This window comes from Molothrus ater, chromosome 1 (assembly GCF_012460135.2).
Source record: "Molothrus ater isolate BHLD 08-10-18 breed brown headed cowbird chromosome 1, BPBGC_Mater_1.1, whole genome shotgun sequence".
Lineage (NCBI taxonomy): Eukaryota > Metazoa > Chordata > Aves > Passeriformes > Icteridae > Molothrus > Molothrus ater.
In genome coordinates this window covers 12,134,321-12,278,499 of record NC_050478.2, presented here as the reverse complement: position 1 = coordinate 12,278,499, position 144,179 = coordinate 12,134,321, and the positions used below count along the sequence as shown (strand labels likewise).

At 38.4% G+C, this 144,179-nt stretch overlaps 2 protein-coding genes across 6 annotated transcripts; one reads left to right on the top strand and one right to left on the bottom strand.

Annotated features, from left to right (window-relative positions):
* The first annotated feature begins 38,543 nt into the window (after positions 1 to 38,543).
* On the top strand, positions 38,544 to 66,086 carry PITRM1 (pitrilysin metallopeptidase 1). The gene is made up of 27 exons (XM_036406711.2): positions 38,544 to 38,634; positions 38,848 to 38,950; positions 39,796 to 39,902; positions 40,451 to 40,602; positions 41,038 to 41,152; positions 41,256 to 41,352; positions 41,734 to 41,894; positions 43,133 to 43,259; positions 43,945 to 44,033; positions 44,556 to 44,684; positions 46,588 to 46,701; positions 47,109 to 47,205; positions 51,121 to 51,255; positions 53,177 to 53,315; positions 54,715 to 54,831; positions 55,927 to 56,059; positions 56,772 to 56,892; positions 57,644 to 57,720; positions 58,007 to 58,172; positions 58,296 to 58,396; positions 59,343 to 59,463; positions 60,229 to 60,300; positions 61,357 to 61,469; positions 61,933 to 62,058; positions 63,306 to 63,451; positions 65,028 to 65,130; positions 65,627 to 66,086. Exons 1-27 carry the CDS (start codon positions 38,597 to 38,599, stop codon positions 65,718 to 65,720), a joined length of 3,093 nt encoding a protein of 1,030 aa, XP_036262604.1. The 5' UTR covers positions 38,544 to 38,596; the 3' UTR covers positions 65,721 to 66,086.
* Positions 66,087 to 66,697: 611 nt separating this feature from the next.
* PFKP (phosphofructokinase, platelet) lies at positions 66,698 to 109,572 on the bottom strand. 5 transcript variants are annotated; one of them, XM_054516643.1, is made up of 23 exons: positions 109,226 to 109,572; positions 101,334 to 101,407; positions 94,300 to 94,377; positions 91,863 to 92,052; positions 89,208 to 89,373; positions 88,520 to 88,564; positions 88,317 to 88,425; positions 87,773 to 87,868; positions 86,953 to 87,045; positions 86,462 to 86,587; positions 85,823 to 85,887; positions 85,056 to 85,125; positions 82,620 to 82,766; positions 81,622 to 81,692; positions 81,083 to 81,170; positions 80,002 to 80,154; positions 74,715 to 74,867; positions 70,955 to 71,119; positions 69,888 to 69,949; positions 69,276 to 69,387; positions 68,411 to 68,510; positions 67,678 to 67,783; positions 66,698 to 67,231 (listed from the first exon to the last, which is right to left on the bottom strand). In XM_054516643.1, exons 1-23 carry the CDS (start codon positions 109,308 to 109,310, stop codon positions 67,081 to 67,083), a joined length of 2,505 nt encoding a protein of 834 aa, XP_054372618.1. In that variant the 5' UTR covers positions 109,311 to 109,572; the 3' UTR covers positions 66,698 to 67,080. The 5 variants fall into 5 exon arrangements, with proteins under 5 accessions (XP_054372618.1, XP_036262605.2, XP_054372621.1 ...); XM_036406712.2 differs by lacking the exon at positions 74,715 to 74,867 and adding an exon at positions 68,083 to 68,088 and having other exon boundaries at positions 109,226 to 109,571; XM_054516646.1 differs by lacking the exon at positions 80,002 to 80,154.
* Between the last annotated feature and the right edge of the window lie 34,607 nt (positions 109,573 to 144,179).

Here is a 144,179-nt window from a genome sequence, read left to right as displayed (position 1 = left end):
AGTCTCTCTCTACATTGCTAAATGAAAATCCACTCCAGGCAAATGCTAAATAAAATTTAATGTCTTGTACTTCTACTTTCAGTGCCTGCTTCCATTGTACACAGTATAGAAACAGCATGTGACAGAGTTAAGTAACATGCTTTGCTTTCATCCTATTTTAAATTTGATTACTCCAGCTTTTATATTGCTGATGCATGGCAGGCACCTGATATATAATATGATAGTAAAAGGGAAATTACTCCTACAAGTAGTCTTAAGTAGCACTTACTTCTAGCCTCTGCTTCTTCCAGACAGGAGCCTTCTGACAGAGCCTGGATTACAAGATGGATTTGCCTAAAATAACCTCTGATTTAATAAATCAGCAACAAGAATAATCAGCAGCAAAATTAGGACATTAGGACACTGTACTTTGGACCAGACTGTCCAATACCTGGCTAGATCCAGTGCTGCCAATGGGTACATGAGGTTCCTTTGTCTAAGAATCTGGTTGAATATTTCTTGTTATTAATCTGTGAAATTTTTGGCAAGGGGAGAGCACAGGAACAGACTGCAGCTTTATTCTCATTACCCAAATGCAGGGGCTGTACAAGAGCCCTCCCAGCTCTTAGTACAAGACAGATTTGCTTCCCTTGGTGCCCAAAGGGCACAGAAGAGTTGAATTATTCAGTGTTCAGAATGTTCCCGAAAAACCCTAAAATGTTCACTAGTGTTCAGCCAGGTTTTAAGACTGTTTGTGTCCAAGCTCTCATAAAGTATCCTCTGGAGACCACTTTTGTCTTCTTTTGAGCCCTTTTATACCTTAAGGATGGCAAAGACAAGCACTATTATGATGGATTATCTGTCCTTTGTCAGTCTATGCTGAGGTCCTTTGGATGTGACCTGAACAGAAGAGCATTGGGTCACTGTGTTTTCTGGAGTCTGGTAGGTAAAATCTCTGTGCAGCAAAAAATTTCAGCCACTGAGGAAGGACAATATATTGCAAACAAAACAAAGTATACTTTTATAGACTCTTTTTCATGTTTAAGAAATGATTTATAATGTAGTGATTAATAATGTTGTTTATTGCGATTGTTTAGGCAAATGTGACAGAACTCTTAGCAGCAGCTCAGCCATAGCAAGGAGAAGCAGAACATATTATTTTTCCAGAAGAATGAAACTAGAAAAAAATGAGGGGATACAAAGGGATGAGTGCTATAAATTTGAAAACCTTCCAATTACGCCATCTTGCAAAAATTTCAGCTTCGTGTGTGCCACAGCCAAACTTTTCCTCTCATTCGTTCAGTATGCAACAAGAGCCTAATGGGGGGTCAGGAGGCAAAGATGCCTTTTATTCTGGCATTTAAAATTGCTTTCTCTGAAGTGCCTGGAAGACAGATTCACCAAGTGAACCTCAGAGCAGACACTGGAGGACACCATCATCTACTTGCAAATATTTCTGTCAGCAGAAAGAAAAGCTCTATTTTTCAAATTGCATACCCTCTACAAATTACTCCCACAACTGTAATTAGGAACATGCCCCCAAGTACAAATAAAACACACTGTAAAAAGCAGAATTCTCTCTGAGATTTGACAGGGCCACTTTGTGAGAGACTTACTAGGTTTCTTTGTACTTAAACTAAAAAATAGGATCCACACTATATGGACTTGCTGTAACAAATTAGTCACTGAGACCTGAAGGTTTCCTATCATAACCAGCTGAATTACACTACCATATACATCATTTCATATGAAAATTAACAGTCCACCTCAGACAACATAGTGTAGGTAATTTTATTTCACTCTACCTTTAGCCCACCTACACAAAAACATTTTAATTGCCATTAAAAACTGAGTATCACCATGCCAGGATGGGTTGTGCATCTCTGCTCTTTTGTGTAACATGGTGGTGCTGCATGAATTTCTCTTAATGGCTGTGGTTCTCAAACATTCTTTTTAGGCCAGTTCCAGCATCCTGCAAAATCAGTGGAAGTCCTTCCTTTGATTTCAGTGGGAGCTGGATGAGATCTGTAATTTATAAATTACTAAAGTAGCTGGAATTTGAGACAAGCCCTAGGATTGAAATCTACAGACATCTGAGATAACTTACAATTACTGTATCTGAGGGAGGCTAACGTGGGATTTTATTGCATAGCATTTTCCCTAGGTACTTACAGTGAATTATTGAAATAAGACATATGGTTTTGAACAGCGTTACATTCAGCATTGCATATTCTGAACATTTCTGGGTTTCAAGTAAAACAGTGTGACATTAAGCAGACATGATGTCTTTTACCAAAGGGTCTTACAATGCTTTAGAAGCAGCAATTAAGCTGGCAAGGTATTTAAGTGGTGCTACAGATGGTCACTATGGCACAAAGACATTTCCAAGGTCGCTCAATAAATCAGTGACAGCAACAGAGCTAAACCCCAGGCATTCCTGTCTCCCCACTGCAGCCACATGTAGGGCCAGCCTGAACCTCTCTTCTGTGGTTTCACTGTCCCCCACAGTCTGTTTTTTTAAAATTTCTTGGAGGTTTTTTTGAGTGCTGGATGTTTGGTTATATGAATTGAGCAAGCTAATCTGCTGATGTAAATTGGCTGGATCTGACTGACTCCTGAGCAATGTATCATATGCAATGCAGCATTTGCATTTAGCTTTGATACAGAATGATGTGAAGTATGACAGTTTGATGCAGCTGGCCACCATCATGCTTGGGTCCTGCAGGTCTGATTTAAAACACACTGTCACTGACTTCAGTGGAGCTATGGCAGTTGAAACCAGCTGAGGATCTGACCCAGTAATCCCCTAAAACCTTCGAAAAATACAGAAGCAGCTAGAATTTCATACAACAAGAAAGACTGATATATCACAAATCATAGTTGGGTGCTTCACACATTCAACAGGCTCTTGAACTATTTACCTGTAGTTAAAGATTTCGAATGCAAATACACACACACAAAAAAAAAAAAAAAAATTGATGCCTTTAGTTTGGGGTAAATACATAAATAAACAGAGATTGAGACTCCTTGAACTCAAGGAAGACAGGACTAAATGAATATTTGATACTAAATGTTACATTTTGAATAGGAAAAGAACATTGAAACAATTCTCACAATGCCCTGCAATGAGACAATTTTAATTATCCATAACAAATGCTTAGTTTAGATGACCAGAGAACATTTGCAATGGGGGAAATTGAGACTGAGAGTTGATGACCTTGCCTCCAGACACAGAACAGGTCAGTAGTGGAGGAGAGTTTAGATTTTACCATTTCTCAAACAACCATCCTGTATCCATTCCTCCAGAGCCCAGGCTCCTAATTTAGGAGGCATGTATTTAGCGACACAATGTCAAAACAAGTCATCATTTTTCAGGAAGAGATAATGTGACTGGAATTTACAAGCACCAGAACCTTTGCCATGTTTGATCATCAGCATAAAACTCTGTCTGTGTCCTACTGCCAGATTTCCTCAAACTTGGAACTTTTCCATGAGCACAATTGCACAGCCCGGTAAGTCACCATTCCCTACGTCAGCTCTTCTGAGGTTAAACCCTCACCCACCTTCCATTTACAAGGAATAAAGGGAATGCCTTTGTGGGTCTTTTTACAATTATTACTCAGACATACATGCTTACCTTTAAAATCAAACCAAATAATATATAAAGATTGCTTTAAAAAGAGAAATACTGTGTAAAGATTATGGCCTTTCACATTAGCTATAAAAATACCTTTCGTTTCTGACTCATGACCAGTATACAATATGTGGCCATATTCTGAAGGGCAAGAGAGTGTCTGGATGGTAACCAAATGTTATCTCATTCTCTGACTATTTTAAAATATTCATTAACATGAACCCAAGCTTGTAAAATGGAATAATTATTTTAGTACTTTTATCATCATTCATAACATAGCAATTGCATGCTAATGAGCAAGAAATAGTCTTATTGCAAGAAATAACCCCATTGGTGTAAAATACCTGAGGAAAGCTACAGGAAGTTGAAACTAACTCATTTCAATGGAACTGTACAAGACAGACTGGAGTAAATCAGAAGGCATGTGATGGTTATATTGAGAACATTCCCTTACTGAAGATTTGTATTCTATTAAAGTCATAGTTATGTTCTTAGCTCCTTAGTCAGAGAAAAAAGGGTGAGCTCTTCCACTCCAAAGCCCCTCAACCTCAATATGATAGGAAAATGTTTCATGTTAGAAAAATCATAAATATAATTTAACTAATCTGCTTCTAAGTACATATGAACTTAGGGCATCTATAGCTGTAAGGAAGAGGACTGCAACTAAATTTAGGAGTATATGCAGGGTTAAAAATGAAGACGTCATCCACCAGAACAGAATTATGCTTATGCTTATTAGCATTTTACTTGAAATGCATTTGTAGACATGGTAAATTTTCCCAGACATATCTTCTGAAACCAAATGCCCCTTTTAAATTCTTTTCTTAATTCAGGTTGTTGATTCTAGATGCTGTGGGAAAAGAATTCTAGCAGCAATTTAAGCAAGCACCCTGCACCCATGTAAACATTTATCCTTCTACAAAGTGTGATGCTATTTTTTTGCAAACATTTCCATCTCTTTTATGTTCCTTGGTGCTAGGCTATTCAGTCCCATATGATTTTCCCCATTTTCTCAAAGGCTGCAGTCACTTTTTATTGCAGTCAGCAGTTTCGTTTGATTTGTAGGACAAATGCTCTTAGCACTTGGGGTATCATTCTTGAATTTAAATTTCACAAAATGTATACTGAAATAGGCTTATATTATTGTCTCTGCTACAGAATTCCCCACAGTCTTAAAGGACATAACCTATTGGAGCATCAAAACTCCACCCTTGAAATTCTATCTGGAGACTTGGACCTCCAAGAATTGATTAAACAAGGAGTTATTTGTTTGAATAATTAAGGGACGTTCTCCACTTAAATACCAAAAACTGAACTGAGAGGCTCAGCAAGGATTCTGCATATGCTTAGCATTTTAGTGTGGGAGAAAGGAAATGTTTGAAGAGCATTTTGTTATTTGTGAGATATATGCCCTTCTGTAGGATAACTGTCATGCTAAAAGTGGAGAAGGCTTTTGCAAGGTTCTCAAGTTCAGTGTTTTAACTCTGTCTCTTTGGTAGACATCAGCAGCTTTTGAAAAACAAGAAAAGTTGAGAAAAATCATGAACACAGAGAACTGATGAAAGGTTTCAAATAATAATTATTCTATGTATAATGTCAGACCTGAACTCATTTACTTGCAGGGTAGTCAAACAAAGGAGTAATAAATGACAACTAATCCATACCTATAAAGTGAACTGTGACCAATTGTGTGTTTGAAGAACCTCACTATGTACAACTTTATACTGGGAATTTTTCACTATGCCATGATAAATGTGATGCTTGTTTACCATCACTGCTTCCTTTCACTCTATATTGACTTCACTCCACTGGAAGTAAATTTGCATCTGGCACATGGATTATAATGAATGGTCATTAAACCTTAATTATCATATGAATCTTAATTATCATCTGTTTATAATAAACGCTTTGGGACAAGGCAGTGCTTAAAGACTGGGATGTGCCAATATTTCAAGTCTGAAGACTTGGCTAAGATGAACAACTGGTAGTAAGAGCTGCTTAGGAATTCACTGGAGCAAAGTGAGTGAAACATTGTGGAATGGAAGTTTGCAGTTCAGTTTTTAGTAAAGAGGAAGAGACAAAGAAGGAGAGACAAAATTTTGAAGAGGATGCATACTTTCAAGTAATTCCTGAGCTCCTGAAGGTCTCCATCTATTGTTCAACAGCTTAAAGAAAATTCAGAGTAATAAGTCAAGAAAATGATTTGAAGTGTTTCTTTGCTCTGAGCAAAAGTTATGAATGAATTGTTTGGGAATGGTGCTTCTTCCTAGTGGAGAATTAGAAGACAATGCGCACTTGTCAAAGCTGTCTGTCAAAAAGGCCAGTGAGTACAGGAGCAGACTCTGAGGAGTTATGCCTCATGCCCTCTGCTTGTCAGTATCCAGACTGTTCGTGTCCAAGGTAGATGCTGACATCTACTCAGATGAATCCCATCCAAGGCACTTGGTGCACGTGAGCCAAGCATGTAAGGCCCAAGCACAGCAGTCAGTCAAGTGCCCAGAGACACAGGGAACACTGCCAGGGCTGGAATAATATAGACTGGGATTAAAATTTCATCTAAGACATTTTAACTGTAGACTGTCCATTTAAAATGTCATCTAATTTTTACTGCTCTTGAGAGAGTGAAATAATTCACCTGTTAATTAAAATAAAGAGGACCTGACTAATCCCTCTGTACTTCTTTGTAAATCCAACCCCCCAATTCCTCCCACTTTCAAATGTTCACAATTTTATAAATCTATAAACCATGTTCCTTGAATATATATTTATATATTTATATATCTTTAATTTAAATCCACAGGGGCTGGATTTTTAAAATTTGCTCATATCCTTGAAAATGCATGATTCCTAATTTGTGTATTTCAGAATATTTCTATGTCTTACCCCAAATTACTCTACATTTCAGTCTTTCTCCCTCAAAGATGCCCAAGTAAATCAATGCTGCAGTCCCCAAGTCCCCATGATGTCACCTGTACCACAAGACTCGTGAGTTGGGTTGATATAAACTACAATCACCTCCCTGGGAAGAGGGATGAGTGAAGGCTCAGCCCCTGGAAGCTCTGGTTCATTGCCCCCCATCTCCTCAGTGGTGAGGAACAAACACAGGGCACAGAGGTACCTCAGACCCTGAACCTGCCTGTCGTCTCAGCCAGTGAGCTCTTTATACAACTCTGTATAAAACATAACATTTTTATAGTAAGAGCCTCTAAGGAATAAAAGGAAGCTCCTTGAATATCAGCATTATCCAAAAAGACCATATTTTCTCATAGGAACATCAGTCTCACTTGCAGCCCTTTCCCAGGGAATCACCAGAAGCAGGTGATCACATAACCCAAGAAACACAATGCCTGCCAGACAGAGCCCAGAGCTGTGACAGATAAAGATTGCAACAAACCTGCGGCATGAAGCTTATTAAATCTTTCAGAATTTATATTATCATTCACTATTGTTGATAGGGACATTCCTGGGAACTACATGAACATCCAGCTACCTTTTAATCTTACTAAGTCTTTAGCCTTAAAATCATTCTTTCTAAGAAGCTTTAATATTTACCAGCTCTGTGCAACAATATATTTCTTTTTATCTGTTTTGAATTTGCCACCTTTTAATTTCATCAAAGCCCCCATATTCTTGTGTTATGAGACAGGGAGAACAGATGCTCCTGATCTATTTCTTCTATACTTTTTATTATTTTGCATTTTTTATCACATTCCCTTATTCGTCTTTTTTATCCCAGTGCTTTCAATTTCTGTTATGAGTTTCTCCACTGCTCTATTCATTGTATAAAATAAGATTAAAAGTGAAATAATTTTAAAATACTTACATCAGATAAAATGGCTGAAGCATACAAAATAATAAAGCTATCAACATTTGTGTTCTTGTGTTTTTTTTTTTAAAGTCTCCAATGATACCAAGGATGGAAAATATTAGCAACAAAGTACTTTCAGACAATGGACTTAATAAGGAAATGAATCTTGTTGTTATTATGCATAAAAATACTGATAAATGTACAAACCAACTTATTCATATACAGATATTTAAATACATAAATGGACACACATCCATACAATATGTTTCATTTACCTCCAGGTATTGTGAGTCCTATGGCCACAGGCAATTAAATGGTTGAACTAGAATTGTGGGTACAAAGATTTGACAGTTCATGATACACCTCAGCATGTTCCAGACACTGAAATTTATTTGCCAGACTGTTTTAATAGAACAGACATTAATATGACAGAATTCTAGTTAAAATACAAGATTCATGGAGTTATAGAGCAAGTAACACGGTGCTTATAAACCTGTTTTGTTAGCAGGAAAATTAAGGATGGGTCTTACAACAGCTGCAGAACCCAATCTTGCAATCATCACAAATAAGTAACTTTACTCAAATGCATTTATCTTGGCCATGTTAGCTTTCCCATCTTTAATCTAGGCCCCTGCTTCATTTGATTTATTGCAATCATTACCCTCTTAAATCACAGCCTGGGACACCTTTTCAAGCTCAAATAGATAAATATTCTGCTTTCCTACAAGTAACCCCATATATTTATTTATTTTCTTACACTGCAGTTGTCCTTTTATGTTATAAATGACAGTGAATGTACTGTATTTGAACAGTAAAACCGTTATTCAGTCTAGAATTTCAGCTTCCATATGAAACATGGATTATAATATGGTTTACAGCACAATCTGTGGCCACATTAATGTCTTAAATCACCACCAGATTCCATCTGTCTCTATTTGATCAACACACACAGAAAATAAGAGCCAAGATATAACAAGCATTCGCTGAAACTTTTTATGAACATGTCCAGTTTATTTTGCACTTCAAATAGACAGAGGCAAAACCAGGAGTGAGGAACACAATCTCATGTGATTTAATCTCTGTTCCCATCACCATTCAGAACCATGCCCTGTGTCAGTCTGTGCACCTGGTTCTTATTTGCTGAAGCAGAAATGAGCTCAGGAACCAGAGTGAGCACACAGCCTGGCATCGATTCTGGCTCTTCCACACAGCCCTGGGAGAGCTCAGGAGCAAAGCTCCCTTAAAGAACACAAGTGAGGACCATATTTGCATTTATTCACCATCCTAAACCAAAGGACAGATCAATGGCTTCCACTGTCCCTGCTCACTTATGAGTCATTGGGCATCCCCACCTTCACCTGGGCATCAGTATTTGTGGAATCTGCTGAAGTCAAGGCATGATTTGCCAGAGAAGGAAAAATCTTTTCTGTCCTGCCGTGTTCACCTGCACTACAGTCAGCACAGTTGGATTAGTCAGCAGTGTCTCCAGCATCTGCAGTACAGTATCTTTGTAACTTTGAGAAAAGAAAAACACAGTCTTTTCATGCAGTGCAGATAGGACCAATTCCTTAAAAGTGCAAACAAAGGACAGTGGAAAACTGATCCCTTTCTGTACTGCAGAGGCACCTCCTTGACACAGATTTTTCTGTTTTCAGCTGGTTTAATGTAATGCATGCTGAGTTTCACTCCATGAGTATAGAATATCTAAGAAGTGAGAATGCTGAAAGTAAAATAATAAGTCAATACTATATGAAATCTAAAAAATTCCAAATGAGATCTGAAATTTTTTTTCTATTACAGAGCAGAAAGCAAAATGTTGGCAATTTTTAAGAGTCAAGCAGCTGCACAATTTTCATTCTCCACTGAAACAACTGAAATTTATTTGCCAGACTGTTTTAATAGAAGAGACATTAATATGACAGAATTCTAGTTAAAATACATTTTAGTTCTATTTAGTTCTATTTAGCTATTAGCATTTCTATTCAGTTCTACATTCTAGTTAAAATACAATTTTCATTTTGGTTTATAAATATTCACAGCAGGATGTTTTTATTTCTGAAAGTTCTTTAAAATGACATATACCCTAAGAATGAGTCAGTTTTAATTTTCTTTTAATACTGAAAAATTCAAGCCCAGTTCTGGAGGTATGCAGACTGACTTATTCCTTACAGACAACAATGGCCATGCTATTGAAATCAAGTTCAGTGTTTCAAATACACCTTTGTACCACATCAACTTTTATGGGTACGAATTCTTGAAATTACAGGTCTAGTGTATATTTACCTCAGCCACAGTTCTTATAAGAACAACTATTTCTGCTTGTGTGAGTGAGACAGGTTTGTCTCACACAGGCAAGGAAACCCTGTGCAAGGAAACAGCGCATGTTTCCATTCAATCTAGGTGCAGAATGGATAATGAAGCCATCCATTACAGGCTACAAAGATCAGTTTTCTCTCAAAGCCACATTCTATCAATGTACTTCAGGACAGGAAAAGTTGAAGACAGGCAGATGTGTCCCTTGCTTGATGATTTGGGGATGGCAAATGCAAATTCAAGTCCTGTTTGGATCCACTGGCAAGGGGCTTGCCAGCAGCAGCAGCAAGCAGAAAGCCTTTCCTTGCACATATGAATTAAGGAAGAAATCTTGACTCTAAAGAGCCATTACTGGTGTAGCCATTGCAGATAATTTTTTCTTTCATGTGAACAACCTGCAGTAAAATTCCCTCATAGCAAGGAGTTAACCCTAATTTAAGTCACCCACTCCCTTCTCAGATGCTCAGCAGAAGGGATATCTGAAAGTCTGCTGGGAGCTCAGGGTCTGAGCCAAAGCCCAACAAAGCCAGGAGGCTGCTGCCCCAAACCAGAATGAATCATCCATCCTGCAGCATTTTCACACTTGTGGGTTTGCCCAGTTGGTATCAGCTGATCAAGTCGGGTGGCCAAATATTTATCACACCCCACTCCAGCCTGACTGCCTGGTTGCACAACGTGTCTGTGCTGCACAAAGGAAATGCTAAAGCCTGAGAAGTTATTCCAATTCAGGTTTCCGCTAACTCTGAAGGAAAACTGCTGGCAACTGTTGTAATAAAACCTGACAAGCTGTCACTCTGCCTACAGCAAAGAGAGAAAAGCTGTGGTTTTACACAAGGACCTGTCCAATTGAAAGAAAACAAACATTGAAACTACACATTTAAGAGGTCGCAATGAAAACTGACTTGATAATTAAAAGAAACTTTTCAACTGAACAAATGATACCACTTAGAGCTCAGTTGCCAGCTATTAAAATTCCTCAGAGAGACATTTTTAACCATGAATTTTAGTGTTTCTGTAAGTGGCAGCTGGGTACACCAAGGCACGAGGCCAGCACAGGGGATATGGGAGCTGGCTGCCTCTCGTGCCCTGCTCCCTCTTGACCAGGCACACAGCTGACCATTAGAAATGAGTGCCTCCAAGGCTGTCCCATCCTGGTCTCTCTGTCTGCTGACATTGCCAGAGGGTCGTTTTCAGATAGAGACAAGAGTGCATCACAAATGCATAAACATGTCAAAACGAGACTGTTTAAAACTCTGTTTTATTACGCTGGAGCTTGCAGCAGTGATCAGGAATGACTGATGAGTCTGGGTTTCGGGTTTGAGGATGGCCAAGTTTTCATTAAGTTACATCATTTTTGGCCTTGACCATTCGCTTTTATGTTTTTAAACTTTTTTGCTGGCACAGGCCTTTTTGATCCCCATCCAATTACCCATCTCAAAATAGGTTTACCTCATGCTTTTCAAGAGAGGTTTTATTAGCATTGTCTAGTGGTGAGAGGAAAGCTCAAGGAGCCCAGGTTAGCTTTTAGTCAGAAAATGCCATGCCACTGATGTATTAAATACCACTGCAGTAAGTCAGAGGAAGAAAAAAGGGAGAAAAATAAGAAATAATAGTGATAAAAATAAGAAATGAAAGAGTAGATTCTTCCATAATTAATAGATCACAGAGCTCTTCACTATTAATATAAATTCAATTCAGCTACCTTTGTGTCCTGGACCTCCTTATTCTGTGTATGTAACTGTTTTTCATTATTAGCTGTCCCATCAAGTCTTTATATAAATGCTTTCTGTCATGAACCCATCTCACTCTGTCCTCTAGGAAACATTTGCTCATTCTAGGTGCAGAATGGATAATGAAGCCATCCATTACAGGCTCTGGTCTACTCTGTCATACCCAGTTTATTCAGCAGAGAGGTGTCTCATGGATGCAGGCACGCTCTTGCAGTCCTTCCAGCAGGAGATACAGTCCTGGCTGACAGTGTTTTTGTTGATAAACTCCACAAGCCACATTCCTGTCAGTGCCTTTGCATGCTGCCTGCAGGCCTGCCACCTGCCAGCTCAAGCAAAGGCACTCCAGGAATCAGCTCCCAGAGCAGAATCTTCTGTATTTCCCCAGGCTGGCTGGATGTCTCCTGGCTCCCCAGGGAGTTCGGGGTTAAGGGTCCTACTCTGCCAATCTCTTTGCAAGGTGTTTTTCCAGAGTGCTATGCCCCAAAAGCTTTCCCCTGTTCCTTGCCTGGGTCCTGCTAAGCTAATAGCTGGACATTTGTTTTGTAACAGAGGAAGGACAGTTACTCTCCAGAGTCCTTAAAAATTACATATTCTATGTTACGAGTCCAGACAGAAGGTCCAGCTGTCTGGGGAAATTGGAAAAAAGATTCCTGGAACCCTATAAATACTCTTCCTTCATTGGAAGATGCAGTTTAATGCTTAACATCAAGATAAAACTGAATGGACTTATTTTCCCTTGGGAATGCCAATATTCTTTATTTAGAAAATTTTTATTCTGTGGATCGTTTTAATTCTAATAATGGCCAAAAATTCAGATTTTTAAAAAAGGACTGAAATGAAAGGGCTTCCCAGAATATGGAAGATCCAATATACATTTTGTTCTAATTCTAAAATTCACAATTAAATCCCAAGAGATTCTTATCTGACATAAAAATCCCCACCAAGTCTTAGTGAAAGATGATGTATCACTGTTTTTAACTGGTTACAAGCATTCAAAATAGCTGACAAATTCAAAAAGCTTCATAACAGAAACAGTTTCTATCTCTGTAAGTTGAGAAGATGATTGAAGAGAGCAACAAAATGCATTTGGAATTTCAATTCATATTCAGAAAAACACTTAAGTACATGCTTAGCTTTCAGCAGGGCCAAGCTAAATAAAGTAAGTTAAACGTGGTTAATATGCTTTCCTGAACAGAGATAATTTTCTGCATCAGGTTGTTAATGAACAAATGGTTAGTGAGACTTTTTTTTCCACTACACATACAAATGAATCACAGCAATTTCCAACCAGCAAGCAATAAAACTATATTGTGAGGAATACCTTGCTAAGAAAATCTACTATGAAATGTTATATAAAAATAACAGATTGTTCTGCATTTGATTTCTCCAAATGATCTCATTTAAATGTAAATTTTAACTAAGTTATGCTTCCCTTGGTGGTATTACTGTTTAAACTAATTGCTGGCTGTTAGAACTCAAAATCGTGTGTATGCAGCTGTGAATAATAAATTTCTATCATCTCACTAAACAGCTCAGGTTTGTCTCTCTTGATATCTCTTTGTCTTCATGGTATTATTAGAACTAGTTTTTACACCAAATAAAGTTCAAGAAAGGTAACATAGGAAATCTTAAAAATAGATTTTGTAAGAGATTAGGTAGGTCTCTTCCAAGAGAAACATCTGTAAGTTTGCACAATTTTACCTAGAAGTCACTCTAAGATCATTTACTCCTCTCAGCACAAAACAACCTCTTGTAAATATGTGATGCTTTGCTTTTAGTTCCCATGCACCTCATTTTTTTTTCTCTGATCAGAGCAGTTTGATTTTTGCCAAAATTTACAATATGAGGGGAAGAATCAACTGGACAGCTAATGGATAAATGATATTGCTATGATATATCCCCTTTTTTTCCTAACAGATTCCCTCCAGTTTGTAGCAGGGAATGCTGCCCATTCACGGTGTGGTTTGGATCCCCAGGTCTGTTTGTGCCTTATGGTGGTGACCATGTGCAGAGACCAAGACCTGCCCCAGCCAAATACACATCCAAAACCACTCCCTTTGCAGAACTGTGCATGTTCCACCTGTCCCCAGTGCTTAGCTTGGTCTCCAAGAGAGGACACAGCAGCTCAGTGGCTGCCATTTGTGCAGAAAAAATTAACCACAATATATAAATGGTTTGGCATAGGAACAATGTAGGCAGGAAGTGGCAGGTGATATAATCTTTTCTGAATTTATAGCTCTTGAAGGGGGACCTTGGAGGATTTCCATTTTTTATTGTGATAATTTATTTGCAAAATTACTCCAAAAAATCCTAACAGGAGTGCTCTAAGTGTAAAAAAAAGAATCCTGTCAAGTGCTTAGATAGTACAGCCACAAAAAAATCCCAAAGAAACAATATAAAATAAAAAAGAAAACCAGCAAAACACAAATTTAAAAAAAAATCCACAAAAGGTGCAGACAGATAAAACTTCAATGAGAGCACAGAGAAAACAAGTGTGAATTCCAGCTACTTCTGAGAAAGAGATGACCTTAAAAAAAACCCTGTTACTTGAAAAACCAGGTGATCTGACTGGAAGCCCAGTGTAGAGTTTACATGCATTATTTAAAAGCCAAACTACAGGTCTTCCCTTATGCATCTCTTGCCAGCAAAGCTGAAATATTTTACTTTGCGCTTTTCTTTTTTTTCTGCCAATGCTACAAAATAAATTAATTCATTCATCCTGCTGTCACTTTGCTTTAATTGAGGTTTCCAAATATTCATTTAACTTAAAATATGAGCTGAAGATGATAAGTTTTGACCAGAGGTGGGAGTTTTAATGATTTCAGAAACCAGCAACTGGACAGAATCTTTCTACTTTGATTACCAATTAAAGCCTAATCAAAAGTGTAACCTCTCAGGGGCCGGTTATGAAATTCATTGACACCTTGCACCTCCTTCTTTGAGCAGGAAACCACTTTGTAACTGGATGACTTGTTGGCCATCCAAGCAGAACAAGTTTTAAGAGATTTCAAAATGGAATCTTCTTCCAAGAGTTGAAGAGAGTGCAGGGTCCTTCTGCTGCTGTAGGCGACAGGGTGTGCTCCCAAGCTGGAATTGCTGGGATTCCTTACACTTCCCACATGGGCTTAAGTTCACAGGTTACAGCCCAACTTTAACTTGTCTTGGCACTTTCTCTAGGACTCTCAGCAATGACAGTGTCATTATTTTATCACTCTAGCTCATTTGCTGGTGGTGGGTGTGTTTATAGGCTCCTGCCCACAGTACTAGGAAAACACTAACACAATGGGAAGAAATGGATCCTCCCACAAATGCCATAAACTTTATGGTTGCCAAAGCTAACCCCTATACTTAACACACCCATGGAAAAATTGCACCCCAATAGTTACCAAGTCACCACAGAGCTACAATAAAGTGCTGCACCCCTTTTTATGTAAGTTCATGATCTCCCACATTCATAGAAAAAAGGATCGTGTTTTACAGCAGCATCCAGAAAAGGTTGATTTTTCATGGCTGCTGCTGGAATATAAACTGTGATTATTGCAGTCAATCACGTTACATTTTATTTTCACAATGATTTTTTTTCTCAAAATAAATAAGAACACTTCTATAGCCATAAATTTTGCTCTGCTTTCTAGTCACCTAAAACAAATGGAAATTACGTGAAAGTGTATCCCAAACAATGATAGTTTGGAAATTAATCACGGAATACAAAACTATGGCTCTGACAACAGCCACTATATTTTCCACATTGTATAATATAGTTGCTGCATAACTTGTTTTACCCCCTTTAAATCAGAGTTAAGGCAGTTTAGATTGAAGTTTTATTAATGTTAACTTAAAAGATGCCCACTGAATCTTCAGTAGCCTGGGACAAACCTAAAAAAGATTTTTATTTTATTTGTTCTTGTTCTTGGAAAGTGAAATTACATAATTCTGACAAAAAATATGTGCTTTCTCTTTGCGAAAGGCGACAGCATTTTTCACTTTGTAATACTGTCTTCATTGAATCAGATTTATCAGGAGAGTCAGCAAGTGTTATATTACAAAATCAGAAAAACAGTGTAGAAAATCCCTTGGACAGCATAAAGCAGGATCTGTAGTGTGGAAACACTAAACCTCAACCCTTCTTTTGGAGTGCTGCTTGAACACTCTCCACAAATTCTACCTGAATATCTTTTTATTTGCTTTTGTGGACTGCCTTTGCAGCTATGGAAAACTAGTTAAATTGAACCAATATAGATATATCATTTTGTACTACTGAGGGCAATTTTCTTTAATTATCATAATAAGAGGGAAATTACACATCTTAGCAAGGGCCACTTGTGCCGTTTCCCTGTGTAGGCAGGTCCTTCCAGCTGATTGTTTTCAATCAACCTGGAAAGCACCAGTGAACAGAGGAGAAGCTGCCTCTTCCCCTGGATCTCAGAGGAAGACTACACCCTTCTACAGGATCCCTGCACCAACAGAACCACCCCTGACACTGCAGGAGGGCTGCAGCCACAGTTCCAATTGGACTGCCACCCACACCCTGACCCACAGGCTGTCAGTTTGCATTCTGACTCTGTCAGTGCTGTTTTGTATTACTGCATTGTTTATTTCATCTTTTTATTTTCTTCCCTAGTAAATAACTGCTATTCCTGCTCCCATATTTTTGCCTGAGAGCCCCTTAATTTCAAATTCAGACCAATTTGGAGGGAGGGGATTTACATTTTTCCATTTCCTGCCTTCCTTAGCAGACATCTGTCTTTCCAAACCAAGACAGATTTTGGTGAAGCTGCTGCAGGGGAGCAGCCTGACTTCCAACGTGATCCATTTCATTTCATACATGACATTTGCAAACAGGGTTTCTGAGATCCACCCCACATGAAAGGATTTCTCCTGACTGTTCCAGAAAGTTTGTGGTCTATTTGTTCACTTACATCATCCTAGAAAGACTGACTCAATGCCTGCCTGTTTTTAGTGGTTTGGATTTTATTTTCCCCCTTTTCTGTCTTGTGAGAGAAGATGAAAGAAGAACCTAATTACTCTAGGATTAAACTTCTTTACATGAAGGACAGTTTGCTGTGACTTTGAACATTAATACCGCTAGAAAACACTGAGACAATAATTGTCATTTACCATGCAGGTTCAGATGATGCAATGCACTGAATGAAAGGATGTAAAACTATAATTATATATGTATATATACACACACACACCTATATGTCTTGTCAGAAAGTGAAAGGAATGTTATAATAGCTGCTAATTAACTTTTACAGCGTGAGTAAAGTTGGTAAAGTATTTTGAATTATGAGAAGGTGAAAAGCCTTGCTGCTTCTGAACTGTGAAAAAAAAAGTGATATGAGCACTTTTGCCCCCAGAAAGATCATTCAAAAACCAGATAAACTTGTATTTGAAACTTGGCATGTGAAAAATGGCTAGTGATCCTGTTCTTTGATGCACTGTAAAAGACTTGGTTGTCAAGTAACACAGGGCAACTAGCAGCTACAGAGGCACAGCTCTGAAATTCTAAAAATATGTTGTCATATATGCACATTAAAAGTAAATCTAAGGATCTGTCACTGGAAATGTCTTGTAGCAATACTGCTTTTCATTTATTATGGAGGTTTTTTTCATTTTCAGGAGATGGCTTCATTTTTGTTAAACATAAGAAAGAGAATATTTTAAAAGAAATAAAACTAATTTTTAAGAGATTCTAGAAACAGAAAAAATATAATTTTTTGTTGATATTTTTTCACTAGACTATATAAAAACCCCTTTTTTTTCATTTTTCATAGTTCCTTTACTTTTGAGTAGATGAAAATGCTACTTTTCTCAAACAAATGCAGTAGAAAAATAAAGAAACTTTTGACACATACATTTGACATATACATTTATATATTATCCATGTAGCCATCATTCACAAGCTTATAACAGTAGAAAACTAGGACATGCACACCAGGATGAGGCGCTAAACTCTGATTTTGACTAAAGGTTCTCACCTAGGTAAGTCCTACATACTCAGAGATTGCTTGATAACTTTATCTAGACTGAGCACTGCCCAGCTTCACCAGGAATTTTACGAAGACACTGGAGGAATGCTGACTGAAAAGAAAAATATGAAAATCTGCCTTGCAATATGAATTCAATCAAAACTTGTATGTTCCACAGCCTGCATTAATTTTGAAAAATCTAAGTTAGACAAAAACTGAAAGTCTTATTTGTGTCACAAAGTATTGCCCGGTACCTCTGGGCAAAATGCTGCATTTTGTTTTTAAATGACCTTTCTTCAAAAAACAAAACCAAATAAACACCCCAACCTAAAACACCAACAAAACAAAACAAGACAAAATAAAAATCACCAATGAAAATTCCATTTACAGAGAATTTTTGCAGTGGAAATTTTGTTCCTCTCAACCCAAATTTTCAAATCTTCCAATTTTTTTATTTAGTTTTGGAGCCTTTTTCCTACCTTCACATGAAGGACATCACTAATTGACAGTGGGATCATCCAATTTTCCACATTTCAAGTACATCAATTTTCTTGGCACAAGCATGGAGGATTATGACAGTTTTGCCCAGTACCAAAGCAGTCCTGCCATAGAGCCTTGTGTCACTCACACTGCTCATTGCCCTCAATCCTGAGGTATGCTGATGTGCCCTCCACAAGCCTTTGAGCCAAACCTTTCTGTTATTCATTACCTGGCTTTCCATTCTCCCCAGGACACGTGCAAGATTGTAACATGGGAGGAAACATGCTATTTTCTTTTTATAATAATCAATATCAACATCCCCTCCAGGTTGCATCCTTCTCAAGTAAGAGACTTCCAAGGAACAAATAAATATAACTTTTTGCTCCATTAATCAGCATTTTTTTTGCAATGGCCAAAGGCAAGGTCACAGGGACTTGGAAAGGAGCTGCTTTTATAAACTTCCACAAATTTAGTGCCCATGCTTCTCTGAGCAAATCAAAACCAAGCCGCTTTTTGCCTAGAATTTTAAAATGTGAATTACTCACAAAAAGCTCCTCTGGCTTTGATTCTCCATTTGGATTACCTGCAATTGCTTGCAAGCACTTAGATGCAAATAAGCACCATTTCCTTTCAAGATCAAAGACTTATTGGATGTCAGATTTTATCTCTGACAATCACAGCTCTATATGCATAAGCCTAATGCTGTATGTTGGTGCAGTCAGAGTTCTGCGTTTGCTGTGTTAAACAGAAAGTAGGTCATTGCCACACAGTAAGTGAATGAGCATAACAGTATAAGAAATCAATAATTCTCTCTTGAGGCTTCAACAAGAGAAGTAGGGAAAGAGATTGGATTAATTCTACTGAAACAGTGTGGTTGGTCATTATTCTTTATGTGGATCAATATGAATTGAGTCTGAGCTATTCTAAAACGTACTGTTACTTTCCAGAAGGCAGGGAGCTATTTTGGTGATGTGCTCAAACCATAATAGTTACATTTGTCAGATTATCCATTACACCTCACATCTCCATAGAAATTCTCAATGCTCTGATGTGCTGATGGAATCATCTTGGGTACTTTTACTTGGAGGTGAGACAATATAACTGGGGCTATTTTGGGCAATTTTTTAATGATCTTTATTATCTTAATGATTCTTTAAACAGTACTGAGGACAATTTGGTTGCAATTATCCCTAGCCATTTTGGCTATTTTAAAAATTCATTTATTGCCTAATCTGAGTGTATCATAATATAACAGGATTAGAGCTTCAAATATCAGATGCCACCTCAATATTAGCAACAAAGTAGTTACTGCTCAGGTTTTTCTGCCTCTCTGAATTGGGCTTACTTTCTTAGCACCAGAATTCTGACAGATACCCAAGATGTATGAAATCCCAGCTGTCTCTTGGGAATATGCTTCATGGTGCTGTTGATGCCTGCTGATCTGATCCTGTAACAAATGAACAGCTTCTGGAACTGTTAAATTCCTTTTTCTAAGGACTAGGATTTTTGCTGGGGTAAACTGTTACTGAAAGAAGGAGAAAGACTTGAATGGATCTACAAGTATTTAAATCAGCTAATGTTTTGCCACTACTTTCATGATTTCAGAAGGAGTTACAGCCTTAAACACCACATTGCAGAATGAAGCCCTGAGGAATAAAAGTTAAAAATCCCCTTACAACCTCTATCATAGAGACTATGTGCTCAGAATGTACATTCAAGGAAGTGTTTAGAGCTGCATAATATATGCCATGAAAACGTCCTTCCTCCTTTTGACATTGACACAGATTGCCTCAACTCATGGCAGAATTCTTCCCTCTTATAGCTAACTTCTTTTCCATTTATTATCTTCCTTGTATCTAATGATAGTGGGTGCAATGTGCAGTCACTTGGACCAAAGCAGTGTTCTTGCATTCATACCCAGTAAATGGGAATAAAACAAGGATGTCCAGAAGCAAAGGACTGCATGAAAGATATGGAGGGCACTGAAAAGTCAGCTTTTTGAAGGGAATGAGTAAGGAGATTATTGTAATCATCTTTATATGAAGATAAAGCACTTGACCTTTATCTTCACTGCAGCATTTAAAGGATGGGTGAAGTGTTTTGGTTTTTAATTCAGAAGACAAGAAATCAAATCTGAAAAAAGCACCTATTTTCAGTGTTAGCTATACAAAAAAGCAAAACCTATTTTCTCATATAATGCTTAGTAGACAGAGCTTCTCAGTAGATATCATTCAAAATGAATTAAAAGAGTTATGAACAGTGGCTAAAAATCCTTTCTTCTCTCATTTGCACAGATTTCAGTCTCTTTTCTCCTGAGATGTCATAATTTCATTGTATCTCCAGTTACTATAGTGTTTTTCACAATGGACAAGAGCTGAAAGCACATTAAAGAATAATAAATGACTAAGCAAATGGAAGAAAACCCTTTCTTTTTTTTTTCTTTTTCAAACTTACTAATAAATGAGACTTTTGTTCCTGAGACAATAAATACAATGGATTAAATTAAAGCAATGCTGACATTGTGGCTGGAAAATGCAAGGGCATTACACATTTATTACTTCCCACTGAGTCACAGAATTTAGAGAATGATCACTACCTCACAGTGTACTTAAGGTCCTTGATTCTGCTAAAATGCACTTAAAACAGGGGAGTAATTTCATGTGATTGCAATGGCAAAACTAGTATGCTTAAAATTAAGAAGCTGCATATGTCTTTGTGGGCTGGAAACCCAGATGGACAAAGCAGCCGCTATGAGTACAAAAATTAACCCAAATTTCTGCATCCCAGACAGGGAGAAATAAAGATTAAGTTTAGTTCTGCTGAAAGTTACAAGTTAATTTTGCCTTTTGGATGTCATTACGCAACAGGAATATGTGGAAATTAAAACAATATATTACATTTTCAAACGGAATCCTTTAAAGGACAGAAATTCCAGGAACAGCGCTGCCTAAAGGTAACATCACACATTTTCTCTACATATTTGCATTCTGACAACAGGGAGTGCTGACATGAAAAACTCCTAGGAATCAGGTCAGTGAGGCAAGTGGCTGAATGTGGATTTGGGATTAGAATTTTCAAACAAGTTAGAACCCTCCTCTGCAATACTGTCCTCAAACCTAAGTGACTTAAATGACTTAACTGTCTGAATCTTACTGCCCTTTCCTTTGATCTGCTGAAACTCCTAGACTAGCATTGAAATCCAGGTCCCATTAAAGTCCATAAAAACCCACTTATTTGATTTCAACAATGTTCCAGGATTTCACCTGGAATGTCTAACTTTGTCCACCCTAGGAACTTGTTTCTTTTCCCAGTATTGACTTAATTTAGTGCTAGAACAAGCCAGAGTAATTACCTTGACTTCAATCCAACTTGAGGTGAACAATCTTTTAAGGAAAACTATCACACAGTGACAATAAACCATGAACAAAATAGCCCCAATAAAAACCACAAATTTCTGCAAGGACACGGGGATTTATTATGCTTTCTATGGGCAGAAGGCAGTATTGTTGATCTGTGCTGCCACCCTGTGTCATTCAGCACTCTGCCTGCTGATTTCAGAATCTAACATATGGAGTATTGTCTGTGCATCTCGAAATGCCTTTTGATATTGGCCCCTTTTCCATTTCCTTGCTGGTGAACTTCGCCCACGGAAAACACCCCTCACTAGATTCCATCAGTGAGTGGGATGTATATTCCAGCTGGACATATCTGATATCAGCCTACTTCCAAACACGTGAGTGCATCAACCCTTGAAAAGTAAAAGCTTTCATCATAGCAGAGTCAAACTGATATTTTTTTACCAGTAGGGACAGACATCATTGCGTGCTAATTGTCATAGGTTATGCTCTGATTTAATTGGAAAACCGCAATTGAAAATGATGAAGAATGTTTTCATTACATTTTTTTTCAAGGCATTGCTTAATCGTAGTTCATAATGGGGAAATATTCCAACTGGATTTCCCTCAGCCAGGCTGGGGACAAAAACTGTCCTTTCATTTTCATGTGAAGTCCTTTAGGCAAGAAGATTGCGATCTTTAATCATGGCCTTTAAACACAACCACAACTAATAAATGCACAGTTTACATATGTATGCATATTTAGTTGGAAATTATAACTTTTAATTCTGTGCAGATGTGCAACAGCTTGAGTGGCCATGGGAAAACTGAGCTGGCTCTTTCCTCATGGACAATTAGTGTTTCCCTCTGTTCAAGGGTGCAAAGGGCAGAAACATTCATTCCTTTCAACCACAACCTTCCGGTTCTTTAAGAAAATATTGTACATAGAGAATGCTACAATCTATTGGTTAAAGTTAGCTGCCAGGAAAACTGCATGGCGTCCTCTCCCTTGGCAGACAGGAAGAGTTTTAATTAAAGAATGATGTTTTGCACAGGGCAGTATTCACTGATCAGTGAGTGCTCTAACTTTGTTTTCTTACATCTGAAGCTGAGAGGTCTCCACTCTTTTCTTGTTTGTGGTTCCCTTTGGAGCTGTAACAGCCAGGAAGTTTTACAGAGACTCTGCAGTCTTGGCTTTGACTCTTCATGTTGTTTCTTCATAATTCAGTTATTTTCCTTCTAGATTACTCCTGCCCAGGCTGCTGAGTGGGATATTTCTCATATGTCCTGTCTCTGTTAGAGAAATACTCATTAGATACCAATCTTTGCATTTTATTTCACAAAACTAAGTTTAGAAACTTAGTATAAAAAACCCAGCACACAGAAAATATAAGGCTGAAGATAGTTAACTAAGTGTTAATTAATGAATACTGTCTTTGATCACACACTGTTTTTTCCCACAATGTTATTTAGTGGTGATAGTAGCTAGTACACCATAAACTAATACTCCTGGTAACTCTCAGGACACTCAACACTGGGCTCTTATTTACTATGTGCTGTTTAGAGCCAAATGTGCACATAGGATGTTCCATCTCTTTGTGGCCTTTTCATGCTATATCATAGCTCCATTCTTCACAAGTATTCATAAATTCCAGGTATGTGTGCACCAAGCAGCGGAGGGATGGGCAGGCCAGCCACAAAACTAAAAGAATTACAAATGTACCAATGTCCCATTGCACCTTGTCTTAAGGAGATGTTTCTGCCTTGGAATGAGAACCACGCTGTTTCTGTAACTCAGATGAGTATGGGCATGGGCCCTTCAGCCACACCAAACAACTTGAAGCTGGCAGAGGGATCTGGAACAGGGTGTTGTCTTGTATCACACAAACATGGCCTTATCTTCACTATGCTGTATAAAAGGAGATATTGTTCTTGGTTTAGGAAAAATACTATCTGTTTTTGATCCTATTACAGAATACCTTCAGCTTGGTTTTGCAGTGATGGGAGTGGTTTAATGGCATTTTAAAATACACATTTTGCTCCATTTGCAAACCTAGATTTTGCTTTCAGTTTCAGCTTAAAATAATCACATTGCAAAATTCTGTCATGGCATGGACAGATTTCTAGAAAGATAAACAACAAAAATTCAGCCTAGACCACATTTTAAAAAATTTGTATAATTTCAGTGGAGAACCACATCTCCACTGAGATCTTTTAAGACGGCAAATCATAAATTGCACATGCAATAACTGCCTTCAATTTTCAGAGAAGGTTGTGAATAGCATTGGAGGAGTTTTATCACTTTGCTGCAGTGTCAGATTTTAGCTTAAGAATCTAATCCCACCCACCTAATGAGCTCTAAGTGCTCGGCTTGTCTCACTGCCAACTGTGTCAAACAAAAGCTCCTCCTGGAGGCAGCCCAATCGATAATGCAATTGGAGCAGCAAAAGGAGGGAAGCTAAAACCAGCAGGGTGACTGACAAGAAAGTGGAGGTTAAGCCAAGGCTTTGTCATAAAAAAGAGTGATGGCATCAGCTTTAAATAAGACTGGGGTAGAAGTAATGCTGCAAAACAGAACTCAATCCTATATCCAGGAGAGCCCTCATTCTCCAGAGGCTTGGTGACCAACAGCCAACCTGGCTCTCTTGGGCTCACAAATCCTTCACTGCAGCTCAGGTGTGAAAAGACTCAGGTCATGGAAATTCCTGGGCTGCAGGGGTGCTGGCAGGACCGGGCTGTGAGCAGGCCTGGGAGCTGTCCATGCTGGCTTTGGCTGGGACAGAGTTAATTTCCTTCCCAATAGCTAGTATGGGTCTGTGCTTTGCATTTGATCTGGAAACTGTTGCTAGCACACGGGTGTTCCAGCTATGGCTGAGCAGTGCTGACAGTCAAATCCTTTTCTGCTTCTCACCCTGCCCCACCAGCAAGGGGGCTGGGGGGCAAGAGAAGGGGGACAGCTGGAGGGGACAGCTGATCCCAGCTGACCCAAGGGATGTCCCACACCGTGGGACACCATGCTCAGGGTACAAAGCTGTGGGAGGAAGGTGGTGGGGGACATTCACAGTGGTGGAGTTTGTCATGCCAAGTCACCATGACACATGATGGAACCCTGCTTTCCTGGGCATGGCTGAACACCTGCCTGCACATGGGAAACGGGGAACTAATTCCTTGTTTTCCTCTGCTTGCACATGCAGCTTTTTTCCCCCCATTAAACTGTCTTTATCTTAACCCATGAGTTTCCTCACTTTTACTCTCCCAATTCTCTCTTCAATCCCACTGGGGGAAGATGTGTGGGGCTTAGCAGGCTGAGGTTAAACCATGAAACCCACTGCAAAAACTGAACACTAAAGCTATCAGTCTGAACACTAAAGCTATCTGTAAGATGATTCAGGAGCTTCTGAGGCTGCAAATTGTGACTTTCCTGGAACAAATCAGAGCAGGTGCCTGCTCTGATGGTTTCCAAAACCATTTCTGGATCATTAAATCTGCCATGATCCTCGATCTCACCTAAAACTAATATCACCCCTTCCCATGGCATAGCCTCAGTTTAGCTTTCCTCTCCTGCCCTGTTCTCCGGCCAACTTTAATTACCCTATGTGTAGCACAAATACCCACCAGCTTTGTCTTGCATTCTATTAATCTTCCTTCTACCTTCTCCAGAGTCTCCAAAGGTGTGGAAGATGGGGGAGTTATATAACTTTTCACTAATCCAACACCTACTACCAGACCAACCTAAAATTCCCCACTGTCAGTATTGGTTCCTTAAAAAAATCAACCATTAATATGTGTGAAGAAAGCAAAATTGTCATCGAAGGAATGGATTGCGTGTAACAATACCTGTTCGGTTGTGGAGGACAAATAATTTTTTGACAGTTCCAAAGTCACCAAACTAGAGGAGTATTCCCAAGATAATTTAAGCAATGCTAAACGGATCATTTAGCAGAAAACTCTTAAATATGCATGGCATGTAATAGCATTTCGGAAGCAGTTTGTACTTTTATTTTTGAAAGATGTGTAAATTTGACCAGCGTTCCCTAAGGTGTAAATTTTAAGGCTCTGTTGAATTTTAATTGCTTACTAACAACATTATGTAATTCTCCAATTAATCTTCTCTCAAAACAAGCTTACCCATGAGATATTATTTCAAAGCCTATTTGTGCAAAATTGTTATTTTTGAAAATGAATATGTATTTGAATTCCTAGCTTGACTTTATATCTTCTATTTTTGAACAATGTGTTAAGCAGAAAATTTAACTGTTCAGTTTTGCAAATAAATGCAGCCCTTCTTGTAATTTAATTACATCAAACCTTCCTCTGGAAATTGTTGATGTACCAGAAGAAGGTTTAGGGACAACATTAAGACAGCAGAATCTATAATCTATAATTGATATTCTATAATCTATAATCTCAAACTTGATGTATTCTTGGCATGTTTGGTAATTTATTTAAATAGTCTGCACATGTACAACATACATAGGTGCTTGATACATTACACAGCACACAGTTAAATAGTTTATTTTAGCCAAACACAATTATCTGAAGGCAAAATGTAAGTTTGGTGAGCTCTACTTTTAATAGATAAATTACTGAAAGAAGTGTATCTGTGACCAGGCCTGGGGCATATATTTTCAATGATTTTTCCACGTATGGTGATTTTTCTAATGGTTGATGTTGTATCTGACATTCAGGATGTACATTACTGCATTTATTGAAAGCTCTGTTGGTTCTGTTTTGAATGGCAAACTGTATGTGCTTGAGTTAAGCACAATAGAAGAGCTTATCATAATAATGGCACACAAACTGCAAGAGGGCAAAAGCCTTGGCCCAGAGCAGCACTGTATGAGACATTGCCTCATCTGGATGCAATTGCACCCTAAGTTATGTTTAAGAGTTGAATAAGTCAAAGTTATTATCATGTTCACTTTTGTGCTCAGTTGTCACTCTAGAGACATAGTGTACTGACACATGATGCCTGGCCTTGATGTTTTTATTGGGTATTCATCTTACAGGGAAAATTAAAAAACAATATTTGATGCTCCAGAAACAGAGTGCCTTTTTCTGACTTGCTAAGCACAGAAATATGAAGCATATAGAATGGGCAAAGTGAAAAATATTATATACACTTTATTGTCAGTAAGATTTGGAGGCTCCAAGGACTCCATATTTCCAGCTGCACATATTTTAATTAGAGTCTTCCAATCTCTTTTTAGTTCCCTTTTGTCATAGCCTCACAACTTCAGGCTGAAATTTTTCTGTTTGTGACTTCATACCCCATTAGTCAGAGTTCAGTCCAGTTTCTCCTGATAAAATGGAAGGACAAACCTGTAACTGAAACCTTGCTGTGCTGACCCTATCTGCAGAGTGGTCCTTGATTTGATCAGCATTTTTTCACATCCTCTTCATTCTCCATTTGTTTGTGAAAGACATGGGAGGTGACATTGCAAAGGGATAGAAAGCTGTGTGACATTCCCCATACATATGGATGAAATCCACACTGAAATGTTCCTCGTTTGTTTGTTTTAACAATGCAGGAGGCTGTAGCTACAAGCTAACATCATGAGTTCTTTTAACACTGCTTTTGCTATGGTTTTGGTTAAAATGAGCAAAAAGCAAGCTTTAGAGAATTTGCTGCTCTTGAGGAAGATTTACTGCTGAATTACTTTTCATGTTGCCAAGAAAACTAACACAAAAAAAAACCCCTAAAGTTTTCAAAATGTATAAATTCACCACAGAGATGACTTAGAAGTATGTGTTCAAACCAGATCCATTTGTGTAGGAAGTCCATTTACGCAAAATAAATATTTCAGAAAATTGCCTTGTTTTGAAAGTCATAATGAAGGAATAAGAGCAACATATATTTGCATTTCAAATGTATACAAATAAATTTGCATTTCTGTAAAAAGTGCCAACTTTCCGCGAACACCATAAGTTCCCCCATATATGTCAACCAATAGGTTTCTGACAAAGAAATGAATAGTGTACCTGAGTTCTACTGATCAATTAATGTAATCCTATTATATATAAAACAGATAAGAATAGCAACTTTAACTCACGAATCCTTTGAGAAATAATGAGACTGAGAGACTTGGTGACTGAAGTAGAGATTATAGTGATGCAGAAGTGTCCATTAACCTTAACAAGGTCAGGGCTTCTTTTTGTAAGTCAGTGGCAAAGTTAAGATTCCTGGAGTCATGACATACAGTCTTCGATTTTAATAACTACTAAAGCCATCAAAAATACTAACTCAATTTTCATGTTATTGTTGCAGGCAGTCATCCAACACTAAGCTTCTGTAGTAGGTTGCCTTCAATTATTAAGCAGTAAAAGGTGGCAGGTCTTTATCAGGAACAGAGATGAAAGAGAATACTTTGCTTTAATACACGAAGGGAGAGACATGTTGCTGAACATAATGAAGTGTATACTGTGTGGAGTACATCATAATAGGCTCTTTATTTGGGTTACATGTGGAAGATGAAACAAATATGTTCATACATTTCAGAGACATTTTTTCAAAACTTCAAATCATCTCATTTCATTCACTTTAGATAATATTTTACATCTGACAAAGCATGAGATCATTCAGCAGATTAGGTCATGCTGCCTATTTGAAGACTTTATGGATTATTCAAAGGAGAGAGACTTACATGTCCTGAAAACTGTGAGTAGAAGTGAAATGTGCAGGATAAAAACCCTGCCTCAGTTCTGCAACCTTACCTAGGTGTAGCTCCCAGGAGATTTACAGGAATTCCTGTACCCTGCCTGAAACTCAAGGATTGCAGAAGCTGCAGCTCTGTCAGAAGGATGCTTTTCTGGTGGTAGCAGTACTTGTGCATCTCTCCTTCCAGTCAGCTGCCACTGTAACAGCAGCTATGGAGAAAGCACCATAAAGAACAAAAACCATGGGACAACATTGCACTGGTTTGTACTTCATGAAATGCTGTTTATTTCAGTATATGACTTACTATGGCATATGTAAGTTAGCAAAAATTGTTTGACCCGTGAGACTTGAGAATTAACTGAAAACAAGGGTTTCGAGAAAGTTAAAAAAAAAAAGCATAATCTTCAACATTTCTGAAGTGTTTTGACTCCAAATCTTCAGAAAAATGACCCGCATTTTAAAGTTTAATTTCAATGGTACAAAATGATGACACAAAAAAGACATTTAACAAGACTTGAAATTGTGTCTCATGTCTACAATGTGTTTATAAGAGCTGGCCAACTGCAGCACCATGTAGACATTAACAGTAGAAGATACAGATGGTTTCTGCTTAGCATTTGTTTACAATAATAAAGTGTAAGTCAAGTTGCATTTTGTGCTGCATTTTAAACAGCTGTTTAAGACTCAGTACAAAATCTAAAACCAAGGACTACTTAGAATATAACATGCCTTGTTTTTCAGAAAGAGTCAGTGAACTGGAGAATGTTTTGATTACTTTAACTGGATATCCTTTGTACATCTTGGTTTGCTAAGAAAATTAGATATGCAGCTCATGCTTTTCCTGCCTATCACTGAGTTCCCCTCTCCTCTGCCAACTAATTGCAATGGAACCTGATGAGAGCAGAAGTCCCAGGGATATTAGATTCCATGTTTTGTTTAAAGAGACAAGATGAGCAACAGAAAAGCTGAGTGCTCAGATGAGGGAAAAGCAGGAAGAGCCTATCCCTTACATGCAGTTTGCTGAGCAATCAGCCCATGCATCACCCCAAATCAGCTACAGCATGTGACTGCCCAGGTGGCCTACATGGTGCTCAGGTAGCCAAGATGGCCATGGCATCACGGTTTGTGTTGTGGTTTTACCCCAGCCAACAACCAAACCCAAGACATCTGCTCCCTCACCGTCCCACCAGTGGGACTGAGATAAAGACCCAGTGAAAGCAAAAACAAAGGAAAGAAAAGCAAGGAGTTAATTTGGTGGTTCTCATGGCAGGCAGGTATTCAGCCATCTCCAGGAGACCCGGACCCCATCACACATAACGGTGACTTGTGAAGACCCCATCACTCCAAATATGCCCCTTTTCTCCTTCTTCCCCCACTTTATATACTGAGCATGATGTCACACGGTCTGGAATGTCCCTTTGGTCAATTGGCTGTGGCCACCTGTCCTGGCTTTGTCTCCTCCCACCCTCCCAGGCTCCCCCCAGCCTCCTTGGCCACTGTGGGCAAATGAAATGCAGAGAAGGCCTCGGCTTAATGTAAGCCCAGCTCAACATTGCTAAATTATCAACCCTGTGTTCAGCAAAATCCAAAATACAACCCCATCCCTGCCCCTGTGAAGACAATTAATTCTACCTCAGTCCAACCCAGCACAATTTGTGTGGCCAGCAAGACTGAGGAAGGTATGGTTCCCCTGCACTCCACACCTCGAATCCTGTGCTCAGTTTGGGCCTCTCCTGACAAGGAAGAGCTGAGGTGCTGGATTGTGTCCAGAGAAGGGAACAGAGCTGGGGAAGGGTCTGCAGCACAAGTTCCATGAGGAGCAGCTGAGGAACCTGGGGGACTCAGCCTGGAGAAAAGGAGGCTCAGAGGAGACCTCATTGCTCTCTACAGCTCCATGAAAGGAGGGTGCAGCCAGGTGGGGATCAGCGTCTTCTCCCAGTGACAAGAGATGAGAGGAAATTGCCTTAAGCTGCATCAGGGGAAGTATAGATTGGGTATTAGGAAAAATATCTTAATGGAAACGGTTGTCAATCACTGGGACAGAGAAGTGGTTGAGTCACTAGTCCTGGAGGAATTTAGAAGACATGTAGATGTGCTGCTTTGGGACATGGTTTAGTGGTGGACTTGGCAATGTGACAGTAATGGTTGGACTTGATAATCTTAAAAGTCTTTTTCAAACTAAATGGTTCTATGATTTTACACTGCTAGCACAGAAAATGAAAAATCAGAGCAGGAATGAGAGGCTTTGACAACACTGCAATATGGGGACAGATAATGGGGAATGTCTTCACTTCAATGTAATGTACACAACTTATGTAAGCACCTGTCTCTTCACATAACAAACTTCTGACACCTTAGGTAGTCATAGTTGAAAATATGGCATTTTTACTGTCACTGCTACTTCAGCATGTCTGAATTCACCCAGCTGAGTACACTATGCATTCAAATATAATAAAGAAAGCTGAAGATCAGTAAGGAATTGCTCCTCTGGCTGTTGGAGTACAGACTCTGGCAATACCATCCCCTGGTGGTTCAGATCATATAAACATTAATTCACTCTCAGGCTTTTGAAGTGAATAACCTAGTCTTGAAATGAAACCTGGTAAAATTATGGAGATAAGTTGCTCAAAAACCTTTTCTAAAAGGCAACTAGAACAGGACTTTACAGAGTTAGGCTGCCATCACCTTATACAACTAATAACTTAATGCCAGGGCTTTGCACTTCAGATTCCTTCAAGGCCCTTTTTCCACACAAAGAGGGATGAAGAACAGTTTCATATTATAAAAGCACTGCCCCAGTAAGCTGTATTACAGCTCTCACTATTTCAGGTAATTTAAACTAAAATTCCCTCTCCTCAGTTATATTGTAGGGCCACATAGTGACCTGAGGAGACCATGGGCCAAGTGTCTTAATTTATACAATCTTCTCTCTCTAGCTTTGCAATTGAAGATGCTTTTCATCATGGGGACACCCTGTAACTTTGACACTTAAGTGCAGGCACACAGTTTGTGGTGGCTGGGAGTGGGGCTGTGGCTGAGCCCCATCCCCAATAGGCACAGCTGTGAGCAGCAGGTGAGCAGCACTGACAGCAAGGAGCCATGGAGTGCCCAGGGGCACTGAGCAACCACCAAAGGAACAGAGGGCACACAGGTGCAAGGCATCAACAGGAGGAGATTAAAGATTGGGATAAAGAACAAGAAGAGCCTACACCTGCAGTCTTCTGATGTGACTTTGTATGGGCAGGCACATGAAAGCTTTCTGAAGTGCTAAGGTGTTGCTGTGTATGGGTTGAAGCTTTCTGAAATTGTATGGTGTCACTCTGTGTATCATGGCTGTCTTGACTGCAATTTATGCTGTGACACTTAAATATGTAAAAATTGCTAGAAATGGAAGGGTTAAATACTTTTTCTCTCATTTTAGTCCTCTCCCAAAATGAAAGGTAAGAGATAATGTGAAAATATTATTTCCAGAGTGGTAGTTGAAACATAAACAGATGCAGAGCAATTTTCCATCTATTCTGGACAGCATCAGATATGGACTAGATCTCACCTGTCCTCAATATATGCTTCATTTATAGTGCAGGCAAATATTCACTTTTTTTTCCATTATTACATCTCCACAGGATCTAGAATGTGGTTCTGCAGATATAGGCAATGAGCTCCCTTTGAAAATGAAAATTCTAGCATGAACTCCACAACTCCTTTATGCAGACATTGTTATTCCCACACACAAAGAGTTTGCTTTGGCCTGTAGCTGTGCTATTTGTGTATCTGCACTGCTAAGGACTTAATAAAAGTTCTCTGTCAGGAGGGTGACAGGAGCAAGACTGATGAACCTTGTTAGAGTTATGTGAGAGACCACATCTGCACAGCATTAATCTCTACCCTGGCTTGTCTCACTGTGGTTCAACAAAGAAGTTGAGAAATTAAATATAATCCAACTAAGGTTGGCCAACAAAGTTTAAAAGAAAATTCATAAAATCTAGATCACTCTGCAGTATTGAGAATATGTTTATCCTCTTCTTGGTGCTGTGGACTATAGTTTATGAACAGGTCTGTGACAACAACAGTGAAATTTCTTATCAGTGAGACTTTCATTTTTTTTTTTCTGTTGAGAAAAATGGACTTCAAAGTAACTCATGATAACCTATGTTAGAGCTACCTCCCTACAGCAAGTAACATTACTAATGCTAAGTGGAGATATTCCCAAAATGTTTGTAAAAGGATAAATGAAAAGTCTGGTAAGAATAGGTAAGCCACATAGCAGAATATTTCTGGGTATTATAAGCAACCAGCCAAGGAAGGTCCTTCCAAACAGAAAAATATTTCTTCAGCTGCTATTGTTAACAAGTGACTCATACAGAGTTGGTACACAACACTAAATTGTAATTTGGAGGCAGCATTCAAGTTATGCACAAAGTTCTGCTTAACTCCTGAGAAACTGAGGTGTTGAGCAAACTTCCACTTCTACATTTGTGATATTCTGTAGCAATGTTTTTCATTTATTTCCTCATAATATCCTGTTTTGTGCTAATAACATTGATACGTGCCCTCACTTATAGGTATGCATAAAATTACAGGACCAGGTACTTTTTGCCAATCTTGACCCAAACCCTTATTTCCTCTTTACCTTCCTGTCCCTGAATTCCTCACTGTCACACTATTTGTTAGGAGAAGAAGTGATCAAAATGTTATATTTTGAGATTTTTAAAGAGGGTAGTAAAATTATTTTAAATGTAAACTATTAAGTAAGGTTTTTGTTTTGACGCCCCAACCAGATATTCTGGTCTGCTTACAACAACCCTAAAACACAGATGCACTTCTGATATACTACCTTATCCAGGCTTTTAGCAAGGCACATGAGTTTCCTTTTTTCCTTCTTTCAAATGATTGTTTGGGAACAAACCTACTTCTGGCACTGCAGCAATAGGAGTATCCTGTTCTCTGACAGACAGTACAAAGCAGGGTCTGCATGTGCCAGCTGCAGTCCTGCAGGGGGTCACCAAGCCCAGTGCAAAGCCTATTTCCACCTTATGGGATCTCTTGAAATAAATTGTACCAAAATCACCGCCCTAAACATTGGGCTTTGTTTTAATTCTGATTTCTACGGCAAAATCTTTGTGGGGAATGTTACCCCCTCTTTAAGAAATATTTGTTTCATAATCTTCCAAATGCTACAGACGGGAAGCTGCTAGTGGGCAGACAATCCCTGGGAAAGCCCCAAATCCTAAGTTTCAGGCTAAATAGACACTTGTAAAATAAGGAAGGAAGAAGAAAAGCATCAGCAGTACAACCATCAGCTTCTGTCTGCCTCTTGCAAACCTGTCTGGAAAAAAGTACAGACAGGGTAAAGGAGAAGGTGTGCTGAGACATGGGGTTCCTCTCCATGTGGCTTTGTAAAATACTGATTTCAGTGCCCCACCAGATGTTGTCTGACAACTGTGATACAAGATCCTTGGCTTGCTGAGGTTTTGTTATTGAAGAAAATACACTTAAAGATAGAAATGAACATTCCTAAAGGGAGTCTACAAGAAATCCAGAGGGGTGCTTTTTGTAAAGGCCTGAAGGGGTAGGACAAGGGATAACGGCCATAAACTGAAAGAGGGAAGTTTAGATTAGATTTTAGGAAAAAGTTTCTTGCTGTGAGGGTGGTGAGGCACTGATGTGGATTGCCCAGTGCAGCTGTGGAAGCCCCATCCCTGGAACTGTTCAAGGCTAGGTTGGATGGGGCTTTGGGCATAGTGGAAGGTGTGCCTGCCCTTGGCAGGGGGTGTTGGAATTAAATGATCATTAAAGTCTCTTCCAACACAAACTGTTGTATGATTCTATGATAAATTCCAGAAACAAAATTGGTACAAAAGCAAAGGGTACCAGTAGGGTTCTGTGATGCTCAAAGTACAGCTGAAGCTGGGATCATGTTCCTCTCCTCTCAAAGACTTATTATTAGCAGAACCTCTCTCAGGAAGGTGATGGGTGGTGATTGCAGGGAACTGGGGTAGAGCAGGGCTGGCATCTGGGATGCTAAAGGTCATTCTCAACCCACCAGCTAACACCATTGTCATGAACCCCCTTCACTCATAAAGAAAGCCTTTACTCATGGCCTTCAGGAAAGGGCTGGTAGGCAGACTCTCCCTCTTTTTCAGGTATTTTAACTTGGCAAACTTTGGGCCTCATTGTTTATGAATATAAGATGCATTTGTCAAGTGGGAGGGACCAACCTCTGCTGCAAAGGATAAAGAATGGAACTTCTTGGTAAACACAAAATAGCATTTCCATTCCTGAACAAATTATGTTGAATTTTTTTGAAAGAAACAGCTTGTGTAGGCATGGGACTTTTTAGACCAAATATCTAACTTAGATAAACATGTATAGTAGAGGAAATGAATTGTACTTGAATATCTGTATAGAGGCTTTGCCCCAGAGGTCCCAGTTGTCCTTAATTGGGCTGCAGCTGTGACCAATGAAGATAACTGGGATAAAAGGGGGCGGGTTAGCCAGTCAGGGAGAGCCTTGGAGGAGCTCTGAACTGAGAGAGAATAACATGCAGAAGAAGGAGTCTGTGCTGTGAAGATCTGTAGCCATAAGAATGCACCAAGGCGGTATGGGACTTTAGAAATAGAACAAGAACAATTGGTGCCCCCAACATGATAGTTGGTAGAAGAGAAGATAGCCAAGAGCTGGGATAGTTGGTAGAAGAGAAGATGGCCAAGAGCTGCGGATATTTGGTAGAAGATAAGACAGGCAAGAGGTGTGAGAGAACATAGCCTTTGGGTCAAGGAGCTGTGAAAGAGTATGGCCTTAGAGCAAGGAGCTGTGTGGGTTGTACATGGCCTGTGAGTCATTGGGAAATATGTGTGTATTGTACTTGAAGTATTGTATGTAAAACCTGGTTCTGTAAGTAAAAGGGGGAATATAGTAGAGGAAATGTATTGTACTTGAATATCTGTATAGAGGCTTTGCCCTGGGAGGTCCTGGTTGTCCTTGATGGGCTGCAGCTGTGATGTCCTTAGTTGGGCTGCAGCTGTGACCAATGAAGATAACTGGGATAAAAGGGGATCGGTTAGCCAGTCAGAGGAGAGCCTTGGAGGAGCCCTGAACTGAGAGAGAACAACATGCAGAAGAAGGAGTCTGTGCTGTGAAGATCTGTAGCCATAAGAACATGCTGAGGAGGTATGGACTTAAGAAATCTGATAACAACAGTATGGGACTCTAGAAATAGAACAACAACAAACATGTGATTGAAAATTAAATCTTTTGAAGGAAAATAATACTAAGCAAAAGTATCTCAGTGTTTGAGTAAACACTGAGAATTAAACTATCATCTGATTCTCATCATTGGAAAAGCTCATTTGATGCAATTACAGTTACGTAGAATTTGTCACCAAATAACTGAAAGCGAAATCTGGTCATGGTAATCAAAATGATTTTATGCCGTTTATCAAGACAAGTCAACAAAACTAATGTTAAATATGTTATATTTCCCCATACTAGTGGTTTTTCTGAATTACTCTTTTCTTAAGATGCAGAAGTCATGTTGCATATATATGATATGACTATATTTTACAAAGAATATAATGTACTACTCCTACATTATCACCAGAGATCTTACACAGTAAGAAAATGGAAAAAAAATAGTACCATAACACACCAGTTTGTTTTGTCTCACAGAAGAAAAGCTTTGATGTACAAAGCATATCAGGGACAATAGCAGAAGAAAGAAAAAATATTTTAAAGTTGTCTAAAGGATCATATAAAAGACTTCCATCTTGTGATTAAGTTTAGGAATGATGTTTGATGTATTTTGAAACTCTGCTTGCTCAGACTGGTGAAGTTTGTGAAAGGTTGCCTGTCAAACGCTATGTCAGTGATATGAAAACAGACAGCCAGAAAATCATCCTTCCAATATACACATCAACTAAAAGTAAATAAATGTCTGCAGCAGAATGCCAGCCTGATGTTCCATTAAGATGAATGTTATAAGCCATGAAGAAAACTAAATATTGATGACAAGAAATCTGTAAAGAGAGACAGCAGCTTATGGTCAGATTAGCAAACTGTTAGTAAAATGAAGGAACTGAACAGTCAACAGAAACAACAGTATATCCTTGAATACAAAAATTGTGACAAATTGACCTTGTTGCAACCAATAACAAACCATAAGTATATGAAAACATTTAGAATTATTTGAAAACTGAACCATGCAGTGTAATCTCATAATTCTACACAAGGCTCAAAAATACTTTTTAAAGTATGCTCATTATTTTGAGAACATTGTTCATTATATGTTTACATCATTGTCTCTTTTTAATTTGAAAAAATGTTGAAGTTGCTATCATGACTGGTTCTTCACAGTGTTAGACATAACTTCTGAAAACATAAGCATATACGGAAAATAAACATATACTGGAAGCAGGTCCTATGAAAAGGAACCTAATCAGGTTCCTTTTGTTATTTGAACCTAATCAGAAACAAATACATAAAAATAAGACAAAGAGAGGAGGTGAATTGAGAGGAGGTAATGATGAAATCTGGTATAATAAAAACAGGTAGCAAACAAATTGCATTTGCTAGTATCCAGGATCTAAGCTTTACAAGAGGTATTAGATCATTTCACTAACCTTAAAAAAGAATGAGGAAGGTAAGAATTAAGATAGATGATAGGTTATGTAGGTTAATGCACAACACCCAGACTTTAACTATGGCAAGCTATTGGCTTTTTAATTTAATTTAAAAATTGATGAAATGGGAAAATTACATGGAAAACACAAATGAGGCAACCAGAGAAAATGAAGGGTCTTGGAGCAATCAGGAGCCATGCGGCCACTGGGAAGGACTGCGCACGGGCAGGAGGCCTAATGTGCATCCAGAGTCACAAGAGGGTGATAAAAATCTCAACAGTGACTGACTGCAGCAGTAGCTGGAGGCAGGCAACTGCTGCCAGAAAAGAGGAGGAAGAAGAGATCAGAGAGACGGACACAAAAAATTCCCAGCATACTTTAAATTCTTTTTTTTTTTTTTGTGGGTTTGGCTTTTTTGGGGGGGAGGTTTGGTTTTCTTTTTTTGTTGGTTGGTTTTTGGTTTTTTTTTTTTGTTTTTTTTTTGTTAACATCATAGCCAAAGAATTGAGGACAAGAGGTGAGATCTGCTGAGCACCTGCCATTTACTACATATGTAAGATCCATGTACTCTCATTTGGCACCAGGCAGGCATCTCACATCTAAATGATGTAATGAGGCTCGTATATCCCAGAACAAGGGATTGGCAATTTGGTGGCCGTACTTCACAGGTGCTGTCCTTCTGGGCAACCTCATCAACATGCAGTATGAAATCAAATTTCAAGTTACTATCTCAAAATCCTATTTATTTACAAAACAGAAGGAATAAAAGCCCAGGCACGTACAAGCACTTTCCCAGTGGACACGACACCCTGTGCAGCAGCAGTGAGGTCCCACCATGACAGTGACACGGATGTTTCCAAGCTTATCTGGACCGTGCAGAGGCTCTGTGCGGCTGCAGGGGCTCCGCACGCCCAGGCACAGCCGCACGTCATTTCTCGGAGTTTAGTTGTTAATTGCAGCCCTGAGATATGTGCAAAGTCTCTGTTTTGGCCCGTGCATCCGAAGAACGAGTCAAAGCTCTTCAGTTTTTTGGTCTTGAAGTTGTTTATTAAATCCTATCTATAAAATTTTCTTTCTGCCCAGCTGAGGTCTGCTCAGCAGGGCAGCCAGTGGCACTCTGACCGTGCTCGGGGCGGTGTTGTCTTTTTATACTACAAGCTATGCATAACATATTTACAATTATTTTCCAATACCTATCGCCTATGTTAGACAGTGAACTTCTATTCTAAACCAATCCCAAAGCGCCAGCATCACAGCAGAAGATGGAGACCAAGAAGAAGAAAGGCTAGACACTCCCAAGTCCCCTCCATCTTGTCCCCAAAACCCCCATTCCAAAAATCCTAAAGTCTAACTTTTCACACTGTGATAATTTTATTATTATACTACTTAAACTTCTCATACAAAGCTGGAAATTTGCTCCACGGGTCATAGTCAAATCCCCAAGTGTTCTGGGCTGCGTGCCAGGGTCTCCGAGCCCCCTGACAGGGTCCCCGGCAAGTCTGGACACCCAGAGGGATGTGCTGAGTTCCGACAGTCATTAAAGCGGACATTTAAGTCATTTAACCTCAGCTCCTGCTGCTGACCTTGCCCGTTTTCCTCACCAAGCCTTTGCATCCGTATATCGATACACCGGCAAGGCGTGGGCGAGCAGCGAGGCAGCCCTCGGAACACGCTGATCTCGGGTGTTTTGTTTTGCTGTTTTCTTTAATCTGGAAAAGCAAGCAACAAGCTCTGCTCAAAGGTCGCTCCTTTCATAACAAACGGAGCTTTCGATTTTCCTGAGAACTTCGTGAACAACGCAAAGGCATTTCCCAGAGCTTGCCCTTCTATCCCAGGCCCCGCTCCCCAGGACAGACACGGAGCACGGACAAACACCGCCCCATGGCCAGCCGGGCAGGCCCCGCCGCGGCCCCGCCGCTCGGGCTTGGGGCGGAGCTGCGGAGCCGAGGCCAATGCGGGCGGGGCGGCGGCGGCGCCTGCGCCGGTTCCCGCTGTGCTGTGCTGTGCTGCGCTGTGCTGTGCTGTGCTGCGCTCCGCCGTGCGGCCCGGCCCGCCGGCCCCGCTCAGCCATGTGGAGCCGCTACCGGGGGCTGCTGGGCCGCGGCCGGTGAGCGAGCGCGGAGCGGGCGGGGACCCTCACCCTGCGCGGCCCCAGCCCCTGGCGCTCGGCCGAGGGGCGCGGAGCCCCGAGCCCCTGCCCGGGCACGGGGCCCTGCTCGCCGGGGGAGCCCTCGCTGGAGCGCCGGGGCCGGTGTCGGTCGCGGCTGCGGCGCCGCCGGCCGGGGCGCGTTTGTTCAGAGGGAATTTTGTGTCGTTTCAGGTCGCTGAGCCGCAGGGCGTGGAGGTGGAAGAGCATCGCCGCGAACGAGAGAGCGCTGCAGTACCGGGTGGGAGAGCAGATCCACGGCTTCACCGTGAAGCAGGTGAGCGCCGCCGCCGGCGTTTGCTCTATTTGTGTACATAAACTTCCCCGGGCTTACAAGGCACTGGGTGAGGCCCGGCGTCTGCGCATTAAATACTTGCTTTGGGTAATCAGTCATAAAAATGATTCAAGAGTTCCTTGTAGTTACTTCTCTGCAGATAAATACTGTAGATGCCATTAATACATATTCTTATAGAGAGCTAATTCTAGAGAAAATACGGCACCCCACGAGCTGCAGATGTGTCTGCTGCAGATGTGACCAGTCGGTGTGGCCTTCTAAAAGTCCTGACAGACAACAGGACTTCACTGTGTGAATGTGTTTTGATAAACGTATTCAAGTAACAGTGTTATTTTCTAAGATGCTTTTAATACCTGTGTTGGAAAGCTACCATGGAAATATGTTGCGTTTCTTTCTACTTTTTCAAAGGAAAAAAGCAGGAGTGGAGAGTAAAGGTTATTTGTGAGAAGTGATTGCTAGTGACAGAGCTAGTGGTATAACAGTGTCCTTTTTCTTTACCTGCCCTAGGCTACTGACATTTGAATATATTTGTATTTCAGATTGAATTTTTATCTGTACCATAGGAGTATGGTTCTTCAGTGATAGTATACTTTCATTGGGTTAAAAATTTCATTTAAATTTTATTTTCCATTCACATAATTATTTTTTCCCCTCAAACCACAGGAGCAAAAATTCTTTTTATACTGTGTAAGCCAGTATAAAAAAAATTATGTATATGACCAACATATATTATGTATAAGACCAACAAATTGTAATTCCTATATTATGCACGATTTATTTGACCTAGTTGAAGTCACACTGCAATACAGATGTTTCTTCCAATGCAGGTGACAGCTGTTCCTGAGCTGTTCCTGACTGCAGTGAAGCTTAGTCACGATGGTACAGGAGCCAGGTATTTGCATGTGGCTCGGGAGGACTCCAATAATCTGTTCAGGTAAGACATTAGCATAGGTATTGCACATTCAATCTCCACATCACCCTCTGTTTTTTCAGTTGTAATCTGACATCATGGCTGGATTATTCTGTGATAACAGGGAGGACAGTACTTCTTTTGTGGGGCTTCTTAGAATTTTTCAGGTTGGAATAGATATTATGAAGTCTGTTATTCAGTCTGCTGCTCAAAACAGGATCAATGTTAAATTCAGATCCAGTTCCTGCCTTGAAAACTTTCAGAGACAGAGATTATGCAACCATAACCTTCCATGAAGATTTTTTATTTGAGCCTTTTGGATAAAAATAAATGTGTTTACTCATGTGCTGAAAACTTCTGTACTAACTCCAGAAATAGAAGTGCAGAGGCTGTACTCCATCTGAACAAGATGGCTGAGCACTCAGGAGTCCTAAGAAGTCAAACTTTGCATCTGGTGTGTGCCATGCTAGCTGTTAGGCAGTGATAACGCTGCCATAAATCACAGGTGCAGGCAGGAGTGGGGGCACTTTTCCTCCCAGTGACTGCATTCCTCTCCATGCTCTCTCCTGCAGTATCCAGTTCCGAACCACTCCGATGGACAGCACCGGCGTCCCTCATATTCTGGAGCACACAGTGCTCTGTGGTTCCCAAAAGTATCCCTGCAGAGACCCCTTCTTTAAAATGTTAAACAGGTCACTGTCCACTTTTATGAATGCATTCACAGGTAAGTCCAAAGGAAATAATGCCACTTCAAGTGCATGAGGTTTTATTGCAGTAGAGCTGTCTGTTGGCTCTCCTTGATTTGGCTTTGGAGGGCCATTATTATTGGGTGGAAATGTTGTGAGATATTAAAAAGCTAACAAGGCAAGACAGCAAAATAAGTCTTGTTCATTTGTCCATCACAAAATCCCAGTAGACCTGGAGCTTTATAGTATCCAAAAATACATTTAATTATTTATATGGATATAGGGATAAAGCAAAGTTTTCATGGTAAAATAGCTGCAGTGTTAAATGTGATTCCTCAGCAAAAATACAGTTCATTTAGTACATTTCTTCTCTTCCAGTTATTTATATGGATGAGAAATTAAAAATCAACAAGGGCAAAACATGTCTTAGACTTTCAAAAGTTCTGATTATTTTTATGTTTATTTGTATGCAGCTAGTGATTACACACTCTATCCATTTTCAACACAAAATCCCAAGGACTTTCAGAACCTCCTGTCGGTGTACTTGGATGCAGCTTTCTTTCCATGTTTACGTCAGCTAGATTTCTGGTAAGACAGTTTGAGATTAAATTAAAAAAAAAAGCTCTCCCCCCCAGCTCCCACATCAACAAAACCTTCAAACTCTCAACACTTTCTGTTATTAATTTTTCAGGCAAGAAGGTTGGAGGTTAGAACATGAGAACCCAGCTGATCCTCAGACACCTCTAGTCTTCAAAGGAGTTGTTTTTAATGAAATGAAAGGGGCATTTGTAAGTTTTGTGGATGTTTGGTTTGAGTTCTTGCAGATGGTGAAGTAGTTTCAGCTGTAGGTTATCAATGGCATTATTGCACCAGAGATTCCCATTCCTCCCTTTGAAAATTTAGATCCTCAGTAGAGTCAACACTGTTGCATAGATTTTATTTTTTGAAGTTAGCCTGTCAAAAGTTTGTTTACATATAGAAAGGCACTTTGTTAATGGATTTTATTGTAAAATACTCTCTTAGATCAGTATGGAACCATAGCTTATTTTATTAAAGTATATGTGAGGAGGTTGTGTAAGTTAGAGCTCTGAGGTCTTACTATTGAGCACCTTTTATCTTTTATATGTGTTTTGATGGCTTTCACTGAAATGTGGTGTTTTCCTATTAAGACAGATAATGAGAGGATATTTGCACAGCACCTGCAGAACAAAATCCTTCCTGATCACACTTACGGTGTAATTTCTGGTGGAGATCCATTATGTATTCCTGACCTTACATGGGAGCAGCTTAAGCAGTTCCATGCCACACATTATCATCCAAGCAATTCCAGGTATGTGAGATTGGTGACTAACTTCCTAGGTTACTGGGTTAGTGCTTTCTTTGTACTTTCATGAGGAGAAAACCAGAAGCACAGTGTTCTTATCCACACGGCCAGCAACAAAGATAACCTGTGCCCTACAGCAGTTAAAACAGCATGGAAGCAAGGAATTTTTTCTAGAAAGAGCAGTGAAGAGTGAATTGAAAACAGGAGGGAAAGGTGGCTGATTTTCTCAGGGATGTCTCCCTGATCATGCAGATGTGTTTTGGATATCAATTGACCTGAACTCATATGAGCTGGGGGGAAAGGGAACGTACTAATAATTACTTAGCAGTAATATTAAGGGGTTAAGATGTAAGTAGCAGAGATTAATCTAAGGGTTCCTGTCCTCTTTGAAGTAACACAGATTGAGTTAGAATATACAAATGAATGATTTCATTTCCTCCTGCATCACATATTACTGTACTGAGTTCTAAATAATGGATAGTTATTTGATTCAGGTACTGATTTGGTTGATACTAATAAGGTATTTAAACTGGAAGTCAATTTGAAGGTTACATGCAGGGAAATAAATCTTTGTCCTGTACTAATTTTGTGGCCAATCTGTTATTCTGATTCATTCACTTGTGGAACATCAGCAGCTTGTGTCATGACAGTGCATTTACAATCTGTTGATTTTTCTCATCATCCTAAGTATTCTGCTGTACTGGTGTTGAGATTTTAGTCAGGGGATGAGATTTACCTGTGGCAAACCTTGTGCTCATATTTGGTCCAGTGGAAGTCTTTTAGCTGTGGGTATGTGTTTGGTGGAGTGACCCATGGAACCCAGCCATGTTTTATAGACAGACAAAACCCAGGACATGGATCATTGTATTTTATACTTAAAGTGTGAAGACCATAAGAATTTTGTCTTCTGAAACTTAGGAGCACTGGGTTTCTGGCTTCAATTACTATTTTTTTTTTTCTGGAACATCGTATTTTTCTGCAACTGAACAAATTTGAACATAATAAAACTGAACATAATGAAAATAATGTGTTTTGTGGCCCACAAGATGAGAAATGTGGATTTTTATCAAGAGATTGTGAGTTTTATATATGTGGTATAGGTTGAAGACACACCAAACTATTTTCCACTCCAGATGTAACAGAATTACTGGAAAGCATATGAAATTCAGAGTATAATACAGGTAGCTACTGTAAATTTCATATTAAATCAAGTGCTTAATCCCAATATTTCATTTGAAATGCAGATTTTTCACTTATGGTAATTTTCCACTGGAGCAACATCTGAAGCAAATACATGAGGAAGCATTGGCAAAATTTGAAAGAATTGAATCAAATACTGACATCCCTAAACAGAAACTCTGGGATAAGCCTGTAAGTAAAACCAACAAACAAACAAAACCCACTAAACCCAAAAACCCCCTGGATTAATATTTTAACTTAACCTGCTGGAGTTACTAATTTGTTTAAAATTGTGTAAATGAGCTAAGTATTTTTATTTTTGGTTACATGGGGGACAAACTACAGTTCCTTTTGAGTTTCAGTAATGTAATGATTGCTTGCAGTTGTTTGTTTTTCTTATTTCAAATTTTCAAGTCCCTTGTCATTTGAAACACTGAAGCACTTATTAATGGAAAGCATTTAGGGCTAATGAAAGGAAAGTGGTTCTTAGTGTCAGGAAATATGCTTTCTAATGGTATCTAATCTTCCAAACATGAGTGTCAAAAATAATTTTCATGTTCTCTTCCTCCCTGCTCCTCATTTTCCTCCCTGGCTTGTCCAGAAGTGTAAACATTTCTTTCAAAAATAGCTCAGAATTTTATTTATGGCCAAACTTTCTTCAACCTCTCCTATATTGTCCACTTCTAAACATTGAGATTATTTTTCAAGATAGTGTGTGTTTGTGTATTTAGGGTTGCTCATGGATCTTGAATTTATTCATGAGCATCTGTGAAATTATTTTAAATAATTGGAAAGATGATGCTGTGAAGGTGCAAGTTACATTTTGTTTCTAACTTCTGCTGTGAGTTTATTGTGTATCATTTATTGTACTTTATAGAGAGAACACAGGGTAACATGTGGCTTAGACTCCTTTGCTGCTGATCCTTCCAAGCAGACCACTGTCAGTGTCAGCTACTTGTTGACAGAGTAAGTATATCAAAATGCTGAATAAAAGGTTCATTTAGATCTTTAGCAAGTTGCAGGCATGCTGCTTGTCCCCAGTCCCTCTTGATAAATGTCATCTCTAAAGAAAATAATGCCATGGGAAGATAGCTCAGTCCTGCTTTAGTAAATAAAAGTTTACTTGCTGAATAATTTGCTTTAGTGGATAGACACGAGAAAAATCAGGTGTTACTTTACAGAACTGTTCAGTGGATGAGACATTTGAAAACACTGTCTTCCTTTCAGTTTCCTACCACGTGCAAGCTCTTCTGTATGACCCTGCTGCTAACTTATCTCCCCTTGCAGCCCAATTTAAATTGCTTTCCTGGTAGTTATAACAAGTGAAAGATACAGAGCCCTCTTATTTCCCTAAGGTCTGATGTGGGCTTCACAGCTGACAATAATTTCTCCTTGCTCCCTTTGCCTTTGTTTTCTAGTTCTTTTGAAATGGACTCAGTGATACTGGGTGTCACAAACAGTTTTTAAGAACTGATTGTTTTTGTTCAGTATTACAGACACTTTTGAAACGTTCACCCTAAGCCTGTTGTCTTCACTGTTGGTTGATGGGCCGAATTCTCCTTTTTACAAAGCCTTAATTGAGTCTGGTGTTGGAACAGATTTTTCTCCTGATGTTGGGTAAGTGTTGCAATTCACATTTCATCACTATAACCAATGTTATAAATACTAAAAAGCACTTCTGAGTTGGAAGAACTCATCTCTTATACTGGCAATTTACACCAGAGTAATCTTATTTTAATGTTAAAACATTTTAAGGGTTTCTGCTGGTGAACTGTAAAGTATTCTCAGATTTTGTCTCATCAAAGTACTTGGATAGAAGCTAAGTTTTGCTTTAATCAAAGTTGTATTGTTTACAGCTTATGAACCATAAAAAATGGGTAGATAGGATAAAATATGGAATACCTTCAGTGCCTAAATTTTTCATCCTGGGCATTTAAGTATTACTCAGAAGTGTTTGTGAGGTTACAGAGCTCTTCTCTGTAACCATGTTGCTTTAATTGCTTTAATTCTATGGTTTAGTAGTAGTTAAGCTTGTCACAAATGTGTATTTGTGCAGTCAGGTGCTGTTAACTTGCCATCACCTCAGTACAGAATATTACACAGAATATTGTTATTTGGAAGGATCATTGAGTCCAACTCTTAAGTAAATGGCCCCATACAGGGATTGAACCCACAGCCTCAGTGATACTAGCACCATGATATTAGCACCATGCTCTAACCAACTCTGCTAATCTCAGCAGGGTATTTCAGCTGACACTTGCTCCAGCTGGAGCTCCCAGTCCTTGCTTCCAGCTGCAGCTCCTGAGCTTGCTGCAGGCTGAGGGTGGGTGCATTATCTGCACTGAACCTGGGCTCAGCTGCTCATCACATTTTGCATTTTTTGTCAGCACAAAGAAGGAAGTGCTTTCCAGGCATGATTCATCTGCCTGATTTTTAGACTTGGGATGGCAAAAATCCTGCCTTTTTCTTCAGTGGCTCTCTCAGGTGTTTTGAATGGAAAACCTTATTATGCTCATCCATAATTTTAGTGTCTTACTTACTCTGCCTGGCTTGACCTGTCTCTACATGAAGTAGTGGGCTTTGTGCAAGTCCTGTGTCATGCATGCCAGTGCCATGTAGACATCTTAATATTCCAGAGCATGGCAGTAGAAATCCTTCTTTAGACACTGAAGTAGAGATTATGTTGTATTTTTTGTCAGCTGGTCTTTTTCCAGGTTGGCCGGATTGATAGACAGTTGAACTGTTCAGTAAGTTGGCTTTAATTTGTCTTAGTGACTGTGGTGATGAATCTACAAGCATAAGTTTGAGCCCAGAGATGAGTATTGCAAAATACAGGGCCTGAGCCTGCCATTGAATTCCTTCTGTGGTTTTTAGACCACATGTAATAGTGGTTTTTACTAGTGTATGAGCACCTATTGCTTGTTTGTTGGCTTTGAACTGCTGGGTGTTCTGTATTTCTGCAAGTGCCATTTTGTCTCTATAAAGATGAGCCTGACAGCTTGGACAGAATTGTCTTTCCTGTTATATTTTTTTTTTTTTTTAATACATATGATAACAATTGCAGTAAACATGGAAAACTTGACCTTAACCACTTACTTTACAAATACTGCTTCAGAAATACTGTTCCACTCACCTGCTTAAGTAGAATGTACATGTTTGGTGTTACACACAGCTAAAATTTCCACCTTAGAAAGACTTCTGTACCTGAAAGAAATTACAGATGAATGGGAAGATGAACAGAAAATTCCAGCTTTACTTCTGTAGCTGTTTTTCTTTCTCTAAAATCATATGCTGTGGGTTTTCTTAACAGTGGCTACTACTACTGAAATTGAACAAAAAATGCTTTTAAGCTCCATTTCTTGCCTCTTTGGTAATTACTTTACTTTCTATCTAGCTTTTAAATCTTGTGTGTTTGTATATGTGAAAACAATGGGTGTTTTTTTCCTTCTCTTTCCTCTGTTGGCAGCTTTAATGCTTAAGTTCTAGTACTTACCAGTGAGTTGATTTTGTTTTACTCTAGGTTTAATGGCTCTACAAGAGAAGCTTATTTCAGTGTGGGTCTACAGGGTATTGCTGAAAGAGACATTGATACTGTGAAACAGATCATTGACAGAACAGTCGATGAAGTTATTGCGTGAGTAATGCTGAATTTTTCAGAATACTCATGGTTAATATAATAATACGTAGGCATGTAATAATTCAGACTTGTATATAATAACATGCCTTAAAAATTGGGTTATATTGCAATAAAGGCCCCAAAGCAAAAGTAATATTGTCCAATACTCTTACAGTTTGTGTCTGCTACTTCCTTTATTGTAGTTTGTTCTCATCAGTGTAACCTTCAGGAGTTTAATGATGTTAGTTCAGTTTCTCTAAATGATACAACATGATTACATTATTTCATATCAATTTTAATTCAGTGTGAAAGACATTATATTGTAATGCTTCCTTTTTCAATCTAATAATTAATTTTCATAACTTCACTTAAAGTGGTCAGTGTTAATGGATATGATTTCCTTCTCTCATCACCCCTTCCCAAAGGAAAGGATTTGAGGAAGATAGGATTGAAGCTCTCCTTCACAAAATTGAAATACAATTGAAGCATCAGTCTACGAGTTTTGGACTTGCCCTGACATCTGTAAGTCTGTGTGTGTGTTTCTTTTAAGAATAGTTACAAAAAATCTACCACCTATGTCTTTATAAAATACAGGGTCATTTTGTTGGCTCCTGATATGTAAAACTTTCCCCTTAATGGCTCTTCCTTTGTCATATTGTGTACATCTTTCTTTTCAGTAGCTGTCAGACTGTCTGTGGACTTCCCAGTGTATGAGTTAATCGGGCAGTGAGCCTGTTGTCTTTGCCTGAATAGCAGCTTTGATTGCAGTAGCACTGGTTATTCTGTGAGGGGCATATCATACTGGCTCTGGGAACTGTGTGTTTTGGCTAGATGCCTGTGTATTTTCTAAAAGCCAAATAGAAGGACTGTATTTTTCTGTGGACTTCAGGATTGTACTGCTGCAAGTTAATTTCTAGATTCACAAGGGAAAATGTACAGTAATGCAATTCTTGGCCTCAAATTTTAATACCAACCTGTTAGAGAAAATCCATTCCACAGCACAATGTTGTGTCAAATGCTGCACCTCACTGATTCCAAATTAAGTCTGCAAGTCATCCTTAATTTGGAATGAGTGAGGTGCAGCATTTGCAGTCACTGTGGAAATCAGGGTCTCCTGCAGCCACTCATTCTTTAATCTCCTCTGTTCCTTTCTGCTCTGCATCAACTTCAGCTCCTCAGTGGCTCTTTGCTTTCTGTCTTTCAGGTGATGTATATTCTTTGCATCAGCAGGGTCTCATTCCTAGATATATACAGTTAGGCAGAGAAGCAGAACCCTGGATTAACAGGAGATTTGTAAATGGGTGAGCACAAACAAAAGCTGTTTCAAAACAGATTGCCATACAGCCAAATAGGCAAATTGTGGATATTTAAGTGCCTGTCATGTTTCATGGTAAATCTGGCCAAATATGCCTGACTTTAATAGTCAGTACTTTCTGGCATGTCTTCAGATGTTGCGAGGAATTCTATCTGATGAAATATTAATGCAGATAACTTTATCCCTCAACATTTTTAAGTCTTGAAATTGATTCAACTGCTACGTCTTCATTGTAGAAAAGAAACCTCTTTAATATTTCTTGCTTTTAAAAACCAGTCTTGCAGCATTCAGTGTTAATACTCCCATAGAGGAGAGTTATGTTTCTGTTTGTTTCCCTGAAGTCATATTTGAGAAGTTGGCTTTGAAGAGGACCTAGTTACAGGGACCTAGGTTATAACCAAAGTGATCACAGATAGCATAGAATGGTTTGTTTTGGCAGGGACCTTTGAAGATCATCTAGGTCCAACCTCCCTGCCATAACCAGGGCCATCATTCACTAAATCCAGTTACTCAGAGCACTTTTGACATGTCTTCAAACACTTCCAGGGAATGGAGCACCCACAGCTTCTGGCAGCAACCTGTTCCACTGTCTCACCACCCTCATAGTAAAGAATTTCTTCTTTATGTCCAGTGTAAATCTGCCATCTTTCAGTCTAAAACCATTGCTGATTGTCCTGTCTCTACAGGATGTGTAAAAAGTCCCTTTATAAGCCCCCCCATATATTGAAAGTCCACAGTAAGGTCTCTCCAAAGCCCTTTCCCTCTCCAGGCTGAACAACCTCAAGTCTCTCAGCCTTTGTAGGAGAGGTGTTCCAGCACTTTGATCATTTTTGTGGTCCTCCTCTGACAGGTGAATGTCTGTCTTGCACTGCAGGCCCCAGAGCTGGATGTAGGACCTCAGGTGGGCTCTAGTGGGAGTGGGGTCGAGGGGCAGCATCACCTCCCTCAGCCTGATTCTTCTGGTGCATCCAAGGATACAATTGGCTCTCTGGGCTGGGAGCACTCATTGTGGGCTCATTTCCAATTTCTCATCTACCAGTATCCTCAAGCCCTTCTCTGCAGGTCTGCTTTCAAACCTTAAATCACTAAACTTGTACTCAGTATTGGTCATTGCCTCAGCCCCAGTGCAGGACCTTGCACTTGGCCTTGTTTGAATTTCATGAGGTTCATGTAGCTGCACTCCTCAAGCCTGTCCAGGTCCCTCTGGATGGCATCCCTTCCCTCCAGGGTGTGCACCACGCCTCTCAGCTTGGTGTCATCTTGCAAGCCTGCTGTGAGTGCCCTCAGTGCCACTGGCTGTGTTATAAATAAAGGTGTTCAATAGTATTGTACCCATTACAGCCCCCTGAGGGACAGGCAGTGCTTGTCACTGATCTCCCTTTGGATGCTGGCCATTGGAGTGCAAGTGCTTGCATGTCACCATCCAGGCAATTCCTTGTCCATCCATTAAATCCATGTCTCTCCAATCTAACAGTGGAGGATGTTGTGTGGGACTGTCACAGATCCTGTGAAAGTCAAGATAAGTGGCATCAGTTTTGATATTGGGAAAAAGCTGTTCACAGGGGGATGGTCAGATGTTGGAACAAGCTCTCCCAGGTGACTGGGATAGAATTAAATCTCCTCCCAGTGGCTGGAAGGGGCTGTGTTCTGGGTTTGTGCTGCTAACCCAGGGGTGTTTTCATTATTGCTCACTGTTGGCACAGTCAGGGCCTTCTCTGCTTGTCCTTCTTACCCCACCAGCCAGGAAGGTGGTGATGGGCAAGGAGCTGGGAGGAGACACCAGAGGACAACCAACCCCAAATGACCCAAGGGTTGTCCACACCTTGCTCAGCACTAAGAGCTGAGGGAAGAGGAAAGGAGGGGTGTTTGGAGTGGTGGTGTTTGTCTTCCCAAGTCACCAGTAGATGTGATGGAGCTCTGCTGTGCTGGGCATGGTGAATGAACATCTGCCTGTCCCTGGAAAGCAGGGAATGAATTCCTTGGCTTGCTCTGCTCACACACAGCTTTTGCTTTACCTGTTAAACTGCATTAATTTAAGTGAAGGAACATGAGTTCCTTCACTTTCACCCCTCTGATCCTCTCCCCACATCCTGCTGTGAGGGGCAGAGTTAGTGGCTGTGTGGAGCTGAGCTGCCAGGGGTGAACTGTGACACTGAAGAAGTGGTCATGGCCCCGAGCCTGTCAGTGCTCAAAAACTGCTTGGACAATGCTCTTAGATACATGGTTAAACTTTCAGGCTGCCTCCTGAGAACCAGGACTGAACTTGTAATGACCCCACAGCAACCTCGAATAAGGAGTGGCTGCTTCTATTCCAGGAGAATTAGCTCAAGCATGTTCTAAAGTAATACTCTGCTTTGTATCATATTAGGGAATTTCCACAGAATAGATAAAAATAGTTATTATTTTTAAATGGTGAAGGCTTATGAACCTGCCTGTAATTAAAGAGGTAAGAAAAGAGAAGGTGGATTTGACAGGGATTTTATGCTTTGTCTTGTTTTGGTTTTTCCCCATTCACACAGAGTAGAAATGGAGAAACTTTTGCTATCTTGCACTTGAGTTGTTTTGGAGAACTTTCAATAGCAACTTGAGCATACTCAAATTAGAAAATAACCAGAAATATCCCCAGGATATTTTTTTTTTTGTTCAGTATTTTCTTTCTCCTAAGTCCCATCTAATTTGCATACTTTATGTGTTTGAGTCACCTTCCTATAAATAATTTCATCTAGCTGATACAAAGCTGTAGTATGCATGTACTACTTTGTCTCTACCACCTGTTTCTCTTTTCCTTCTTTCTTGAGCTGAAAAATTAATTTTAATGTGAGGGACTAAATAATATTACAGTATATTTCCAAATGTGCACAGCTATGCAAAAAAAAAGGTAATAACTTTTAAAATGGTGGTTTGGTATGGTGAAATTAGAGGCAAGAATGGAGAGAACAGGGGATGGGTGATGATGGAATAGAACTTCTGTCTGAACAATATTTTTCCCCCTACAGCTACGTTAGGATTACTCACTCTGTGTCTGCTATTCAAATGTTAAGGTGGTTTTGGAACACTGATGCTGTCAGTTAGAGAAATGCAGATGGATTGTCCTGCTTGCCTAATTATTCTTTTCCATTCAGTACATAGCCTCATGCTGGAATCAAGATGGGGATCCAGTGGAGCTTCTGAAGATTGCAGATAAAGTCTCTCAGTTCAAGCAGTGTCTTAAAGAAAATCCCAGATTTCTTCAGGAAAAAGTTAAAACATACTTCAAGGTAGGCAAACTTACAGAAAGTTATCTTGTATTAATTTTTAAAACACAATTTTGTATTTGAAGTTAAACTGAAGGCTAATTTTTTATCACCATAGTGCCTGTTTCCAGGTGTGGCTTGAGCAGCAGCATGTTCAAATGAAAAATGTTAATTTTAATGGTTTAAGTTTCCACAATTTCAAAGGGGAAAAAAAATTTATCTGGCTGGTCATTTGGAACCACATTCAATAGAACACTGATAAAATGCTAATGTTTTACCAAACTGTGATTCCTGTAGAAGGGCACATCTTTTTCCTGATGAGAAGTTCAGATGTGAACAGAGAATTTTGGACCTAGTGTGTTCCTTAGTATTGACATAGCAAGGTGTATCTCATTTTCCTTGCAAAGGATTTGGTTTCAAGTAAGATTGTCTTGGTGTTCCTCACGTTCATTGAGCTGCTGTCTGAATCTTGCTGTCAGTGCCAGTTACTTTCTGCTCTTTCTCTTCCTCTCCATATGGTCTTCTGGAGTTTTTGCAGAAATAAAAAATAGCCAGTACAGGCATTATAATGCTGAATAGTTCTGGAGCCCTGAATTAGATAATTCCAGAAAAAAAAAATCCACTGATAGCAATGCAAAAATGGTGTAGATTTTTTTGTAGGCTTTGTTTGTTGGCTTTGTTTTGTTTGCTTTTCTTGGTAGGTTTTTTTGTTTGGGGTTTTTTTTCTGTAGTCAACTTGTTTGTTTTGAAAGGCAGTTTTATTTAAAGTAACTGTCAGCCTGATTGGAGTAAAGCTAGATTCTAATGTACTCCAAAAACCCCAAGAGTCAGTAGCATCAGTTGAAATCAGTTTTTCTAAGAACATTTACTAGTGTCTGGAGGTAGTAGGGAGCTGTTAAAGTTTTGGCTTCTGTAGGGAAGAAATACAGGTGCAGTGTTTTTGTGAATGTCCTTTACTGTACAGTTCTGTGAGGGGGCTGAGGCAAAGGCACATCTCGGTAGGAAATGATGAGAATGGTTGGATGTTATTACATCATAAGGTTATGCACTGTTGTACTTTGTGCTGGGAAATTATTAAAGCAGGCAGGCAGGGAGCAAGGGGGAGAATGCTATTAATCCTGTCCATTTTACTGGTTAATCTCACATTTCTCTCTTTAACTCTGTATTCAGTTTTCTGTAGTATTTTCACACAGGCACGGGGGAGATAAACTCATAAAACAGAATCTGATTACATTGTCCCAAATTATTGGTGTCTGTCAGTGCCAGATGTTGCTATTTGACTCCTACATTGAAATGGAAATTTTTTGAGGTCACTGTCTTTTGGCTGGCCTCCCTTTCCTATTATGGAAAATGGGAGCTGCTTGAGTAATTTTGATATTAAAATTCCACAGTCTGGTGTAAACAAAGAAGAATTCAGCAGCAGTTATGACACTTGAGTAATGCCTGCAGTTCTGTGGCAGTGAGGCTGATGTGTAAAGCATTTCTGAGCAGGATGAAGCATGCACATTCTACATCATTTGGGATCTCTGTGCACTCAAGCTTGGGCAGGTTGAAAGAGGTGTTTATTCAAACCCTCCTGCATTTAATAGAATTTCCCCATCTTACACCCTCCAGATAAAACTTATGGCATGTAGTGTTATGTACAGTTGTTTAACATGGGTTTAATTAAACTAATGACTACTGTGTGCTGTTGAGGGATTCTGACTCTAGAGTGAAACTTAGCAGAAGGCTGTTGGTGCTTGTTCCAGTGGTGAGCTGCCTCTTCCCCGCAGCAGCTTGTTCTGTATGAAACCAAGGGCTCATCAGTCTGTGTGGTTGTGATACTTTTGATAAGGTGCAAGCCAAATGATGCACAGGCTGTTCATCTGCTGCTGATGGAGCAATAACCTGAGGCAAGGAAGTTGCCCTCAGAATTAATGCTTTGTTTTGGGGTTTATTTCTGCAGGATAATCCACACAAATTGACTCTGTCAATGAGTCCAGAGGAAGACTACCATGATAAACAAGCTAAAATGGAAGCAGAAAAGCTGGAAAAAAAGGTCAATGCACTTTCTGAAGAAGAAAAAACACAAATCTTTGAAAAAGGTTAACTTGCTTTTTCACATTTTTATTTGTATAACAGTTTTTGAGCTGTTATCCTGTAGACTATTTTAAATTCTCAGGCACTCTCCAGTATTTGCTCTGAAAGGGATGGGGTTTTTTGGTTGCAAATTTGTGTGTATGTGTTACAGGGCTATGCAGGGCAGTGCTTCCACTACAGTGTATGGTTGGTATATTTCATTAGTTTTAACAGTCAAAAATAGGATGATCAATGTCTTCATTAGGGCAGAAGAAAGGAAATTGTTTTAAAACACCAATCTGTTTATTCTTTCCCATGTTAAATTGCACTGAGTAGAAGATGAATTCACAGAATCCCAGAATGGTTGGAAGGGACCACAGTGGGTCATCTGGGCCAAACTCCTTGCTCAGGCATCCTAGAGCACATGGCACAGGATTGCATCCAGGGGTTCTGGAATATCTCCAGTGAGGGAGACTCCACACCCTCTGTGGGCAATCTATTCCATGCTTGGACACTGCACAGTAAAGAAGTTCTTCCTTGTGTTCAGCTGGAACATTTTGTGCATCAGTTTGTGCCCATTGCCTCCTGTCCTTTTGCTCAGCACCACTGAGCAGAGCCTGGCTCCATCCTCCTGGCACCCTCTCTTCAGATACTTACATACCATGTACCTTGAAGCTGTTTATTTATGAGCCTCAGGTCTGCTCCATGCTCCTGTAAAACTTATATTTTGTAATTATGTTTCTTATATTTTCCGGTTAAAAAGCCAACTATAAAAGTAATGCTGCGTTTAACTTATTCTGGAGAATAGCTTATGCTTGAAAACTGTGGGCAGTCATCTAATTTTGTTAAAGCAGTGTCTAGTCACAGAAATCCTCCAAAAATGTGGGATTAATCTTCTGAAGCTTTGGTGTGTGACAGGAGATAGGGAAGCACGAAATCAGAGGAGGCTTTCTACTTACAGAGATAAATTGGAGAGTACTCAGAGGTGACCAACTAGTATCTGAAAGTCTGAAATGTGAAAGTAATCACAACAATTTAGCTGCATCAGTGTTCTGACAGAGCACTTGAGTAAGAACTGGAACAGATTGGGTTAGAAAGAAGCTCCTTATCTGCCAGGTCTGGGTTGATGCTTGCTGAGTGACAGGACAGACTGGCAGGTGTCACTTAAAGATTAAATTACATGTTACTGTAAACAGGTTGTGAAGAGTGGATTGGAAAGAGAATCTAACAAGAGTGTTTTCTTTGCTGTTGTTACATGATAATCTGCAGAATTTGCTTTAGGAAAATATTTGCAAAATTGCTGTTAGAAGACTCCAAACTTGACTCTTGAGTTTTTCTGGTCTGTATCACCTCAGTAGGTTTTAGGTCTTGACAGCACTTTCACTACAAGCTGAAAATGACAATTTGGTATTCTCTTCCTACTAGGTTTGGAATTAATTGCTCTTCAAAGCAAACCTCAGGATACCTCTTGTCTCCCAGCTTTAAAAGTGTCTGACATCGAGCCCAAAATCCCCTTCACTGTGCTGGAGACAGCACTCACAGGTTGGTGTCCCCACTGTCTCGTGTCCCAAGGAGCAGCACTGTTGGGTTGTTCCCTGGCTGCTGGCCCCTTGCCCAGCACATGGACTGGCTTTGTGGCCCATAGTTGTGCTCTTTTTCCTCCACTCCAGCCCAGCACCTCTGGGCAGACATGGCAGTGGATCTGCAGAGCCATCGCCTCGGAGGGGCATGGAACATCCTCCTGGCCTTCCCAGGGCTGGCAGGAGCTCCTGCTGGCAGCTCCCTGCTGCAGGCATGCTCCCACCTTGCCCTGCTCAAGGGCACTGCATGTGCCAGCCAGAGACTCCTCTGACTGGCACGTGCAGTGCTCTTGAGCAATCCCCTCACTTTCCAAAGGCTTACCCAGGATGCAGAATCTTGGCAGCTGGGGCAGTAAGCCTTCCTTACTGCAGTCCCTCCCTACCTGTTTTTACAGAATATGACATAAAGGAGCCACAGAAAAAAAAATAAGTTACAGTAATTCCTCATAACTTCAGTGCAAGTTTTTCCATTTTGCTAGTGGTTTCCCCAGGGACTGATAGGAGATGGTAGTTCTGAATTTTGTTACAGTTCTGTCAAAATTTTGCAGGTAAATACTGTTCTTTAGTATATTTCTAACAGACATTTTTCTTCAAAAATTATCAGCAAGTGTCAAGACTGTTTAATTTTGATGCAAAAAATGACCTGGTTTTGGGAAAATTCTAATGTCTGTATTCTGGTGGCCTGGTTCAGGAAGAGTGTACAGTACAAGAAACTGCTTTCCTCAATTTTTGTACAGATGAAGGCAAAAATAAGGAAGAAAAACTTTCTGACTCGTTCAGGAACAAGTTGCTACTTGATTGTTATTTCTAAAATATGACCTCTCTTAGAAGAATTCTCTTTTCAAATTGTCCAGATGTTACCTTACTATGGACAGAAACAGAAAAACCCCTTTGGTCCAGTGTTGAGTATAATGTGCAAAATTTAAACAAGAAGTGGCTCTGAAACACCAACAGAAAATTATTCTTAATGAGATGTTCTTGTAAGAAATCATTTTGCTTTTGTGTGTTTGTAGTAGGAAACTGCTGGTTATTGTTTGCTTTTGTTTTTTTATCCTAGGTGATGACATTCCTGTCCAGTACTGTGCTCAGCCAACCAATGGGGTGGTTTATTTCCGAGCTGTGTCCAGCCTGAACACCCTTCCTGAGGAGCTCAAGCCATATGTGCCACTCTTCTGCAATGTCATTACCAGGTGAGAGGTTGGCTTTCTTAGAAGCTGAGGCAACAGGCTGTAACACAGCTTGCCAAATACTAACACTGACTTGAATAATTCCAGCATCTGTTCTTACTATAAAAGGGAAAGCAAGGCTGGTAAGTTGGTTTCTTGCAGAAAAAAATTCTTTATTCCCCAATGTTGCTAAATTGTTTCCCCTTCTCCACCAGTCTCTGCATTGCCTTTTTGCCCAGTGTCAACACAAGTGTTCCCTCAGCAGATTGGAAAATTTCTGTAAATGAGAAATAGCCTAGCAGAGATTAAAGTTTTTGCTTGAATAGACTTCTGGTGCAATTTTGCCATGTGAGGACAGAAAGAGTGACCCCATCACAGGGAAAAGAGGAGCACAGAGCAGAACAAGTGACCTGGGCTGGGAGGAGTATGGTTTTATTGATGAGAGCAACTTATGTTATTAATGTAGTTCTTAAGGATGTTGGTAGCAAGCCTGCACATAAAGTGCATTAAAAAGCACATGCTTTTTAATACAGCATTTTAAATTAGCAGGATGCTTTAATTGAAAGGCTTGGTGGGAAGCTTTTATAAGACATGAAGTATTATGTTTGCTTAATAATGCCCCAGATTGTTTAGTTGCTAAATTAGTATTGTCCTAAGCAGGCTGATTTACTAATGCTACATGGATTTTGGTTTTGGCCTACACTGAAAATGGAAACAAATCTCTTGTTTTTCACAGGATGGGATGTGGAGCCCTTGATTACAGGGAACAAGCCCAGAAAATAGAACTAAAAACAGGTGGTATGTCTGTCAGCCCACATATCATTCCAGATGATTCACACCTGGATGTTTATGAACAGGTAAATTAATCATAACCTTGAAGATGTTACAATTGCAGTAACAGTTCTGTAGTTCAGGGTCAGTCAGGGCTTCCAGGCAGAGGGTCAAACTAATTTGCAGTGAAAGTCCTTGTAAGATAAAAATTAGATAATTACAGTAACTTAGTGTTTTGTGTTAAGGGGAGTGCCTGATGTGGGTGTTGTGTCTAGGGCAGTGCTTCACTAGCATCTGTCACCATATTTTTGAGTGCTCCAAAATATTTTGGAAGCAGAGGGAGGGAACAGAAAGGTGTGGTGTTACACACAGAGTTTGCTGTTAATGTGTTATGTCACTGTCGGCAGCATCATTAGATCTATGTGTTAGGCATAACAGTTCTGCAATATTTCTTGAGATTTTTGCAAATTTGCTGGGGGTCTGCTCTGTATGGATCCTGGAGTTAAATTAAAGGAATTCCCTTGGAGAAAGGTGCACCCCAGAACAGAACTTACACTTAGTGGGAAAAAATACAAAATTTTGTGTCTGAACTGCTGCTTGGTGTTGAGAAGAAGAAGTTGAGGAATTACCAGGCTTGCTTTGTGAGAAGAGCAATCACATTTCATGTCTGCTCTCTTTTCAGTAGCACAGCCTGCATTAGAGTGATTTTGTAATGTGCAGCATTAGGTTGGCATCATTTTATCACATCCAGGAAAAGTTACTGTGCATTTCTTGGGCCATTGCTGTGGTTGTCTTGAGTGAAGGGTTTTTTGTGTTTTGTTTATTTTTTTCCTTCAGGGTGTGCTCTTTTCATCTCTGTGCTTGGATAGAAATCTGCCAGACATGATGAATTTATGGAGTGAAATATTTAACAAGTACAGTACATTGGGTTTTGTTTGTTTGTGGGTTTGCATGTGTTTTGGGGTTCTCTTTTTCACTCTTCTCCCAACCATTCTCCATTTCTTAGAGATCCTCCTTAGGGATTTATTTTCATAATTCTGTCTCTGTCTTTCTAAATTTACATATTGCATCAAAAGCATGACTATATAGTGGATTAAATGGACAACCAACAGTTTAAATGCACTCTGTTGAACTTGGGATGATGAAAAATAAATTTCATTGGTGTCCTTTTGCATGAGACCTGCTTGTGTTCCTTTTCAGCCCAAGATTCGAGGAAGAAGAACATTTCAGAGTGCTGGTTAAGAAGACTGCCCAGGAGCTGTCAAATGGCATTCCAGATTGTGGGCATTTATATGCCTCTATTAGAGCCAGCAAAAACCTTACACCTTCTGGAGAGCTGCAGGAGATGTTCAGTGGGATGGATCAGGTGAGAGGTTAATAATGCCCTTCAGCAAGGCCCAAATCCTCGACTGTGGAGTTACAGGCTGGTTTTTGTTAATTCTTCCTGTTGGTCCAATCTGTGGTCTTTCTGCCTTCCCTTCTTGCACAGGTGAAGTTGATGAAGAGAATAGCAGAAATGCCTGATATTAAACCTGTACTACGCAAACTACCACGCATTAAGAAGTATTTATTAAACAGTGACAACATCAGGTGAGCTAAAAAGAAAGGGGAATTTTGGTTAAAGAGAGGCCATGGCCTGTGAATATGTTTTTCTCAGTGCACCTCATGGTGTAGTGGGGTTTATGAAATGGGACATCTGTGGCAAAACTACAGAAATGTTAATTTACATCCCCTGTGCTTACGGAGCAGTAGCTATGGTGTTATGGTAGCTCATTTTGTTCAATTTTTAAATGATTTGAGAAACTTACAGCAAATTTTATAGGCAACAGTTGTACCCAAAGCTTGTAAGTGACCTGTGCAATTTTACAGAAATAGTCAAAAATCTGCCTTTTGTTTTTCCTTTCAAGGTGCCCATTAGACAAATACTGTTATATTGTTTTGTAACAGTTAAATATAATTTGGTTTGGATTTTTGTTTCACTCCTAAAAGGAAAGCAATGACATTCTGAAACTTGCGTTATGCATGTATTGGGAAAAGTAAAGAGAGCCCATTAAGGAGTTTAATGTCAGGTGCATTAGTTCCCAAAATGGGTCTGTTTGAAGTGACATAAGTTGCAAAGTTTTGTTTTTTAAAGCATGAAATGATAAATGAAGTGATGTAAATGTCTGTAATGTTCAAAACCATGTTAGGCCTGCCTGTAAACAGAGGATACAGAGGGCATTATTTTCCTTGAGAGACCTTTTTGTTTGCAAAACTGAGCTCGTCCTGTCTTGTGCAGTGAAGGGGTTTGACAGCTACTGCTCAACTTTTGGTCTGAAAGTGTTCTAGGATGAGCAAAAGAACAGCAATTGATTGTAATTTTTTTTTCCACATCAGGAAAAAAATCACTCTCTCTGTTAGTGATTACCTGAGATCACTGACCTAACATTCTGATGATTTAATAGAAAATGTTTAGAAAGACAAAGTGGTACAAATTATAAAAGACTCTCTGAAAACATAAAACCATACTTAAAATTCTGATATGTATTTTTGACAGATGTTCTGTGAATGCAGCACCTCAGCAGATACCAGAAGCATCTAAAGAAGTAGAGAAATTTCTAAAGGGCATAGCCAGAAGTAAAAAAGAGAGAAAACCTGTTCGTCCACATGTGATTGAGGTGAGAAAATGTCATTCGTCATTAGGGCATCAAATACAGTTGACTTGATCATGTCAGTACCATTGTGCAATCAGAAAAGTTTGAACTCAGATATTGTGTCCATGTCTGAAGAAATCTGGCAGACATCTCTGTGATCAGCTGCTCTCTGTTTTGCCATGGAGTGTCTTCACTGCAGCACAGAGGACAATAGAAATGCAGGAGATCAGCTGTTAAGCCTTACCCTGGGGTTACTGCTTCAGTGTGGGATGTGGAAAAAGAATTTCTTCCTTTCCTTGTTGCATAAAACTTTTAACTGAGCTTTACTTGAAATGGTGGCCAAAAGCAAATAGGGCATGATGTGCAGTTCCTCAGTTGCATGTGAGTTTGTTTTGTTATCAGGGTGTTCAGGACATTTGGCACAAAATATGCTCGATTCAGTGGAGTTGACAAAGGATCTGCTCTGTCACTATGCAGATCTGTCTTAATTTCTGATGAAACTGGAATAAGCTCCCAGTTCCTTACCCATGAGTGAAATGATAGTTTGTAGCTTTATGGGTCTCATTTAATCTGGGTCTTGGTGTCTCTCAGTGCCAGATTACTCTTGGAAGAAAATAATTTGGCATTTGTTTAGGAAATATAAAGAAGCAATTGAGTACCTTGCTTATGTTTGTGAAAGCATGGTTTGATGATTGCCTTAGAGAGGTTTGAGTGGAGGGGTTGCATTTGTAGTAGTCTTGGTCTAAATTGTTAAATCATCTTTTAATATGAGAACTGACTCTCTTCTAGAAATCTTCAGAAGTGAAACCTATGGGAAGTGAAATGGGTACTGGTGTGCAGATCACAAGGAAATTAGTCAATGTAAGTATATTATTGGTGAGGGATATTGGTATTACAGGGCTGTTACTGATGGTAATGGTCCATCTTAAACTGTTACAGAAGCACTGAAACATGATTCATGCCCTTCAGTTCCATAACTAACCATCAAACTCAATCACTTCCAGTTAGTTAGTCCCTTCCTTTCCTTGGTCTCCTCCCTAAATGATTCTGGATGTGACTGACACCTGACAGAAGAGCATTAGTGAAAAAGGAAGATCTGGATTTGGCTACAGGGATGAAGAGCATACCCTGAACTCTCCTTTTAGAAGAGAGGGGCAGGGAGAGCTCAGCCCAGTGCTGCAAATGCACTGCTCTGCTTGGCCCAGCCAGAGTTGTATGAGGATCTGGGAATGGGGTTTTTGAATTTAAGAAAGGATGGAGAGTTCTGAAATAGTTACACTGGAGGTGTGTAAGGATCTGCTTGTGCCTAAGTGAGCACACAAGCAGATGTATGTGTGAAAGAGGCAAAGGAGCAAGCTCTGCCAAGGCCCAGAGACATGAAGGGGACTGGAAGTTTGGAAGTGAGGTTGTAAGGAAGAGTTCAGTCTGTTGCAGGGGATGTTTGAGCAGGAATTTATACTACAGCTGCTATCATAAATAGCTTACTGTTTTTGTGGGTACACAGTTCCTGGCTGTTTTCAATGTCTAGAATGGATGGGTTGGGATACAATGTGGTGACATGTACATGTGTGACACAAGTGGAGAGTTGTGAACACGTTTCAATCAAAGTCAATCCGTGGCTAAATCCAAACTCCTGGGTAGTGATTCAAAATCTGCAGAACTGAAAGGGGGGAGGGTGCAAAGGATGGGTAGCTGATGCATGGTACCCTCTCCTTTAGTTTTCCAGGGCAATTCTTTGTACTGGATTGCTGATACATGCACAAGGGAAATGTCACTGGTTGCAGGGTAGGATAAGTGGCAGCTTTAGCATTTATTTGTGTGTATGTTTGGCAGAACTTCCTAGTTCTCAAAAAGTTGAGAGTTCTCAGATGGGTACATTATCTCTGCTGCTGTGACAATAATGTGTTCTTCTCCTAGGATCCTACTTTCAAGCCATGCCAGATGAAGACCCATTTTGTACTTCCCTTCCCAGTGAACTATATTGGGGAATGCATTCGAACAGTTCCCTACACAGCTGCAGACTATGCCAGGTGGGAAGCAGAACATCAGGGAGCTCTCTGTGCTCTGCACAGCACAAAGCAAAATGGAAAGGGTTGGGCTGACTGCAGAAAATGGAGTGTTGATAGAAAATGATTCATAGTGCATTTGTCACAAAATCTTTATGAAGCAGCTGGGCCCAGAGCAACCCTGTAAATGCTGAGATTAAGTAATGAGGGGCTGCTGTCCCCTACCTTGGAATAAACAGCCCCACCTACTCAGACATGTCCTGAGTTTACAGTCCTGATGCATGTAACAAAGTTCAGAGCCCCTCTTACAGTGATGTGACATTATTCAGCTATTATTAAATAGTGAGCATTGCTGTTGAAACTGTCATAGATTACAAGCAGCAGTGCATGGCAGATGGGGATCTGGGGGACCTTTAGAGGCAGTTGAGACTATCACTGTTGCCCAGTTCACTTCACATCTTCACTGCTTCTGTTTCTCTCATTTCAGCCTTCGAATTCTAGCACGGTTGATGACAGCTAAATTCCTACATACGGAAATCAGAGAGAAAGGAGGGGCTTATGGTGGAGGTGCTAAACTTAGTCAAAATGGCATATTCACATTCTACTCCTACAGGTAACAGTGCATTTCTTTCCTCTTGATGATTGGTTCCTCTTGAGGGGACCACTGACTGCATTTTGCTGTGTCTTATCTTTGACTTCCTTGTAGCAGTCTTTCAAGAAGAAGTGAAACAAAAGGGATGAAATTAAGTGAGTGATTCAGTCAGTGCTGATGAAGTTAGATTGCCTAATAAAACCATCCTTGCTTTATCTTGTTTGTATCCTTGGGAAAGCTTAATTTATCTCTGCTGGTAGCAACCACTGCTGCACCTCTGCACTTCGGTGTTTACTGTCTCAGTCTCAGATTTATGTATAACTGGCTTGCACTTGTTTATTTCTTGGTTAAGGAAGCCCTAAGAAAGGAAATTCAAGACTGCTCTAAATTTGAGACCATGAAGTAGAATGGGGATGTTCCCTAAGGTCCTGAGTTTGAAAATATGCATCTTCCTTAAAACAACTGGCTGAAATCATCAGAGATTCAGCAGAAAGCATTGCTGGTGATAAGCTAGAACTACTTGCTCCTTCTTTTCTATTCTTCTCTTTTGCCAGTCCAGAACAGTTACCCTGTATTTAGCTCACCAAGGCACTTTCTGATGAAATTACAACTGGAGGTATTATAGTTGTAATCCCCACTAGCAGTGTTGTGTGGATGGAGTCCTGGCTTCAGTTGTTTTCCTAGCCCAGAGGCAGGCTGGCTTGGTCAGGGTTCCTGGCTGAGGTTTGAGTAGTCTGGCCTTTCTGTAAAGTTTTAACATGGTAGGACTTGTCCTGGCAGTAGTCCTCAACTTGCCAGTAGTAGCTAACCTGTGGCACCTGTTTTACAGAGAGTAAAAACAGGTGTGGCAAGAAAAGCAACTGAGAGAAGATAGGGCATATCATAAATATTCCTGGTGTGGGCAGTAATGGCAGTGGTGCTTTTTGAGCCCACTGTGAACAGCACTGGCTTACCTGACCTGCTTTTATTACACCACTTCACTCTACACCATCTTGGAACTACTTTTAGGCAGCTGGATTCTGTACCTGTGTATCTAAAATTGTGAATCTGCTTGGTTTGTAACCATACTTTTCTTCTGGAAAAGAAATGCAGAACCAAACCCCAGAACCTCTTTTTGTACGAAAAAAAAATGATATATAATATTATAATTTGTTTTCCCCCATGTGTGATGCATAGTAAATTGTGAATGAAGTGAGAATAAAGGAATTTTGGTTTTTCATTTTTTAAGACTGAAGTAATAAATTTTTATGTTCTTTTTCTCTTCTAAGAGACCCAAATTCATTAGCCACCTTGAAAACATTTGAAAAAGCAGTCGAATGGGCCAAATCTGGAGAATTCACCCAGCAAGATATTGATGAAGCTAAACTAGCAGTGTTTGCTGCTGTGGATGCACCAATAGCTCCTTCAGACAAAGGTACATTCTCATCATCCTCCCAGGGCTGTCAGTGTTTATTTGCTTTTTAATTTCAGTATAAAGGGAAGAAAATAGTTTGCTAAACAGTGTTAGATGATAAAATTTGTGTTTGGAAGATGAGAGATAATGGCAGTTTTGATGAATCTATTGGTTCCTGTTGCTCCTTTTCAGAAACACCTCATCCACTCAGGTTCTGCTGAAGTTTTGTGTTACTGGTCCTCTGTGTCACATGGAGGTAGATTGAGGAAATTATTTTAGGTTTGGAGAGCATTATATGCAGACAAATGAAAAGAAATACTGGTCCTCTGATGCAAAAAGAGCTGAGGGATTACTTTCCTGACTCAAGCAGGCATACTGACTGTGAATGTCACCTGCCCTTTGTGCATATGTTCTCTGAAGTTAGAGCACTGAAGTCTGTCTGCTGGGGTGGAGGGTGTTTTTAGCTTCTTTGCAGATCTGCACATTCATGATGCATTGGTAGTATCTTTGCAGTTTACTGACATGTAGCTTTGCTGTGCTCACTTCCCTCCCTTGTTCTCTAGCTGAATTTCAGTCTGAAATTTGCCCAGTTAAAACACATTTCCTTCCGATACAAAAAGGAATTGCAAGGTTAAGATCAGCATTATTTTAAAATGTGCTTGTACTAGCACTAACTTTTTAAACAAGAACACTTCCAATTAAGCTTTTACCTGTCAGGATCTGGTTTTGGTGTGGGCAGCTAAAAAGCAATCGGTGCCAGGTGCACATGAGTGCAGTGCCTACACTTTGGGTGTTGGTGTCAGCGAGGGATGATGAACATTCTTTGGCATTTGAACACAGATCTTAACAGAGCACTGAATAGGAGACCTCTGTTCCAGAGGCCTGGGAACTGGTGCAAGGAGCGCCTGTCCCTTCATGCTTTTGAGTCACTGGGCACTGCAGATGGATGTGAAAACCTTACCTGGCTGGGAAGTCAGCCCTGCCTTGGGTAGGAGGTTGGAATAAGTTGACTCAAATCCTTCCAGCTACCTTTATTTCCCTATGGTTATTTGCCTGACAAAAAACTTTTCTGTGATTATTTTGGAGTTTTCTGGTTGTTCAAGGAGCAATTAAAATGCTGTGGGCAAATACTCCAACAAAACATTAAAGCATTTGTGTGCAGATTTCTGTGTAGTACAAAATTGTGAGTAAACCTTCACATTGCAGATACATCACAACTGATTGGAAATAAAATAGTTCCAAAAACAGAAGCTTCATGAAATGCAGTTTGTTTAAAAAGTTGTTAGAGCTGACTCTCTTCAGAATGAATTATGTCTAAGTTTCCTGGACCACTGTTACATGCAGATTTTTGACAAACTAAATCATATGCCAAAATAGAATTGCTTTTTTCCTAACTAGGAAACTGTTACTACCTCACCCTGGTTTTAACTTAACTGTGCTTGATTCAGTTCAATATTCTCTCAGCATGATGGTTTGATGGAAGTCTCTATTCTTTTGAGCACACATTCCTGTTGTAGTTTGCTCTCATTCCTTGCTTGTGGCTGTGACAGATTCCAGTGCACCAGAGCAGTGTGTGGTTTTGTTTTCTTTTCCCTAGGAATGGGTCATTTCTTGTATGGCATTTCAGATGAAATGAAGCAGTCACACAGAGAACAACTTTTTGCTGTCAACAGTGATAACTTGGTTGATGTATCAAACAAGTAAGCCTCTGCTCAGTTGTCATAATTAAGTTACTGGTTTTCTTCCCTTGGTCTTTCGTACTACTTTCACTATTTTCTTCTGTAACCTAGAAAAGGATATGTTAATTATATCCTGTTTATTGCACGTTTAGCAGATGCAATTCCCTCCTACGCTCTGAGTTTGTGGGAGATTGGGTTTGATTTACTTTTGAAAGGCCCAGGAACTGTCTGGTATATGACTACAGGAGTAGGTATGAGTGCACTATAGGAGCTGGTATCTACTCCACTTTCAGCATTTTGTGTGTGACTTCTGAATTCCACTGTAGATGCAAGAATTCCACTACAGCCAAGTACAGGGTTAAGGAGAGACTGTTGTGATGAGTGGGCACAACACAAGTTGTTTGCAGCAAAGGACACTCTTCCTGAGATGGGAGTATTTTTAACTTCCACAGCAGAGCTGTGGTTAACCAAATGTAGCAGTTTGTCACTTGTTTATGGGGTTTTTTTTTATTTCCAGGTACCTTGCAGCTGGGAAGAGCACTCGTGGTCAAGCTGTACTTGGCCCAGAAAATGCAGATATCACCAAAGATCCCTCATGGGTCAAACGATGACTTTGGCTTTTCTCTGGGTGTGACTACAACATTAGGGGGTTTTAGTAACTTTTAGCAGTGCTATGGTCCAACTGAAATATTCATTGCTGGTTTTTAACAGTGTTCACCAAATCAATTAGAAGCTCCCCTTCTCAAAATAACAATGTGAAAAATTTTCTAACCATACAGTATTTGAGAGCAAGAATTACATGCTCTGCATGGCAAAGACAGACCTTAATCTTTTACTGAAGCCTCACTCCTTCTATCACATATGAATACTATATAAATGAAATATTTTTGTATATGTAAAACTCTAGTTTTAAATAGTGTTTTGTTTGAAATCATGTCTGCTGTTGGGTATATAAAGAGCTGTCTCTCATACTGACAGATTTCATTCTGTGGTGTGGTAATTCCAGCTGCCTTTGCATAAGCCACCTCCACCCTGAGCAGTCTGTGACAGTACATTCCACCAAGCTGAGTGTGCAGTGCAGTGGGAAAATCCCTAATCAATCAGGGGAGTCTATTTTGTATAAAGTTCGGTTGTGCTTGACAGTTAGGGCAAGGTTTTGGTACACCATGAATTAGTATTTACCTTGTGATGGTCCAGTTAACATAAACTAGCATGAGAAAACATTTTTGGCTGTTTTTCAGCCTCGTTACCCTTTCTGAGTATTGGGGGTGTTAATCTTAAAGAAGCTCTGAGAAAAAGAAAACACGAAGCAAGGACCAGGTTACACCCTTATGAATCTCACCTTGCTAAAGCTGTTCTTCCCCACTCCCAACCCCAAGAACTAGTTTTATCTTTCCTGTACAAGGGGAAATTATTCCAACTCCTAGCCTGATCCTGAAGCAGCAATGAAAAACCACTTGCTCTGGTGTGACTACTTCCTGCAGTGCTGAGGAATGAAAAGGGGAATTTCTTTTTCCTTCACTGGAGTCTATAGAGAATCCTTCAAGTATTATTTCGCCAGCTGTTTAAAAGCAAGTGAACACACATGTGATGTTTGCAACAGTATTTTATTTCATTTTGGAAACATTAAGCACATCCTGTAACTCAACACAAGAACTAGCCATCTACACTTATTTTTGGGTGTAAGTACTCTGAAACAAAGTGCAGTAGATGAGTAACTTACGGAGTGCATAGAACGGTGTTGCACTTGCTTGTTAAAGGGCAGTATCAGTACTGGTGTTTTCCATTAGATGCAAGGGTTTGTTTCAAATAGAACACACAAACAGGACAAAATCTGTGTGACAGCTGAACGTCATGTTTCACATAAAGTGCTGGAACAATAATTTAAATGTTACAAAACAAAGCTTTAACGATTCTAAAGCATTGTTACTCACAATGTGCATCTATGACAACAATCTAAATGTGGTGTGTTTAGATGGCTCCAGTCTCAGCTTCCTTTGGGAGCATGGCCACATGTTCCAGCTGGCCTGAGTCTGACACGTCATAGCTGGTCTTGTACTTGGCCAGGATCTTCATCAGCGGTCGCAGCTTCAGCCACCACTGCTCCTTGGGAATCCTGTGTCTGGGGGGGAAACAGGGAGGTGAAACACATGGGGTAAGGCAAACACCTTCATTAGGAATGGCATTGACCATCATGGGGGGATGTAAAACACTGACACAAATGAGAAGAATCAAGGACAGAATCCCAAAGAAATGAACAGCGTTAATACCAAATCTGGCACAAAAATGCTGCCCCAGTGAACTGAAACAGAAGTAAAGTAATTCTAGGCATTAAGCAATCACATCGAGGTTACTTAACGGGACAGCAGTTCCAGACTTCACCATGAGACTTTCAGGTGTAAGGAGGATGAAGTAAAAGCACAAAAGCAAGAGAGAAGCAAACAATCCAAGTGGATCTGGGAGAATTCAGGCCTCAGGCAAAAGCAGTAAGGCGTTGGGAAGTGTTTGTTTGAAGTGGTGCAAGGCAGGCTGTGGTGAGGTGTTTACCACCAGGCAGTGCATACGTACACAAAGTCTGTTTCACTCTTCAGCTCAGCCACGGGTTGGAAAACAAGGTTGCGCCTCCGCATTCCCAGCAAACAAACAGAGTCATCGGTATTGGCAAATACTTTTCCTAAAAAGAATGAAGTAATTCAGCATCCTTCTTACAAGTATAAGAGCAAATACCACTTTTCTGTAATTAAACCGAACAAAAACTTACAGTAGCCTAATTTCAGCTACTGATTATTTAATAGATTGATATAACATCAGATTAGTACTTTAATAGGATTAGATCTTTTTAGCTTAACTTCAGTGATTAGCAATGAAATTACAGTGCAGTTAAACAACAAAATGATTGAATTTTAGCATCCAGTTTTAGATCAGATTTTAGGAAGTAGTGGTTTACAATAATTCTCAAAGACTAAGTATTACCTCCTTCTGTCTCCCATGAAGGCAGCATGAAACAAAAAAGAACAAATGTAACTATACAAACATCAATTCCTGCAAGCATGTAAACCTTCCATCACACTGGCTATTTTAAGAGGATGATGAAGCAGCTATCTGAATTATTGACCTCACTGAAGTGGAAATGCTCATACAGCAAGAACTACAGAAAGGCACTACTGAATAATAAAAACCACCAAGATGGGAAGAAGTATGTTGACTAACAAATTGTCATATGTTTGCAAAGTGGAGGAATCTTACATACTGACAGACAATCAAAGACAGTAACAAGAGACTGCACCAAATTTTTCTGCACCTTTCCGGTAGGTTTCCTTCAGTTTTTTGGAGATCCACTGCATAGCTTTTGCTGAAATTTTTGTCCCGAAATTTCTATCAAATGGTGAAGGTGCTCCACCCTGTGCAAAAATTGAATTCTGGGTTAGCTTATCAAAGCAGGATTGGTGTTTGTTCTAGCAGTTATCTCTGTTAATGGCCTGCTCTACCTCTGATTTCCATTTCCCCCACTTAGTAAAACAAACCAAAAGCCCCACCCCATTAGTCAGTCTAAGGTGTTTAAAATTTGTGTTCAGCACCTGTGGAATTCCCCCAGAATCAATTCTAATTCTCATTTAGAAGAATGGAGGGGACTGTGCATTTTCCTCTAGGTCAGCCTCAGGGATAAGTGTAGCCAAATCAGGAACTCCCTTTGCCCACCCACCAGCTGCACAGTGAGATAAAGCCATGCAGACAACACAGGCCAAAGGAGTAGCTCACTTCTGTCTCTTCCACAAAAACACCCATCTGCATAGATTTTCTTAATGAAATCTCTGCTCTTCAAGAGGGTTCAAGAGGCAGAGACGTTATGGATGGGCAGATCATAGTATTATGAAGAAAGTATTACAATTAAATATAAGACAAAAAGTGGAATTATTTATTAATATAGACAGAAGAGGAATAAAAATGAAATTCATAAAGAATCTAATGCATTTTTCCTAGATTTTTAAAAAGGGTTTGCAATAAAACCTGATGCTAAAAAATACTTCTGAGTTGCCTACAAACAAAAATTCAAATTTTTTTCCCTTAATCTTGAGTCAGACGTGTTTCAAATGCTTGAATAGTGTAGTGTATATACTTTGTGCACACAGAGTTAGTGCTGTCTGTAACTGTAGGGTTGTATTTACCTGCTGCATATGGCCCAATACATTTTTTCTACAGTCAAACACTCCTTTTCCTTCTTCAGAATACAGCTGATAAATGAAATCAGTTGTGTAGTTCTCATTGCAGTTCTCATTTCTGTAACAATTAAGGCCAGACAGTTAGCAATTTTACTCTAAAGCACTGGATGTCTTTGCAGCTACTGAATGACAAGTCTTTTTCCTTTTCTTGATAGCAGTAATTCTGGCTGGGACATTTTCATCTGATCACATACACTCACTTTCATGTAACAGGCTCATGATTTTTAGGGGTTTTACAGTAAAGGCTACAGTGTGGCACACTACCTTTAGTAAGAAGGAGTCTGGAATAAAAGACAAACCCAATGAGAAAACAGACTGAAAATAGGATGAAGTATTAGATTACAGAGCAAATATATTTACATAGAAAGAATTTTTAGACTTGCACTTCCAGACAGGTCACAGAATTGCCTTTTGGAGCACAGCTTTTCTAAAAATCTCAAGTTAAAGGAATAATCAAGGAATATAGACTTGGAGTGTCATTCCAAGTGGCCAAGCAGCCTACCTGGCTGGGAATGCTCAGTATCACTGATGCCATCTATTACAAGTACTTTTACTTACCTCAGCACTAGACCACGCTGGATACTGGTTTTCATTTTTTCAGTCAAGTGTTCCACATTAGCCTAGGAACAAAAGTATTTTTAAAGATCCATACAGAACTCTGTATCTGAAACAACTCTAACGAGCCTACATTTCCTGAGAACTTCTGTCAAATATTCCACATAAAGCATTATGTGCAAATTGAAATTATCAAGATTTCTGGAGATATAGGATAACATGCTGTGTATGACAACTCATCTTGAGTTAAAACTAACATCTTTCTCTATATCAGAAGTAACAGATTTTATTAAATCAAAGGAGGTTTTATATTCTTTACTGGTACAGCATCCAGCTTGATACACATAAAAATACACAAATTGCCACTGAAGTTTACAGCCTGCCCTTACTTCCAGTCCTGCCAACAACTGCACGGGGATAAGTTCTGATTCATTTCACATCTCTGTGCTTCTCAGGAAAGTTCAATCCTTTTAGCTTTGTGTTTGTCCATGACTGCAGCTAGCACTAACCATCTCAGAAGTGTAAAGTCCTCACAACAGACAAGTTCCATATCAGCTTGTGAATGTACTACACCATAATCCGTAATCCTTAAAGCCTGAGGGCTTTATTTTAGTAACACTTCCAGACATGCTCTGAATAGCTGTGGTAACAAAGTCAGTATCTAAATAAACCTGACATACTGGTCAGTTCTTGTCCTGAATAGCCTTTAAATACAACTCTATTGTAATAAGAAAATACTGTTATCTTCTTTTTGGCTTTATTTTAAAACAACCCAGGTCTGTTCATTTAATTTGAATTTCAATCAGAAGACTAAAAATGAAACAATATCTAGTAGTGCTTAATGGCCAATACAATTATTTTTGTCATTTTACTGAACTTGGTTGTCAAGAGTGATTGTGTCTGCATTCCTTTATATGATGTTATGGAACTGGCATGACAAGCCAGATTTTAGGCCCAACCTCAGCTGTTTCTTTCTTTCATGAGCCATCTGCTTCAAGTACACACATTACGATACACACGTACAACAGCTTTAGATCTACTTAAGAATGAGCAAAAAAGGTGCTGAGTACCTGGAGCTCCCTGATATCAAACTGCTCCTCGAAGATGTAAGCAGCATCAGCTCCTGCTGCCAGGGCCCCCATGTTGGCCAGGTAGCCGCAGTAGCCGCCCATGGTCTCGATGATGAACACGCGGCGCTTGGTGCCGCTGGCCGACTGCTTGATGCGGTCACACGTCTGCTCAGAGACACCACAGCCTGAGTATGCACTACAACCCCTCACTGCTTACGTTTTTGTATGTCATGCAACTTTGTGTCACCTACTGGTAACAAAAAAGTTAAAAATAAAGCATTTGTAAAGAATGAATCTTTAAAGAATTCCAAAATGTTATAGCCCGTGTAACTGCAATAATTATCCAAGAAAGGATTTCTTATAAATCATATACTGAACACCAGGGTAGAAATAAAATGTTTTTCTACTAGTAATTCTTAACATATACTTGCTTCCTGCAAATACTGAAACAAGAGTTCGTTTTGGTTTGTAGTGGCATTAACCAGTTATGTATCTGCATTTTCTAACACAGATACAAGTAGATATAATGAAGCTTTTCAAGGAATTGTGGGATGAATAAACTCTTCTTTAACTCTATTCATTACTTCTTCTTAGCGTTGATATTAAAATTCACTGCATTCCTATCTATACTGAACTTTTTAAGTCCTGAGCATGTACTGCCCAATTACTTTCCAGTAATGATTTCCAGAATATTCTTCAAGCACTACTGGTGCATGTTTTAAAATGTTTTTGGTTTTTTACTAACAGGTGCATAGTTACTGTAACAAGACTGAAATCTCCACTTGCACCTTACTCTGACCAGCATAAGCAATGTTCTCTACAGGGAGATCTGTTACTTACGTGTAACCAGTTAACACCAATATTTCTTAGAGCTGCCTAATAGAAGAGGAAAGTAACAAAGACAGAGACAATCTCCAGTGTGGCAAGACCTAGGAATCTTAGGAAAATATTGTAACTAAGGAAAATGCAGAAACTTAGGAACTAGTTTACTATCCACGTTTAGGTTTTAGTAATACTCAAGAATCTATTTGACAAACTCACCTCCTGGAATGAATTTTTCTACCATTTGAAGTTATTTTAAAGTTGCTCATTAATGTATTTTCCTTTCAGAAAGCAAGTCGGAGAAATAAAGAGGCCCTATTTTCTTCTTTGTCTTAGAAACAAATAAATAAATAGGATATACCACATTTTGTGACAGGAAGAATTTTGTGAAACTGATGTAGTGTCCCAACACCAGTTCTGTTTAATAAAATTGGAAATGGAAGTACCTGGAAAGTTTGTCAACTTGCAACCTGAATTATGGTAACATTAAAAAATCCCCCAACTTTCTGATTTTTTGAATGAGTAACTGTAGGTGCTGTAATATTTGAGGTATTTCTAGTTCACGGTTTTTCAAAACCAGAACTTCATTCAGCTAACTGAAAATACTACTTCTGAAATTCAGAGTGTGAGCAATATGGCCCTTAAAACCATACCCAACACATCACAGAACAAATCATTACTTGATATATGAGAAAACTTAATATAAAAACTCTAGAACTTCTAACATAAGAAAGTTTAATGCATTTAAAGACTAAGACCAGTACATGCATGTATTTAGGTCAAGCTAGCAAAAGATACATGCAATTTAATTTATACATATTTTATTTATGTATTTGCATATATGCATATTATGTGCTTACACACAAAAGTGCAGCATTCACATGAATTTATTCAGAATATGGATATTCTGTTATCCCAAGCAGAGAATTATCTCCATAACATACTATGTCACAAAAGTCTATGTTGACTTTCTGTCAGTTTTTCAAAATGACACTTTTACTTACTTGTCTTGGGTTTTACCGTGTCACCAAGCACTTTACTTTCTCCTTGCAGACATTATTTCATGAAAATTTTTGCAGAATACTGTAGCACTGGAGAAATTTAACTCATTTTTTAAAGAGCTGCCTGAAACTGGATAGGTACTATGTGTTTAACTTATGTTATAAAATAATCTTGTCTTTAGACAATAGAGATACATGTGAAGGTTTCCACCATTTTGAGAGACTTCTAGTATTTGTAAATCCCAAGATTTCTAAAAAGATTTCCCATCTGCTGGCAGGAGAGTGGAATTTTCTGCCTTTTGAGAATCTCCAAGTACTAAGCAAGGAGGTAAATCAGTCATTGCCAATGGGACTAATCACTTGAAATCTACTTAGAAGGGTTTCTGTCCTTGACCATACAAGAGATGGAGTACAAACTTCCTACGACTCTTGCTTTCTTGGAATTACTGTGACAGAAATACCCAAATATGAAATTGGCACAGGCAGACTTAAATGAATTATTAATTCATACACTACACTACAGGCTGGAAAAGCCAAACCTCAAATGCCTGGTGCAGGTTTCAGACATCATAAACAAGGTCTGATGACTCGTTTTGGAATTCTGTTGCTAGTTCAGTTTTTATATGAACTGACCCAGCTTAATGAGAAATCCTAATGTTCGAAACACCAAATCAAGTATGCTGCTATTAGCATTAACTCAACATCCTAATGACAACAAAATTCAAATGATGCAACCTTTTTTTTTTACAGAAAGCATCACTGATATCTATACAAACTGTAATTAAATTAGTACCAAAAACAATTATGTAAGAGGAAGCAGCACTATAGAAAATCATTTGTTACCCCATTGTGTTTCCAAAGTTATCACTTTTGAAGGGGCATCATTCACAATTACCAGATTTAGCTACTTGAATAAATGTCAGGACAAGGGGGGAAAAAGCTAGAGGAGTGGTGAAGTACCCATTTCCTGCCTAAGAACATTGTTACATGATGACACCAACACAACACCTTAGGACATCTCAGCCCAGGGATGCTGCATGCAGCTCCCAAAGGCCACCCTGTTTTCTGCCACAGCTCTTCCAGTTATCTACTGAGCTTTTTCACTCACTGTGTAAGAACACTGTATAAAGCAGGAAAACAAACCTGCTTTTCCCAACCCCCTGGATCTGTAGTCTTGGTTTTACTTCCTTGGCAAATTACTTCATGGTTAGTTACACGGCTTGCTAATGATGGGTTTGATGAAACTCAGAGCTGGTAAGATTTACTCATTTGTTTGCATTACACCTCAGCTCAGTTCCCTTTGCTGTGTCTTAAGCAGAGCAAATAGGACTGAAAGAGCTCATGAAGCAGTTGTACCCAAGGGAAAAACTATGGTAGACTAAAACTAAGACACTGATTGTTCTGACCCTGCATTGTTTAGCTGAACATCAGTGACAGAGTTAACTGCTTATACTATCCATGCATTTATATGCACTTAATGTATGTTAAGCCTAATGGAGTCTACGGGATTATTCATGTGTTTAGCGTTAATCATGTACTTAAAATGCTCAACTGCACTGAGCTCAGTCAATAGTTCATCCAACAAACGGGGCATTTATTTATAAAATATGTGCTTTCTTCTTTTACCTAAGTAATAAGTAAAAATTAGATAAAAAATTAAATTGAAGAAAGCAAAATATTTGATTCTCAGTAAAAGCAAATACCCTAAGTACTAATGCAGGAGTCTTGAAGAACTAAAGATAGTACCCAAAAATTAAGCATTTAAAATAATATTTTTTCTAAGGTTAATCTTTAATCAGTCTTGGAAAACTGAAGTATTAACCATTAAAAAACACAAGTAACTGAGTTCTTTAAGAAAACCAGACATTTCAAAGTCTTTAAGTAACCTCATCTTATGCATTTTATCATCTTAACTTTTAAAAGATATGCAGTCTTACCTCCACAATAGCATTCAAGGCAGTGTCAGTACCAAGGCTATAGTCTGTGCCTGGCACATTGTTGCTAATAGTAGCAGGCAAAACACACATAGGAACTTTAAACTCCTCAAAGCTGGCACGCGCCTCGTAGAGCTGCAGACAACTTTCAAAGGCCTGAAGCAGTGGTACAAGTGTGAGTGAAACATTCCTTGTCTTTGGACTGCTCTGCTAATGACTCCTGGCATGTGATGGTAAATGTGGCTGTCCATTGGCCCAAGTAAATACAATTGGTGAGATTATTTGGGGAGGGGTGGAAATATCCTGTACATACCACAACAGTGCACTGGGGTTGCATTGGCACAATGCTCTTTGAAGAAATGCAGAGGATTAGTACAAGTTAGTACAGACTGAAGGTGAAGTGTACACAGCAGAGAGGTCTGACGCAGCTGGGTAGGAAAGGATAGCAAAAAGCTAGACTGGAAATCATTCCACAAGAAAGAACTTAAAGAACAGAGTTCGATACATGCTAAGGAGCTTAGAAAGTTAACTAGTAAAACCCTTGCAACTTGAAGAAAATGCTTAAAGAAAGACACTTTTTAAAAAAACTATGTTATCCTAGAAAGTCAAGACACGCATCTATTTCCACCAAGAGAAAGGAAAAAAAAGTTCACCCATGCCTTCAAAGTTTCTATCAACATCACACATCTGCCTCTGTGAACACAGACTGGATGTAGGCCTAGAAAAATCCAGGAACATATGCACATGGATGAGTTAATAAAGTTTGCAAGTATAGTTCAAGGTTTCTTTGAAAAGCAGTTTTAGGTCCTTGGAATGACTCCAAATTCTACAGAATATATTATCATGTCAAAAGGATTAGGTGCTCCTAGTGGATGTCAAAATAAATGTTGAGATTCTGCAGCTGTTTTAAGTAAACATGCATTACATTATTCCAATTATTTCTAATCTAAACTCATCAGCATCTCTCATGAAGTGTGGCAATTTTTCAAACTGCCTGTGTTATGGCTCTCTACCAGAAAGCCTGATTACATAGTACACGATGTTTTCATCTCTTTCTCCCAGAAACTGATGTTCACAGAAGTCTCATTTTCTTGATTTCTCAAATTGGTTCAGAGAAGCCAATTACTGCAGATCAAAATTAGATACCTATTGAGGTATATCCAGGCACATCTGCACAGTGATGTGTTTAAGGAAAAACATAGAAGAAAATTATGGGCAAATCCCCTACCTGTGAGAGTTCTTCTGAGCTTTTGTCCTAGACAGAGCAGATCCTGTTCAGTGAGAAGACAGGATATTTATGGCTGTAGGTGCATAATGCAAACTGACTTTCTAAAAAAGCTCTCTCTTCTCACTGTTTTCTAAATGGAACAGCTCAGAGCTCAGTGCTATACTTTCAGTTTGAGGTTGAAACATAGTCTGAAAGATGGCACTTTCAGACCCAAAGAGCTCAGAAGAACTACAGCCAGGAGCAACAAATAGGAGGGGTTTATTTGGGATTTGATTTTTTGAGTGGCTGAGACTTCACTTAGGAAATTTCAGTAAGTGCCTGGCTCAGTCAGGCTGCTTTGAACTTATTTCTATTAAAAGAATAAAGACATACAAAGTAACAGCAGTTTAGTAAAACCTCACAGCTTCCTGGAGATCTGCAGAACATGAGTTTCTCTAAAAGGTTAAGACTTCTGGAAAAACAAGTCAAAGGGAGATGTAGAGCAATAACTAACATAACTGGTTAGTCTGCATTTATGATATGTTAAGATGCAGTTATGATATGTTGTACTTGCATTAAATATTGCCATTTTATTTGATGCAAGTGATTCAGCCAACATATCCAATGACTGTACCTTCACCACGCACGAGCATTAGATGATTATATGCAACATCTTTGCATCACTGTGGCAAAACATGAAAATGCTTTTAATATATGGTCACTTAATTATAAAGGGTAAATAAGTAATCAATGGTTTTAGCAACTGCTATGAATTTATTTTTTTTTAAGTACTACAGTAAGGCCATAGAGGGATACTGCACTATGTTAATAAAATGGTTTAATAATTTCCTACCCTTTCATTGGGTTTGTTTTACTGAAAAGGTTGTTGCCATAACCAACATAACCAAGGATACTTTATAAAAATTCTGCAGTCAAAAAAAGACTACTGTTTGTTGACTTTAAGATGATCTAAATACAAATGCCCACTGAAGGGAATGGAGTTACTGCCCTTACTCCACATCAGCTGTTACTAGGACTGAAGGAGATGAAAAAGTAACACGTTAGCTAGTGGCCTGGCTAATTTTCAGCTTCCTAGCTCAGAGTAATGTAGAGCCACACATGCTACTGGGAGGGTACAGGTGTCTGTTTTCCATGGGAAATGTGTGGAGACTGCCTAAAGGCATCTGACTGTAGCTTTCTTTGTTCCTCAGGGAAGGTTTTATTTTTTTTTTTGCCCCACAAAACCAAATCATCAGTCTGTACCCCCTTTTCCCTTGGTGAAAAGAAAGGTAAGATTGTCAAAGAAACACAGTGGAAAGTTTTAGCCTCTCCCTTTTTCAGGTTCCATTATTCTCATCTAGCTGATACCTTTCCTTTCATTTCATGGCTGTCACATTCCTGAGGTCTGACATCTAAAATAATATCCTATTCATTTCATAGAATTAGCAACATACTTGAAAATATAGATATTTTTATTATGGTAGTTATTTTAGTGATGCTTCATTTAATAGAAAATTTGAAGTTCATGTTCTTATCCTGCAATCCTACAAGGATAACTTTTTTATGTCTATATAGATCAGCCTTGAGCATATTCTCCTCAGGTAGAAAAATCCAGCTTTTCCTGGTACTTTATGTTGTCATTAGCAGTTTTTCTAATATTCTGAAAAGTGAAGTGAAAAATACAGTTTATCACAAATTTAAAACACTATTCAAAAGATAAATCAAATTTGAAGCCAAGATTTTAAAACAGAAATAGAAAAAATGGAACATTTCAGAAGGGTCCCCATGATCAGTTATAGAATCTGGAGTAGTTATTGAGCAACATTCATGCCTTTGTGAGGAGCACACTCTTTACTAATCTCTCATTCAGAAGTTATGTATCTGTTAAGTGTGATTTTTGTTTTTCTTTTTAAATGCGGAATTTTAACACATTTTATCAGCCAATGTTTCAGCATACTACTTACACTTGACAAGTTAAAACAACTGCCAAGTGTCTAATGATGCCAAAGAGCAACAATCCCTGATTACCAGCACAATTGTACTTACCTGACTAGAGGTAGGCAAGAGCACACAAGTAAGAACCATACCACAGAAAAACTAAGTGTGATGACACTTTGGTGTTCAGACAACACTGAAAAACTGAGCAGTTTTGGTGCTCTGACAGCACTGTAAACTATGATGCATTTATTGACCTAACTGTGGTAACAGGAATAAAACCTATCTATAACTTGATAAAATGGATATTCATGTCCACCTCCTACTTTTGTTTACCACTGTGATTGTATGACATGTACTGAGCCTATCTGGTCACATTTAACAGGGGCACAGTTGCTACTGCACCTGATCTGAGCATGGCACAAGAATGAAAGGATGCATTTTTCACTGGAGTTTTTGTGAATCACATTCAAACAATCAGAGCAAAAAACTGAAAAAAACGTCTTCCGAATGCAAAAGTCTGAAAAGTCTGCTCCCTCCAAAAGGAAAAAACAAAAACCAAAACCAAAACAAAACAAAAAAACCCCACCAAATTTAATTTTCCACTCAACTGAATATAAATCTTGCAAAGCCATTACTTTTCATATATAATCCAGAGAAAAATCTAGGCAAAATTAAATGCAAAACAACCAGAAGAAAACCATTAGCAAGAAAAATTAAAGCTTTTGAAGTTTTCAACTCTCACATTGAAAATACAAATGTTTTATCTAATGAAGGCAAATGACACCTAGAAGCCTAAATAGAAAAGCAAACCACAACAACACAGACTGACTGACTACTACATATCTCCTTTGCATGAAATAACCTATAAAAAGAAGTCAGTATGGTTAACAAAGTTTATGAAGATAAGAAGAGAGGGAAAGCAGATGTTATGCACAATCATTTTACTCACCTTAGTTCATGATCAGTCATTTTGGACAGATATTTTTATTTACCAGAACTGGAAACAACATCAACTTGTTTGATATATAACCCAAGTTGTCAATATACAATTAATTCAGTGAATTTTAGTTAGCTTACAGTCTTATTCAAGGCAATACTTCAGGAAACTGATATTTCCTAACTGAAGGGTTTCCTTTGATGAAGTTAAAATTATTTATGTTAGAATGGTTGGAAAAAAAATATGGTAGTGCATTCAGAGTTGGTGGAATCTGAAGAATCCTTGACATTAAAAAGCTATCATGATTAAAATTTTCAAATACATTTAAGTGATAAGAGAACTGTCATTTAATTTTCAAAAGCAACTTGAAACTCTTTTTGTCCAACTGACTAAGCTTCCTGTTCAACTGAAATTAGTGTTAGAGAACTGAGGAATGGCTGGGGTTGGAAGGGACCTCTGGAGGTCATGTGGTCCAAACCCCTGCCAAGGCAGGAACACCTGAGCAAGGGACACTGGAACAATCCAGGAGGGTTTGGATTATCTCCACAGGAGACTGCACAACCTCCCTGGGCAGCTTTCTCCACTGCTCTATCACACTCAAAGTAGAAAAGCTTTTTCCTCATAAGAGATTAAACATTCAATTTTTTACTTTATGTTGTATTACTGGATTTGATTTTTTTTAAAAAATTACCTCACATGTCTCAACTCTTTTTATTAAATCTGCTATTAGGAGAATAAATGTAATGCCTATTACTGAAAAATAAGGATTTTATCTATTGTCTTAGAGGAGTAAAGATGTTACATAACTAAGAATCTCCTTCTCAACAGAGCAACTTTCCTCAGTGTTGCAGCTGGGTATACTACAACTCTATATTATGAACACGGATTTTTTTCCCCTCTACACTGCAAATGATCATCCAAGTCTCAGCTTTAGGTTTCTTTCTTTCTTATTCAACAAGAGATGCCATCTTATCTTGAACTTAAAAAATTCAGAGGTCATTGCAGTTTCAGCAGAAACTAAATGGAAGCATTTGGGATCCTAGACTTTCTCTTTTCTGCAGTGGTGCCATGACTGTGTTTATATGAAGTAATTATAATTTCCCAGATCACATTTCTGAAGTTCTGGTCTACAAAAATATCCAGTAGTAGCCAATTGAGTAAGTTTAAACAACTGCTTTGTTAGTATATGCACACCAGAGCAGACTTACATCAGTTATAGTGTTCAGAGCAGTATCTGCACCAATGCTGAAATCTGAACCCGGTACATTGTTGGATACAGTTGCAGGAACCATAACCATTGGAACACAGAATTCGTCATATTTCTCCCGAGCTGCCGACAATTCCAGAAGTCCAAGGTAAGCCTGTTGGGCACAGGCATCAGGTGAAAAATTAGGATGAATAAAGGAAGGGCAGAGTTGGGAGTGACAAAATGAGAAGGGCCACAGGGGGAGCCATTTCTACCACAGCACACTTCAGCAAGTCAGAGCACTAAGGAACCACTAAAATCTAACACAGACAAAAAAGAAAGCATTAGAAACAGGCATATATTTGAAAACAATAAACAGAGCATATGTTCTCTTGAAAATGAACAATTTAGGCACAGAAAGTTGGTTTTCAACAAAACAAACTCGTTCCCCAATCTTCAGGTACTGTTACTCCTGATTTAAAAATCTTGATATTCCTGAGTTAGGATCATAGCTAACAACTTGGACAAAAAAGGAAGATATGTTCTTTATCAAAAAGCAATGAACACATTCTTCTCTGCAAGGAGTAGGCAAAATACTTTCCTCAATCAAAATTTCCAAAATTAATTGTCTTTTTTTAGAAAAAAACAAACATGAAATACAGGAAAAAAATACTTCTCTAGATCCATTACAGATTTTGACATGCACTATGTGAGAGGAGTGGCTTAAATAAGGAACCATAGTGCAACTTCTACTAAGAGTCAAGAACTTCTGCAAGGATGTTCTAATTGTTGATACAGTACAGACTGAAACTTGCACAGCAGAAGTCATTAATTCATTTTAATACAAAAAACCATAACACTATCTCATCTCATTTATCCATTTAGCACATCTGTTTAGCAGTTCTAGGCACTGTATTGAATGCCAGCTTTCCAGAGAACCACTGATTGACAACACTTATGATTCCAAACACTATCTATGTCATGTATCAAATACACATAGAACCAAATGCATCTTACATGAAGATTGGGTAAAAATCAAACCAAACTATTAATTTTGTTAGGAATTCTAGTCTACTTAGACATAATTAGATATTTCAGTGTACCTCAAATCCACCAATAACCATAAGGGCGTTAATGTTGTTAGTGCGCATCTGGTCAGCAATCTTCTCCAAATATTTTGCAGGAAGAGTACTAAAAATCATTAAACCAAAAGAAAAATAAAAACAGTTTACAGACTCTGAAGCACTAAGAATTTATTACTAAGCTGAAACCATAAAGTCAGCAGGCAACACAATGGTTTTTGTTTTACATATTTATCCATGCAAGTAGCTCCTCCAGATAAACAATAAGGACTCATGTCAAGTGTAAAGAAACTGCAGGTTTGAAATCCTTTAAAATGTAAGGACCCCAGGAAATTTTTAAGTTGAGGTCCCAATTCCCACTTTTCAGAGCTGGTTCAGTACTATAAAGATACCCAAGTTGGAACACAAGGATTTGAACAAAAGATAAACTCAAAAAACCCCAATGTACAAAAATTGAGGACTTAAAAATACTAAGTGGGAAGAAAAGAACATGGAATCATACAGTGGGTATATAAAGCACTACAGTTCATCATATCAATTGACAAAAATATTGATGTTACCGTTTTGTACCAAGAATTGATCCTCCTTGACCAGTCCAGCCTCCAACATCTCCCCAGGAAATTTCCTTAATCTTTGAATAAAAGTAAAAATGGAGAGTTTGTTAAGTGATTATCCAATTAATTCTCTTGAGCTGCAGCAAACAACAGGTACTACTTCATGAAAATCTGTTGGAAGAAGTTGTGGGCATTGACATCACTAAAACTACATGAAGCCAAGGAAGAAAACAGCATCAAGAGTTTAACTCTATTTGTCTTCAATTACTATAATCCCTTTTGGTGTTACCCCTGGATACCCTAATTGTTTTGTTGCCTTGCATTAGGCTGCAAGTCCTTTCCATTCCATTTGTTCTTTCTTCTTCCAGACCAAGATGAACCTTGTCTCTGTGTTTCACATCTCAATCCTATTTTCAGCTATCCTCTCCTACTGAATGTGAAGCAAAAAAAATCTAAAGTTAGGTTCTTGATGTAAGTTTTGGGATCTGTGGCTCCAGCCAGGCACCAAAATAGTCTTGCATTCCAGTTTCTTTTCAGTACACCAACCAATGCGTAACATTTAAAAACAGGTGATTAGAAGAATCTAACTTACCTAAGGAAAAAAAAGCTTCCTCCCTCAATAAGCACCATTAAAAAGTTTCTTACAGCAAAGGAATACATGTGCAATAGCTCATTGTTCAGAATCAGAGATTATTCTGCTACTCTGAAAAAACTTCAATATGTTCAACATAGACCAAAACTCAAAGGCAGGATTCATCTGAACTGATTTTGTAGCTCGGCACCATGTGATTAGTAACACTCAGCATAAATGAATTTACAGACTTGAATAGTTGAGAAATACAATTACAATCTAGGTTTTAGAGATCTTTAAAATAAAATAAAAGCACTTAGAGAGGCAGTTCCCTCAGCAGTTATGACAGAACATACCTTCCAAGAACATGAACAAAGGTGGTGCTGTGGGAGGGGGTACCTAGCACTTGGTAACGCACACACGTGACACTGACCTTCCCTCTAGCGAACCCTTCAAAACCATCAATGACAGCAAATATTTTGTGACCTTCAGTCATGCCAACTCTCACTGCAGCCCTCACGGCGGCGTTCATCCCAGCTGCAGGGGCACCCACATTTAAAACTGCCACATTAAAATTACTCTGGAAGAGAAAAAATTATATTTAGTAAGGACTTTGATTTCTACACCATAGTTAATTTGTACATCATATGCAGTTGCTAAATACTGGAATGCAGGAAACAAAATTTCAAAGCCCCTAAACATGGTGAAAATTTGAAGTTAACTGCAAGGTGCAGAAACATTTCCCCACTTGCAGAATATCAAAGAGACAAACAATTTAAAAAAAAAGAATGTTTGTTCTTAAATAAGACTTTATCATAATTCCATTTGGTTTACAGGTTAAATTATTCAGGTTTTTATATTCTAGCCCAGGTTCAAGAAACTTAAAATAGAATCACAGAATAGTTTGGGTTGGAAGGATCATAAAGATCATCTCATCCCAATCCCCTGACATGGCCAGGGACACCATTCACTAGACCAGGCTGCTCAGAGCTCCACCCAACCTGGCCATTGTTATTCAACCAGATTCATGTTACTAAAGCAGGAATTTTTTTTGCAAACACACCAACAATAGCAAAAGAAAAAACAAGTAGGAACTGACTCTAGCACCACAGCATTTATGTGTGTATCATCAGTACAATGCAGAGAGGAACAGACAAGTTTCAAAATTAAGCTATTGGCCAGGTTTTTCAAGCAGTTGACAATACATTAGCGAACACAAGCACTCAGCATCTTTCCCAACACCACACATTTTCAGATTATGAAAGTTTTTAAAACATTTTTGAATGACAATTATAACAATTTGGTCCTGCAGAAGAGGTAGAAGGTATTTAGCTTTATTCTGGAAGATGAGAACAAAAAAAAAAAACCAAAACAAAAAAAAAAGAACAGTTGTTAAGTAACTATTTTGGAATCTCATCTGATTAAAAACCAAAGCAAGCAAACAAAAACAAACAAAAAAAACCCCAAACCAACAACAGCCCTCCCCCCGCCCCACCACAATAAAAGAGACACAACCCAGAGTGTATGGAGTGTATGTAGGGGGCTTTTTTGGGTTTTTTTTTTGTTCTTGTACAGTTGAGGGATTGTATAAAAATGCAATGCAAACACAAACAGCAAAACATAATATGTGCAGAAGCACTGCTGAAGCAGAGCATTCAGCTGGCTCTTCTGATCCGATCAGCTTAGCTCTTTCCTCAATTCCTGTGACATGCACATTTCATCTACTTTTTAATTCCTATTCAACCTCTTTTACTGAATACACACAGATTTTGTTAGTATGGTCAAATCTGAGTAGTTAGTAATTACACATGGCCTACATTTCCTTCTAATGTCATTTATCACAGAAGGTATGACAGAAGTATCTAAAAAAATACAAAAGCCCAGTGCTAACAGTCCTGGACTTGCATTGCTGTATTAAAAACAAAAAAAAACCCCACCATCCAAACACCTGATCTGCCAAAGAAAATGTTAAATATCCACCTAAAATATCCTGAATTCTTTGATCTCTTGAAGGTCAGTCTTAGGTCCTTACTGTATTATCAATACAATTTTGCTCCTTAATAATATTGAGAAGCTACCACCAGTAATCATTACTCAAATATTTAGTTGGGAAAAAGATTTCTAGAAAGTATAACAGCAAATCATTATGCTAATAAGGTAACAAATGGTCACAAACCACAATTAAAAGAGGAATTAATGAGTGAGATGACATAGTCACCAACTATGATCAAACAGAATTATTCAGTAAATTTCTAATAAAACCAAAAATAAATCCCTTTTACGATTTGTTTGCACACAAAATTTAGTGTCTTCTTCCTAAATAAATCCAAATTTCCTCTTATACAAATCTTAGCAACTATAAAGAAACTAAATGTCCATTACTCTATTATGCAGAGTGACTTATTTCAAATAAAGGTGATGGATCTGTCCTCAGTACTGCTTCCCATGAATTCCTGTATTTGCCCTTGCCCTTGAGTGGTTTTACCCCTCAAAAGGAAGGCTTAGAATGATTTTAATATAGAACTCTCCTTTATCTTAAGATTTTCAGAGTCTTAATCATGACCTTAAACATCACCCCTCCTTCTCTCCATGGTAAGAAACAGAGGGCAAAACAGTAACTATGAGGATCAGACATTTTAACAATTGGGACCAGCTGTACATCCAAAACAGAAGGAAACTGTCTACAGCAATTTTCTAGTTACAATTGTATTTAACTTTTAAAATGTTGCCTATTATTAGAATAAACTAGTGTGCTTCAAGTATCTTCATAATATTTAATTTGTAACCTATGCTATAATAGAGGTTTGAAGGGAGTTATTAATGGATCCCAAAAGGAGACATGCATTGCACATTTAACAAACCCCCTTACCTTTGGAAGCTCAGCATCTGGCTTTTTGTGCGACAGTAATTTGTACGTGTTAAGGTTGTTTTCAAAGCTCCTAAACAAATGAGCAAATACGATAAGCAAATCAAATAGTAAAATTTTAAATTTGCAGCTATTTTAAAGAAACATTTGAATTTTTCAGAAATATTAAAAAACTGGTATGAAATATTAACACCATTGTTATTGCAAATGCAAAACATGGCAAAAATTGGAAATGAGAGAACAATGAAAAATATTCAATTCTTTAAGATAAGAGTCACAAAATGTAAAACAACTATGCAGCTAACAAATTAAGTTTTCTAGACTGGGGAGAAAGCATTTTATTATCAGATGACTTGAAACAGAAATCACTCTCCTGACAGGACTGAAGAATACCTCCTCCAACATTACTGCTGGAAAACTACCAACTACTTAAAAACAAGCTCACAGGACTGGCCTCAAATTCATGAATAAACAAACTTATGGTAGCTACCAGTCAGGTCATACAGCACAGCAGCTTTTTGCTTTGTGACCAGTTAGCCTAGGAACAGCTCCCAGTCTGACACAGCAGAGAATTACAGATTGCTTTGTTTGGGTGCAAGTAAGAATTTCAATTATTCTATTTAGGCAACTCTTCTATCTCCTCTCATTCTCAAACCCATAAAAACATACAGTTAGTAAAATATTTAAAATAAAATGTCACGTGCCAGCATTACAGCAAAGCAACTATGCTTTTCTACAGCAAATAAACTGATATAAGCTATTGGCCATACCTTCCACGAAGCCTCACAGCCTCAAGAAATCTTCCTTCATCCATGGCTTTCTGGACTTCTTGAGTCTTGAGAAAACAAGTTGATTACTCAGTATGTTTAAAAAACACAGGAGTTTGATTATTTAATATATTCCACGAGTTAATATATTTCCACAGTGAAAAAAGAAATACTGACAATTCCTCAATTTATGAGCTACCTCCTCTCATAGCATAGATTAGGGTAGAGAAGAAGAAAGTAGAAACAAATATCTAAAGCCTTAATGTGACAAAGAAATCAACGTATCTATTGTGCATTTTCTTCTTTCAGTTTAAACGGTGCAGTTTTAATGAAGAAACCTGACTTGTGTATGACATGTAAATGGATGCAAGCATCTGGAGAATTTGTTGTAACAATAAAAACAGAAGATCTGAGATGAAATTTTAGAAAAAATTAAGAAGCTATGTATTTCTTATTCCTTGATAGTTTGCAAATGAATAGTGAATAGTAACACATAGAGAACATATATGAACTTCATTATTCATTCCCAAATATGGAAAAGACACATTCCATCAGTGTCCTAATGAGAACAGGCAATTATTGTACACAGTAGTCTGTTGTAGTAAATAAGTAACATAAACTGGCTTTTTGCCAGAGCCTCACCATCTGCACACACTCCATCAGAGGCAGACGGACAGCCTGGTTTCCAGACAGGGACACAACACAGGCAGGGGTATCTGGAGTAGCTTCTAAAAGGGCAAGCACGGCTTCCACACCCATACGACTCGCCTGCAAGGAGAGAACATTGGAGTGTTCAAGCAAGCACTGAAATGCACAAGGCCTCCAATCACAGAAATGGTCCTGATTTCTCTGTAAGTCAAGCTGACACAAATCACTCCTTGGTAAGGTGAAAAAGTTGTGGGCTGTTTACAACCATAGGTATGGACGATTAAGCTTTGCATTTTGATCCTAAACAAAGATTCCTTCACACCAAGTGCTTCATCACTCTGAATTTGAGCTATTCAGACAGTTGGTGTGAGGTAACAGTTCGATTTGTCAAGTTAATCAGGTTAGAGAACCATCCCACCCCCAAATAAGTAATAAAATGCAGTTGTCCTATGTGGTGCCATGAGCAGTTATTTGGGGATACTCACCAGAATTCTGTCAAAAGCTGAAGGGGTTCCACCTCTTTGCACATGGCCCAGGATGGTTACTCGGGTGTCAAAACCAAGCCGCTGCACCACAAGCTGCAAAGAATTTCAAAATACAGTGGGCTTACCATTATCATTATTTATATGGATGTTAGCATCATGTACACTTAACACCACTTAGTGCTAAATGGTACTTCACAAAACTGCAATTCTGAATGAAGTCAAAGGTTTCTCTAAAACTGACAGCTATGGAAAACAGAGCTTCACAGTCACAGGACAGATAAACCCCAGGTAAAGCCAAAGTATCATAGCTCCTTTCCAGCAGTGACTATTTCCTAATTTATTTCTTAATGAGCCCTTAAAAAAAAAGGCAGAAAAATGCAGCTTAAAAGTTTTTTTAATCTTAAACACCAATGAAATTTTTATCAAAGCAACCATTTGGACAAGACTTTGTCCAAAGCACACAGTATTAGTTCACTGTGAGACAGACCGATAGTAAAAATTTTACAAGACACACGAAGTAAAAGAGGATTATAAATATAGGTTTGAGCTGATTTCAAACTATCAATTAAGGCACACATGAAGCAGATGCTTTTGAACTGCTCTGTTGCATTACAAGGAGAAAAGGTTCCAATTAATTGCCACTGAAAACATTGCCCTTTAATTTGACTATGGAATTTTAGATGATAAAGCCCAAGGATAAAATACAATTGTGTGATAAGCTACCTAATGGGAACAGATTTACTCTACAAAAACGTTATTGTTAACAATAAGCCCCATCTTATCAACAGAAATCTCGTATTGCAGGGATGTTGACACTTACATCCTTAACCTTCTCTGATGTTATAGGTTTGTTGTGGCAATCAATAGCTCCTTCAGCTACAATAATAATATTCAGCCTTTTCTTTCGTGCACGGTTCTGTAATAAAAATAAAAGCACATTCCTGTAGTTAAAAAAAGCAAGAGTAATTTACAACATAATTTTATAATCATTTGCTATACATTAAGCTGCTAGGATTTGAGGAAACATTCCTTGTATTTGATCACTCATCCGCGATGTGTTCTCACACCTTTTATTTTCATACACATCTTTTCACTGATGAAGTAAAATGTCTAACATCAAGTTGCTGAGGAAATGCACACATATGGCTTATATAGATTTAATTTTATGCAATTCCCAGGGCAGGTCATATGATTCCTCAAAACCATCAGAGAGTACAAGAAAAGAAACGTTCAAGATCACAGAGAACTTTATGTGACACCAAAACCAAAGACTTGCCTAAAGTCCTGATCACACTTTTTAATCACTGTTTTCAAATAAACATCAACAAAGACATCAGGGAATCTCAAACACATTAACAAATTACCTCTGAAAGCTTAACACACATTGTATCTTCCCAGCCTTCTTCTGGTGGGTATTCAGGAATAAACACCCAATCTGCACCACAGGCTAAGGCACTAACCAGAGCTAGATAGCTAAAAAATAGAACAAATTATTAGACTTTTATGGTTCAGATTTCTTTCATAATTGTACCTATACAAGACACAAAATGCTGAAGAGAATACATACCCACAGTGTCTCCCCATAACCTCCAGAACAAATGTCCTCTGATGGCTGTCAAAATAAGAAAACAAATTAACTGAATCTAGTATCATGAAACAGCTTGTGTTTACTATAATTACTGAACTCAGAATTCTTTAGCAAAACAGAAAAACATTACGAAAACAAAATCATTGTCATACTAAATAATATATTTAAAATTAAGTATCTTCCAATGCATAATTAATTTTCACTTTCTTGCAAAACATACTATGAGAGAAGATATGAACCTTTCTGGAAATGTAAATGATGCAGACCCATAGTTAAGAACTATAATGGTATAGCTGTATTAAAAAAAAAAAAAAATTGCTTCACTCTCACTGAAACAAAGCTTATATAACAAAGATGCTATTTTTGTATTATTCATGGTGTGTCTGGATCTTCTCTAACAGACTATGTCTGAAAAAGACTAAAAACAGTGAAACCAAGTCTGCCCCTAAGGCTGATGCAGTGTCTATGACTGCGTACTTGAAATGCTGCCATGACAGGAATGATGAAAAAGCAGTTACTAAGAAAAAAAGAAACCAAGACATTTGAAACATGCAGCCAAAAAGAAATTTTATTTCCCCACCTACCTAACCTCTATTTAAAATGAACTTAAACAAAAGCATAAACATGTGTGTATTTGTTATCAGTCTCTATAATATGCTCAATTTACCTCTGAGCAGTGGTCATGATGGCATCCACAACTTCAATTATTCTGTGCAGAGCTGAGTCAGTACCTATGGTCATATCAGTGCCACAGAAGTCATTGTCTATGGATCCAACCATTCCCACAATGTTAAGGTAAGCATATTTCTTAACAGCCTCTGCATCAATCTTTCCTGTAAAGAAGTATTCAGAGAAAGAGCTGTAAGACTACTACTAAAAAAAAAAAAATTAGAAGTATTGCTTGGGTGCTCTACTTTTATAAACTAAACATATCCAAACATTAAATTATGTTTAGATATTTTAGGTAACAAGGTTAGTCAAAACTACAAACAAAAGCCAATCAAACATCCAAACAAAAGAATCCTGCACAGAACTCCTTACAGTAAGGAAGGAAATAAGAGCTTTTCAGTCCATCTCAAAGTGTCAAATAATTAACAAGTTTTGTAACCAACCTTGAAATTGATGGTTTCAAACTAAAACAGTATCATTCAAACTGTAGAACATTCTCAGTGTAGAACATGCAACGAAGAAGCAGAAGGATGCAAACTGGATATGATTATGGGCATATCTAAACAGTTAGAAACCAGCATCCAGCTTCTGAAGACTTCTCTTTTGCAACACTGAAAGGCTCTGATTTCATGATTAATAAGCAAACAGAACAGAAAAGCTCCTATTCTATGTCTTAGCGATGTCTCCCAAGACAGCAATGAAAATGCTGCATCATCCAAGAGCTCTAAAGGATCTCAAGGATGAAACACCTTAGCTGCTTAAGCACTTAAAACTACCTTAGTATCTGTGGATGGGATGGTAGTAAATATAATGCCAAATTTTTAATATGAGATTTAAGAACTATGTATCAGTGTGTTTAATGTCTACATTACAGAAAAACAGCAGAAACCATAATGAAAAAATATAACTAATGTCCACGAAGATAAATATAACATTGTGAAGAAGAATCAAAATGTTTTCTATGAATGTATACCATGCATTACAAACCTCTTCTAGAGTTCCAAATGTGACTTAATATCTGGCTGACATATTCTACTTAGATTTCTAAAAAGCCATTGACAAAGTCTTTTGCCAAAGGATTTTGAGGAAACTAAGCAGTCACTGTACAAGACAGAAGGCTTTTCATAGAGTAAATAATGTGAAACAGAGGGTCAAAAATACGAGGCAGTGGTAGACACAAATTCTTGTATCTTAGGAAGGTAACCAATGGAGCTCTACAGGGATCTGCGCTGTTCACTCAGCAATAACCTGGAAAAGGGAATGAGCAGCAAAGTGCCAAAGTTTACTGATCAAACTGAATTACTTGGGATCTAAATATATGGAGTGTTTGAGAAGAAATGAAGACTAGCAAGACACAGTGAGCAGTAAAGTATCAGATGGAATTCATTGCAGATCAATGTAAACTAAGACACATGAAAAAAATGTACCCTAACATCACAAACGAAATAACACTATTTCCAGCATAATATAAAAATGCTGTTTTCATTAATAAATCAGCTTCAATGCTCAATAGCAGTAAAAAAAATCAAAATATTAGAAAATATTAAGAAAATAATAGAGAACAAAACAAAGATCATTATACTACTGTGTAGATCCATGGTTTGCCCTCATCTTGAATACTGGGTGCAGTTGTGGTCCTCCCCACCTCAAAACAGGGTAGAACTGGAAAAGGTTCAGAGAAGGGCAACAAAGATGATCAAAGATATAGAACTTACATATAAGGAACAACTAAGCAAACTAGGATTCTTCCATCTAGAAAAAGAGATGATGAAGGGAAAATAAGATAGCTGTAAAATCTCAAGTGGCATGCAGAGAGGAAGCAGGATTGATCATTCATGGTTTACTCTAACACAGAAACTATGGATATCAAATGATCTAGAAGCCAGCAGGATCAAAATAAACAGAAGAAGATTCTTCACAATCTTCATTATTCAGTGAAGCTGCAGAACTCCTTACTACACAATGTTTTCAGCAAAATTCCGTAAGCTTTCAAGTAGACTCTATACATTCATGAAAGAGAAATTCATTAAGGACTGCTAACAGCATCTGGTTCAGGAAGCTCTGAAGATAGAAATGGATGGAACCTATCAGAGTTTTTATGTATTATGAGTAACACATAGCACCAACACAGCATTATTTTGGTCTTTACTCTTCCCTATACATTCTCCTGCATGCTATCTCCTGGATGCTAGGGGCTGGCTGTATTTCTATCAACAGCCTCTTAATATTCTGATCTTAAAGAAATAATGACATACAGAAAGGAAAGCATTATAATTAAATAACATACAAATGTGCAGCTTTTTGTAGGAAAGGAATTACTACCTCAGATTGGATATGAGGGCATAGGGCTTTTCAAGCAAAAGGTATGAAGTTCAGATCCTGAAAATTATTCATAGTAGAGGACAAAAGTCACACAGATTGCTGCCCAGTAACTTATTTGGCCTTTTTTGGACCTTTATGATTCACATGAGTGGATCTACAGAAACCAAAAGCTATTCTTTTATGAAGAACCATGCGATTTCCTAGAATGAATGTCTTTAATTTTTAAACTTTAGATCTACCCTCTGGATACGGTCTGCACACCTGCAGTTAGGGTTCATAACTCCCCTGCAGACCGGAGGGGAAGTCTGGGGGGGCCTGAAGGCACACTGACCTTTCTGTGCCAGCTCTTCCAGCAGCCCGCTCCACTCCTCGCGGAAGAGGTTGGCGCCGGTCAGGCTGCCGTCGCCGCCGATCACGCAGAGGTTGGTGATGCCCCTCTGCACCAGGTTGCAGGCAGCCTGCAGGCGGCCCTCGCGCGTGCGGAACGACTTGCAGCGCGCGCTGCCGATGACGGTGCCCCCCTAGGACAGGGGAGAACAGCACTTTTAGTTAGAGATCCAGTATATCGCTGTGCATTTCTAAGATGGATTCGCGATGAGTTTTGTAGCATAACCTCCATCTTTTAATTTTACAGCGAGGTAAAGTAGTGACATACAAATTATCAAACCTGTGGTTTTATGTTCAAGAACAGATACATACACACACAGATATACACACACACAAAAACAAAAAAAAAAACCACTCAAAAATGACTGATAAAGAGCTACTCTGGAAGGAAAATGTTAAATTACATCAGATTAATTTTAGCAGTATTAAAATAAATAGGTTGCTACTTACATTCAAGAGTAAAAGTGATATATTAACTAGTTAAGTATTTACATTAATTTGCTTCAGTGTGGTATTTTTCCCCCTAATATCACAAGATACATAGACAATAAGAGAAAAAATGTATTCCTGAAATTCAAAATTAGCAACCATTGTCATTCCACAGAATTATGGAAATAAATGCCTATTATTCCTTATAGATCAGACTAATGCTACATTTTCTGTTTTATTGATTATCTGTTGCATTAATTAATATGAATTTAAAAGCTTCTTTTGGAAACAGTGGTATTTTAAAAATAACTGAACTGCCCTGCTACTGAAAACTGCTGGGTGTTTTTCTGGACACACATCATTTACACATCTTCTGTGTTTATGTTGTTCAGTCACTCAAGAACTTTAATTTTTGCCTTGTTTATTGTCACAGTAAAAAGTAGTATCAATTAAGACTGAAAAAACTATTTTTTTTTCCTGTAAGCAAATCTGGAGATGATTACATCCCTTTTGCATAAACATTCCCTTTACTTTAACTTATAGTAAATCTGTCACATCCATCTAGATTTGAACTTCAAATCTGCAGTGGCTGTACTGACACAATTTACCCTATCAATAGATGTTTCAGCTCTCAGGCCAGTTTGCCATCTGCGTTGCATAGCTGCTAGTGGAAAGAAAAAATTAAGTGGAACTTAATTCAGCTGTCTCCAGAAAAAAAGGTAGATGTGTACCCATGGAGATGCTGAAAAAAAATCAGAACTAAAAATGTCTCTAAAACTAGGTATTTTCATACTTAGAAGAAAACAGCTGCAAGAGGAAAAGAAACTGTTCTTGAAACAAAGTGCTACTTGTTCTGGATAAACAAATACACAATGGGCTGTAAAATCTATCTCATCAAAACAACGAAACACATTCTATTCTGTAAGATACATGCTGAGGTTCATTGTTGGTCTGTCGACTTACCAGCAATAAAGCTCAGAAAGATGTTTTTCTTTTACCCTACACACGTACAGGAGCCTACATCCTGCTCCTGCCTATGCTCTGTGTGGCTTGGCCAAGAAAACTCAATTTCCTGTCATCATAAGATACATTTGGATGATGCTCCTAGTCATATTTAGTTTTAGGACTCAACAATCCTTATGGGTCCCTGTCAACTTGATATATTCCATGATTCTACTTAAAGATTCTGCAAGATAGACATGGAGGAAAAAAAGAAGAAAAGAAAAACAACCAAACACAGGGGACAAAATACCTCACAGTACTCCAGGGCATTGATTTAAAAAAAAATTGTCTCTGCTAACTGTTTTATGTTCTTAAACTTTACAAAAACTCTAAAGAAACCCACGCTTCACCTGGAGGCAGTTTTCAGAAAGCTTGGCAAGCAGTAAGGCCGCTTCGCCAAACATAGCACCTGCTCTGGAAGAGGCAACAACATTACCATGCTGAGCAAAAGCTGAGGAGATCCAAATGGCCACACTGCAGAATGTTGTAACAAAAATGTACAAAGTCACTGGCAGTATCTGAGCTCTGCAGAACTGCACTGTAATTACATCCGTTACTATAATTCTAAATCCACTTACACAGAAAGACAACAGGGTTTCGTAAGAAATTAATTGCCTTACAAAACACAGCTGTTTCATGGTTTGGCCCTATAATGTCTTTTCTATTAAATATAGACTTGCCAGTATGGCTTTAGGAGGCTAATGACAGGTGACATTGCAAATCTAGAACAAAGGTTTTCAAGATTATTTCTGGGCTCCAAATTCAAGACCACACCAAGATCTCCAGCAAGTGTCACTGCAGAAACCAGGCTCTCCTGGAAGTGGCACGTGCTGGTGACTCATCACACACAGCCCAAATACATAACTCCAGCAGGTGCCTGCATCTGGAATTTTGGCTCTTCTGTTTGAATAAAGAGGTTTTGGGTCCCACTCTCACCCCTTAGCACTTACCACTTGCAGGATACTCGAAACACTTTCCCATGAAACTTCTACAATATTATCACCTCCGTCAACCATTCCCTGGTAACCCTGTAAAAAGGAAAGTATTTCATAAGTCTAATTTTAAAAACTACATCAAATTTCCACTACAGTAGTACTCACTGTGCACTTTATACAACTTTAATTAAAAACACTGAATAAAAAAATACTCAATTTAAATGAACCAGTATTCAAGAAGGTATCAGTGCTTCTTTTATGGGGGGAAAAAGCAAAACAAACCCTCTTCCTAAAGGATAAGTTCCAAAAACAACATCAAGATAAGGCAATACTTTACAGAGATTACACAGCTATAAAACTAGACTGGTAATGTGCTTCTTCTTTAAGAATAAATATTCAAATACATTTTCAAAAATTGACAAAGAACTTTAAAATGCATTATAAAATATGTTCCTTAAAAACACAACCTCAGCCTGGGGCCATGAACTTAGGAAATCTTGGTAACACATTGTACATTTTTCCCCCCAGTGCTGGTAATAACCAAAATATGATAAAGAGCAATAACCCAATTTTTTTCTTGAAAGAACAAGAAATCAGATTACACAACCTTTTTTCTTTTTTTTTTTTTTAGGCAGTCACACAATACATAAAAGACATTTAACAGGAAAGAAATACAACTTTTAGTTATGCATTTAAGAAATTCCTAATACCTTAACTTAAATGGTCTTCTGAAACCACAGCATGCTGTAATATGAGAAGAACTACATTTATCTGGAAGAAGGAAAACTATCCACCAAGGGTTTTCTCTGGCTTTGCTTTATTTCCTCTCTACAAAAATACTAGCAGGATGGCAATTGCAGATTATTTTCCATTAGGTGATATAGTGAACATTGATTAAAAAAAAAAAACGAAAAAAGAAAAAGAAAAAAAGAAAAAAGAAAAAAAGAAAAAAGAAAAAAGAAAAAAGAAAAAAGAAAAAGAGAAGAAAAAGAAAAGAAAAAGAAAAAGAAAAAGAAAAAGAAAGAAAAGAGAAAAGAAAAGAAAAAGAAAAGAGAAAAGAAAAAGAAAAAGAAAAGAAAAAGAAAAGAAAAAGAAAAGCCAAGTCCTAAGTTTAGAAAACCCTAACTGACAGACACCAGAATAAAACTGGAATTCCCATTCAACTTTTTGACATTTATTTAAATCCACAGGGAAAATCATAACATGTTAAAGAAAATAAACAAAAACTACTAAAGAAAAATAACCATGGCAATGTTTAGGTCTCCATTTTTAGATTATGTGTACATATTCCCCATACCAAGGAACAATTAGTTAACAGTTTTTCTCTGTGCAGTTTTTTTTTTCAGTAAGTCAGGAACTAGAAAAAGAAGAAGTTCAGAAAACAGCAAAATTGACATCATAACCTGGAAAAATTTAATTTGGCACAATTCAGGGTATATGCAGAATTTACTCAATAAGCAGTAACTTGGAAACATACTAAGCCTAAAGTGGCTTAGTATTCATATAATATATATGATTTTTTATGTCAAACTTTGAGTCCTCACCGTCACAAGAAAATTAGAATGTAAAGATAACCTGAACACAGCAGAAGTACCAGTTACTCATTTAGACATTTCAGAATTCCAGTACAGATTCCAAGGGGAAAGCATGAAAGTTTCTGCTCAGTGAGACTTGACTGAATAATTTAGAGACAATATGACCAAGCAATAGCAAAAAATGTCCAGATGGAAAACGACTTATATCTCTAACTCCTGCCATCCAATAGACCTTTTCAATATCTTGTATGGTCTCATGTGTATGAGATGTATCTAATGTCTACACACAGAATGGCGTGGGCTGTAGAGGACCTTAAAAGACCATCAGCTTCCTGTTCCCCAGCCATCAGCAGGGACATCTCCCCCTAGACCAGGCTGCTCAATGCCCCATCCCACCTGGCCTGGAGCACCTGCCAGGCTTGGGGCATCCACATCTCTGGGAAGCCTGCTCAGTGACTCACCACTCTCACAGTAAAGAATTCCCTCCAAATAGCTAACCTACATTTCCACTCCTTCACTTTGCCCCCATTACTCCTTGTCCCATCATTACAGTTCCTGGTGAACATTCTTCCCAGCTCCCTTGTGGGCCCCTACATACAGGACACACTATTTCTATGTTAACATACACACACAATGACTTGAAGAGCTAAGCCATTATTTACACAATTTGTTAAAATTAGAGCAAAGTGGAAAAAGAATAATGCTTAATCTACATAGCAACTTTAAAACAATTCTCCCTCAGAAGTGCAAAGATCCTCAGAAAGAAACATCACAGTAGATACGACTAAGCTTGATGATGGCTAATAAGTTACTAAGTTCATTCATCACCAGCTTTGCTTTGCTTGTTTTAAAAACATAGAATTTTATGTTCCTTATATCACTCAGTAATGGAGTGAAAGCTTTTACTCTAAGTATTTCTACTGACAGCTACAATAACTCAAGAGACCCACTGGTAGAAAATAGTATAATGTTGCATCTTAATTCAGTGTGTAACACTGACTACAGTAAGCTGCACTGAGAGCTGACAAAAATATGTACAGTACATGTGTGCTCAAGTCATTCACCTTCCATTTTAACTTGAGAGGAAAAACAAAAGTGCATCCAAAGAAATATTACATATAAGAAATTTATACATAAATAAGACTGATGGAATAAAATTCCCAATTTTCAGATTAACAAATCTAAACACAGAAAAAATCAAAGAGATAAAATAGTAGATTAAGTTGTCTGTAAGACATGAAACACCTCATAGCTAGGCTAAGGATGAGCTATGACCCATTCCTACACCACGTTTCTTTGAAATAGAAGGAATTTGTGCATTTTGGTCAGGAGTTCATATCTGTGCAGACGAGTGAGAACTGGGGATGTATTAACAATTCCTCCCAATACAAGGTAAGGGCAGGGAAGCTTTGGAATCATGATCTGTTTGAACTGTTATATGAACTTCTCCTAATTCAGTTGTCTGCCAAGTATGTGTATGCTACCTCTGAATAAGGTAGATAGAACTGTCACATTGTTTTCCACACCATTAAAAGATACAAGCTATAGAATTAGAACAGCTTTCTAAAAAAGCTATTGGGAAAAAAAACGAATTACTAAATACAATTGAGTATAAATGATGATGATTTCCATTTATTGTTTTAGTTAGATAAACACTGATGAGGACTGGACAATGTATGTTTGAATGTTTACCACTGCTCTAATTGTATGGTTACCAAAAAACCCTGGCAGATGTGACTACAGACCTTAATATGAGGGTGGGAATCTGTCAATTTATATTAAAAAAGTAAATTCTTACTTAGATCCTAAAAATATAGGAGCTTGTGTACTGGGATACTGAAACTGTGTAGCAAGAACGGAAAAAATGAACTGTCAAAAAGTGTGTGTGTGAAGATAGGCTCCATTTTGTGTTTAATCCTTCACATACCCAAAATCTAAATATTCAAAGAAGAAGAAGAAATCTCTGTGGGTCCAGGGCTCACAGGGTACATTCACACACACTGCAACTCCAGGAGAGCATGGCAGGAGCAAACATGGCTTCCAGCCTGAACTCTGAAGACAAAAGCTTTTGAAAAAGAACAATCATCTTCTGATGTGTTACATGTGAGACATTTGGGGCTTTAACAGTTAGGTGAATTTACTCACTGAGGATTCTTAGCCATTGCTCAACAACATAAAATAATATTGCCACTGAGTGCACAAACCCCCAGAGGAAGGACATGAAGTTTGCCTCACAGAAATCCATGACTGCTGTACCATTGCACTCCCAGTGCTGGCCTCTTGAGAAAAAGACTCTTAATCAAGATGCAGAATCTAAAAGCTCCATAGCTTAGTAGCAAGAGCACACATCCACTGGGAACTATGTCCTTCAATCCTGGAAAAAGGGCAGGTTATTTGTATAAATATTTAAGACCTCAAGTTTCTAAAACTGAGCTGCCATAAATGAGAGGCATCACTTTTTCTTCCCATTCTCAATTAAAAAGGAAAAACAAGACAAAACAAAAATTAATCTGAGTTTAATAGTTTCTGATTAGTGAAAAAAAAACTAAACAACTAGCTCCCTAGAACAGCCTGATACTCTACACATACTTCCAGCTCCTAGATTTCCACACCATCAGTGTGAAATTAATCCATAGGTTTTCAAATTTTAATTCAGACTGGAGTAGATTTGAGGAATAATGAGATGATAGTCAAGAAGGATAACTACAGACTAAAATACAATATTAAACAATACAAAACTGTGAAGCTAGCAGAATTGTATAGATTTGCAATTAATACCAAAAATTTGAAATGTGCTAATTTCAGTGAATTAAGAAACACAAGGGGTTTTTAAATTTTATAGCTAAAAATTCACAGGTTTTATATAAACTATAAAAAATATATATAAGAGGTAATATAGCTTTTATATTATTTATCTTCTAGTTTTCATTTTCACATGAGTTGATTCTTTTTTTCTTTTGGGACTTGAAGTCCAAATAGGCCATGAAGTCCAGTGTGTAACTGTTTCTTTCTTTGGGCTTTCATAAAACTAATTTTAAAAAGGCTAGAAAATCACTTAGATCTTATTAATTACCAATTTTAATTCAATTACCTTAGTAATCTCTCATAACATGATGAAGAAAAATGGATTTAGGAAAACAGAGTTACTTTTTTACTTAGAATATGGAACTAGTGCTGGCCACAGCTGTAGAAGACAGATGGTTTTGCAGTGCAAAAAAAGTTCATTTGACAGACACAGCTACAGGAGAAATAAAGCGTGTGATGACTACAGCAAAGTAAGCTTGAAAAGACTGAGACCTTTAACTCTAGTTCTGGATCCAAATAAGAATACTTTTTTTCTTCTTTTGGATATGATCACTTCAGGTTTTTCCTTCATTAATTCAGAGCAGCTTCAATACAAACATCATTTTATCCTGACCTAGGGTGTTAAAATGCTCAAAACGTAGGCTTAAGATACACTATTCTCTTTGCTTAACACACTCAAGTCACAGTCAATAAACTGTAACTCAGAGGGAACACCTTATTAAAAGCATTAAATAACTCAAACTATACCCAAAAATACATCCCCCCTTTATACATCACGCAAAGGCTTAGAACAGGGAACATTAGTGACAAGTATCAGAAGATTTTTACCTTCTATTACACTTGTCACCTTCATCTGTTTCCCATTTCAAAGGGGTAAAATTAAACAGCTGTTTAATTTCAATGCTTGCAACTCTGTTTCTCTGAAGTACTTGCAAGCATTGTGAAGGAAAACTGACTTCATATTTCAATTATCACCAGTGAGAGAAGAACAAAGCTTAATGTTCAGTACTTTATGAAACACAGAACTGAATGGACTAATGTAGAAGCAAGATCTTTTTCAGAGCCCATACTTGCAATGAAATGTGCATTTCCTCACAGACCCTGCTGTCACACTGAAGACAGTAGGATAATATATACGGGAAACTGAAAATTCCCAACATTGACTACTTCTTTTACAATCACTTTTCATTCTGAATTATCTGGCACTGCCACACACTGGCCAACTCTACCAAACACAGGAACATCCTAAATTAAATAGTGCCATTTTGATAAGTCCAGTTCAGAAAAAACAAATATTCACAGTTCTCTTGACATTTATCACTCTGTGATACCAAATATGTTTAAAAGGTGAAAAAATATGGCAATTCTTGACTTAAGATTAATTAAAAAATAAATTCAAATCGAAGTTCTGGCCTTAAAGATGACCAAACCATCCTCCTTACTTCCAGAGAAGTATCTGACCCATTTCAGTGAGCCTGCACAAGAGCTGAACACTGAAGGAATTCCAGAGATTGGCCATGTAATTAGCACACACTAAGTATTCAGAGCAACTTGCCCTAGCACAGTAGTAGGAAAGAATTTTGGAGCACAGTCCTCTGCTTATTTGCATTTCAATATATTTTGCATCTCATTAGTAAATGAGCTATAGGAATAAGCAGACAGGGAAAAAATGGATTAACAGCTACTTTTTAAAGATAAATTCTGTATTTACCATGCACAAAACTAAAATGAAAGCATTTTCTAAGCACTTTTATGAATTCTAGTACTTTATATTTTTATATTAAAGTTAGACTTTACTGGGGACTTACCAAGCTTTGTCTCATATAAATTTTTTCTTATGATTTGTAATAACCTCAGACTACTAATGACCTGTACAGGAATTCCAGTGGGAACAGAATCTATTGACTGTATTATATTTATTGTACTTATCTATTGTACCTATTTACTGTATTGTTTAATCTACAAAAGTTGTATAAAAACTGGAAGTGTCCTTTACAAGGAAGTCTAACTGCAAAAGTTTACTAGGAAGACAAATACGTGGAGCATCACCTTGGTACTGACATTAAACTTGTCCCATCTTTTTTTCTTATTGCATGATTGCTAGAGCAATTTACAGTATTTCTGCACATACAGTTACAAATTTCAACAACAAAATTCTAATGTCAGGACAGACCAAGGAGGGTCAAGTTTTTGATGTGGCTTTTCTTTTGTTCGTTGGTTGAGTTTCTTCAGTTGCAACCTATAAGCCAGGCAAGATGGCACCAGTGCCATAGTACTCTTGATCAAAACCAAGCTGTGAAGTGAGGGGAGGATACATCTTATCATACCCTAGGAAAACGGAGTCAAAGGATTAACAATCAGTACTTTAAAGAGGTTTAGAAAAATATTTATGAAGTACTATAAGTGGGGCCAAACATCCATCAAGTGCACAGGTATGTAGCTCACTGCAGGGTGACAACTGCTTTCAAGTCTTTGGTGGCACACAAAGAATTCCATACATTTAGGAAATTACTTTAAATTAAATAGTTTAATAATATACCTTGTGAGATGTAAATTTCCATTTAAAAAAAGTACTAAATAAAACACACAGTAAAAAGGAATGGCACCTACAACATTTTTTAATTTATCCTATTTAGTCTCCATGGTATTTTTACAAAAACTCAAGTTTAGTGAGAAGACAAAATACAGAATGAATGAAACAAAACTAACCTCATAAATAAAATAGACTTTGGCATTTACATAGATTCCCATGCGCACTACTGCCCGCACAGCAGCATTCATACCTGGGAAGAAAAAGCAAAATCACATTGTTATAGTCATCCAGCACTTTCTGTATAGCAAAAGTATTGTGTCTTGAAAAGAAAGGGAGCATTAATTCATTCCTAAAAAAAGACAATGACCAGCGTCCATTAAATCAGAAATTTGCTTAATGACAGTGCAAGCAGCCCATGAGTATGAAGGGTTCAGAACTATTCTTTGTTACAATAATTATGTGAATGCCAGTGTGTGTGTTAATCAGAGATTAAATTGCTGCTGACTGCAAACTAGCATTGTAGAAGTTACAGCTACTGAACAACGAAGTAAATTAATTTTGCAATAATGGTTAGTTTCCAGTCTTAAATGCAAAACATTCAGCAAGCTAAAATTTAGCTTCTTTGGATGAGAAATTACATTTGAACAGTTTTTCTGGGATTTCCAAAACAACACAGGTGTATATACAGCATTTTGTGGGGAGCAGAGCCAAAGTTGACCTGGACAGATGCTCATTTAAAAAGACAAAAGTAGCAGTGAATTAACATAAATAATACTACATTGACTTATTTGACAGAAAAGTGTCTGAACACCACTTTGGTCCCAAAAATGCAAGCTCTGATTGGAATTCCCTGCTCACAAGACATCTGACAAACGATAGTCCTGGAAAATCTTCCATTTATGTCCCATGGTCAAACACTTAACCTCCTGAGCAACAGTGGAAGTTCCACTGGTCCCTCTACACAGGCCAAATGAATTTCTCTTATCATTCATTCCTTCAGATACTGCATTACCTTACCCATTATTCAGGAACTTTCCAGAACTAACCAACAAATTGCTTCCTTACCACTAAAACAGACATAAGAGATCACACAAAGCATGAGAGAGAAATAGTTAGACTATACTGTGTGTCTTAGCACACCAGTAAAAAATGGATGCAAGAAGGATGACAACCCAAAGTACTGGGCACCAATTCCCCAATCTGCTGCATTTAATATCAAAACAGCCAAGTAGCAGGTAAGCTCTGCTGCTCAATACAGGTGTTAAGTGTTCACCTCTCTGCAGATATAAAAAGCTTGTAATTAGAATATATAAACAACACAGCAAGTCCCAAAGATCTAATCTTACAGTATCTACCTTTACTGCAAAAAATATTGAGCTGTACAAGTCAACCTGTCTAAAGAATCAGACCAAGTTTTTCTCAAAGATTCATTACTTATGAGCACACTAGAAAGTCCCTGAAGTTGCTCGAAGTGAAACAAAAAAATTAAGTTGGTCACAACCAAAAGGTTGATTTTGCTGTTTGTGTAGATGCCACTTACACTTAACAAAAATCAGAAGTAACAATGTTTTCACATAAGTTCTGTTTTAGGAAATTGTAGCAAGAACTCTTTCAGCCAGAGTTGGCCGTGTGGCATAGCTGGAAAAAGCTTTCAAATGCCAAGACAGCTAAAAGCACAGCTTTAGACAAAGAACTGGATGATGCCGAAGAAAAACAGAGAATCTCATCTGACAGTCTGTAATGAAAGGGAAGTTAGCGTGATAAATCTCAGATCAAACAGAGCAAAGTTATCTCCTCAGTGAAACAGTTTTCATAACAAAATTAACACCCCTGAGAGACAAAGACCTTTAATTTTAACAAACTGACAGCTCATCACAGCACTGCCATTTTCCACAAACAGGAACACTCAGCACAAGGTACTCCTTTCACCAAAGCCCACAGCTTGATTCTATTAAAGCACATTTTGTGTGGGAGGCTTTTTTGTTGTTGCTGCTTGGTACTGAGGTTTTTTGGCAGTTGTGTTTTGGCTTTTGGGTTTTTTTTTTGGAGGGGGATAGTTGTGGTTTAGTTTGTTTGTGGAAAGTTTGTATATAAATCCTTAATACAGCTATATAATTTCTTAGTGAATACCTTTCAGTTTCCATGTTTCTTGCACGAAAAATAGGTAAAAATCACAGTTTGCCTGCTCTGTGAAAAGGAAAAAAACCCAGGAAAAAAAATCTGTAATCCCACAGATCACAGACAGAATCTTCCCAGTACTACCACTGCAGTTTTACAAGTTTAGGTAACCTACATTTTATTGTTATTTCATGCTGTATATTTTATCTCCTTATAGAGAAAAAGGACTTGGTTGTCTACTGACAAGCTCCTGGCTTACATTTGATACCTATAAAATACAGTTAACACATTGCAGCTTTAGACTTCTACAATTTGGCTGTCTTAACTACAGTAATTCAAGAAAAAACAAAAAAAAATTCCTGAAGCCTCTGTAGAACTGTTTAATAAAATTTCATTATTTGTGGAGTCTTACAAAAGTATTTGTGAATTACTGAAATAACCATGAAATGTTATTATTTATGCTTATTAATTTTATAAGAGATGCTTATATTTATGCTTATTATTATTTTATAAGAGATTTAGCAGGTTAACTGTGGATTTAGTCCTGAATAATAAATGCAGTTTGATAAACATATAGGATTAAAACAGCAGCTTCAAAAGAAAGCCACGAGTAAAACCAGTATTTTTTTAATAATATAAGAATTACTTTAAATGTTTCTGACTTACTACTGGCTTTTGCATTAAAGCCTTGGAAAAAGGGAAATATTTATTTTGCTCTTTTGGACTCAGCAAAGATTAAGTGAAATGCAGCTACTTTCAGGGCTTTACATAACATCTGAATTAATTTAAAAGTTGATAATTTATTGTCCTTGATCTTGTTTATTCAATTGTCCTTAAAAGGAGCACTTGGTTTTCATAACAGGGTTACAAACAAGACTGCAGAAATCTTTACATTATTTCAGAGGCTTTTAAAGAGTATCCCTCTCTTGTGCCTACATCCTGGTCCATGTGCATATGCACCACTACAACAGAGGAGGTTCTACATGAGTTTGTGTTTAAGCCAAGTTTGCCTTGCTTTAGTCAGCTAGACATGCCTTTAAATAACTGTAACATAAACTATTCAAAAGCAAAATCAAAACTGTGCATCTTGGACAAGCATCAAGGAATACTTAAGTATCACCAATTTGAAAGGTAAACATTGGCTTTAACGCAGGCTTAATGACTTAGCACATATGTTTCAGTGCTACCCTGAATAAAGATTCAGACTTAAAAGACTATATAGCAAAAATCACTAAGGAAAATATCTAAACATTACCAAACAGGAAGACTTTATTCAAATATGTAAATGGTTATGTCAGTAAGAGCCTATAATCATCAAAAGAGAAGGAGTCAAGAACTGAACAAATCAATAAAAACACAACTTGAATTTGTTTCATTTACTTTTAATTACATTACAGATTTTATTGCATAATATCACAGTAATTATTCTAGATACATGAAGAAAACATTACACAGTTTTCCTGAACACCAACTGTATTAGATCAGAACATTCTATTGCACAAATATATACAAATGCAGAACATCTAGATGGCAAACATATCTCCTTCTTAAAATTAAAATAAAAATCTTAAGAGACCAGTTCCAACCATTGAATCCACTAATTACAGAAGCAGCTTCTCAAAAATACTAAATGCATTGAAATAGTTACACTCACCCATTAATAACTACATTCCCTAATTTTACATACAAATAGTACTTATAATATCTTATCTATAGACACATATATATGAATTTCATATAAATGTCTATTTGCATGCACTATTCTTAGCTGGAAAAGGTGCCTTTTGTGGGGAGCTAGAATTGAAAAATTCCTTGTGACTATGTTCAAATCACCTAAGTGGTAACAAATAAACTCCGATTTGGATGACATAAGGAGAGTATGGGTTGTTTTAGTTTGTGACTTTCTTAAAAAATATATTTTTTTATTTTACTGTATTAGTTGAGAAACTTATGGTGGAAAAAGACATTTTGCCACCCAGACAAGATCAATACATGTACACTACTATATTAAATACGTCCTCAGCCTGTAATGCTTCACGAGCAGAAATATGTAAATCTACTTCCACAGTCATGGTCGGTGGTATTCCAAAGTTCTGGAATCCAAAAGGCTTCTTTAGGGTTCTTTTTAGGCTGCTTTTAAACCCAGTATTTGCTGAAGGAGCTGAGCTTTTTCATTTGTTCAGTGCCAAGATTTCTTCTTCCAATCTATGTCACCAGGACAAGACTTGTATATCTACACTACGAACAAAACCTTGGAACCTTGGTTTGGCTTTGGTTTGGTTTTTGGGAAGCCTGGAATGCTTTGAACATAGAGATACAAAGCTCTTTATTTCAGCAGGATGGGCTATGATATTCCACACCATTACACTCCTCACTTATGCTGTCCTCCTCAACACTGAATCTTGGAGTTTGTCTGAAAAACAACATGGTCCTATTCAGACAATGACCTTGAGTCAGCTGGCTGGGCAGCAGCTCCAGAGCCACAAGCACATCCTTCCCCAGGAGTGCACAATCACCTTCTGTCAGCAGCTTCCCCACGACGCTTCCTGTACCCACCGCGGGCCCGGAATAGGCTCTGTGTGAACGTCAGTCACCTACAGGTGGTCAAAACTGTCTGTGGCAGCCACTGGGAACCCACAGAAAACTCAACCCACAGAAAATTCAACCCATGCACTTCATGACCTGAAGCACAACGGCCAGAGAATCCAACAAAGTGAGAAGCGTGACTTATTAAACCCAATTTATTAAACCACCTTCCTGAGCTGCAACCAGTACAATTTAGAAATACTCCAGAAACTGAACCAACCCACAAATATTGAGAATTGATTGTCAGAACTTCTTTTGCCTCTCAAGGTACTTGTGATTACAGTGTAAAGTATATTTTTAGCTCACAATTTAACAGCTGGTTAGCTGAAGTGATAGACTATCAAGTTTAGTACTTATACATATTACAAGTGTACTAAATAGAGATCTTTTTTTCCTGTGAAACAGATCACTGATAAATTCTCTAACTCCACAAAGAAAAAAAGTCCAGTATGCCACATATATATTCTCTAGTCTTTAAAATTCTACAGGTAGAAAAACAAAAAAGAAAAATGAAACTTTTAAGGAAGTAGCACTAATGCAGGGAACTAACTGAAAACTTTACATGCCCTATAAATAGAAAGCCTTGTGTAATTTACATAACTCTACTTTTAAATTATTAGAAGTACAAAGAATAGCTAAGGGATTACTTTCACCTTAAAATAATTTCGTGTATATTTTAGTCTGTGCTCAGACTTACAGTCCAATCTAAATACTAGCACATATAAAGATTTTGTGTTTAACAGGTGTTTTTTCTACTCAATTGTTTGTGAGTTTAGTTTGGATTACAGATATTTTGAAAACTTTTAGTGTCTGACGAATCTAAAATAAAACAGAAGAATGGAACTTTATTCCTAATACTGGAACATTTTTGCCTACTTCTGAGTCAGTAGCTTTGCCTCACCTACACTTTGCTTGAACAGATTATTTTCAAATAGTAGTAACAGCAACATACTTCCTTCTTCGTGTACTTTGGGACTTCACTTCTCTCACACATTTACACTCTGTCCTCCAAAGGGCAAACGACCTTGACAGGGCATGACTCATTCTGTCCCTTGTTTAACTCCTAACCTTCAAACTGACTTGAGGCTGCTTCTTTTACACATCTCTGCTGCCACCAAGATACTAAGGGGTTATGGTCACACACTGTGTTTGTGATTCAGGTGAAATAATCAAGTTCTAAATTGCTGGTAAGGTTATTTCCTTGTTCTTCAAAGCTAGGACAACAATGCTGCCAGTGAAACAGCTTGGAAGGCATCCAGTTTACTTTTTTTGGTCTTTGTGACAGCCTCACTCCTCAGACAGTAACTTTCATAGGCTGTTACTTTGGAACTCTCCGTGCTTCTGTGGCAATCTGCCAGATGTAAAGTCTAGATGTTACCCGTGGATTCTGCAAGTCCTTCAAATGCCTTAATTCACACAGTGGCCAGTGAAGATTAGTACTTTATAAAAGGAGATGCATCTGCTGCTGCATTATATAATCTCCAGCCACGCGGAAGCAAGTTGCAGGGCTCAGCCTCTTGCTGAGCACGCTACTGCTGCTTCAGGCAGTGCCCTGCCACACTTTTAAATTAAAATGGCGATTTGGCCACTAGACCATTAAGACAGGGATGCTCTGATTCTCAGTTCCTCCGAGAATCATTTAGCAGTGGAACTGATGTCACGGAGGGCAAACTGGATAAAACTTGAACAAGTGCAGCCCCACCGAGGGGTAAGAGAAGCCATTTAACCGCATCGATTTGTTTTTTCTTCCAGAACTGCAACATTTTCCTCTTCGATGGCAACAAATCCCTTTCATCCCGATTAGAGTTTCGGCTAATCCTAGGTAAACCCGGGGGCTCCCCGTTATTCCTGCGGGCAGGGGGAGGGAGGATGCTTCTCCCAGCCCAGATGACGCAAAGAGGCGGAATCTGCAGCGACTCGCAGCGGATCACGTACACACCGGCGGAGGGAGGGAGGGAGCGGAGAGGGAGGGAGACACTGGTCCATGCAAGCCACCACCATGGACACGCCGGGAAACCCGGGCAAGGGGAGAGGGGAGGCTGCCCCGCCGCGGGCTCGTCCCGGCACCTCCCCGTGTAAAATCCGGGGGGAGACCGGTCCCTAAACCAGAGAGCTCACGCAGAACGAAAGGAGAGGCTCCCACCCCCCATTCTCTTCACGAACGCGAAAGAGTGCCGCTGCTTCTTTAGGTGAAAGTACTCTCGAGACAGTCCCGGCGGAAAAAAAAAAAAAAAAAGTAAAACAACCGTAAATTAAGAGAAGGTGCTAAAAGCAATTATCATTGATTGAACAACTCTCCTCGTACAAGCAGAGCAAGAGTCCTCTCGAACAGCACGGAGCATTGCGTGTTTGAAATCTTAATTAACTGAAACTTCAAACTATTACCATAGAATCACAGAATATGCCGAGTTGGAAAGGACCCATTCTGGTAGGAAAGGGGAAACTAAAGTGTAAAAGAGAATGGATTCTTGACTAGGTATATTGTGATCGAGCCTCTTTTCTTTGCCATCCCTCTTAATGTCTGCAGGTCTTTTGTTCGCCCTGTCCTGTAGTAGCTACGACTTCCTCTACACTGAGGAGATTTAAGAAGGCGAGACACGTTTCTAACATACTCCTACGGGGTGGGAAAGTAAACCACCATCTGAGCGTTCTAAACCACGGGTAGGAGCATAAACGTGTTGCTGGTGCCAAAACGAAGTGAAAAGCAGATGAGGCGAGGGCTGGCAGAGCCCCAGCAGCGCAGCCAAGCTTCCCACCCGCCGTGCAGGGCAGCACGACCTCCTCCTCCCCCGCTCGCATCAGCCATCCCTCCTCACCCCACCATCTCTCCAGGGAACGAGACATCTCGGTAGTAAAAGTTACTGCAGCAGCGTTTCTACCCTCTCCCTTGCCCAGCCTGGGGCAGAAGAAACGTGGAGAGGAAGGGAGAGGGAAAGAAGGGGTGAGAAGGGAAGGGATGTTTGAGCCTTAAGAGCCCAAGCCGTGCAAAATTATTTATCTTTTAAATGCGCTTAGTAGGAAAGCCGGGTCGAAGGCCAGCACGGAAAGAGGAGCCCGAGCACCACTGCAATCCCGTGTGAACCGCTCCCAGAGCCCTCTCTCCACACCCTCCATGTGCCGCACCGTGGCTTGCCGACATCAGCCCTAAAGCAGCCCACGCTGTTTCCCCGGCCTCCCGCATGGAGTCCTGCCAGCCGGAGGCCCTTCCTTCCTGCCCCTCACACCGCCCTCGAGGGGCTCCTCGCCCTCTCCTGCTGCTGCCCCACTCCCCATGGTGCCCGCAGCTCCCCCGCGTTCTCCTTCCCCCTCGCCTCCTTCCCCTCGTCCTCCCTGTGCTCCCGGAGCAAACGGCGTGAGCCGCTACCTTGGGCATCGCCGCCGCTGGTCAGCACCGCGATGGCCTTCCCGGCGCCCGAGAGGTTCTCGAAGAACTTGGGCTGGTGATCCATGGCGCTGAGGGAGCGGCACCGGCGGGCGAGGCGGAGCGCGGTCGCTGAGGGAGCCCCTGGCCGCCGGGGTCTGCCCCCGCTCCGCTGGACCGAGCGTTCGGCCTCTGCGGGAAAAGAGCCCGAGCAGCCCGGTGTGGGCGTGTGGTTACCGACAGGTAAATCTTTGCAGAAAACCTGAGGGAAGGAGCAAGACTGTGTGCAAAAGCCCGGGAAAAAAAGCGAGCCGAGCAGCAGCTCTTTAAGCTCCTCTCACCCGCCGCCCCCCGCTCTGCCCCGCCGCCGCGCCCTCCCCGCGCGCCGCTGACAGCGCGGCGCGGCCCCGCCCCCTCAGCCCTGCGGGAGCGGCGCTGACGGGCGGGCGACGCGGCCAATCAGCGGCCGAGCTGGCGCCGCGAGCGCGGCGGGCGGGGCGGGGGCGCCGGCGGGGCGCGGGCAGGTGGGCGGGGGCAGGCCCCAGCGGGGCGGGAGTCCCGGCGCCGCCTCCCCGCCTTCCTTCCCCTTCCCCCTCTCCTTCCCAGCGCCCGGGGTGGGGGCGATGCGGGAACATGGCTGGCGCCTTGGCACGGCGGCAGCGCGGGGGAGGGAGTTGTGTTGGCTAGAGCTGGCTCATCCTCCCCTCTGTAGCGGCTGAGGAGCGCCTGCGTGTCTCCGTCGCGCCTGCGGCTCCCCTGGGCAGCCCCTTCAGCGGAGGCTCTCCGGCGGCTTCCCGCCGCCCTCACGGCTCTGCCGGAGGCTCGAGCCTCCAGCGTGTCGGTTCCTCGCAGCCCGATGCCTCCGGGGCGGCTCGGGCTCGCTGGCCCGCCCGGCTGCTGCTCGGAAGGCTCCGGCAGGGAGCGGAGAGCGCGGCTCATTCCCGCTGGGAATGCGGGACAGACGGACGGACAGACGGCTCCTGGCCGCGTCTGGCAGGGTCCGTGTCACGGGGGCGGGCAGGGACACCCTGAGGCCCCGAGCTCTGCTCCTCTGGCTCTCATGCTCAGGTGTGTGTTCCGCTGAGGCTCCTCAGCCCCGCAGTGGGCGTTCAGGCGCCGGTGGGAACAGGAGGTTCTGTGAGTATTGGCGGCTGAGACAGAGTTTGAGTCAAAGGGAGCAACAGAGGCAAAGCCATTGGGAGGAATTGCTCTGGGTGGGAATCGCAATCTTCCTGCCTTTCTTTTCGTTCTCCTGTTATGCACTGATGCTTTTGCCTGGGGAGTGGTTAGTGCTAAGTACTACTACTTAAGTACGCTCTTAAACTCCCTGTATTGTAACACCACGCTAGCAGAGTAATTCTCTTGATCATAGCAGCGTGTGTAGTCACAGAAACATTAAAAGCGCCGAGTTTTGGTAATTTAAGCAAATAAAGCTGTATTACCCTCTATACAGTTGTTTGTGGTACTTTGCATAAGTAAAAGTATTTGCGAAATCGGGCCAGTTTATTTGCACGAAATAATAAAGCAAGCCAGGGAGAGAGTCAGGAACAGCATCAAAATGCTGACTCGAGTTTTATATTTTAATTGCTGTGTTAATTACTGGTTTTATTCAATGTCTTCATCACATCACAGACAACTCACATCGTAAAAGTACACGTGCTCATCCTGTCGGCTTTCACACAGGCACATGTGGAAGAACAGTCATTTGAGTAGTTCAGTCAAAATTACTCATAGATAAGTGTTTGAAGCCATACCTGAAAATGGATATTTATTCCTAGCGTGTGGGCAGCTCAGATTTGCAAATCTACACTGAGACTATAATGAGTGTGATTTGACAACAGAAACGATCTATTGACAAATAGATTGCATACCATGAACATTAATATCTCTGTAGGGAATTTACTATATTCTTTCCTGAATCTGAAGTCTTGAGTCACAGATTATAATGAAAGTGAACTTCTGTTACAGAAATATGTAAACATCCACAAAGTCACGCCATGTTCAAAAGATTTTGATTTGAAATCACATTATTTTATTTGAGAATAGCTCTGCAAAAGCTGAATTAAGGTCTTTGAGTGATTCAGGGCTTGATCCAAAACCTGTAAAATCAAGAAGATCTTTTGCTGGTAGAAAATATTATGACTTTTAGCACCATGTACCAAGGAGCATTATCATCTCAGGACCACTTTGACAAAGACAACAACTTCTTGTTGCTTGTGTTTGCTTGGTGCAGCTATTTCTAAAAAATGGCTATTCACTGTAGCTAAAGCATTCACACTTTGTCTGGAAGTAGACATATCCCTCTTGCTTCCCAATATAACCTCGATGCTAAGGAGCTTGTATTTTCTGAAATTATTTTTTTCTTCAATTGCTCTGTTGTCCATATAAACTTGTGATTAATTTTTTTCCACCTCGTGTAACAAGGAATCTGCCAATATTTTCATCATTTATTATAGCTACTCCTTGTTCTTCAGCAGAGCTGTCAGGGAAGAATTGTGTTTTGGCTGTGTCGGGTTTTTAGAGGTGGGAGGAGAGGAAAGGATTTGGAACTGTTTGTTCCTGAGGCTGTCTTGATACACTTATATATCTTCCAGCAATACAATTGCCTATAATCTTAAGAGTGAGTGGCTGCCTGGCTTAAGTGTTGAAGATTGTTGGGGAAAACAGCGTTAGCCTTGTGAGATATTGTTAATGCAGCTAGGTACACATGTATAAATCATACTGACACTAAGAGAATAGGCTCTTGTCAGATAAACTGTGTATCTGAATAAAGCCTCAGCAGGTCATTTGCACACTACATTAGGTGCTATAATTGTCCTGTTACTGTAATGCTAAATGGAAGCAGTTTAGCTGGAACAGGGAGAGGACAGGTGAGTTTGACTGTTCTCTGATACTGACCATTGCAGGCGGTCCAGTGCATCCTTTTCACATTGCCTGTTTGTTCCCTGTGCCATATAGGTCAATCATATCTGCCCATCTTTGAATCTTATCATGATCTAAAAATTCCTGATTGACCCTTTAACATACTTTGGCTTGCTACCCACCTGCCCTTGCTACACCAGCATCATTACAGGTGCTGCTTTAAACTGTACAGCAGTTCATCTTTTGGGTGTGGTACCACAGGTGCACCCAGTACCACATTCAGCACAAGCATTTTCCATTGAAATCAGGTTCACCTGGGAAGAACAAGTTATGCCCAAAGAGAATGAGATTACAGCATGGATTCCAGAACTGAATGAATGGATTTCCAGCCAACTGAAACAGTTTTCTACAGCTAGACCTTTCTTGGGTGTGGATTTTCTGGCATCTATGATACCTGAGCCCACACTTCCAAGTTTGTCTGAGGTGCTTGAAGGAGTTGTTTCTTCTGCTCAGCTGTCTTTCTTTCATGACACTTTGGAATCATAAAGACAAATAAATTCTGAATATTCAACCTTTTAGTATTATTAAAAACCAGGCAGAGAACAGAAAATGAGATGGAAGAATTTCTGGCATTTTAAAATTATGCCAGCTAGTCATGGAAGGCGCAGATAAGCATGAAAAGAAAGAACTAATAAGTCATTTAGATATCATTTCTGAGCAGATGGAGACAGTGATTTCTTTAAGAGAACTGACTGTTTTTTTTCATAATACTCCCCTACTTCCCATATGACAATATTTCCTGGTCCTACATGTCAACTATAGAGGATTTTTTATTGTTTTCAGTGAGGAATGACAAAACATCACCATATATTCAACATGAAGGAAAATCACATATTGAATATGAGCTACAACCTTTCCTTGAATGTCAAATGGCTGTTGCTTTGAATTTGCTGTAACTGATTCTTCAGTTGAAAGATTAGGTACAAATGTAAGGCATTGAGTAAATTACCACTGAAATAAAAGTACAAGAGATTTTAATGGCACTTTAATCTGGCCTTCTGTAAATGAAAAGCACAAATTTAATTCCTATGTTTACTTAATTATAACTGTTCTAAATTAAAATAAAAAAGACAATGATTGAACAGCATTTTGAAGAAGTAGTTCCTTCCACTCCATTTTTATCTTGGAATCTAAATGTAAAACATGATAAATCAGTAGCAAATTAATTCCTAGCCAAAACATTTTGAATGGGAATGTTGTTACATAGCTTTAAAACCAAAAGCTATTGTTCAGCTTATAGTAGTTTTGAAGCCTCCAGGGTTTTATGGAAAATATTCTATAAGTAGTTATATGGAAAATATGTCAGTGTGGTCTTTAGGCTTGATATTATTTGTTCTCTGGTAAATTCATGTATGATTTCTTAAATGACACACACATTTTTAATTTGTGCCCAACAGGTTCATTATGTGTCATTGTTTTTCCTTCCTCCTGCTGCCGGCTCCTAAATTTACTACTTAGTGTTACCTTCAGACAACATGCTATACATGTCTGGGTTATCTAACTTTCAAACTTTGATTATTTAAAAAAATCCAACCAAGTTCTAAATCCCTAAAACCTCCTCTTTCTGTGGTTTGATGTGACCTGGAGTTAACTTCTTAATTGAAAAGTGAATTCTTCTTTGTGTTTTATTGGGTAGGAAAATTCACAACTGAACTAAATGCCACCCAAAATTATTGCAGACCAAAGAGGATCTGTGTTACTGTGAAAGATACATAGTGTAAGATACACTCTTTTTGGAAAAATTGAGCCATGATAGTCATACATGTATGATAATTGCTCAGAGGTTTAAAAAACCCTCAGAAACAGGAAAAAAAGCCCTGCTGAACACTACATTGTGCTAATTAGTCAATTAATCAATCATACAATTGACCAAGCTATTTCTCCAGGTTTGGGGGTGAAGAAAATGAAAGCCTTTCTCACCTAGAAAACTTCCACAGTGAGCCATCATTTGGCACCACAGGATAATTTGCAAACTGGCTGTACTATGAGCCACAAAAGGTAAATGTCTCATTGGGAAATGGGTAGGGCCATGTATACCTGTTCATAGTCTGCATTAAAAGGATATGGACTACTCACGTGTTCTCAGAATGTGGGAGTTCTGCAGTTTTCTCTTAAGTAGTGAAAGGATTTGAGATACAAAGGAGAATTCTTACTATTCATGGGATAATTCTCAAATTATGTTTGTTTAGTTTGATGCTCAGTGTAAAAATGTGAACAATCAACTTAGAACATTGTCTAAAATGCAGAACTTTCTTTTAGATGAATGCCCTAATTGATTATCCATGGTATTATCCTTTTGTACAGTACTTCTAAATTACTGAATCCTTGGAAAAGCTTCACCAGGAGTGTTGGAGTGTCCCCATCCAGAAAATGTCCTCCTGATTGGTGGGCAGATTGTGGAGGAAGGCTTCAATGTATTTGGACAAGACTTATCTCAGTGAGTATTGCTTCCTAGTCATGTGCTGAATTGTTAGGCTACATATATATACATATATATATATATATATATATATATTTGTAAAGGTGTGCACTATGGAATTTTACATGGAGGTCGCTACTGTTAAAGAGTGAATGATATTAAGGAGTTCTCTGAAGATTTGTTATACCATATTCCTTGACAGAGTTTGGTTAGAATAATGTTTAGCCACTTGTTTCTGAAAAGACATGAATACAGAGCACATCAACTAAGTGCTTGTGTGGATTGGGGCCAAATGGATAATTTGGCTTGAAGCTTTCTCTGTTCCTTCCCTTAGCAGGATTGATAGAAATACCTGCAAGGGGAAAAGTCTGAAAGAACTAGGAGAGATAAAGAATGTAGATGATTTGTGCAACTTAGGGCTGCTCAAGGAGACAGTAGTCTCTTCCCCTTTTTTATGACAATGGGAATCATTTTTATGTCTAAAAGAAAAACAACCAAAAAATCACAGGAATGTTTTTCTACTTAAAATTATGTGCTCATAACTATATTTCAAAAAATGCTACCATTAGTAATGATCTGATCTCATTAATTTGATTGGTTAGTGTAACTTCATTCCTAAATGTAAGCTCTGATGTTTTACAAGCATCACAAGGGTTGTTCCCTTCCACAAAGAATAGAATTTTACAGAGTTATCATGGCAGTATAGTTGAAGTATTATAAACGTAGTTACATGGTTACTGATATGATGAATTAAGAATGCAGTCCTCCCAAATACTTGTTTGTGCAGCAGTTCCCCCAAATATTCAACAGTTCTTGTAATACTGGAGAATTTTAGTTTATTTAAAAAAAAACTGATTGTGGTTTATAGTTTGCAATCTTTATGTTTTGTAATACATGAGAGTTAAATAGATGACATTGTTGTCCATTGCAGTGTAAATCCCAACTTCCTGCTTACCAAATGCTTTTGCTGAAGTGTAAGAATTTATATTGCTTTTATTTGTGCTGTTAAATGATGGATTTGATATATATTTCTTGTTGGTTTACTTTACCTTTGAGGATAGATTTCACTCTTTGCAATAGAGATTGTGCATGTTTTCTTTGCAGTTTTGTGCCTTGCCTGAAAATGGCAGCTCCAGCAATGCTTAAAATAACTTAGGTGGCTGTGGAGACCTCAGGCAGCCATTAGTGATAGACTGCTCAGATGGACAGAGTGATACATGACTGCAGATTTTATTGTACTTGCTGTGACCCTAGTCCTCCAAAGGCTCTTGTTCAGCATGGTGTCTTTGAATTAAAGAGGAGTAAAAATTGCCTAAGCCTAATGGAGACATTGATTTGGGGGGCAGTGAGGTGGAGGGAGAGCATAGCTGCTCTAAATGGAATGTGTTCCAGAGTGTACAGGACGTTTTTGTCTCTTTTGAAAACTCTCTGGGGAGTACAGTGCCACAGGGTTGTGTTTGCACGACTGAGGAGACTAGAAAAACAATTCTGGTACCAGAGCTGAGAGTGAGATCAACATTACACGTGTGTTAGCAGCCTGTAGGTTCTGAGAGAGATTACAAGTACCTAGAGATTGCAATGAAGTAAGGTATTCCATCCAAATAATTAGCATTTCAAGAGCAGTCTTTGCCTTCCTTTACTTCCTTTTATGTATTTTCTTATTATCCATTTTCTTTTTCTCCTTGCTTTCACCACTTTCCACTTTCTTCCCACCTCTGTCCTCCTTTCTTCTTAAATTGAAGATAAGAATAACAGGAGTTTTTTTTTCACTCCCATACTATCGTTTCAGTATAGTAGTTAACTGCTAAAATTTTTATGCTCTTTCTTCTAAATATTTTTATGGCATTGATTCAGTACCATTACAGAGGATGAAAAATATGTAATGTTTCCTTTACAGAATTAAAAATATAGCCTGTAATAACTGGCAGAGCCATTTTCATTTGCAAGAAGCCAGTCTGGACGCCTTATGCAATGTGATCTGTTTTCTTCCTGTGAGGGGAATTAATAACATCTCATTTCTCCTTGTCTCTGAAATTTAATAAGTTAGCAAAGATGTATTTAATATTGAATTCCTTGGAAAATGCATTTCTATGCATCCCTCGCACAGAACAACACCAGAAAAAGTCTAATCTCAGATTCTGTAGCACAACCCCCACCCTCCCCCCGAAAAAAAAGTCAAGCACAAAAAGCCCCCCCCCAAAAAAAGCCCAAATATATTGCTTATGCCAGAACCTACAGTTTGGGAATAGTTTGACAGGCTTAACTGAGAATTTAAGTGGCATATTTAAACCATGGAACAGAGCTGAGTAAAAAGCCCAAACCAGATTGGTTTTGCTTTTATTTACAGAATTAATAATGTTGTAAACTTCTGTGTAGCATAGAATTGAAGAATTTAAGTGTTTGAGCCAATGCTCAAATATATTAAATATCTATATTCAAACATATTAAATATCTGGTTTCTTGCCTTTTTGTTTTTTTTTTTCTTTACTCGCATAATAGTTCCTTGAATCCCCTTAGAATTCAAATGAAGAAAAATTGATTTACCTGACTATTTTTGCAAGTGACCAAAGTCCTTTTAAAATACATTTGAGTAATACCATTAGGATCATTATGTGAAAATAGATGGCATATTGTGAGTAAATTGAATGGTGATTGTTTGGATCAGGCATAGATGGAGCACATTTAATGTTTAATGTTTACAGTCCATTTTCTTAGGCTGCTCATTTCCTTTCCAGGAAGGCGATGTTTCTTTGACCTTGAGTGCCTCCATTTGCTGCTGCGGCCAAATGCCTCACACAGCATCTTGTCTTTAGAATCTCAGTGTTGGAGGAAGGTTGGCACAGGTCTCCCATTGCATTCACAAGTGTTTTGGTGTAGTTCTCTTCAACCTTTTTCATCCAGGGAATCAGAGGGTCCATGTGACTTATCTCCTCCCCTGTGTCCCAGTGTAGGATGTACTTTGGAGTATGGTATAGCATCTTCCATGGAAGGGAAGAATGTCAGTTGCAGGCTAAAATCATCAGGTGTGGCTTACACACGTGGTTCCACTGCCAAGCGAGTTGCAGCCAGCCTGAAAATAATTTTGTTTAAGAAAGAACCAGTGTAGTTTTAGAAACTTGGGCTCCTGTGAGGAAATTCTTACTGTGCAGTTGTGTGGGTGAACAGCATGAGTCAGTGCAGGATTGTGATTAATGAGAAAAGAGGAAACATTTCACAGCTAACATTTTCAGACCCAAGGGGTACCTCCTTGTCCAGGGAAGAGAATTTTTAGAAGCATGAAGAGGCCAAAATTATTGAAATTACAGGCATTTTCTTTGCAGGTGTTAGAGCCACAATTTCCCAAAAGCCATGCACCCTGAGAAGAGGTCACAGTGCCTGCTGCTGTAGATGATGTCACTAAAGGAGGGGATTTTGCTGCAGAGTTAGGCCAGTCCTGAAAATGAAAGTGAATATGACTTGTGGAGTAGGTCTGGCAGCGCACAGCCAAGTCTGGAGCAGCAATCGCTTCCATGGCACCTTCAGGCAATGTCAGTCAGCAAACACGTGGAAAAGGGCAATAACTATCCTTAGGAGGAAAGGTGTAGTGTGGGTGTTGGAGGGAGAGGCTGCTGAGCACGGATCCAGCACATGGACCACACGGATCACACGGGGAGGGCAAATGGGAGATTTGTACTCTGTTCCTTTATCGTGGAGCTGATTCAGCATGACAGCGGTCACAGGGGTTTTCAGGATGAGGGGAGAGACGAGGATTTGACTCCATATTTCAGAAGGTTTGATTTATTATTTTATTATATATATATATATATATAATATTAAAACTATAGTAAAAGAAATAGAAGGAAAGGTTTCCTCTCAGAAGGCTAGCCAAGAATAGAATGGAATCAATAACAAAGATCTGTGTCTCAGACAGAGAGCAAGGGCCAGCTCTGCCGTGAGTGGTCACTAAATCCAAACATCCACAGGAGACCAATCACGGATCCACCTGTTGCATTCCACAGCAGCAGACAACCATTGTTTACATTTTGTTTCTGAGGCCTCAGCTTCTCAGAAGGGAAAAAATCCTAAAGGAAAGGATTTTCACAAAAGATGTCTGCGACAATTCAGTTTTACAACGTTTTCAGCCTTGTAATCAGTTCACATCACCAGGTTTGCAGCACAGTTTCACCTCTGCTCTGGGTTAGGCATTCAAAGTTAAACCTTATGAAATAACATGAGATAACAATTTGAAGTAGCTTCCAAATTAGCTTTAAATAATTTTGCCATCTAGATACTGTACTAAAAATGAACATTGCATCTAGTTATAACTTTCAGGATGTAAGAGTTTAATAAGAAAATTTCTTTGACCAGAAATAAAGAATTCAGATATAAGAGAGTACCATATGGCAATAGTATTTTCATCTGTAATGTTTAATATTCACTAGCAATTTTACCTATATTATCTGTATTTCTTAAGAGGCAGAAGTTATCCACAAAACAAAAGGATGGACAGTGTTTAAATAGCAGGAGCAGAATGTTCATTCTCATCAACAGGAGCAATAATTCACTCTAACCAGCAGCATTAACAGTTCTGTGACAAAAGAGAGGAAAGTCACAGATCACAGAATGGCTAAGGCTGGAAGGTTATCTGGTCCAAACTGTCTGCTCAAGCAGGGTCACCCTAGAAAATGTTGCACAGGATTTTGCATCTAGATGGTTTTTGAAATTTACCCTATGCGAGTTTAACAGTAGAGACATTGGAGCCATGTGTCCATTGAAGTTTCAAGGCTGAGTCTAGAAAGAATCGTGAATCTGCTGAGCTGGACACAGGCCAGGCATGTTCCTCTGTGCTAGACCTGCCCTTCTAGAGGAGAACCTGTGGTTCCAGAAAAATTCTGTATTTTAGTGAGACTGTCTTATGAACTCAGATTGTTGATGATGGAATTATTTTCAGGACTCTATGCTGCAAAAAAGTCTTACTTGGAAAACAACTTGGTAACTCAGCTAGACTTTGCTAGGTTTTTCTGATATGCAGTTGTGGTATATCCAGGGAAAATGCAAGTCAAGAAGGAAAAAGGATGGGGTGAGAATAAAAAAACATGGAAAGGAAAAAGCTTTAGCTATAAAGCTTCTTCATTGCAGAACTGCTGTTCTGTTTGTCAGAAAGAGCGTTGTCTGTGAACAGTTCCCATTAGAAAAAACATTTTGGTATTCCAAGTTACCTGAAGACAATGAGACTATTAAATTGTACTGGACTTGAGTGGTTTCAAGAAGTGGAATTCAATAATGTGTTGTATCACAGTGGATCAAGTATTAAAAGTAACTTGTAAGGAGCAACATGGTTGTTATAAAATCCTTACCACTTTTCTCTAAGCGTTTCGAAATTATCTAAAGCAAATTAGACTTAGGATGATTACAGCAATAAGACTTTCACGTGAAGAGTGTGTTGTTAACAAAGTCCAACAAAACAGTATAAAATTATCCCTTCATCAAAGCACCATAAACTATTAGTGTTTTGATATGCAGTGAAGACTGACTCATATGAGCTTAAGCTAAATGGAAGCTCTCTGTTATGATCAGGAACGAAGAAAAGTTCTCTGGAGAATAATTCAGAGCAGCTATTTTTTTCTTATGAGCTACAAATAGCTCCCCCAGCCTGTAACAGGCCATGCTGTAGCAAGGTTTTTTCCTCTGGTATGTCTGAGTGAAGATCACATAAAAAGGCAATGTGGGGCTGCTTTCTTCCAATGCTGTGGTTAGCTCAGATTAAACTGAAAGCCGTGTATTCTCATTAAGGTCTAGAAGCTGGTTTGTGGCACTCATTTCTTCTTGTTTTCAGCTGTGAGTTCATGTTAAAAGCTGAACAACAACTGTTGTCAGCTAAACAGCTCAATTGCTATAGCTGAGTAAAATCAGTGGTAAGCAGAATTTTCCCATTTGTGCCTTTGCCTCATGCTGCTTTTCCCTGTCCCTCTTGAGATGCCTCTGTGCAAATGGAGTGGATTAAAACTCCAAACATCAAATAACTAGTGTATATTTTGGTTGTCATATGCTACTAGCATAAATATGTCCATTTAAACTTGCTCCTGCCATTCTTGCCATTCCTGTATGCCACCAGGTGCATGTCTGCTGAGAGATAGCTGGGTCAAGGGCAGCTACAAGCTCTTACTATATCAGGTACACTAAAATGTTCATGCTGAATCTGAGTGACAAACCAAACTGTGCTATGTGCTTCGTTAAATTTATCAGTTCTGACTATAACTGAGGGTACTTTTAGACTTTTAATGATGCTGGTTATCCAATACAGACTAGGGAAGAGTTTAAAATCAAATTACATCACATGATATTGGGAAAAGCCTATGGAAATAAGCATGCAGGTGTGAAAAGCTTCAATGTCATCATGGATCTACACATGTTTTGGAAAGAGTGACCACGCTCATCTCTTTCATAGGTTGGAATTAGAGACTCATTAATCTGGTATCAGTAAAAATTATGTTTAATATAATACAGTATTGCCAGTCAATTTCCAGTACTGTACCTTAAAAATGTGTTCTTTACTTAAAAGATTTTGCTTGCTGCATCTGAGGATGTACACGCTTCTTGTAATTATCAAGGCTGCTACTGAGGAATAAGGTTTTACAAAGACGCTTTTAAGATGAAATTTTGACTGTGAATACTCAACTGGTAAAATAAACTATGCTTATATTTTGATGTTAAAAATCCTTCTAGGCAGATAAAATCATATTTGCTGGACATAAGTAGTTGAAAAGAGTACTAGAAAAGAGTAGTTTTGAATTTGTGCATGCTAGTGACTTCAAATGGAAGAAAAATTAATAAATTTAGTCTATTCCAAAGATGTCGTTTCATAGTATGTACAGTCTGCTTGCTTTATTTATATTCTGAAATACTTTCATGTTGAAATACTTCATAAACGTATGCTAAATAAGATAACATATATTTAATACTGTATCTACAGCTTTCCAAGAAAAAGTGTAGGCTGTTTAACATGATAATTCTTTCATATTTTTATTTCTCTTCCTTTTAAAAATCTTTTTCCTCCAGCCTTTTCTCTCTCACTGCAAAATTAGTGTTTTAGAAGATGCTAAATAGCTTCTCTCTCTTTTTCCCCAAAGCATAAAAAACTTTTGCAATTCTAATGCTGTTTGTCAGGGAAAAATAAAAATTTGAATAAACCACTCATGAATAGTGAGTTATGCATTGGTATTTTTTGAGTCATGTTAAATTTTTGTTGTATAAAACCAAGATTGCTGTTATTCTGCTCTTCAGAGCCTAAGAGTATTGATCTCTAGGCTGTTTTTTGATCATGCTATGGCCAAGTGTTTTAAAGTTAGCTCAGGTATTTTTGGACTACCCTGAGCTGTACAGAGTTTTCCTGAGAATGGAGGAAAAAAAATAATATATATAAATTTTTATATGTGTATGTATGTATTTATGTATGGATAGATAGATAGATAGATAGATAGATAGATAGATAGATAGATAGATAGATGTGTATATATATATATATATAATTTTTTAAAAAATATATTTATACCTTCTGGTCCAAACTTTCTGTCACTGTCTGGCACACAGAGTGGATTGTGGCCATGACTTGTGATTGATGTGCCCAGGCAGAATATAACAGATATCTTAGTTTCATATATTGCTCTAACTTGTCTGCAAATCTGTGAATACACAGAAAAATGTGTGTGCTCTTATGAAGAGAGCACAGGTTGGTTTATTCATTGAAGACCAAACAAAGTTAGAAATTGCCAACTATTCCATCAGAAACTAAAGTGTCTGTCCTTGGCTACTTGAAATGCACAGTGTCACTGCTAGATGCCTAAAAATTTCCTAATACTAGTCAATCTTCCTCTACGGTAGAAGATTGGGATATATATTGTAAAAATGATGCATTCATCATTATCTGAAACTTGAAAGCCCAGTGCATCTCTTCACTCCTTTATTTTTCCAAAGTTGTTTTTGTCTCCTTATACTTTCTGCATTAAATAAATTAAATGCCTTTTGTACTTTCCAATCTGATTAAAACAGGTTATGACCACTATTAAAATAAATATTCAGACATATGCTTTAGAAAAATAATCATACTCAGACTCAGTTCACGAATATCTACATGTTACAGAATAAATATATGTATGTTTTGAATTGAATTATAATCAAGGGAACACATTAGAAAGTGGCAATAAGACTTTATTATTATTATTATTATTATTATTATTATTATTAGTACTATATTTTTAAGTATTTAATGCTATAAGTATGTATAATATGCTTACACGGGCACATTACCATTTATGATAGAAAGGTCAGATTTAAATAAAAATAACACTAATGTCTAATAATATCTGCCATAGAAAGTAATGAATACAAAACACTCCCTCAGTTCAAAGATGTGGAAAGTCTGTTCATTATTTTATTGTAGTATTTTGCTTAGTGGAATTTATTCATTGAAGAATATGGATTCTTGTACTGATTTCTGTGTGACTTCAGGGGGTTATTTTTTTCAGCTGAAACAGTGTCTGCACACTGATCAGGTCTCAGCTGAGTGAACACTTTCCGATTCAGATGATGCATGAACAGGACAGTATAATGAATATGTCATGAAAGAATACAACTATGTTTTGTGTTAAACTTGGTGACAAAGTGATGGTCCAAAGGGGTTAATATTGATTAACTGGTTACTCTAATATTTCTTTGTAAAAGATAAAAGTTTGGGTTTTTTTCTGATGCCATTTTTGAAAGGAGAGATGAAGGGATCTTGTGACTTTGGGAAAGTCACACTGAAGTGAGGGGCTAAGCTGCCTGTAAAGACTCAAACCAGATTTAAAACCAACCAACCAATGTCCAAAAATGGTAAGAAAAATTATACACATAGGGTATTAAAACAAAGGGTATTACAAATATTTTTACTCTTTTCATCTTTGTGCAATCTAAGTGTAAATATTAGAATCTTTTGCAGTCTCCTGATTTGTTTTAACATCTTTGTCTGAAGAGACAGCTTGAAAACCAGTGCCTAGAAATCAGGAACCACAGGAATAAGGCGTATCACACTGCTAAAAGATGTTATGAAACACTGTTCATTCACTGTACCCCTCCCTTCTCTCCTTCAAAACTGTCAGCTTCATAGATGTTATCTTCTTGTACAGGCTCTGAAATAATCAGTGAGCTGCTTGGAAAAATGTGCCAGTATGCAGCGCTGCCAGTGCCTATTAGATACCATGTGAGCATTTAAAGGTGTTTGGCTGTTGAGGGGCCTAGTCTTTGAAAAAGATAGTAGAGATTTTTTGTTTGTTTGTTTTGTTGTGTTTTTTTTTTTTTTTTTTTTTTTAATAATATCTGTAAATATATAAAATTTGTGTCTGGATGATCAAACTGCAATCTCAGAATTCCTGAATGGCTGTGGAAGCCTGGCAGCACAGTGTTGTGGAAAGAGGCTGATCTTTTCACACATGAATGGTTCGGGAGCCTTGTGACTGCAGTGGTAAAAGTGCAAGAGTGCAAATGTGAGATGTGCATTGGAAAAGCATTAGGCTGTTAGAGGTTTGTATTTCCATAGCTTGATGGATGTGAAATCAAATAGTGTAATGGATATGCTGACTTTTTAGCTCGAAAACAGTTTTTGAGGGCCTTATCTATGATACCTATTTTATGAAAAATATCACCTTTGTTTTTGTAAAACAAATAAATACAAATATAGTCACATAGGTGGTTTTGCATCATTTTATTAAGGCTTAAGTTTTTATATTAGTGTAGAAAAATATCTTGACAAAAATAAGTTAATCTGTTTATAGTCTTAAAGGCAAGCAGTGTATTTGCTTCTTTCTTTAATTTTTACATCTTGACTTGATAGAAGATCCTTGAAGTATGTGATGGAAACTGACTTTGCTAATGCTTTGCTCTTCTCTTGAAAGAGTAGTTTTCAATTCTTTGGAGTATCTCTCTGGAATGTGCATGGATCTCTTGCCAAACGCAGTGGTCATTTGACTGGGAAAAAAACAGTTATTAAGAAGTGTCTATTAACTGGTTTGTAAAAAATTACATCCAATATTATGGCAAGCAAAATGTGAGTTGAAAAGAAGCATATAATTATTTAAAAGAAATTTAAGAACAAAAATAATATTAATTTTAGGAAGTCTATCTAAAGTATAAATGTTCTTTAGTATATATGATGATCATTTCTTTTCCACCAACAGACACATGCCTAATCCTGACCAATGTGATGCAAAGTTTTTCTAAATAGGCACAGACTGTCATAGGTTTTGGTGCTGAATTAAAATGAAATGTTTTTTAAAAGCCCATGATGATGCATTGGCCTTGGCATGAGTGTGCACCAGAAGATTTTCAGTGAGTGATAATCTCTAGTGCATGGAATTGGGGCACAATTTCACAGATATGTGCAGCTTTGATCAGCAGTGGGACTTCTGGTGTAAGAAGCTGCTTTTTATCTTTAGACTTCCTTAAATTAAAACAGTCCAGGAAGAAACAGCCGAAGAAACTTACCTTGGCCACAAATTCCTCCATTTTCTTGAAGCAGTCTTTCACCAGAGATTCATGGCTAATGTTACGTCTGGGCTTCAGCTGAAGGGAAGGGAAGGGAAGGGAAGGGAAGGGAAGGGAAGGGAAGGGGAAGGGGAAGGGGAAGGGGAAGAGAAGAGAAGAGAAGAGAAGAGAAGAGAAGAGAAGAGAAGAGAAGAGAAGAGAAGAGAAGAGAAGAGAAGAGAAGAGAAGAGAAGAGAAGAGAAGAGAAAACTGTTATTTTGCACGATGACTAGTATATAAAAGTTCAAACAGTGCCCTCTGATGGACATGGTTATCAACTGGGAGCACTGTAATTCTGCTGCCATATGCAAGCCTGGTGAATGGGTTAATGCTAAAGGTAGTGCAGCACACACTGTCTGCAGAGAGATCAGGAAATAAATATACCAATGTTCAGGGCAAGGCAAGGGTCTATGGATCTTTTTGTTTTGTAGCAATACTGGTTTTGTCAGTGTGTGCTGTCTGAAGGAAACAGATTTCAGAGTAACCGGTGGTCGCTGACGTTCAGTGTTCCAGATGTACAGAGGTGATTATGTTCAATTAGTAACACAAAATAATTACTGATGTGTATGTGTATATATATATATATTAAGCAGTAGTTATTGTCCATGGCTGTACTCACTAAGTCCTGGGGTCTGGCCTGGCAGGAGCAGCAGAGTGGGTTTGGAGGTCAGTGCCCCTGTGCTCCTGCTCAGGCCACTGTCCAGCCATGGAAAGCTCCCTGCCTGTAGAGCTGACCAGGGGTTCCCTCCCCTGCACCACTCTTTGTATGCCCAGTTGTGGTCTCCTGCAGGTTTGTTGGCAAATCTGGTGCCTGGCACAGGCATTGGTTCCAAGGGAAGCTACAGTAAATCTGAGGCTTTGTCCTCTGTAAATAGTTCTTAAGCTGACCCCAACTGAGTTAACTATTTGCACATATGTTTAAGTAGTTCACTCAGCTGAAATAGGCTGAATGCAGAGCTAAGATTTATTTGCCTACAACTTGCATGTAATTTTTATGTTAGCTTGTCTTGTCAGAAGTCATACATACTTGAAGAAAAACGCATGAAACTGATATTTTGTTAAAATAGTAAGTAATTCTCTTTAGAACTAGTGCAGTCTTTAAGGAGAAGAAAGTGAAATACTGGTTTTTAGCATCACATCTTTAAATAAACCCACAAATAAAATGTGTGAATTTAAAATTGCCTGTATCATACAGGTCAGTAAAAGAGTTGAAAGATGCCTCTCTTTACTTTCAGACATAAAATTTAGGTATCATTATTTTAAAATGTAGTATTTAAAGTTTTCTATTGCATTTTCAACATACATATTGTCAGTTTTCTTCACCATGAATACCTGACTTGAATATCATGCCATATAAATGAATAAATTGTACTTACACATGTCTTGAGCTGAGCATGAGTCTCATACATTTCTCTTAGAAAAGTGTCCTTATTTTGAAAAGGAGTGTCTGCTCTCTTGAAAAACTCTGCAATTTCATGCAATATATGAACAACGGCAGCATTATCATATTTAACCTGTGATGACAAAAAAAGAGTATAAACAAATTCAGTTTCCAAAGTCTGCACTTAAACATCAGCTAATTTTGCAACTACCTGAGTCCAATTATCATAACTTGTTAAACAATTTTCACCACTTTCCTGTGCTTTTCTAAATTTTTCAGTACAAAAAATCTAGTAAGTAACATGCATTGCAAAGATGGCATTTATTTGAAAATTGGAAATTGTAGGTTAAACTTGCAGTTGCAGTTCATGAGTTGCTTCAATTCAAGTTGCTTTCATAAGGAGGACCCCTATTTTGTAAAATTAATCTATCTCGCATTTTTGGGCTGCATTTATATACTTTTATATTTACAATGCATACACAATAGTCAATAAAAGGCCAAGAGGAAGAAGCAGATCTTTTGAATTCAGGCCCAAGACATCAGACTGTGCAGGGCTTTCCTCCCAGGCACAGTCCCTGTCTGATGAAGGGCAGCTCCCTCTACCTCGGAGAAGATGAAATACAGAGGAGAGGCCAATATTTCATCCTTTGTCCTTTTGTTCCCTGGGTGCATTTTAGCAGATCCATTGAAGAGATGAGCTGGAAACATTCAAAATGAGTTGCTGGGGTGCAGTGCCACATTCTCAGCCAGTATCTTATTTTGTGGCATTGCAGATCTGGATGCAAAGTGAGCTGGGCACATAAAGTGATGTATGTGCTGAGTAGTACATAGAATTACCCCTGCACTGCCTTTATGGGATCTGCTTCTGACTGAAACTGATGCCAGCATGCTGTTCTGGTGGTTTCTATTCTACCAGACTGATTCTAACTAATTTTTCCCCCTTAAACAGCAGGACTAACAAGAAAAATCTAACCCTTTCCTTATAAAAGTGGCATTGTGACTTAAATAGTAGGAGAAGTAAGAAAACAGTTATTTCCATAAATAGCCTCTTCAGGAAATAATTTAGGCTGAAAAGTCAACAGTCAGAGTTATCATTTAAGCCTGTAATACAAGGTGGCACAATTCTAGTATAGAAATCTCATGACAAGATGAATAGGCTGTGTGAGGTAGAGCTACTACAATGAGATAATGTCAAGTACATGTGCTTTTCTACTTACTGCTTTCAGCATCTGCTCAGGGAAACACAAATCTTCATTGCTCACTTCCTCACACTCCAAGGAAAAGCCTCTTTTGTTCTTAAAGAAAACATAAAGAAGAAACTATAAGCATGTGCTAAACCAGGTTTATAATGTAAAAAATTCATAGAAGTCACTCTCAGTTGGTTTCTTTACAATGAAGTGTAAAACTGACCACACTGACATTATATCTCATGAGTTTGAAGAAGATTAATTTGCTTCCCAAGGCTGTCTGAAATGGGAAGAATAGCTGCTTGTTTCAACTTTTTTCAAATTTTCCAGGGATGTCAATATGTACAGAGTTGAGGAAAGGGCAGGCCACAAAAGTGGGTAAGGAATCTTTCCATAGAGCTAATTTCAAAACCAGCTGCATAGAGTATTTGTACAAAAAACTTTGTGACTGTGGATGTCTTTTTCTTTCAGTGAGATTATGTTGTGGTAAAGTACATTATGGAGTTACAGTTTCCCCTGAGGCCAATTAGAAGGACTGCCAGATGACTCTGCACTCTTCTTGGGAAGGTACACAAATGTCATATATTCAACAGGATGAGTGTGAATTAAGATCTAAATTTAAGATTTTTGGTTATTTTTGGTTTTGGAGAGAAGGAACACCTGACTCATATCTTCTTAATTATGTGAGGGCAAAAATCATAATCTGGCAGTTACACAACTGAGAATTCTTTACACCTAAACTGAAGACAGATGGAAAATGACATCTATAGATTGTGGCAGTGTTTTATTCTTTGACTTACCAGTTGCTCAATCTTCTGTAAAACCTCACTCCACGGCACACTTTGCAAACACTGGTGGCTGCTGTGTTGGGGGTTACCAAGGGATGTAGCAATAAGGCAGGCAGTTAAGAGGAAGAAGCAGCTCCCAGGGCAATACATTGTCAAGTTCTGGAACTAGCAGGAAAAGACAGGAGGCTTAATACAATCAGGAAGGTTTTACAGTTTTGAGTAACACAAGTGTAGGTGATTGTTAGCTGTTGCTTGTTCACTGTGCTCTGCATTTACAGATGTTCTGTGATAGTCCTAACAAGTTCAGCTCTTGTGGTGGGACATTTGAAAGGTATAAATAGAAAAAAATTGTATAAGGGAACCCTTTTTTAAAGAATATATATATATATATATAATATATAATTATATTTATATAATATATTAAGGGTTGCATATGTGGAGGTTATTTTAAATTCATTTCTGTTTTTTTTCAATACTTACTTTCATAAATACATACTGTATCTAGAAAACTGGCATTATTTACTGTAGTAAATTTGACTAAATATAAACTATTTCGTACTAATTAATGAATTAAAAATTAGTTTTTCCAGTTTTCCAGTGGTTTGCTGTAATTCATATTAACCTGCAACTTTGCTACCTCTAATTCATAACATGATTTTGAGCAGTTTCTTCTAAATATTAGGTTGTATTTTAATTGGACTTTTTTTCATAAACTCATTTTGGGTCACAGTAGTGAAGTAAAAAGGAAGAAATGAAATGAGTAAATAAATTTCATCTAGAAAAAGCAGTAAAAGAATCAAAGAAGCCTACCTTGTGGATAATACTCAGCTCCTGGTTGTGCACTTCTGTAGGGCTCCTGGGCTACCATTCTGTCAGCTGAGTCCCTTTTAAATAGTCTTCCACCTCTATTAATTTCTGACCACCTACTCATCACTCATGCCTCAGTAGATGATGCAGAGTGAAACTATCTTCTTTCAGTATTCCATCCCTTCAGGTGTGTTGATTTCCAGGCAACAGAGAGGCTGTATATGGGTGTCATGTTTTGAAGGTTTTATTTAAACAGAAAAAACCCCTAAAGTCTGTAGAACAAAATGTTCATTTTTATCTTCCTTGATTTTAAAATAACTTTATTACTAACAGTTTGTAAATATTCACATGCAGCTGTTAAAATACAGGGCACACTGTTCTTTTATATGAATAGTATTGTCTTCTGTATTTACAGTATGAATGTAGAATTTCATATAACTTACTCCATGTGGTTTGTATGTACTTTAGTAATTGAACCTTAAAAAAGCTTAACTGTACTCTTCCTGTGTGAACTTCTTAGTTTATAATTCTATAACTATTATATTTATTTCAGAATATAAAACACAAACTCATATGCACACACATATTACATGTCACATATATAGACATGTTCATTCCAGAAGCTGCACCAAGTACTATGAAGTAATCTGCAGAAATTTTTATTTTACTGAAGGTTTGAGGTATTGAAGAGAATTAACTTCCAGGAGAACTAACCCCTACAAAATCAGAAAATGCAGTGGTAGTGGTAGTAGTAGTAATAAGAATAATAGTAAGAACAATAAAATTTCATTACATTTTCTCTCTGGGAGTTTTAAATCCCATTAAAACTCAAAGCAGGCCTGCTGAACATCCAACTGTATTGTTCTTGTTATTTTATACCTATCTGAGCTCCTTTATCTTACTGCCTGAAGTTTCTCTGTGATAGTTTGGCCAAATGTTAAGCACTGCATCCCTTGCTGAAAGAAAGGGGATTGCACTAGGTTTTTGATGCTCTTTCTGTGTGGGTTTGCTTGTAATTTTAGAAGTCCTTAGGTACCTAACATCCAGCTTCTGGAAATTACATACAGATTATATTTGTAACTTTCATCTGTAGTATTTTGTCAGTTTGCCCCTTTACAGAATATCTGCCCATCTTCAATAATTTTACTTTAATAATTCTAGTGGATGTCGATTCATTATGTGCTATTCATAAATCATCAATGGAACTGTAATGAACCTAACAGCTGGAATTAAGGGCAACTTCTGCCACTTGTCTGAGAATAACTATATGTGTGTGGTAAAACAGGCCTCATTTTATCTTGTCTTGGAGCTGTCTCATGGGCATCTTTTCAGCAGTAGACTCTGGATACGGGACTTGAATATTTACTATAAGATACCTGCAGCCACTGGGGAAGGGTAAAATTGAGGATTGTCCTGTCTTAGATAGTGCCACGTCAGGATTGAATAGAGTGCAGGGCTAAGTGGGCATCAGTGCTGGAGCCTGGAACATTTTCAGACTTGATTGCCATTTCAATGTGATCACACCTTTCAGTGTGAGACCCCTGACTACCTTGGTGCTGCAGATGTGGACCTAAATCTTAGGGATTCATTTAGAGCCAGGATTATTGTGTAGTATTCCGTGACAAAGTCATATCTGTTCTTTTTAGAATTTTATTGTACCTCAAATAAAATTGGGTTTGACTGCTTTGGTGAGTGTATTCAGGGAAGGAGTGTGGTGGGGCTGCAGCTAAAGCATATCAGCTTTCAAAAGGTTTATCTTTATGTTGTGTGTGCTAGTAGAGGCCCTTTCCCAGATGACTGATGAAATAACCATCTTGTGAGCCTCCAGTTCACCTTTGTGAGGGTCTGCAATCATCTGTTAATGTCAGGATTCAAATATGTTTTCTTGAAGAAAAACTCAGAAAAAATGAAAAGAGGAGACAATAAAATTTGTAGTGATGTAAATAACCTTATTTGAATCTACAAATCTTTCAGTTACAGATTTTTTAAAAAATTTATTTACCTTTAAAATTAGACTATCTTAACAGCATAAATGCTACTTGTGTGTTGTTAAAATTATAGACTTCTTTTCTTGTCCTGAAAGATGACTGACAAATGTCTGTGTTTGAAAATTTGCCACGTCATTTTTTCCACCCAGCTTGACTTTCAACATTAGGCTTCACATTTCAGGATAATATAATTTTCTTTTTTGCACTGCAACACCATTAGTGGCAGATGCTGGCACCTGAGCTACTTTTAGCTTTTTTACTTGAATATTTTGTTCTTGTATTGTGGTTTTCCTCTTATAAGGTTCTCAGCACTGATGTGGTAAAATTTTGCTCTGCTATGTTTCTCTTTAAAGCATTTGCAAAGAAACAAAAGACTTTTAAAATAATTAAATAATGAAAAATATTTCACAGTAAATTTATTGATCATAAGAACCAAAGTCTTTATTGTGTTTTGGCCTTTTACAGCTGGTTTGACAGAGGAAACCATGGCTCATTTTCTAAAAATGTGGTAATGGAATAGTGTCAGTTTCACTATGGAACTATAGAAATTCCTTCTGCTAGGAGATCCCATTCTGTTTGGGATTAATGTGTGTGGGAGGGCTGTTCCTACTCTGCCCCACCTATTTTTTTTTTTAGCTTTTTTTTGAAAAGGCACACCTTGCTGTGTGAAACGTGACTGCAGAAAGTGAAAGTGAGATCTGAAAGAAGGCAATTTCCTGCTCTTCAGAAAAAGGAACCCAAGTTTGGTAATTAAGCATCTGACTTTACCACTTGGAATTTCAAAGTAAAGACCTGAACTGAAATGATAGCATCATAGCTCTCAAGAAAAAAATTTGCTTTCACTAGTTCAACGAGATTGATAGTGAGGAAATAATTAACTTTTGTTAGGCCTCGTAAAGATATAGGTTATAAATTGTCTTTAAGGCACCAAAATGGAACTTGGAAGATCTGGACCTTCAGACTTTGTATTCTGGTGACCTTTGAGCAATCACTTTTTCTTTATTACTTTAATTCTTATCTCTAGAAGAGTGTCCATTGGGAAATTTAACAGAAGGCTTTCTGTCTGCAGAAAGCAACCCAAATATTATTACAGAGTAAAACAGAAAAGCCTAAGTGAGAGCTTGTGTTAGTAGAAGAGCCAGGAACAGCAAAGTCTCCAGAGACTCAACAATGCGAGCATGGACAGACTCTTTCCTCTGATAATCATATCTTTCCTACCATAATCATATCTTTCCTGTCATATCAGCCTGTAATCATTCCTACCATTCCTAGTGGAGAAGGCTGCAGCATGATCTAAACAATGTTCACACATAATTCATTTCAGTTTTCAGTCTTCACAAGGAAGTTGTCTTGCAAATTCATCATAACTTAGAATGACAAATCCTAAAACTAAAGTATTTGCCAGGAAGGGGAGAGAATACTAGTATTTTGTCGCTGCTATAGGTACCTGAGATTGATGGATAAGAAATTCAGGTTGCTTTAAAAAAAAACCCAAACAACTCTATAAAATTGTGTCATTTTTTAAATTCAGTGAAAGTGAAGTTATCAGTTATGACTATTGATTACATTATATTATTGATTATTATGAAGTTATCAGTTATTACTATTAGGACATGAGGCACACAAGAATCCAGAGGGTGAATGTAGAAGACCAATGGTGATTTAACGACCATAATAATTTATGATTATGATGTTTTACGAATATTTTACTTTACTGTCAGTATTGTCTTGTTTCAGCACATTTCACTACATTTTCGAAGAAAAGGCAAATGTGATTAAATTGTGATTGCATACCAATGTTTAATTTGCTTCAAAAGGAAGGTATTGTTTGAGTACTGAAGCTCTGAGTATGTGGCATAACTGAGTGGCAGGAGTAGGTTGTAGAGAGCGACAGCCATGACAACACAGCACTCCAGAGATCTTGTGCCTTTGTATTTGGTGTCTTCTTGATTTCATTTGGGCCAGGCCCTCAGAGTACTTAGCACAGCTGTTTTGGGAAACACTCTACTCTACAGGGACCATTTTAAACATAACAATATTTAATTGGAATTTTACAGCCTCTTGGATTCTGGGACAATTTTCTAATTGGAGTAGTGAAAAATTGTATTTTGCATTAACATATGACCTTTATAAATTCATGAAAAGTATAATGAAATCTAGTGTGTGCCAGAGCTGGAAGCTGGATTTGGTGATTTTAGAGGTTCCTGCATATTTTTTTCCATACTTTTGTGAGCTTGTGTAAACATTCTTCAGAAAGTTTTAACTCAACCAGATTGAATTCTAATTTAAAAGCCAGAAAATTTCAGGAGCTGCCTCATTTTCAGTTCTCACAACCACTTCACTGCCTAATTAAAATAATTGTACAAATGATCAGATTGCTTAAACATTGTGGTGAGGACTGAACTCATTTGAAAATTATTAATCCTAACTACTTTTGGTATCATTTCCTTCCATAGGATTTAATAATCCCTGCTTTCTATTCCTGAGCTTTATACATCTGTTTTAAAATTCTCATTAATTTCTTTCTGTGTACAACTTTTCATGCAACAACTGAGCTCTGTGTCAGATATTCCTGAGCTCGTGTTTGGAAGTGCTTTGTGGTTTATATAATCTCTTTCACCAATATTGTAATATGAAGCATTATAGATGTCATTTTTCTGGCATCCAGACCAAGGCACCCGTCAAAAGGCCTGGCTTCCTGGAAGTACTGATCATCCAGTCCCTGAAAATAATACTTTAAATAATTATGACATAAAAAATCATCAATATTTTCAAAATCATTGCCACACATCTTTTAACTTTGCATTGCCGTTTTAAAGGTTATCCTTTGTTTGGATAACTTTCTCTGAATTTACCTTGTTTCTGTGTGAATGAATATAGGCCTTACTAGCATTTAATTTTTATTAATTAATTCTATCAGAAAAAAATACAAAAATGTTTATGGAAAGTCTGTTAATTAGCTATATAGTCCAGCTGTTCCCTAAAGTGTGACAGTTTTTCATTCAAAATTTAAAATGGAAAACCTCAAAATTCACTGTTTAATTTAATTCCATAGGATTTCTCACTTATTTAAAGGTCATTGCAATTTAAAAAAAAAAAGTACTTCTGTGTTAAAAGCATAAATTAAAAGCAGTCATTTATGCTTTTAATACAGAAGTATATTTATGAAAAGATGCACAAAAACCTGTAGTGATGTAATAAGTATAAAAGGATGGAAACTCATTAAATTCTTATCAGAAAAATGTATACTTTTTGATTGGCAGATGAAATTCCTGCTTTGGGAAAGAATTAATGAAGAAGTAGAAAAGCCAATAACAGAAACAAGAGTTCAACAAAAAGGAAACCTAATTATAGCAAAACTCTACCAAATTTCAACTCTCTAGAATATTCTTAAGCCTCATCATATTCTTTATCTTTACATATTTCCTAATGTGGACTCAGCTCCTGTGCTAGGTACAAAGGTTCTGGAAAGTGTACTTGGAAAAGTCAGCTGCTATAAAACAGATCTGGAACACCAGATACAGTGAGAGACTGAGCTAAAAAGGGAATTTGTTCCTTGTCCTTGCCATGGGTAGTGTCTGCTGCCATGTGTGGTGCTTCTGGCCATGGGCAGTGGACCAGGTGATGTCCAGAGATTCCCTTCCAATCTGGACTATCAGTCTGTGATCGAATACAAGGGCGATATTTTTGGAAAAAAAAAAACACAATTATTTTGCTTTGCTACAGTGTAGGATAAAACCAGTCAGAAACATAGGTGGCATCCTTCACTTTAGGAAGATTATAACCTGGAGATTTAAGGAAGGCTGCACCAACTTGAGATGAATATTATAGCCATCCTACTGGTGTTAACGTTTTAGTTAAATCTTGTGCCTGCCCAGACTTCCTGCTGAGGCAGTGCAGGCAGTGTGAGAGCTGCACAGCCTTCCAGTGCAATATGTGTTTCATTTGTTACACAAAGATGAAGAGGCACTGCTGCTCTTCCCCAGATATGCCTTAAAACTAAACTTCATTGAATTCTCTCTCGAGCTGATCTATTTTGTCTTCCACTAAAGTAGAGTTGTGTCATTTTGTGTTAAGCTACCAGACTGTCTCCCTTGAGAGTTTCAGACACAGGATCTGTGCTGTGCTTAAATGTGAGATAGATGTTGGTCAGACTCAGTAGTGTACAGGGGAAGAATCTTACATGGCTTGAGTAAACGAATTCAAAGAGCTGAAGTTCTGATAAATTCAAGCATCTCAAAGGCTTCCAGAACTGAAGGCTTGAACAAAAGTGTATGATGTACTCCAATATTAATTCAGTCCCTTTTGGAATTGTTCCAAAGAAATCCTTATTATAGAGCAGACATTACTGCCTAATGTTATAGCTACTTCTCTTTTCCATTCAAATATATATGTAATGTGCAATGTAATAGCTGGCCAGTATGCATTAACCTCTATCTTGAATAATTCACCAGATTCCACCAACTACTTGCAAGAAAATGTCATTAAAAAACTTCTGACATTTAAAAAGTCAATGAAATTAGAAATATACAGGGCACTTTCAGCCTTTCAACAGCTGTTTTTTATTATTAATTACTGCATGGAAAAGTTTCAGGATTAAAAAAAAAAAGGAGGGGGGGAACAATGAAGAATGGATAATACCATCCAAAATGAAAAGATTTTTTCCAGTGAAAATTTAATGTCCTTGTTTATGAAGCACTACTCCAGAAATGAGGATTTTTAAATCTATAAAGATATAACAGATGACTATGGAAACATCTGAGATGGTTTCTGCTACAGTGACTTTGGCTTCAATTTTCCATTCGTATCTGCAGCTTTGATAAAGTAGCTGAGTGGGTGGTAAAAAACAGATGCTGCTGTACAGTGTAATTGGAAGTCTCCAGAGACTAAGCACCTTCATTTTGGTTTTTGGGAAAACTTAGGATTACTCATTTCTTTAAAAATTCATAGCAAGTCACCCACATTTACGTGAAGCCTGGCAAATAAACCTGCAACCTGATGTAGGAGACCTAATGTCAAAACTCTCCTCTGCTAAATAAAGAGCAACCTCATAAACCAGTTGCTGCCAGCCTCATTTGTAATAAAATATTTTAGGCTTATGGCACTTGCGCAGGTATGCTTAAATTGAGGAGTGATGTACACAAGGTAGATACATATCTATAATAAAACAGATTTTTGACACTGTGTAAGAGGATCACGGTAGTTTTGGAATTGTTGATAACAGGGTTTTGGACTAACTCCATCTACTGATAGCATAAAAAGACTGAATTAAATTAATGAGACTTTTTAGAAACATGAATGTTTTTAACCATTTTAGGTGACAAAATTATAGAAGGTAATTTTTTTAATTGCTACATGTGGTAAGCAGTCTGCAATTTGCTTTAGGAAAACTTAACTTCAGTGCAAAATGAATGGGAAGAGGAGGTAATACATGTGGAGAGAATGAAGCCAGTTTATTTTCAGTTCCCAGAAATGGACATTTAGAAGATTTGTACAAGCCACTCAATCTTCTAGATTTGTCAGTCATAAGGAAATCTGTCCTGACTTGCAGTAACAATTAAAGTATTTTCTTTTTTTTTTAAGGAGGGTATTATAGGAAAATGCATCATCATGCCATAGGCATTTTATAAAGTCTGGTCTTATAAAGCTATATCTGGATTTTCATGCAACCTGAAAAGTATGAAACATGTATTTCTGAATAGTGCTTTCAATGAATTTAAATTTCTAGCACTTTTTTTTTCATGTTTTTTAGAGGAGTTATTTGAAATAACATTTAGTTATTAAGTATTTTTAAAACTTTGTGATTCATAGTTATCAAAAGATACAATTTTCCCCAAATCCTAGAATATTTCACAGCAAAAACTTACAGATTTACCCATCTCATAATCCAAACTAAAATATGATAAGTTTATTTTCATTCTTGCTGTTATCAGAACTCAGGAAGATATTTTAAATGGTGAACATATAATTGCAAGATATTCTAAACCAATGTGTATATATATGGATATTTATCCATACGTAAAAATATTATTTTCAATGTTGATTTTCTATATAGAAAAAATAAGTAATTTGCCACAAGATCTGAAAACAACAGTTGTTGAAATTTTTTAAACCTAACTTTTATAGTGACTGGCTTTTTTTTAACTGCAGAGGTAAATGAGACCATAAAGATTGTTAAGTTGATTGTTGATGAAAGAAAACCAGTAAATGAACTTGAAAGGTTATTCTTTTTTAAACACTTATTTCTGACTAGAAAAACTTATGTCTGTAATAAATACTTAGTTCTCTTTACCATGGGCTTTGAAAACAATGCCAGTAGTGTGACATGGACATGTATATACAATCTTCCTATATGTATGTAACTGAGAAATTTTATATAGAAAAAAATCAAATTTCTTATGGTTTAGATTGTTCCAGTTGCCTAACAGACCTAATTTTTTATTGTGCAAAATCAGAATGTTCAATTCCTAGCTTTCATTTTTCTTGGTCAGAGTAGCACTGAATTGTTTCACTTTACTCTGACCAGCAGCTGGAAAATAGTCTCCACCCTTCCCATAAGTTAAACATCTCTCTTTACAATAATTTGCAGGGTCTTTTTAATGACCAAGTCAGTTTTTGTTTTGTTTTATAGTTCCACTTGATGAAATGGACAATTGTTTGTTTGTACAGTACATTCCTGCCAGTTCCAGGTTGAGTTGTGGGGTTTTTTTTGTTTTTGAATTCACAGAATTTCATTAATGGGCTTCCTGGCAATAAATGGAGCATCTCTGATGATGACACAACAGCGAGACTTGGGGAATTTCATGCTTCTCCACACTTCATGACTCTACATTTGGAAAAACTCTGATGCATTTACTTTCCTTTCCTTCTAGTGTGCCCTTGCCCATTTCACAGAATCAACCAGGCTGGAAAAGACCTCTGAGCTCATTGAGTCCAACCTGTGACCCAACACCACCATGTCAACCAGACCATGGCACTGATTGCCATGTCCAGTCTTTCCTTAATAAATACTTCCAGTGATGGTGACTTCACCACTTCCCCGGGCAGCTCATTCCAATGTCTAGTTACCTTTTCTATGAAGAAATTCCTTCTAATGTCTAAAATTCCTACTAATTTTCAATTTCCTTGCTATATGCTAAGTTCAGTAGGTAGCACTGGGCTTCATATCCTGAGAAAAAGCCTTGTAAGCCTTAGGCCAGCTGCCTCATTTTGTCTTTGAGAGATTCAAGATGCCAGAGACTGTATTTTGAATAGTGTCAAGGAGTGACAAAGAACTCATCTCAAACCTAATTTCAAGGCTGCCTTCCAAAATGCTATCTTTCATGTAGGACTGATGTGTTTGTCACTTGTGGATTGGGAGATCTGGCAAGTTGGAATTGATGGCTACTCTTCATATTCCTGGTATATAACTGAGTTGAAAATGTAAGTAATTTGGGCTTTACTTCAGTGGAAGGCAAAGAATTTTCCACAGCCATCTCACTGGCCTGTGTAGTTTGACAGAAAAGCTCTTGCAATGTCTAGTACCATTGCTGCCTATACTTGCCACTAGATACTAAAAGTAGCAAAAAGTAAATTTTTAAATTATGTCATGCCATGTTAAAATGATAATGTTGCCTGGCAAAACTTGATATGTCTTTGTTAAGCGGAGTTATTTTGTTTTATTGTACAAATTTGATACAGTAAAGGTAAAAGGAACACTAAAAACTAAACAAACCTTGGAAATAATGAAGCAAAAAACAGCAAAAAATATTGGAAATGATTAAATATAAAAATACAACAAAATAATCTGAAAACAAATTATTAAGTCCATTACCAGTGAGTTATGCCCCATCTATTCCTAGTGATTTGTCAATGAGATTTCCAGAGGATATATATATTTTTTTAATTTGATCATTTCACTCACCATTCAATTTAATCTTGTATAGCTGTAATCTGTGACTTTTGAAACTGTTTCAAGTCTGGTAGATGTGACTGGTTCTTCCTGAAGTGAAGCTTAATCACCAGTCAAATAGTTCATTCAATTTATTATCATGCCTACAAGACACAGTCTCACAGAAGAACATGGGGAGCTAGAGAAGATCATAGACTTCTGCACTATCCTAGGAGGGTTACTTTTCAAATTCATTGTAAAGCAGGCGATAAGACAACTAAGAATTGTTGAGAGGAAAAAAACCAAAAAGTGCTCCTATCCCAAGCAACCATCTCTTAAACCTCACATTAACCTGGCATTCAGGGGGAACCTTCCAAATGCCAGTAGAAGGCCACTGTGAAGGTTTAAATATTTACAGATCAAACTTCTAATGTCATCATTCTTCTTTTAAATAAATACAAGAAGTCAATAAGTGAAGACATCTAAATCACGATATCAAGTGATAGCTTCAGTGACACCTCATACTGAAAACTGTAACCTCCTGGTAAGTAACCTCATAAGCTATAACCTCATGGTGGCATAAATGAGTAGTCTATAACATGAATGAGTTGTTAGTGACTCGGTATCTAAAATGAAATTTGTCTTTGTTAAACATGCAGGTCTAAATTTCAGTTATGCACTGTGTAATCACTAGAAAATGATGCAAGCAATAGGAATGAATCTCTAGATTCAAACAGTTGATTCTGAGGAGTGGAGTTCTGATAAACTATCCGAGTTTTGTAGTGGTTATTTGTGATTAACTCTGATAAACTGAGTTTTGTAGTGGTTATTCGTGATTAACTCTGATAAACTATCTGAGTTTTGTAATGGTTATTTGTAATTAACTCTAGTCTCAGCAGAGTATTCAGTTGTGATCCTGGAATGCATCTTCTGGTTGCAGATGAAAGCAGTGCCCCCACTCACGATCTGAGATTTGCCTTGGAAACACACTCCTGACCCAAAACATCCATATGCCCTTACTCTGAGTCAGCCATCTGGGATTTTTTAACAATCAATGGAGGTAAATAGGCAACTCCAGAATGTGATTTATTGGCACTTAGACACTCTCTCAGAGTAATTGTCTAGAAATTTCTAGTTGTTTATCAATATAAAAGGAATCTAAAATGAATAGCTCAGGCTTAGATGTCTAACAACTAAAATTGTAGCTTTGGGCTAGGATCCAACCTCAGTAATGTATAAATTATATCAGTCTGCTTAAAGTATCTTATATAGTTGCTAAAAAATAATCACCTGACACTTGAAATAAATCTATTATTCTCAAATAGATCAGCATCATTTTCTTTGATCTATCTCAGCTGACAAATCTTTGAGTTTTTTTAGCCAAAGCCAACTCATAATGGATCTATTCAAAAGCTTAGGTGTTTAAAGAAATCATTGAGTGGTTCTGTAGTATACTTGTAATTTCTGGTATATAAACTAAGGAGTGTAGCTTTGTGATTTTATTGGCCTGTGTATTTGAATATCTGAAATGGAATTTGTATACAAGAAAATAGATTTCTATAGAATTATTTCTACTTCATTTTTTTAATCCTCAATATTCTCATATAAGGTTTAGTTTGTTTTTCTCTAAAATTTTTGGTTTAAATTAATTTTTGTTCTGGGTGTTAAATAACCAAACACTAATTGTGTATGGTATTCTTTTTTTAATGAGAAATTTCCTGGATAAAAAATAGTAAAGCTTGAATTTATTTCATGTAATACTAGACATCTACAAGATAGCAGTTATATAATTACATATTTTTTATAATGGTAGGCCATGAAGAAAGAGGGACTTAGGATAAGTCACTTCATTCTAGAATGGATGAAATAAATTTGCATATTGAGGAGTCTGTCTTCTTAATAAAATAGATGAGAAAAGACCTCTGCAGGTTTCCTGGCCCAACTCCCTGCTCAAAGTGGGGCCAGACTAAGGGCAGGTTTCACAAGGGTGTGTCCAACTGAGATTTTTATATGTCCAGTATGAAGAGATTGAGTCTCTCTGGACATTATTTTGCTTACCCTCATTGTGAATGTTTTTTCCACACTAGTCAGAGTTTCCTTTATTGCCCTATGTGTCCATTGGCAGTTGTTTCATCTCTTGCACTTCCAGGAGGAGTCTGTATCTCTTTTCTCTGTACCCTCTCTTTAAGCAGCTGCAGACCTCCCTTTAGATTTTCATTTTTTCAGGTTTACAAGCCAGCTTTCTCAGCCTCTACTCATCTTGTGCTCCAGCCCCCTAATCCTCTGGGTGACCCTTGTGCTGAACTTGATCTGATATGACAATGTCCTTTATTGTGCTGGACACAGAACTCCAGGTGAGTTCTCACAAGTGCCGAATGGAAGAGAATAATTATTTCATTGGCCCTGCTTGCCAGCCCTTGCTAATAGAGGCCAGGATGTTTTCCACTGGAAGGAGAAAGTTTTGACTCATTTTCATGCCCCACAGGACCACAGGTGCTTTTTGCACAACTCCTTTCTAGCTGCTAGCACTCAGCATGGGCAGTTGAGTGTGGTTATTCCATCCCAAGTACAAGGACTTTCCATTTCCCTTTGTTAAGCTTGATATCAGTCTATACCTTTGGAATTCCTCTGAATGGAATTCTGTCACCTTCCAGTGTACTGGGCCCTTCCCTCCACTTTGATATTCTCTACAGACCTGCTGTGAGTATATTCACTTGCATTGTTTGGGTCATTAAAAATGGCACTGGAAGCACTGACCCCAGCAAAGGCTGCTGCCCCACAGGCACCAGGCTGGGGCTCAGGAAGCAAGGAATGCTCTGGATCAGTGACTGGTTGTGTGTGTCTTTTCCAAACTAAATGATTCCACAATCCTTTGATCCCGTGACTCCTGAGGATCAGTGTTGGGAGTTCACTGCCCTCTATGCTGTTGATTGCAGCCTGTTCCCTGCCCAGTCAATTTTCCGCTCATAGCCCATGAATTGAAACTGTATTTCACCAGTTTGATTAAAGGCTACATTGGAAGACCATGTCAAAAGCCTTGCTAAGATAGTTGAATGAGTTACAATGAGAAAGAGATTTTAGTTAAAAAAAAAAAAAGGAAACCTACAAGCCCAACAGTGTAACCAGAGAGAGCTACAAAATATAAAATCAAACATTTATCTTTGAATGCAACTTGCCAGTCTGAAACTATCACATGGTCATTGTGCTTTTTGTCATTTGAGTGCTCTAGATAAATGGGAATACAACTTCAAAGGCTCAGCAAAACATTCCTGATGATTCATCTTCACACTTGTTTCATCTTGCAACTCCCAATATTTACTCTGAGTGTTATGTCCTTTTGTGTAACAGCTGTTTTCCCTTCTCTGAATATGTTAAATGTGGAATGTGCATTCCAGGTGAGTGCACAATAATTTCAGTCAGGAAATAATTTTCTCTTATATTTGGATCTAGTGAATTACAGTTTGAATCTCACCATGCTGAATAATTCTTATATTGAATTAAAAAGTTTATAATGTCCCATGTATTTCAATAAATGTCCTCAGATTAACTAGGACTACAAGACTGAATTTACACAAATGAATTAATGCTTTAATATTTCCAAAGCCTATTTTATACTTCAAGTGAATACATTTTCCATGGAACTTGTACTCTTGTTTCTCTTAGGCTGTGTTCAGACACGTCAGAGTAATTATTTGTTAATTATCTCTTAGTGCATGCCCTGACCATGTTGGGACAAGAAGTGGATCTGTGTTGGGATGAGGCAACACCATTTCCCTTCCTGTTTCTGTACTCTTGTTCCTATTTGAAGAAAGTGTGTTCACAGGAGCCAGAAAGGTGTCACAGGCCAGCTGAGGACCCAGCCTGCCCCAAAGCTGCATTTGTTTGCCATGTGGGTGCAGTAACAATAAGCAAGCCCCATGTCAGGGGATGGTTTATTACGGCAAAGAGAGTCTCCTGCTCTTAATTGACATCTTTAACTCTAAAAGGGAATCTGAACATTTTCTTTCTCTGTCCAGGACAATATACCAACACCCTGTCCTACATAGCTGTAAATTCCATTTGTATCCAATAACCTTCAAGAATGATCAAATCTATTTTTCCCTAAAGCAGTATTTAAAACTTATTTTTCTCTCTTATACGGGTTGATTTAATTGTTGGAGGCTTTTTTAAAATAAATAAAGAAATACTTACAAATGGATATAATGAAGAATATATTCTGACATAAATTTGAGCAGATATGGAATGTTCTTTCTGAATATTGCAAAACTCAGATTATACATATGTGAGTGAAGAAGTAACTCACAGTAAACCTCAGCAGGTACACTGATAATAGGGGAAACTGCCCAGAAAACATCCAAGACAGTTTCTGCAGGATGTTCCCTTTGGCATTTTTTGTGAAATGCTCCTGGAAATAGGGTGTCATAGTCTCTAAACTAGTCCTGTACTGCACACCCTGTGTGTAATATGTACTGGCCTGAAGAATTCTCCAAGCTATGCTTTTGCTACAAAGAATCTAAATTAAATACATTTTTTCTATCTAGCTGCCCTAGACTGAAAAGGAAAATCAGAATAGAGAACATTTTCTTGCTAGTATGAACCAGGCAAGATGTTAATTGTAAACAACAGACTATGCTTAAATGACGTTTTCTCAAGGACTTCATCACCCTATTCCCCACATGAACCATGGCATATTAACCCCATAAAAAGGCATTAAAAGTCTGAAGTCCAGATCTTAAGTGAGGGCTTTTCATTTGCATCCACCAGGTTTTCTGTTCATCTCTTCTTTCCACTTTTTCTCTCTTGCAAAAAATTTTGCAAGCTGAGATTAATAAAGCATTCAACACCCAACAGGAAATGAGACCTTGTAAGATATTTCATCATGTTTGTTGCAGCACAAAAAAACCCAGCAATTATTTCTAAAAGAGAACACATTACCCCTGAAATGACACAATAAAATGAGGAAAATTAAACTCAAGCTGATGTACAAAGGGAAAACCTCAGCCTAGTATGTTGAAAAGTGCAGATGAAATCTGTTGTTCCCACTGCAGGGAAAGGTCAC

Bases quoted from the DNA above. Each gene is read 5' to 3' on its own strand.
- PITRM1 (XM_036406711.2), top strand. From the start codon at position 38,597: ATGTGGAGCCGCTACCGGGGGCTGCTGGGCCGCGGCCG. The intron at 38,635-38,847 runs GTGAGCGAGCGC...GTGTCGTTTCAG, and splicing joins GGGCTGCTGGGCCGCGGCCG to GTCGCTGAGCCGCAGGGCGT. The intron at 41,153-41,255 runs GTAAGACAGTTT...TTAATTTTTCAG, and splicing joins TTACGTCAGCTAGATTTCTG to GCAAGAAGGTTGGAGGTTAG.
- PFKP (XM_054516643.1), bottom strand. From the start codon at position 109,310: ATGGATCACCAGCCCAAGTTCTTCGAGAACCTCTCGGGCGCCGGGAAG. The intron at 94,378-101,333 runs GTTAGTTTTGTT...TCCTTTTTACAG, and splicing joins AAGTCTATTTTATTTATGAG to GGTTACCAGGGAATGGTTGA. The intron at 67,232-67,677 runs GTACGTATGCAC...TTTCCCCCCCAG, and splicing joins AAGAGTGAAACAGACTTTGT to ACACAGGATTCCCAAGGAGC.